Here is a 144,179-nt window from a genome sequence, read left to right as displayed (position 1 = left end):
ATGGATATTCCTTTTCTTCAGGTCACAAGTTTGAGTTAGGCAGGCTACAATTCACAGCCCCAGAGAAGCTAGGTAACAAGGGGGACCCAAAGAGGGATGCATGAATCATCCTGGGAAGGGAAATAGGATGAGATGTACTGGGTAAACTGGGGGTGGGGGAGAGGGAAGGGCTATGAGGTATCTGGATGACCCAGTTTGGGGAGAGATAGAGAGGGAGAGCAATGAAAGAGATATCTTGATAGAGGGGGTCATTATGGGGTTAGGGAGAAACCTGGTGCCAGGAAAACTCCCAGAAAACCACAAGGATGACCCCACCTAAGACACCTAGCAATAGTGGAGAGGGTGCCTGAACTGGCCTCCTGTAATCAGATTGGTGACTACCCTAATTGTCAACATAGAATCTTCATCCAGTAACTGATGGAAGTAGATGCAAAGATCCACAGCCAAGCATTGGGCCTGGCTCCAGCAGTCCAGTTGAAGAGAGGGAGGAGGGATTATATGAGCAAGTGTGTGTGGGGGTGTTCAAGACCATGATGGGGAAACCCAGAGAAACAGCTGTCCTGAGCTTATGGGAGCTCACAGACTCCGGACTGACAGCTAGGGAGACTGCGTGGGACCAAACTAGGCCCTCTGCATGTGGCTGACAGTAGTGTGGCTTGGTTTGTTTGTGGGGCTCCTAACAATGGTACCAGGATCTGTCCCCGGTGCATGAGCTGACTTTTTGGAACCTATTCCCTAGTTGGGATGACTTGCCCAGCCGTGATGCAGGGGGGAAGAGCTTGGTCCTGCCTCAACTTGATATACCATGTTTTGTTGACGTCCATGGAAGGTTTTACCCTTTCTGAGGAGTAGATGGGAGGTGTAGAAAGGAGTTTGAGAGGAGGGAATGGGAGGAGAGGAGGGAGGGAAAAGTGTGGTTGGTATGTAAAATGAATTTTAAAAATGTAATAAATAAATAAATAAACAAATTAGAGTTAAGACTAAGAAAATAATTTTATCCAATTGAAAGATCAGGAACCCTGAATACACATGCTCAAATTCATGAAGGGTTGATTTAATTCCTTTACACAAGAATAAAATTTTCCAGACATGCTAATGCACAACTGTAATATAACTGCAATCCCAGCACATGGGAAAAAGAAGCACGGGGATCGGGAGTTCAAGGTGATCTTTGACTATAGAGTGAGTTCAGGGTTATCTAGGGCTACGTGAAACCCTGTCTCAAAAATGAAACAAACAGAAAGACAAAATTAAAGATGAAATGTAGGAAGTTTACTATCAGAGTGCTAATGACAGCAGAAAATCCTGCCACACGCAACTTTAAATAATAAAGTATATCTTCTTTTATAACTCATGTCCATTACCTGCATTCAGTCCTTCCTTATCCCCTAAAATTTAGCCATTTTGCTCTCTTTCCTACATGTTATTTGGTACCCAAATGTACATGTACATATACATATATACACACACACATATATGTATACATACACATACATATGGCTATATTCTACATATGAAAGATGATATAAAGTTACTTGTTTTTTCTAGGTCTAACCCTGTCATAGATTTTGGGGGTTTGTGGTGAATCAGTGTGTAAAAATATATTCCATAGTGAATGTGTAAAATCAAGTGTGAAACTACAGTTTCCATTCTAAATAGCCGTTCTAACTCTATAGAAGTTCACTGAGATCTACAGATTGTTGGGTCTAGTTAATTTCTGTGTGTGAGTTTTTATTTATAACTTTTTATAATAAAGTTTATGAATGAGAAAAATATTTTAAATAATAATAACAATAGAATATAATGTATTAATTAACATAATGAACACCCAGACATAGTGTGAGCAACAGGGTTTGTTAATTTATCAGCTAGATAATCTCAAGAAAGACACAGGATTTTTGGTCCCTCTTATTTCCATCTAAAGTACCCCAATCATCCTAGGCCTTGTTTTTTCTGTTTGTAAGAAACCTATTTCTAGCAAAGGCTTTTTGTTTTGCTCTTTTTGAGACAGGGTCTCACTATTTAGTTCTGACTGTCCTGGAATTTACTATGTAGACCAGGCTAGCCTCAAACTCACAGAGATCTGCTTGCCTCTCCCAAGTGATGGGATTTAAGACATGTGCCACCATGCCCAGGTTGCTGTAGGTACTATATGCATGCTTGCTTCCATTACATGTCTCCCCTCAAAAAATGAGGTAAAAATTCTTTATTTCAGTCTCCCTGGGATCCTCATTGGTTACTGCCCATCTTGAAATTATGAATAACTATAATCACAAGATTACCAACTCTGATTGTCTTATGCCTGTGTTCCTAAACTGACCACCAGCAAGAGGAGAATTGTAACTGATTTACACAAATCAGGTCCAAGATGCCCATTATTTACCTAACAGTGATTACACATGCAGCAGAGAAAAGGTATAGGAAGAAATTATAGCTATAAATAATGTAATATAAATTTACTCAAATTGGACACAAATATCAAGATTGGAAATTTCCCTTGAAAGAGTATCACAGTAAGTGAGAAGAAAAAGAAACACAGCTATAGGAACATAGGGTTTGTAAAACTGGCAATCATAACCAAGACTATACTGATGAAAAATACCTGAATGACCACTATTACCTAAAGAAAGGCACCAGTTTTCTGGCTTGCCAGGAGCAGTTGGTGATGACTGGCGACATTTTGGTCATAATAATTTGGAGTATGAGTGTATGTCTGTGTATGCAGTTGTGCAAAAACATAATTACTATATACAGTTGATACAGGGTATGAGGCCAAGGGTGCTGCAAAACACCCTACGGTGTACAGATCAGCCCCTCACAGTAAAGAATCATCTGGCCCAAAGATCAGTAGTGCAAAGTTAAGAAGCACTGTACCGGAGTAACCAGTCTAGACAGAAGTACAAGAACGGGTAAGACTGGGGACAAAAGTAGGGGGTTTCATTTAAGATTTTCATGAGAGGTTTGAATACTACCTGCATTCAAGGTCTCTTCTTCCAGGTATTTTTCTCCACTCCATCAGAAGCTGGTTTTGGCAACACGGTTCGAGAACTGAAATTTTAGCAAAGGTGTCATTTAGAGGTGGGAGGGTGAAGAACTGTCACATGTTTTGCTACTTTTTTTTGGCCCTCTGTTGCCGTAGTCCTAGAGAATGGTTATACCACCAGGTTGGGCCCTAGAATGAGGAAAAATCAACAAAACCCTCAGGCAATTAACAGCACAGTAGAAGTGGAAGGAATGACCCATAGTGGGGTTTTTTGTTTGTTTGTTTGTTTGTTGTTTCTATTTCTATTTTATATGTACAGGCATTTTAACTGTTTGTATGTCTGTACCACTTGTGTGCCTAGTGTCCACGGAGGCCAGAAGATGTCAGATCCCCTGGAACTGGAGTTATCGACCCTTGTGAGTTACCATGTGGGTGCTGAGAATCAACTCTGGGTCTTCTTGAAGACCAACTCGTTCTCTTAATTACTGAGCCATCTCTCTAGTTCCTGATAACTGAAATTTGACAAGGTTTTGGCAAGACCATCCAATTAAGAATTTTTTTTTTTTTTAAATTTTGAGACAAGATCTTGTTGTTTTGCCCAATCCTGCCTGGAACATCTGAGCGAAGCGGATGTGTCAGCACATCTGACTAAGAAAAGCCTTTTAAAAACTGATGTACAGCTGGATATATTCATGTGAAAGAATCAAAAGAATGGAATTAGACCCTTACTTAATAACATCGTCAAAAATTAGTCTAAAATGGATCAAAAATGCACATTTAAGAGCAGTCTGCAATTACTGGGAGAAAACATACGTATAACTTTTTAAGAGTTTGGACTAGGCAGTGGTTTCTTAGGTATGACACCAAAAGTGGGAAACGGGTAAGGGAATTGCATGTATCTGTAAAGATGAGACTTTTGAGATGAAATTGATTAAGCAGTCAAATTTGACAACAGATACGGTGAGAGTGACCACTGACCACTGCATAGGAGGTATCTTTTTAGACAGCTGAAAAAAATAAAAGGCATTGTGCTCTACAGTAGAGCATAAATTCCCCACTGAAAGACTAGGGAATGAGAAGAGAATAGGGTATAGGACAGCTTGCTTCTGAATACCAGTGCTTTCGAAGAAGGTACAAGGAAGATCAGATATCAAAGGAGAAGGAGGAATGACTGAATAGTTAAGGAAAGAGCCACGAAAGTACAAAGTTCAGAAAGGCACCTGTGATGAACACTGCTGACAAGATGAGCAAAATGAGGGCATGCAAGTACCCATTAGATTTGGTAACAAGCAGGGTATTGATGACCACAGCTATTTTGGTGGTTATAATGAACTGAGAATCGAGTACAAGGCAGGAAGTGTAGAAAGCAGATGTAGACAACTCCATAAAAGAGAAATTGATGAGGAAGTGGAGTAGATGAATAGTACGAGAGACTGGAAGGTTATTTAGCTGTTAAAGAGTATTGGGGCATGAATGAAATATGATGGAAATGGTCCAAGGGAGAGGAAAAGATTAATAGCAGAAAAGAAAAAGAGGCACTCGGGAGGCAGAGGCAGGTGGATCTCTGTGAGTTTGAGGCCAGCCTGGTCTACAAGAGCTAGTTCCAGAACAGGTAGGACTGTTACACAGGGAAACCCTGTCTTAAAAAAAAACCAAAAAAAGAAAGAAAGAAAGAAAGAAAGAAAGAGAAAAAGAAAAAGAGAAAAGTCATAAAGAAAGAGATTCTTTGAGATAGATAGGTCGTGATTCAAAGTACAAGGGAAAAACTGAGTTACTTTGTGATATCTAAGCACATAATTCTGAAGCAAGACCTACCTGTCAGCTAAGTGGTATGGTATTCTCCTGTACTCTTCAGTAGCTCGGGTCAGACTCCAAGAAAGCAAATGGTGGTGTGCATTTGGGGGCTAGAGCTTTACCAGTGGACTGAGGAGTGAATCCCCAAGGGAGTTGTATGTATTTGTAAGGATGAAACCCGCATTCAGGACCGGCTAAGGAATGAAGTCAGGAGGCAGGCTGATGAATATTTAGGGGAGCAGTAAACAGTAGATTTGAGATCTCAGAGAGCTGTGATGATGTGAGGGGATATGTATTATTAGCAGTGGTGGGTGGTAGACGATTGGAACTTTCAAATCAAAACGCAGAAGTGGTATAATTTTTTATGACGGTAAGGTCCAGAGTGTTAGCATGGAAGTAGGTGGCTGAGTTATTAGAATTAAGATAAAGATCGTGGGAGACAAACAGGAAAAGGGACAGGAAATCTTGTGGTTCACCCACATGAATACTGAAGTACAAACTTTGTGGAGTAGGAGGTAAAGCCATTATATATAGGATGAGTCAACAAATGGGTTTGCTCTTTTGCAAAGCTGCCGAGTGGCCCAGACTGGCCTTGAACTCACTGTTGAAGGTGACCTTCAACTCCAGCTTTCATCCCACTGCCTGACTGTTGACCAGCACCGCCAGTTCCAAGTCGGTTTTTTATGACTGGATATTAACTCCCTTGAGCCTCAGCTTTACCCTCCCAGATAATTCAGTATTTACTCTTTTTTCCCCTCCTGTTCCTTAGAAGAGCTATTTTGATTGTATTCCACTTTTCAAATAGGGCACTTTACTGACACCCTCCTTAGACTTCTTAGATGACAGAATTAAGAAGGTTGAGAAGCACTGCACTAGTATTTAATTCTTAGTACAGCACTTCATGTTGTGCTGACCCGCCAAACATAAAATTATTTTTGTTGCTACTTCATACCTGTAATTTTGTTACTGTTATAACTTGTAATGTAAATTTCTGATATGCAGATGGCCTTATGTGACCCTGTGAAAAGGTTGTGTGACCCCCAAAGGCTGAGAATGGCCGCCTTACTGGGAATGCAAGCTGTCCTATCAACCCTGTAGATATTTACCTTCATAGGAGCATTTGTATGCTTTCTGTCCATTCTTCCACCCACGGCTCTGCCCTATCAATGTTCCTGATGTCAATATTGCCTGATACACTATTGCCATTTAATGTTTTCTAGGAGTCTATAGACAGGCCAGCATCCCTCTCATCAGTACAAACATCAGCTGCCACCAGTACCACCACAGAATATCCCTTCAGTCAAACTCCGATGGAAGAAGTCAGAAAGTAAAGTAAGATTGGTTAAAGTTGAGTTGTTCTCTTTACTTCATAAGAATTTCTTTTTTCTTTCTTTCTTTCTTTCTTTCTTTCTTTCTTTCTTTCTTTCTTTCTTTCTTTCTTTTTTTGGTTTTTCGAGACAGGGTTTCTCTGTAGCTTTGGTGCCCGTCCCGGAACTAGGTCTTGTAGCCCAGTCTGGCCTCGAACTCCCAGAGATCCACCTGCCTCTGCCTCCCGAGTGCTGGGATTAAAGGCGTGTGTCACCACCGCCCGGCTTCATAAGAATTTCTTTTACTTAATTATTTTGATGTAATAGCATATTTACAGAAAAGTTGCACCGAGTAGAAGGAAAAACAATGTACCTTTTCCCTTCCCCAGATTCCTCAGATGTAAATATGTGCTGTAATTTCCATGCATTCTTTCTAATCCCCCTTGCTCCCCCTCTTTCGCTCTCTCCATACAAGGGTACACGTACCTAGCCATAGTCGTGCACATCTGTTCTGCTCTGAAAGTGCATTGCTGAAACAATGGCACCGATTCTTGAATCCTATCATCAACGTAATTCTGTAGATAAATGATACTCTCTTAAATAACCCAGTTGTAGCTCAGAGTCAGGAAATTAACAATGACTAGCTAATGCACATGTCTACTTCAGATTTTACTCTGTTTGTTGCCCCAATAATGTACCTGAAAGAAGAAACTCTTAGTTGAGCTGTACTCAAGTTTCATGTGTCCTTTAATCTGGGTGTGTTTCACGACATGGACATCTCAGAAGAGTATAGTCCAGCTGTTTTGTAGAATAGCGCTCAGGATGTGTGTGTCTTAGTTAGGGTTTCTATTGCTGTGAAGAGACACCATGACTACAACTTTTAAAGGAAAGCATTGAATTGAGGCTGGCTTACAGTTCAGAGGTTTAGTTCATTATCATCATGGCAGGGAGCTTGGTAGCATGCAGGCAGACATGGTGCTGGAGAAGGAACTGAGAGTTCTACACCTTGATCCAGCAGGCAACAGGAAGTGATTTGTCTCACTGGGCATAGCTTGAGCATATATGAGACCTTAAACTCATCCTCCACAGTGACACACTTCCTCCAACAAGGCCACACCTACTCCAACAAGACCATGCTTCCTAATAGTGCCATTCCCTATGATCAAGCATTCAGACACATGGGCCATACCTATTCAAACCACCACAGTGGGTATATGAATTCTCCCCATTATTCATTATTGCATTAACTTTATACATTTTACAAAGGAATATCATAGAAGTGCTATGCCCTTGGTAACCATGTGATGAGTATTTGTTCCTTTAATGGCCATATTAAGTTTGACCACTTGCTTAAGATACTTTGAGATAATACAAATATTTCACTACTCTTCAGACTTTTCATCCACTAGTTTTAGCATTCACTGGTGATTATTTCCTGGTTGAATTATTATCTTTTACATTTTATTTAAATTTTATTTATTTATTGAGTTTATGCATGAGTATTCTATTTATACAATTTCCACCCCCACTCCTTCAATTCTTACAGCATCCCTCCCACTCCTCAGATTCATGATCATTTATTATTAATAATAATTGTTACATATATGTGTGGGTAAATTTATAAATGCCAGCTGCTGAGATCAATTAGTGTTGTTCTGATTCAATTATTATGGTGAAACCCTGGTCCCAGAACCAGCCATTTCTCCAAGAACTCCTGCTCTTTTTAGTGGTGAGTGGCCTTTAGAGCCCAAGAATTAGATGCTTATTTTTTCCTTTTTGAGATTATAATTCCATTATTTCCCCCTTACTTTTGCTCCCTCCAAACCCTGTCATGTACCGCCCTGCTTTCTTTCAAATTTATGGCTCTGTCTTAGTTGGTGTTCTATTGCTGCGAAGAAACACCATAACCATGGAAACTCTTACAGAAAGAAAGCATTTAATTGGGGGCTTGCTTACAGTTTTGGAGGGTTAGTGCATTATCTTCATAGCAGGGAGCATGGTGGCATGCAGGCAGAAATGGTAGCTGAGTGTTCTATATCTGAATGTGAAGGCAGCAGGAAGAGAAGTGCTACTGCACCTGGCCTGGGCTTCTGTGACCTCAAAGCACACCCCCGTGACACACTTCCTTCAATAAGGCCACACTTACCCTAACAAGGCCACACCTCCTAATCCCTCTAAGTTGTGCCACTCCCTGATGACTAAGCATTCAAATATATGAGCATATGGGAGCCATTCTTATTCAAACCACCACAGCCTTTTTTTCTTTAATTGTTGTTTTAAACGAATATGCACACACACACACATTCCTAAATATATAAATACAATCTTCTTAGTCTGTATAATGTTACTTGTATATACATGTTTTCAGGGCTGACCATTTGGTATTGTAGAAACAATTGATGTGCTCTTCTTCCCTGGGGAAAACTATTTCTTCAGTTCCCAGAATTCTGAAATTGCCTGTAATCTTTGTGTAGAGTTGAGGTCTTGTGAGATTTTCCCCATCCACAATAGCATGCAATATTGCTAAGTATCATATCAGGTGATATTGAGGCATCCATGTTGATGAGACTTCAAGGCTGATATTCCTAGGAGATGCAGTCTCACAACGAACTTCTTGTTTCTCTGGCTCTTATAGTTCTCCAGCCCATTTTCTGCAATGATCTCTGAGACTTAGGTAAGAGAGTTGTATTGTGTCAGTGGGAACTGGGTCCCAGAACTCTGCATTTCAATTGGTTGTGGTTTTCTGTACTGGTCTCTGGGAAGTTTCCTTGATGAGGAGTAAGGACTCCACGTAGCTGTGTATATAAGGACAAATATTTAGAATATAGTTAGGAATTATTCTGGTTTAGTAAAGTGGTGGCCATAGATTCTCCTACAATAGCCTTGACTTCACTAGCTTTGGGTAGTTGGCTAGGTTTCCAGTACCAGGCATGATTTTCCTCTTGTTAAGCGGGTCTTAAGTCCGATTAGAGAGATGCTTGTTACTGCCACTGATGCACCCTTACGGTTATTGTGCCATGCTGGTCCTTGTGATTTACAGGTATCATTGCTAAGTATGACTGTTGGTTGCTTCCCCTCTTTTAGAAGCTTGCATAGCAACTTCTTGTATTATGAAAGCTAGTTCTCAGTGAGGAGGCTTTCAGGCCCTCATCTTGAGAGTCCTTAGGACCCTGTGTCCAAAACACATAGTGTATTCAGTGATTGGGACTTACTTTCTACCTTCAAAGGGAAACCAAAGGCTAATCACACTAGCCTAGTGTTTTGGGAGTCTCTTAGACTACTTTAACCAACAACTCAAAACAAGTGTTTCTCTGTCTGGTTTTAAGATTTTTGTGAGATGATCTTCAGCTCTTTGGAGCAAGTGATATCACCCTAGATGGGAAAATTTCATTTAAATGACATGTATATACCAACTTATAATTATTTTTTAGGTAGAAAATTAGCAGTTTGAGTCTTTGACTTTTTAATACATTCTTACTATTATTTTCCCCTCCCACATAATTCTTTTGTATTTATTTATCTCCTTCCTTCTTTCCTTATTAGAGCCCTTCCCCGTTTTTCCCATTTCAGATCTGATCAGATCACTTGTACTCTGTTTTTCCCCTAGTTTCCCCCTCAATGGTCCTTTTTAGCTTTTCTGATTTTTGAGTTACTACAGGTTTAGAAGCTAAGTTACCTATTGTTCTTATTTGTTTGTTCTATCTTTTGGTGGAAGGAGCCACAAAATGGTTTGTTTATATATATGTATATATGCGCATGTGTGTCTACATATGCATGTATTTGCATTCATATAGGTAGAGGTGTGTAAACATTAATGCACATATATTTCTGTATTTCTATTGTGTTATCTATATTGATATATATCTATATAAAAAACTATTGATTTGTACCAATCCTTGAATTCCAATTAAGCACCATAAGATTCAATGTGTTCTTTCTCTGTTCTATATTGGTTCATATAGTGGTAAAAGATGAGAGTCCCATTACATACAACATATTATAGTTGTCTTTTATTTTACTATTCTGTAGTTCTTGTTCTATCAATTCTTTCTGAGATGACAATTTTTTAATAGCTACTAATTCTAAAGGCTACTTTGGTCCTGATTTCCTTCAACTTCTACGTTGGACTCTATTGAATCTCCTCTGTTTTGAAAGTCTCTACTTCCTTAGTGCAGTAAACAAAATAACACAACTCAAAGATGCCTGTGTTCACATTATTGGAATTTTTGAATGTGTTGTTTTATATGAAAGAAAAGACTTTAAAGGTATGATTAAAGTTCTTGAGACAGAAAAATTATCCTGGCTTATTTGTGTAAACTTAATGTACTAAGAAGGGTCATTCTGAGAAACAGGCAGCAGAGCAGACATTGAAGAGAATGTGATCTTAAATACAGTGAGAGTGAAATTCTAACACTGCTACTGGTTTTAAGATGGAGGATGAATCCATGAACCAAGGAATACAGAGGATCTCTAGATACTGAAAAGGATAAAGAAATGTATTATTTTTTAGAACCTCCAGAAGGAATCAGCCATTTTGAGACCTTAACTTTAGCTTAATAAGACTAATTTTAGATTCCTGATTCTCAGAAGAATTAGGCAATAAGTTTGGGTTCTTTTCAGCCACAGTGCTTGTGGTTACTTTATATAGCAGCAATAGGAAATTGCCTTAGTTGGGATTTCTATTACTGTGAAGAGACACCATGACCAGGGCAACTCTTATAAAGGAAAACATTTAATTGGGGTGGTTTGCAGTTCAGAAGTTTCATTCATTACCATCATGGTGGGACATGCAGTATGCAGATGCTGGAGAAGGAGCTGGGAATTCTACATCTTGACCTGAAGGCAACAGGAAGTGAACTAAGACACTGAGTACGGCTTGAACATGTATGAGACCTTAAAGCCTGTCTCCACAGGGACACACTTTCTCCAACAAGGCATTATCTACTCCAACAAAGCCACATCTCCTAATAATGCCACTCCCTATAAGATTATGGGGGCAATTACATTCAAGATACCACATTCCATTCCAAGACCACCATAAGCTTGTAGTAATATCATAATACAAAATACATTTAGTCCAACTTCAAAAGTTCCTATAGTCTATCACAGTCTCAACAACGTGTAAAAGTCCAAAGGTCAAAGTTTCATTTGAGATTTATGAAATCTCTTAACTATAAAATCAAAATTAAAAAAAAAACATACCACATACTTCCAACATATAACGGCACAGGATACATTTTTACCATTCTAAAACAGAGGGAAGGGAGCTCAGTGAGGAAATAGTGGACCAAAGCAAGATTGAAAACCAGCTAGCCAAACTTCAAATTCTGCATTTCTAGATCTGATGTCAAAATGCTCTTCAGATCTCCAACTCCTTTCAGCTTTGTTGACTGTAACACACTTCTTCCTCTTAGGCTGGTTCCACTCCCTGTTAGCCATTTTCCTCAGCAGGTATCCCATGGCTCTGGCATCTCCAACATCCTGGGGTCTCCAAGGCAGTCCAGGCTTCACTTTCACAGCTTCACACAATGGCCTCTCTTGGCCTCCATTCAGGGACTCCCCTGACATACGCCTTGCCTCAGAGGCTTTCCTTAATCACAGGAGAATATTCCATAACCTCTTTCTTCTTCTCTTAAAGCCAGGACCACGTGGCTAAAGACGCCAAATTGTGCTGTTTACTGAGGCTGGAACATGCCCCCCTTGTTCAATTACATCTTCACCAGCTTTTTTATATCCACTTCCTTCACTGCTTAAGCTTAGATGTTCTGGAACTTGTTCTGTAGATCAGGTTGGCCTCAAACTCAGAGATCTGCTAGCCTTTGCTTCCAGGGTGCTGGGATTAAAGGTGTGTACCACCACACCCAACTCTAAGTTTTCTTTAATTTCTTTTCACAAATTGGAAGCTTAGCTGGGTGGGAGCTTGCCCTGAGGTCACCACTCCTTTATTCATTTCTTAAATCTGTTTAACTCCTTGAACACAGGCTCCATTCCACTTCCTGATGCTCCCTTTCTCCTCAAATTGAACATTTTATATTTATCTTCACTTCATTTGCTCATTTTTATTATGCATCTTCTTTAGAGTTAACACTAATAACCACATGACAGAGTTTAAACTAGGCTGTTTTGAGATTTTCTGTCCACAGTTCAGATCTCAATTCATTGTGCAGACTCTTTCTTGATTAATTTATTAATTATCATAATTCCCACGTGTCTGCTTGTATCCACACCTGTGTCATTAGCTCTCATCTCTTCTGAGAATCACTGAAACATTCATTTTTCAGATCAGCAATTCTAGCTAGGTGCTCCATAGCTTAAGTCCAAGCTGATCTTGTCATTCTTCCTCATTCCCCCATTTCTGTGTTCCTCAAAATTCTGCTCTTCCTTCTGTGTTCCCTTTTGAAGAACTTAGTGCTACTGCCATCCCTCCTGTGAAAACAGAAACCTGACCCTTCACTTCTCCCTCAGTTATTTTGTCCTAAAGTTCTACTTACACTTTAAATCCCTTTCAAATATGTGCTCTTTTCATTACTTCTTACTTGACATAATGAATTTTTTTTCAGAACAGCGCTCTTGCTTCAGTCCCTGCTGCTTTGAGTTTATTCGAGCATTTATTGTACCATGGAAATTTCATCATGCCAATTCCCCACACAAAATCACTCAAAGATTCCGAATTATGTTCACACTCCTTGGAATGTCACATGGAACTTTTTATGACCTATCCGGTGACAGCTTCATCATCGTCTCTTCATTTTACTCCATATTCAGTCTGTATTCTCAGAATATCATTACTTCATTGAAGTTATCACATTCCCTTTGGCTTTTGAGCTTGTTAGGGTTTAAGTAAAATGCTGCGGTTCCTGAGTGGCTGCAGTAGGCAGTGGGTCCCAAGAGCAGCCAGTCCCAGGCAGGGATGGCTGCAGGTCCCCGAGTGGCTGCAGTGGGCCACAAGGGGCAGTGAGTCCCAGGCAGGGAGCCACGTGGTGGGTGAGAGACCTCTATGGGGCAGCCAGTCCCACGAGGAAAGACAGACAAATGGACATGCCATGAGACTATGCTGCAGGTCTCTGAAGGCAGCTGGTTCCAGGCAGGGAGCCATGCCACAGGCAAGAGACACATGGATAGCATGCCATGCAGAGTGAGGTTAGATATTTTTTTGGGGGGGGGTTCTAGTCAGGGTTTCTCTGTAGTTTCTGGTGGCGCATGCCTTTAATCCCAGCACTCAGGAGGTAGAGGCAGGCTGATCTCCATGAGTTTGAGGCCAGCCTTCGCTACAAGAGCTAGTTCCAGGACAGGCACCAAAAACTACAGAGGTTGGATATTTATTTAGTGGGTTATGGAAAGGAAGGAGAGAAGGGGGAAGAGAAGAGAGAGAGGCAGAGAGAGGCAGAGAGAGAGGTGGGGGGGAAGGGGAGACGTAGGGAGAAGGGAGAGACAGAAGCTGCCTGACAGAGAGAGAGAGAGAGAGAGAGAGAGAGGGAAAGGACTCAGGCTGGAAGCTGAAAATCAGCTTGCCTAGGCAGATGGGGGGAAGGGAGTGGACATGGTTTGTCTCTTAAAAGGACAGAGCAAATGATTACAAAGCTACTATCTCATCTTTCACAAATGTCTTTCTTCCCCTAAGTAACCGCTACTCTTCTTTTATACCCATCTTTCCTTATTACCCCCTTCCACTATTTATTATGACTCTATTTTACATGCCCTGTAGAAGCTTGTCTTTATTCTACTTTGCTGCTTTTTAAATTGTCTTTTCATCTTTCCCTTACTAAACCATGGGCTTCTTCAGGAAAAGGATTTAGTTTATATTGGAAAGCTAAACCCTCGAATAATGAGTTTGATTTATATTATGTAATATATCAATGAAAATCAATCAAATCATTTTATACTTACAAGCTTGTATCTTATTTTATTATGTAAGTATGCACTGAAATCCTTTGAAATGAAATATAAGATTGGTGCAGGACAGATCTATATTCTGTCAATTATATTTTAAATAAACGCTGATTGGCCAGTAGCCAGACAAGAAGTAGAGGTGGAGCAATAAGAACAGGAGTATTCTGGGAAGAAGGAAGCTCTTTTCCCAGACCTGCCAAGACCACTGAAGAAGCATCGTAAATGTGTCCACAGGTCCAACCCCAGAACTATAATACAGTACAATCTGAAGTTAGTATTCCTAAAATTTTCTTCAGTAAGTTCAGGCAAGCAACCTGTATTTTTCTCAGACAATGTCTCTCTGTGTAATCAGTCTATGCTAGTTTCAAATTCATGAGCATCCTGCCTCAACCTCTCTTGTTCTTGGATTATATTACTTTGACATCATACCTACTTAGCAACCAGTTGTGAGTACTCTCGTCCTCACAATATGATCTAGGATTGTCCCCTCATGGTTACTTATTCTCTGCATTGTAGCAGATTCTCTTTATGTGACCTTTCTAACCACTGGTAGCTGGCTCAGTTAACAATACAAAGTTAATGTTACAGATTCATTCTTATTAAGAGGATTGTAAGCTCAATTAGCAGTTATTGGTTACCCTCAAGATAAAACTGCCACTATTGCACCACTGGGGATATCTTCTCAGGCTAGTCATTGTTGTGGTTCATAGACTTTATCGCTGGGTAGGACTACCAATTAGTCCTCTCCTCCAGCAGTTTGCAAATAACCTTCTGATACTATGGGAACCAGTCCAAAGGGAAAGTGATTTCAGATGAGTTTCAGATCGATTTTTTTTCCATGCCCTGTGTTCAAAGTGTGTGGTGTCTTCAGCAATAGTGTCTTTCCTTCAAATTCTGGAAGGCAACCAAAGGCAGTGGTAAGAGTTCATATTGTTTTGGGAGACTCCTGTATTCCTCCTACTGTTTCCAAGCCATGACAGGGAAAATGCACCCATGAAATCTTAGTAGTATGGTTGCCTGAAAAAAAAATGACATAATGAGCTGGGCAGTGATAGCGCATGTCTTTAATCCCAGCATTCAAGAGGCAGAGGTAGGCAGATCTCTGTGAGTTCGAGGCCAGCCTGGTCTACAGAGTAAGTTCCAGAACAGGCTCCAAAGCTGCACAGACAAACCTTGTCTCAAAAAAACAAACCAAAACAAAATGACATAATGTCAACACCAGTTGACTTGTCAACATGGGCACATGAAATTCCACAGAGTCCCAACCCTAGATTAAGAGTTCTAGGTGGTCAGTGACTACTGAGAGAATCAGTTTCTTTGAGGGAGGAGCTCCTGCTTAAGTTGTCCAATTCCGAGTGTTCAACCCTGAACTCATGTACACATGAGCAACGCTAAATGAACTTAGCAGAATATATATAAATTTGTGAGTATGATGTGTAGATTCAGTTCTCATGTATGAATTTCCTTAAAATTGCCCCCAAAGCAAATCTAAACAAAACAAAACAATAAAGAGCTACAATGATGAAAGTACTTTGTAATTTCTAAAACATTAGCTGTAAGTGATACAGTAGATTGCAAGTCTGGGTAGATTTGTAGGTCCCAAAGTAACTTGAGCTCTATCATGTAGGCAATGTGCCATTACATGAGAAAACCATTACATGAGAAAATATTTATTCTTATTGAAGCAAGGTCATGCTGTGTAGATCACCATGTATTTGAGACTGGTCTCAAACTCACTATCCTCCTGTTCTAGTCTTCTCAGTGCTGATACTACAGGTCTGTGCCATCATAACTGATTCTCAAACTTTCACTTATGAAAGGCTAATTCTGAGGACAGTGAGATGACTAGGTAAAAGCACTAACCCCAAAAGTCCATTGACCTGATTCCAGTTCTATAGAGGAAGGGGGAGGGAAGACCTGACTTCTGAAAGCTGTCCTCTGACCTCTGCAAGTATGTTCCCTCTCACTCCTCACCCCCCCTCACACACACACCCTCTCACACACAAATCATACACACTGCACAAATAATAAATAAAAGAGAAACAAATATTTCTGGGAAGTGTGTTGAGAGTAGAATAGGTGCAAAACTGAAAAAGAGACCAGAGGAGTTGATTATAGTTGAGTAATAAGCTAACAAATTTTAAGTAGTAAAATTGAGATGGGCTTGGTGTTTAGATATGGGTAGAATAAAAGCAGAGTGGGAGCAAAAATGGCATGTAGGTTTCTAATGTGGAGATAATAGATGATGTCAGTAATTGGGGAGGTGGTATAAGAAAAAGAATAAGGATTTTATTTTGGTCATGTAAACACAAGGTGCTTGTGGGAACTTCTCAGGCTTGAAATAAAAATCTGGTCAAGTATTAGCCTGAGGTGTTATCAGGAAAATAGAAACAGTGACAATGGAGGGAACTACCTAAAAGCATTTCAGCTGAAGATGGCATTCTAGTTAACACCCCCAGTTGAGGAGATGATTGATGGGGAGAAGGTGTTACAAAGGACAAAGTAAATTATTAAGGTGTAGAAACCACAAAATGTCATGGAAACCAAACAAAAAGGGAAAGAGAAACAGCATCAAACGACATGGAAAGTTCTTATGAAATAGAAAATCATGTTTAATGATTTGCTAAAATGCAAATAGCACAATGACTTAGTTACTTTCCTATCGCAATTACCAAGGCAACTTATATAAAAAGAATTTATTTGGGCTTGCTTACAGTTTCAGAGGGTTAGAGTTCATGACCACCATCATGGCACGGAGCATGGCAACAGGCAGGCAGGCATGGTGCCAGAGCAGTAGTTTAGAGTTTTATCCTGATTCATAGCCAGAAGACAGAGAAAGAGAGCTAACTGGGAATGAAATGAACTTTTGAAACCTCGAAGTCAACCCTCAGAGACACACATCCTCTGACAAGGCCATGCCTCTTAATTCTTCCCAAAAAGCTCCACCAACTGAAGACTAAGCACTCAAAGATATGAGCCTATGTGGGCCATTATCATTTAAGCCACCGCACACAACATTGTACTTATTTTTCTTGTCTCATCTAGTAGCTTCATTAAAAAGTAATCAAATTTCAAATTTGTTGAATACTGACTCCCTTTAATAAGCTTAGAATTTTTATTATGTTGACATATATTTATTAACCAGATGCTAGACACTGTTCAAGGACATCACTAAACAAGACAGATAGGATACACACAATGCAGAGCTTATCATTGAGATTTAATGTAGCACACTGCTAAGGTGTTGCAAGGAGGGTCCACTTGTTTGTCCTGGCCACCCAGCTAGCTTAGCCCTGAAATAACCACACAGAAACTCTATTAATGAAATCACTGCTTGACCCATTAGCTTTAACTTCTTATTGGTTAACTCTTACATATTAGTTTAACCCATTTCTATTAATCTGTATATCACCACGAGGTCGTGGCCTACCAGTAAAGTCTCAGCACGTGTATCTCCGGCAGTGGGTCCATGGCAATTCTCTGACTCTGCTTTTTTCCTCCCAGAATTTAGTTCTGTCTTCTCTGCCTACCTAAGTTTTGCCTTATCAGGCCAAGGCAGTTTCTTTATTCATTAACCAATACAAGCAGCAGACAGAGGGGACTCCCACATCACTTAGGGGCCAGAGTCTAAATCCTGGAACCATCACCAACTCAGTTATGTGACTGAGAATAAATTACTTAATGTTCCAGTCTTCATTTCCTCATCTACAAAATTAGTCAATTAAGAATTATTTTCAATATGTGATTATAAAGATTAAAAGGATTAATGCATCTGAAGTGTTCAGAACAGTAACAAATATACAAAAAAGGCTTAATAAATATTAGTTATTATTTTGGTATGTGGGGGAGCTGGGGGAAATCAATAAATAAGAAAATACCATTTGCACCCAGCCCTCACTTCTCTCAAAGGATGAAACTTTTAGGCATCAATACACATTTTCATTTTGTAAAAATTTAAGAAATAAAAAATCACAAATTATAAAAAAAAAAAAAGAAAATACCATTTGGTATAGGTATAATAGAAATAATTAAAATAGCTAAATTTTAAAGCACATAAAGCAAATACTTTAGATTGGATAGTGTCATTTGAGATAATAATGTTTATGTAAAATGTTGATTAAAAAGGATCATTCATAAGGATTTTTTCTGTATTTGCTCCATATTGAACAACTTTATTCTTTTTTTTTTTTTTTTTTTTTTTTTTTTTTTTTTTTTTTGGTTTTTCGAGACAGGGTTTCTCTGTGGTTTTGGAGCCTGTCCTGGAACTAGCTCTTGTAGACCAGGCTGGTCTCGAACTCACAGAGATCCGCCTGCCTCTGCCTCCCAAGTGCTGGGATTAAAGGCGTGCGCCACCACCGCCCGGCTGAACAACTTTATTCTTTGGTCCAAATCTGATCCACGTTCTCATTCTGAAAGTAAAGTTTTATTGTTTATGTATTGTTACTTTTGCAGTAACAGCAGAACTGAGTAGTTGGGATAGAGATCATATGGCCCACAAAGCCTGAACTATTTTCAGCTGACTACAACAGAAAAAGTTTTGCCTATGTCTGCTTTAGGCAGAAGGAACAGCAACTGTAGAGGCCATTAGCATGAACCAATGTACATTGCTCAAATAACCAAAAGAAACACTGAAATGGGTAAGAGCAATAGCAATGTGTCTGACTTCAAGTCAATGTGCATTTCTATTGGCCATTGCCTTGCAAATCCCCCCATTATGTAGCCCTGACTGGCCTTCAACTTGCTGTGTAGATCAGGCTAGCCTCAAACTCACAGAAATCTGTCTGCCCTTTCCTCTCATGTAATGGGATTAAAGACAGGTGCCACCAAACTTTGTCACACCTTTCCCTTATAACAGCTGCTCATCTCTAGTCTTTTAATTTGATAGTAATACTTTCCCATTTTTGTGTATTCCTAAGGCTCACTGACAGTGTGTCATTGATATCTGTGTGTATGCACATTCACATGTGTTCAGATAGATATACACAAGTGTACCCACATATCACGTGGAGGCTAGAGTTACATAAACCTTAGGTGCTAGTTCTCTTGGACCATCCACCTAAATTTTTTGAGACAAAATCTCATTAGAACCTTTGGCTCCTAAATAGGCTAGGCTGACTGGCCAGTGAATCCCCAGGAATCCACTTGTCTCTACCTTTTTAGTACCGGGATTAAAAGCATGTGACACTTTGTTCAGATTCTGTGTACATCCAGAGATCAAATTCAAGACATTCTACTTACATGACAAGCATCTCACCAACTGAACTCTCTCCATAGTTCCTTCATCAGTCTTTTCCAGATTGTCAGTGATGTAGAAATGATGCTACGAGGCAATAGCATTTGAACTATGAATGTAGAGCAACACTGCTCACTCGCTGTACGTCAGTTCATTCTTACTAGGGTGTCTTAGTTAGGGTTTCTATTGCTGTGAAGAGACACGGTGACCAATGCAACTCTTAGAAACGAAAACAATTGGAAATGGCTTACAGTTCAAAGATTTAATCCATTATTATCATAGTGGGAAGCATGACAGCATACAGGTAGACATGGTGCAGCAGAAGGAGACTGAGAGCCACTATGCAGGCTGAGACCACAAAGCTGACACCCACAGGGACACCCTTCCTCCAACAAGGCCACACTTCCTAATAGTGCTACTCCCTATGGGCTAAACATTCAAACACGTGAGTCTGTGGAGGTCATTTCTATTGAAACCACCACATAGGTTTATATTAACAGGACACAGTGTCAAACATCACATAGGTTTGCATTAACAGAGTGCACTGTCCCCCCAAATTGCCTTATTTTAAAGATTTATTTGTTTTATGTATATTGATGTTTTGTTTGCACATACATCTGCAGCTCAGAAAAGGGCATCAGATCCCATAGAAGGTTGTTAGCTGCCATGTGGGCACTGGGAATTGAGCTCAGAACTTCTGGAACAACAGCCAGTGCTCTTAACCACTGAGCCATCTCTCCAGCCTGCCCCACCTCCTGTTGTCTTATTTTAAGTTTGCATCCCAATCTAATTCATTTCACAAGAGAATCTTTTGATTAGGATTTATTTCTATGACTCTTAATTTAACATTGACCAATATCCATGACACACACACACACACACACACACACACGTACGCACACACATGCTTTGTCTGAATATCTATGACAATGCTTCCAAAACTGCATTTTGAGGATTGTAGAGCACTGTAAAATGTTGTTTTACTGTGGTGTTAGAGATGGAATCCAGTGCCTTACACATGTTAAACAAGCATTCTAGTGGGAGCTACATTCCCACCCCACTGTGAGATGTTAATAAGTGGATAGACCATAAATGTTTCATGGTCAAACATGTTGGGGGAAATGTTAAACAAAGTACAAATAGATTTTATTTCTGGCAGAACTTCTTAGAGTTTTAATATGCTAATGTGTGATGTGAGTCTCTAAGAGAGTCTGTAGCATTTTCTACACATCTTTGATCAAATCCCCTTTTCTCATAATAGTAGTTAATATCTTAAGGGACACTAAAGTTTATAGAGTGAGTTTAAGAACTAGAATATAGCCGGGTGGTGGTGGCACACGCCTTTAATCCCAGCACTTGGGAGGCAGAGGCAGGCGGATCTCTGTGAGTTCGAGACCAGCCTGGTCTACAAGAGCTAGTTCCAGGACAGGCTCCAAAACCACAGAGAAATCCTGTCTCGAAACCCCCCCCCCAAAAAAAAAGAACTAGAATATAGACAGTTGAGGCTCTGAGTCATGTGTCTGGCCTCCCATCATGGGTCTTTATGACTGTACTAGTTCTGTCAAGAGAGCCTCTCCAAATTCTCATTATGTATTGCAAATTGGGGTAAGTCTAGGTCAGCTTACAAAAGTCATTTCTGGACCATACTCTTCTACCAGTTTACCTATATTATTTGGTGAATATTAGTATTTACTGTAATCCAGGTGCTGTTTGATGTGTTAGAGATACACCAGTGATAGAGACAGGCAAAACTCTGTCTCATGGAATGCATATTTGTGTTTATGCATGGGTATGTGAGTACACAAAATAAACACATGTGATTTTTTTATTTGATGATCATGTCCAAAAGAAAAGGACTGCTGTACAATATTAGAGGATGATAAAGATAAAGAGAAGGGGCTACTTTAGATAGAGTGGTCAGAAAGGATTATCTGGTTAGGTGCTATGTAATCTGAGAGAAAACTTTGGACAGCCATGTGGAGAGTGGAGGGAGAAACCCTGCAGAAGATGGAAACGAGCACATGGAGTTCTTGCGGGGGCGGTGTAAGGGCAGTGTATAGTTCCAGGGGTGTCAGAAGGCCAGTGTGCTTAGACTGTCATGAACAAGGATGAGTGCTGGATAAGAGAACCACTGTTATTAGCCAGGGTTCTATAGAGCCACAGAATTTATGGAACGAATTTCTTTATCTCCCTACCTTTCTTTCTTTCTATCATCTATCTATCTATCTATCTATCTATCTATCTATCTATCTATCTATCTATCTATCTATCTATCATCTATCTATCTATATGTATGTATGTATGCATACATGGAAATTTATTGGAATGTTTTACAGATTGCAGTCCAACAATAGCTAGCTGTGAATGTAAAGTTCAAGAATCTAGAGATGCTCAGTCCCATGAGATTGGGTGTCTCAGTTGGTCTTCTGTATATGCTGGAAGCCCAAAGAAGTAAGATCCAATCCAGTGAAGGAACGGATGCGCTGAGTAGGTGCGGGCAAGTAGGTGAAGGACGAACAACCTCTTCCTTCCTCCTCATCCTTATACAGACTAACAACAGAAGGTATGACCCAGATGAAAGGTGTGCCTTCTCACCTCAAGGTCTGGATTAAAGAACTATGTCATCCTGCCTCAAGATCCAGATCAAAGGCATGTTGTCTTCCTGCCTCAAGATCCGGATCACAAGATTGTAATTCATCCCAGACGTAGTCAAGTTGATAACCCAAGAGTAGCCATCACAACAGCTAGTGCCGGGTCTTGCATAGCTTCTGCAATTTGAATTTTTTTTTTAATGGCAATGAGAAGAGACTAAAGAGTTTTAGTTGGGGAATGAGGCTTTAAATGATCAGATTTCCATCTTGAAAGCATCACTGGCCAGAGTGATTAATATAAGGAGAAGTGAGAAAATGGAAATCTGACTCGATTCTAAGTTACATGTTGGGCACCGGGGCGTGGAAAGTGTCAAGGATGACAACTCCCATCTGATTTAAAATACCTGGATGATGCCACTAAATGAAATGAGGAGGGGTAGAAAGTAAGAGTTCATTTTTGGTCACACTGTTAGCATTGCTTATGAGGCAGCCAGGTGGAGATGCAAAATTCTCAGAAGAATATGCAAGCTTGGGCCCAAGGGAGAGATATGAACTGAAGATACAACTGGCATCCATCAGTATATGGATCCCACCGGAAATCATAGGACTAGAGGATGTCCCATAGGAGTGAGTATTTATGGAAAGGGGAGCCAAGGCCTGAGCTCTGGGGTATACGGGTTTCAGAAGCAATAAAACAGCAGAAAGAAACAACAGAACCCAAGGAACAGATAGTCAGATGTTAGGAAAACCAGGAAAGGTGTGATGCTGTGGAAGCCAGCTAGTAAGTAACTGACACTGCCGATTGGGAAGGCCTGGCCAGCAGTAAGGATTAGGCTTGGACCCGATTGCACATTAACACTCCGGGAACAATGCAATGCAGATAGCAAACATAGACGTTTATTACAGCAGTTCAGAAGAGTTATAAAACTGATGAAAGCAGTAGCAGAGTATAAATAAAATAATACAACGCGCCAGGCGCATGCTAGCTCTCCACATCAGGAACATTTGAAGCACTCTCTTGCAAGCAGCCTGTGGAGTCCATTCCTCACTAGAGCTTTAGAACAGTGTCCTATTGACGAGACTATGCCAAAAGTGCTTTTCTTCCCACCATCCTGTTAAGAGCTGCTCTGTTAGAAAAGCCTTTGGTCAACCTCTGGATTTCAGACAAGTAGCTGCTTCTTTTGAGAGCAGTATAAGGTCTCCGTCTGCAGAAGCAATGATGCTCTTGTACAACAAAATCACCCTTCTATGATTTTTTTTTCCCTTCTGGAACAGACTGGCCTCTGTGCTGTTCTCTGAAGAAAGTATCTGGAGCCACTCCCTCCCCCTTACATTCTCAGCTGGAAAAAAATAGCCCATACTGCGGGCCTGTGCTGTGGTAAGTCTGCTTCAGATTAATTCAATTAAACACCTCCGGCTGCATCTGTTAGACACCCTTTTTTATGGGCCAGATTTATTTTAATAGGATCAACATATGTTATATACAAAGGTAACCATTAAATAATTATAAACAAATAATTGCATCACACTCCAAGCCAGTTTTGCATCTCCTGCCAGATACAAAACATTTACTTTAATAAATTTACAGTGAGCAATTTGCATAAAACCGTTGAAAATGGGGATATTTTCAAAGCAGCTGCTTATGTGATGTGATTAAGCGAAATCTTCCCATCCCCCATTCCCACCCACACAAGCCATTAGTCATTCCTTTGAATTAATACATTGAAGGCCTCTGTTAAAATTAAAATATTATCTCCTAATAGAGAGACAAATGAAGCTATTAACATTTAGCTTGAGTTAGTTGATTGAATTCCTTAATCACTTAGCAAGGTCCTTTGTGAAAGGGACCCAGCAGCTGTTAAGTTTTGAGGAGGGAAAGGAAAGGTCCAGAGCATTCCCTTGGGAGGAAAGACAGGGTTAGGGAGTTCTGTACAGAGCTCCGGGAAGTTGGGGGCGCTTTCTGAAGCACTGGAATCTCAGGTGCGGGGGAGATGGCTAAAATACAAAGGATGGGATCATTTCTAAAGGGCGAGAAAAGCCATTAAAAGCAAATCTCCTTTGTTGTCGGTTCTGCCAAGAGTGGGCTAGCTTTGTGTAGGTAGATCCCTAATGTAAGTGGCCATTTCTTTACATTTTAGAAAAGTCTCCATTGCTCTGTGGGGATCTTACCAAGAGAGACTGAAGAACAATTCACAGGGCTCAACCGATTTCTCTCTTCAATTTGTGACTCAACATTTTTTTTTTTTTGGTTGATATACTTTTTTGGTTTTGTTTTAAGCTATCAAAGAACATTCTCTTTTTGGGGGAGATTTTAGAGACAGGGTTTCTTTGTAATTGTTCTGGTTTCTTGGAACTCACTCTGTAGAACAAGTTGGCCTTAAATTCTCAGAGATGTGCCTTTCTCAGCCTCCTGAGTGCTGGGATTAAAGGTGTGTGCCACTATGCTCGGCTCAAAACAGTTTCTTAATGCAGAGTATCCAGTTATCCAAAGATCTCCAGAAATACTAGCGTCAGTTCCAGGGTCACATTACTCGGCTCATCTACACATGTGCGGACACACGTTTGTTTACACAAATGCGTTGATCTATACTTGTTTAGTATACTTCCTCTTTATTTTCGCTTGTTTTCTGTGGTACAATATACATCACATGCAATTTTTCCTCTTTACTTTTTAGTGTACAATTAGTTGCATTAAGTACTTTCATGAAACAAATTATTTCTAGGAAAATTTCCAAACTCCCAGACAGAAAGCATGTATGCTTTAACCAACTCCTCATTCCCTCCTGCCCGCAACCCCTAGTAACTTTCATTCTGCTTTCTATCTCTATGATCTTCACTCTTTTCAATTGCTTCTAAAATGTCAATTAAAAAGCTCGAGAAAGACGAAACAACACATACAATACTGGATGCTTCCCTGTCATGGTTTGGGTCCGAAACATCCCACACAAAGCTTACGCATTGAAGGCTTTGTCCCCAATGGCCCAATCCATGTCCAGAGGCGGGTCTTTGGGAATTAACTGGATCATGGCAGCTTTACCCTCTCTCCCAATCGATGGATTTGTCCATTGATGCTTGTGTGGTTTAAAGGACTATTGGGCGATGGCAGAAACTAGGATGTGGGACCTGGTTCTAGGAAGTAGGCCCTTGGGTGTGTGCCCTTGAATGGGACACTGGGACTCCGAACTCCTCTTCCTACCCTCCTTTCCCTCCCTCTCTCTCCTTGTTCCTTCCTACTTAACTTCATCCTATAGTTGCTACCATAATGCTCTACTTCCCTGTAGGCTCCCAAACAGTAGGGCCAGTGACTAGGGACTGAAAATTCTGAAATCATAATCCAAAACAAAGCTTTCCTCCTAAATTGTTTCTCAGATTTTCATCACAGTGACCAAAAGCTGACTGACACTTTTTCCCTCCTCTGGCTGACCTTTAGGTAAGCAATACAATCAGTTTCTGGGGTATCTCTACAGAGAACACATACACGTATACAAAATGCCTCCTTCCTTTTCTTGCTACTAGTATAGCACACCCAGTTTTGGACTTACCTTTTTTCACCAACAGCCTAGGCCTCTCAGCAGGCAGACTGACTCCAGACAAATGTATATAGAGATGTACATACACCAAATATGCATATATATTTTAACATTTATGTGGTGTATTTGCCCACCATGTTACACCAGAATCAGCAGATTTCTGACTCATTAACTTAAAAAAAATCAACTGTTTCCTTGTGTCAAAAGTCCCATGGCATGGAATGTACCCATCTGACCATTTTGCAGGATACAGTATAATACTATCGACTTTACACAACAAATCTTTAGAACTGCCCCCCCCATCACTTTCTTTTGCATTTTTTCTGATGGATAGTCATGTTGGCCACCTTATTATCTGCTATTCTTTCCCTTTTTGAGAAATACCCATCCATTTATCCTTCGCCCATTTTAAAACACAGGACTTCTTTATATGTTCGAGATAATAAGTCCTTATTATATACGGGCTTCAAATATTTTCTCCCCTTCCCACCTGTGTTGATTGTGTATTCTGCTGTGTAGGCGTTAGGTGCTACGCAGTCTCATTTGTCATTTGCTTTTGTTGTCTGTGCTTTGGGTATGACACATTGGCTTTTACATCTCTCAGTGCTGTACTTCCCTTAAGGTGGCATGGTTGGGTTTTTCCTTTCATTTCCGCCCCAGAGTTCTCTATCCCACTGTGGAACAGCTCTGTTGGCTGACTGCTATTGGTTCCCTGAGGGGACACACCCAGCTACCTTCATTTTTTTTTTTCTGGATTTGTTCCCAAGCACAGTAATAGAGAAGGGCTGTTTTCTGATTGCTTTCCCCGTCTCTCTTTTTGAGTGGAGCTCAAAACAGTATCTCCTGGAGGTGCTTCCTTCTTTCAACCACCTGAAGTGGGGCAGTGGTCTTTGAGCCAATGGTAGGTCAATAGGCAGGCTGACTTCAGACCAACGGGAGGCTCCTGGGTTCCAAATGGATCAACGTACTAGGGACGTTGAATTCCCAGATGGCTAGCATCTGCCTCATTGACCTCTTGCTAATGACTGTCTTGTCTTGTTGGTCAAGGATCTGAAGGTGCAAAAGAAACCTTGCCCCCCATACACTTTTAGTAGCTTTAATCCACTCGAACAACTTGTGCCCAAGGCCAATAGAACATAGCCATTCTCCCTTTGTAAAAAAGAAAAAGGGGTTGGGTTTCCTTCAATTGTCTGCCCTTCTCTGTCTCCTCCACTATTTTTGTTTTACTCTCTAGTTAACTTTGCATCGAGCAGCTTCACCAGTAGGACCTGTGCGGAAGATCCAGGCAGACTCTTCTCATTGGCGGCGCAAAGGCCTTTTCCTTGCTCTAATCAGGGGGTTTGTGGAGGTAGTGGGTGGTGGGTGGAAGAAGAGTTTGGCCATAATCTTCCCTCTGCACTTCACACACACTACCCGCTTGCGGACACGCGCTCACTCTCACACACACACACACACCACACACACACACACACACACACACACACACACACACACACACACGCCTGCTCAGGCCCCTTCTCTCTGTGTCTTCCATCAAGATGACAGGGCGCTGGAGAAAAGGCTGCTGGAATCAGCTGGTAGGTACAGTAGTAATCTGAACCCCACCCACCCTCTGCCTTTGCTTGCTCAGGTTTCTCCGGTCACTCCTGCCAGGGGAGAAAACATGTAAGCGCGCCTCCAGAGGAGGGGCTCGGGGAGCTGGGAGTGGCGGAGGCGGCGGAAGGTGAGCCTAGGAAGGTGGCCCAGCGCCCCTTCTGCACGGGCCCCTCCCAGTGCTCCCCTGGGGTGTCAGCTTCGGCTCCACTTGCCCCCACTCCACCCTCCTTTCGAAGGGATTGCCTCTTTTTTTTTTCCTCTGCGGCGGCGGAAATGACAGTGTGGTGCTGCGGTGGTGTCATGGTGCTGCGTCTGGACTGAGAGGCAAAAACTCTTAAGTTTCGTCCGGGAGACCCAGACGCGGGAACGTCGCGGTCTCCGTGCTGTCCCCTGTGGGGCGCGCGGGCTGGCGGATCCCGGCTGCTGCACGGCGGCAGCGGCGGCGGCCGCAGCGGCGAAGGCGGGCGGCGGCCTAGAGTGGTGGTGGCGGCGGCGGCAGCGACAGCGGCCCGGGAGCTCGCGCGGGAGCCCCAGCCAGCTTGCTGCGGAGGCCGGCGAGCGCCCGGCGCTCCCAGGAGCACAGAGGAGATGGCTGGCACCCGGGAACAATATGGGTAAAACGTGTCCCCTCGCCGCGGCCCGGGGGGAGGGGGGGTCGAGTGTCGCCACCCGCGCAGGGCTCGGCCCCGGCTCCAGCTGCTCTTCAGGTGCCGCCGGGCCGGCGCTGGCCGAGGACACCCGGGATCGGCGGGAAGCAGGGGTGGGTTGGGGAGTGGGGGGAGACAGGCAGACGGGATCCGCGAGGCTCCAGGCGGCAGTAGCGGGGGCCCGGGGTGTGTGTCACACTGTGGTGACCCGGGTTCCTGCCACTGCCCTCGTGGGAAGGAGTTTGCACTCCTAGATCCCAGGCGGGGGAACGGCCCGGGGCCTCCCGCTCGGCCAGGCCGAGCCGGGAGAAAGCAGTGGAGCGGCTCTCCTGGCGCCCAGGCGCAAGTCTGGGAAAGGGCGCAGCCGCCTTCCCACGCTCCCGCAACCCACGGCGTCCTCGGCCCGGGCGGCGCCCCTAGGTCGGCGGTTTGCTCAGCGGTGCTGGCGCAGCAGCCTGGGATGCTGCCTATGGACACCCAGCCGGCGGGAGCCCGGGAGAAACTTAATCCCCCTTTTCGCTGGGGGAAGCGATCTTCAAGTCTCTGTCTGGGTGGTTCCTTCTTTCTGGCCTAGCTGTGAAAGCAGCGCCGTGGGGGAGAGGGAAAACTTGAGTGTGTCCACAGGACACGCTGCTGCTGAAGCAGGGACATGGGAGGCTTTTCCATTTCGGGCTCGGAAGAATTAAGTAGCTAGCGGCAGAGCAGATTTACTCTAACATTTCTGGTGATGAGCTGGCTTAGGTTATTTCGCACTTCACGTGCCGCACGTTATTTATTTTGGAGGCATTTCTATTTCGAGCAAGAAATTAGGGTCCTGAGACGCTCGGACTCCTCACTTTTCACACTCTTCCGCACTCCTTCGGCAATGTCACTGCCTCTTCTTTCTGTTACCCTCACAACATTTGCCTTCCAGCTCTCTCACCAGAGTCCCTGCACTCTCAGCTTTTCGCTAGCAACCTGTGCACATCCAGCAACACAGCTTCTTGCTTTTGAATCACTTTGCTTTTTTTTGAATATTTTGGAGGGTGGGGCTGGTGAATGGTAGTTGTGTGTCTCCGAGAGGGAGTATTTATGAAGGAAAACACTGGGGACTGTAATAATAGACAACTGTTGTGTATAGATTAATTAATCTGATTCTCAAATTGGACCATAAGGGCTGACTTATTCCCATTCTACTTCCTCTCCGAAATTGAATCAGTTCTCTGACAATATTAAAATAGGAGATGGGGCTGCCAAATTTGAGGGTTCATATTCCTCACTTCTGCTTATGAAGCTTTTGCTATACCTGGATTATCCCCCCCGCCCCCAACACACACCTTTTTATCTCCTCCCCAGTCATCACTGCCCTGAGGGAAAATCAGTCTTTGCTATTTTCGTATATTCCTGCTCAATCAATTAACTTAATACAGATTCATAGTGTGAATTAAATTTCTCTTGATTGTTCCTTACAAAACTTGATTCATGTGGTTGAACACAAGTCTTGGAGCCAAGAAGATCAGAGAGCCCATTGCAAATGTGGTGCTGCATTGGCTTTACGGCCTTTGGACATTTGTGTGCCCTTCTTTCACAGTAGCTGCACTTGCATAAAAGGCATAATATTATGTACCGGGTATTGTGAGCATTGGCTTGGCCCTTTGAAGATAAAAGGATTCTATAAACCTCGGCATTATACTTTTCAATGAAAGCACTTCATTTATCCTTTATTGGGCTACTGGGTTGACTGGGTATAAATGGGAACACCAATTTACAAAAACCTTAATTTGCCATTATTAGTCCCCTTGGGATTCAAATTATCATTGTAGTTTGGGCCCTAAGTCAATTTGTTTCACCAAATGTGTGTGTAACTGAATGGAAACAGACAATTAGGCATAGAAAGTAATGGTGATGATTTTCAGTCGAGTCATAAATCATATTGGCTGCACTCTAACCTAACAATCTGAGTCAGGCTCATTTGAATACACAGCCTCACCCATTTTTAACCAACATGGGGGGGTAGTTAGTTAATGCCCAATAAAAAGTGGCACAGATAGTTTTAGGCCTGGTTGTACAAACATGATTAGCACCTTGCAGCAATGAGTCAATATTTTTCAAAGCACCTTTAATGCATGGAGGCCTCTGCTGGCTGTGTTGAAGCCCCAGACTTGACCCAGTAGTTTGGGCTTATATTTGTCCTATGTTTAACTCTTCTTCCGGCTCCATGCCTAGGACTGGGTGGAGAAGAGTGGTGTGGAGAGTAGGAAGAGGTTATGGGCCATGGAGGGCTCTCGCTTCTATTTCCTTTCCTGACTACTAGGATTCCTACCTAGCATGTTGTACCTTGCAAGACCAATTCTGGGAGGCACTGTTGCAAATAGGAGTGACATGCTTGCTTCACAAACAGATCATCTGAACAGTGCAAATTGACTTAGATAAAATTGGTTTGGTTAATCCTTCCTCTAAGAACAGGGCAACTTGCTCCAACTTGTAGATCTTAAAATAGTGTTGGTGGAGTCTCATAATTGCGTCCAACTAGTGTTCTGAGTAGTGAACCTTGCCATTCCCTCCTCCCCTAAAATCTGCTGACACCACAAAAATTGAGAAGGAAACTCCAGAAGATTGGTGTGTGTGTGTGTTTATCAATTAGCAAACATCGTTGGCTTGGTGAAGAGGAAAGAATACTGGTTTGGTTGTTAGATCCCTTAGAACTGAAATCTCTCTTTCTAAACAGGAAGGTAGAACCCTGAAAGGCAAAACCAGGGATGAGACACAAAATTATATCTCAGATGGCTGTTTTTAGAGATAGCTGTCTTTGTGTGTTCATCATTCAATCTTTATAGATCTTGCTAAATTTCTAGATGTTAGCCATGGGACTCAGCTGCTAGAAGAGGCTTGAGGGTGCTCCAACTCCATTTAATGTTGAGTTTTCATTCAGCCTTTTGTACAAAAGAAAGCTTTGTGTCCATGAAGTGCCTTCTTAAGCCGAATGTCCTGATTTGAAGCAGTGTATCATCAAAAATATGAGGTGTAACATGTCCTAATGGATATAATACAGTTCAAGAGGTTTGAAAGATAGCCCCTTAAATTGTTACATTTATTTATTTGTGCGCATGTGTGTGTATATGAACATGTATGTGTGCCATAGCATCCGTGTGGATGTTAGAGGAAAAACTTGTGGAAATAAGCTCCTACTTTCCACCACATGGATTGTGCAGATCAAACTCAGGTCATCAGTCTCGGTGGCCAGCAATCTTACTTGCTGAGCCATCTCACTGGTCCTAAATATGGTCACTTTTTGAAATTTTGGGACAAAGTCCGCATTGTGCTAAGTGTCTCTATTTCTGGATCCTTAACAAATACTGTGTTCATCACTGAGTAGTACACAGAGGAGGCTAGAAAAGCGCTTCTCTGTGTGTTGAGTCATAGCGTCAAGTGAGAAGTTCAGATGAGTGGAGGCGGGAGAAGAAAATCCTCCTTTATTACTACCCTGTGTAAACTGCTAGTCCCTCTTATCCTCTCTCCTCTCCTTCAAGGGTTAGTATATGCGTCTCTATCCATTTTCAATTACTAAAACTCTGCTGAAAGTTGTCTGTAGGCTGAAGAGGTTCCTGTTCTGTGGCTTTTTCTGTCTGCTGCTTTTTTCATCTTTTTATTCTTCACGACCATAATCACATAACATTTTTGGCAGTCCAACTTTCAGGTTCTGTATTTCCCCCTAGAAAGCCTATAAAGTGATGAGGCTATGAGATGGTATAAGATGCTTCAAGTAAACATGGCCGAGGGATTCTGGGGAAAAAAAAGTGACAACATCCCACCATCACTTGCTCCATGTGAGGTTTGCCCAAATAGAATATACACTATGATGGTGGTTCAGCATAAATGGGTTAGAAAAGTGTGGGTTCTTGTCCTTCTACAGAACTCTGGTTGCCTGACCTTGGACTTTGTCTCAACCTCTTTCTGCAGGTCAGAGTTCTCTAGTTGATGTTGAATAGTATCCTCTGACTCTGGATCATCCTCTAGTTGATGATGAATAGTATCCTCTGACTCTGGATCATCCTCTAGTTGATGATGAATAGTATCCTCTGACTCTGGATCATCCTCTAGTTGATGATGAATAGTATCCTCTGACTCTGGATCATACTCTTACAGACACCAGATGATCCGATAACAAGCACATTATATAATGAAAATTCTTCCTGAAATCTAAAATCCCAATATTTGCAATTTGCTCTGATAAGAACATAATGTGTAGGCATGGAAGACAATGTTAATTTAGGAGAGCAAAATGTGTAGTATATGTGTATGTGTGTGTGTGTACAGTCCAGCAATAGAAAAATGGTTTTTAGTCCAGAATCCTCATCACTTTGTCTATGGCCTTTTGTTCAGTGTTGCTAGGATCCATGTGGTTCCCCGGAGAGTAGAAGCTTGATTTAAAATAGGCCTCTGTTTTCTGTCCCTTGTTACTGATCAGAACTTGGAGTCATCGAAGCCTAACATTCAATAGAATGCCCTACATACATACATTACAAGTTTTATTATGTAAAAATAACTGTCCATCCTGGTAGACCACTAAATACTTTAAAAATCACTGAGTATTTAAAATATGTCATTGAAAAAGAGATGATTGAAAACTCAGTCTTAAGATGGATAAAAATCTGTACTGGTAGTATAGATAAAGATGTTTGTTATTCATTTGTTCCCCAACCTTATAACTTTGCCAGTGTAATCTGTATTAAGATAATGGTGTTATGAATCATACTTAATAATTCTTGTTAAACATAAGTTACCTTAGCAAATCCATTTTTGGTTACTTCAATTAATCATTTTAAAAATAATATTTTTATTTTTCGAAATTTTTATATTTATACAATATATTTTGATCATACTTGGATTAATCTTTTGTACTTGCAGCAGACTTAGGATTTTTGGTTTTGCTAGTTTGCTATTCGTTTTAATGATGACTACATTAGACAAAATATACAAAGTGTTAGATTTAGGAGCTAATTATTGGAAGGCAGTAGCATTAAATTCATGTACTATAAAATGCTAATTAGACTCTGGTACCTATTAAGCAGAAACTGGATCAGGTCTCTGTACCAGTCAATAATTAACCTCCAGTTCTGAGTTCTCTCAGTATGGGAAGGAAGCCTAAAAGAAAACAGTAGAGATAATTTTTCCCTCAGGAGGACCCTAGCCTAAATGTGAAGACATATGAGCATCACAAACACTACAGCTAAACCCACGATTTTCCTGGGATTTTATGAGAAGTGTAATTGTCCTCTATCATGTCAATTATGTGTTTGGGATGACTTTCCAAAGGTTATTAGCTTGTAAAACAGTGTTCTGGGTGTATCACGTATGAATGTGTAATGCAAATAAATGTAATTTAAAAACAGGTTAATTTATTTTATCCTCATTGGATCATCACAAGAGCCTATGCTATGCATATGGCAGATGCTCTTAATTAAAGTGGTAAAGAAACTATGGTCTAAAGAATTTGAATGTTTTACAAAGCACCACTAAGCTAGTGCTGTTTAGATATAAGACCTTAAGAAGACTCTATTATAAGAATGAAACAATGGTTTTTAAAGCTATAAAACTACTATATAAATATAGGATTATTCTTATAATTAATTATGGTCATTGACAACCTACCTAATATTCATTTTGTCTTCTATTTGAGTCCTTGTCATATAAAATATAGAGAATTCTATATACTGACTATTTTTATGTTAGAATTTTTTGACAGTTGCTTTCTAACCCAGACTAGCTTTTAAATCATTATATAGATTAGGCTGTCCTTGAACTAACTTGTGATCCTCTTGCTTCAGCTTCCCAAGTGCTGGAATTACAGCCATGTACCAACATGGGGGGGGGGGGAGGCAAATTATCTTTTCTGAACTTGAATGAGTCATTCACTAATCATAAAGTTCTTATATTTGGTTATTTTCTTTTTCAGTTCCAGAAGATGTTTTCATTAGTTGATATTTACAAGGGATTCCCCCCACCTTTACTTGTTCACTGAAACATTCATTCTAACTTCCTTGAGGTACAGCACAGGGTAAATACATCTACTATACTTCACATTCGCTTAGCCAAGGGACAGTCATACACCTTGTCTGTCTTTAGTTCCTTCTTATCCTATTTAGTTACTCTTGTAAATAAAATTCATGGTTTTAGGAGCTAGTTTATAGCACCCAGACATCCTTTTGCATGATGATAAATAGAAAGAACTCTATAATAACTGGATCTAGCTCTATAATAAATGTGATCTAGAAAGCATCGAAAGGATCATCTGGTGATTGTAGTTCAACCTGAACAGCAGTTTGCCCTTGAAGAAACAGACTAAGCCTGGACTTATTTGTTTGTCCTCCAAGGTATTTTCAGGAACATCTCATGGGTAGTTAATGCTAATATCCTGAAAGGTTAAAGCTAATATCCCAAAGGATAGTTTTTTGCATTACTACTTTTGAAAAATAAATCTCTAGCTCCCCTTTTTTCAATCTACAGCCCAGAGGTGAGGCTTAGTTTCACATTTATGGCTTTTCTAGGAAGAAAGGTAGCCTCTAGTTCCCCAGGGAGAGAGAGAGCCCAGGGCCTTACCCCAAAGATCTAAAAGATGACAACTACCTAGGATATTAGTTGTTAGGATAAGTAGGTATTTAGGTATGTTCAAACAGCATTGGAAATAATAGAATTCTGTCAAGTGCTGATCATAGCTGCTTGATCATAACCCTTGATCAGAGCTAGCTAATGCTAGATTTGGAGGGCAATACTTGAATAATTTTTTCATCTTGTAAGTGTAAAATGTGTTATGTTTTGAATTCTTAATCACTTTCATTGAAGCATTTTCTCATCCCTATTAGGTAGGAGTTATGGGGCATGACTGTAATTTTAGCACTTGGAAGGCTGAGGCAAGAGGATTGTTTTGAGCTTAACTTAGGCTCAAAACATTGAGACCCTATGTCAACAGAAAGAGAGCGGGGAGGGAGGGAGAGAGGCAAGCCCTTTTTGTGTTTCTCTTCAGGCACAGAGCTTTGTCATACCTTACCACTAAGTTTACTTTTGTTGGTAACCCATCCTTCCCCTTTCTTCTTTCTATTTCTTAACAAATCTCAAACTGAAGAGGATAAAAAGTGAAGGTAAACTATGCAGGAACAATTTTCTAGCCGAGAGCCCAAAACCATGTACATTTGTCTATATCCCAGTAACTAAATCATTCGGAAGGGAACTCTAGGTTGTAAGCACATGGATATTTATTTCTTTTTTTTTTTTTTTTTTTTTTTTTTTTTTTGGTTTTTCGAGACAGGGTTTCTCTGTGGTTTTGGAGCCTGTCCTGGAACTAGCTCTTGTACACCAGGCTGGTCTCGAACTCACAGAGATCCGCCTGCCTCTGCCTCCCAAGTGCTGGGATTAAAGGCGTGCGCCACCACCGCCCGGCTGGATATTTATTTCTTAACATGTCAATTGATTCTACCATTTCATGTATTTCATGAGTACATTTATGAGCAGCAATTGTGTTTTCTGGGGAAAGCTTTATGATTACTCATCGTTGGGTCCTACTCTATCAGAATCACATTTTGTTGTCTTTAGCACCCTCTAATTCCAAACAAATGAGTGATTCAAAAACTGCCTAAAATTGCAACTCCTTCTCATTGTCTTGTTTTTGTTGTAGACCTTCCTCCACTACAAGTATTTTGTGATGTAGATAGGAATTAAGTACTTTTAGTGGCCATTTCAAGATTTTTAAGTGAATAAGAACTAAGGCTCAAGAATTTTCTGACATTTGTTGGAGATTGTAGATGTCTCAGAGTATTGCCAGATCTAGACAGGGACTCATTAACCTAGGAAAATAACTTAAAGAAGGGTGGTGGTGTGGGCCTGTAGTTCCACCACTAAACAGGTAAAACAGGAGAATCAAAAGCTCAAGGTTACCATTAGCTACATAGTGAGTTCAAAGCCTCCTGTGATACATGAGACCCTATCTGAAAAAAATAGAAGCAATCCACCCAGTAGAGTTATGGGTACTACATAAGCACACAATTTGCAATATTTTAATACTTTATAGTAGGCAGCTATATAATTTGCTGAGTTTGACTATCTTTTTAAAAACTGAGATATGGTTCACATACCATAATCATCACCATTTTAAAGTATGCAGCCTAATGGTTTCAAATATAGTTAAAAAAAAAAAGACAAACTTGTGTATCCATCCCATTATCTAGCTCCAGACCATTGTTAAAATTTCAGAAAGTCCATACGTATTCGTAGTCACACCCACTCCTTCCCTCCTCTAGGCCTTGATTGCTATTATGCTTCCTATTGCTATGCGTTTCCCTATTCTAGGTATTTCATATAAAGGGAATCACACAATATACTACATTTCTGTACTGGCTTCTTTTATTTGGAAGTATATTTTAAAGTAGTATCCATATTGCAACATCCATCAATACTCCATTTGTTTTTGTAGCCAAATAAAATTCTGTATTATGAATAAACCATGTTTTGATCATTCATGGTGACTCTGAATATTGCTGCTGTGAACTTTGCTGTGTATGAGTTTTTGAATGAACACGTTTTTTATTTTATTCAGTACATACCTAGGAGTGGAATTGCTTGATCAGATTTACATTTAACTCCAGAGGAAATGCCAAACTATTTCCCAAAGCAGCTGCACCATTTTACATTCGTGCCAACAATATATATGAGCGTTTCAATTTCTTCACATCCTGGCAGACACTCGCTGCTTTCCCTTTTGTTTGTTTGCTTTGTATTATTACAGCTATTCTAGTGTGTTTGTTTGTTTTGCATTTCCCTAATGGCTAATGATGTTGGGTATCTTTTCATGTGTTTTCTGCCTATTTGTTTATCTTCTTTGGAAGATCCTTTGCCTTTTCATTCTGCTGGTGGTGGTGTTTATAGCCCTAAAGTTTTAAATTTGGATGAAGTAGCATTTATCTGTACTGGTTGCTTGTGCTTTTGCTGTGATCTCAAAAATCATGTTGTTTAATCTAAGTCATCTCAGATTTACAGGAATCTTTTCTTCAAAGGCATTTATTTACTCTTTTGATTCTTATACTTAGATGATAGATTCATCTTCATGTATTCATCTTGTAGACTGAGGTACTGAGGGTTTTTTTTTTTTTTTTTTTTTTTTTTTTTTTTTTTTTTTTTTTTTTTTTTGCCCAAGATCTCAACTATGTAGTCCCGAGTGGCCTTGAACCCACTATGATCCTCTCCTCCCACCTCTCAAGGGCTGGGGTTACAGGCACACACCGCCATGTCTAGTTTGAATTATTGTTATATGTTGTAAAGTAGGTTTCTAACTTCATTTCTTGTGCATGTAAAGATGAAGTTATCCCAGAACTATTTGTTGGGATTTTTCTTTCTTTGCTGAATTATTCTGGAACCTTTGTCGATTGACTGTAAATATACAGGCTTATTTCTAGAGGTTTTTATTTTCCTAAGTTTGAATATTTGCTGTGTGATTTGCAAGCAAGTATGACCTTGGGCAAATTGCTTTTTTGTAATGCTAGTACTTATTTTTTAAGAAAACTGTGAAAAAGGTAATAGGTATGGTAATGCTTAGATAATAATGGGGATGGGGAAAATGCAGGATAGTTGCAGAAATGCCGAAACAGGAATAATAATCAGAAGCCTTAATAAATGAGAAATGAACAAAGAGATGTTTGAGGAACTTGCAAAAATTATTCAATCCCTCAAATTGGCAAAGGGTGTTTCTGTGTCTTAATAAAATGAAGGAGAATGGAGTCCCGGGCATGGTAGTGCATGCCCACCATCCCATCACTTGGGAGGCAGAAGCAGGAAGGTCACGTGTTAGAGGTCAGCTTCAGTCTAACGTCAGTGGTCTTCTGTAACCACCTTAACTGGTTGAAATTCTGTAACAATAATACAAGATATTTAAGGTATAGCTTATTTAGTAATTTTCTGTACTTTGTCTATCCTTTCTGATGTATTTGTTTGTTTGTTTTCAATGTCAGACTTTATTGTTAAGGACATCTCTGAGAGTCCGTTGAAAGCTATGAACAATCCTCTTCAGGCAATAAATGCATACAACAGTCACATGCTCTGCAGACATTTTATAGTAGGCCCAGAATCCCCTAGTTAAAGCTCCTAATTTGACCTTATATAAGGCAATTGTGTCTCAGAATGTGCTTCCCAAGCTTTATTTCATAGTGAGGTTCAAGAGTTGTATTGATTTTGGAACACATTTTAGGGTTTCATATGAGATTGAAGAGTCATTTCTCCATACAGAAGCGTTTATACAGCACCCTCTTAAGGCAAGGAACTGTGACACTTTAACTGATTTTATATAGGTGTCAACATGTAGAAGTGACTTTCAGTATTGCTTCTGACCAACCGAAATAGTTTTTAAACACAGCTATTATGGACTGCCTGAAGCCCTGTAAGGGGCTGGGATAGAAGTGTAGTGTCAGATGGAGATAGTCCTAGAGGAAGGAGCAGAGAGGCAGGCAGGTTCAGAGGGACACAGAGAGACAAAAATAGAAGTGGAAGCAGGCCATTTAGAAACCCTCTTAAATAGTAAGATAAGTTCAGCGAAGAAGGTGAGATGATTAGAGTAAAGGTGTGTGTGTGGGGGGAAGCACAGACCTTGGCATGAGACTGGGTTCTGCTTTTGCTTTGTGTTTCTGGTTGACTCACTAGTGACTATGAGCCTCGTTTTCCTAAGTATGTGATGGGTCTAGTAATAATACTATATCCACATTCCTGAAAGAATAATGTACACAAAGCACTTAACGCAGTGCTCAGAATGCAGTGAAATAATCAATAAATATTATGTACCTTCTTACTTTTGGTTTGAGTAATACTTTATTGGCCATTATTGGATACCTATTTTGTGCCAGTCACCATGCTAGGAATAAAAATAAAAAATTGTCGATGCTCTCTAGGAGAGGAAGGAGTTAGTTGGAAATATAGGTATGTTAAGGAAAATGTTCTAGAGAAATAATAAACGCGTTCGGGGCTTGGATGGTACCATTCATCATTTGGGGAAATCTGAAAGAGGAAATGGTTGTGTGTGTGTGTGTGTGTGTGTTTGTTTTATATTTTGGTTTGGGTTTTTTTTTTTTTGTATGAATGGTCAGAGAGTATAAGTCCATTTGTGGCCATGTTCAATCTGAGCATCTGAGGGGCATCAGGTGAAATTATCTAAGGAAATAGTCTTACTTTTGTGTGGAAGTTGGGATCTTTATTCTCTAAAAGCATCCAATTGTAACATTTCTATACAAACATGTGTGAATATATTTATAAGAACATGAAAATGGTAAAATGAAAATATCACATGTCCCCTTTTAAAAATGTAACTAAACAAACCTTTGAACCTACTAAACTAACTGGGAGTGTCTGCCTTATAAAGAAAACCCTTCCCATTTACAGCACAGTTTACTGTAGGAGGTTCCATTAAATAGCTGGTTAGTCCGGTGCATTGAACAGGATTGATTTAGAAACATCTTTTGTGTATACATTTATTGTACTTAAGTGCTAGATATAATTGTACCCGGAACTTGTGATTCCTGTCAGAAGCCGACTTGCATATCACTAATCAATGACAATATTTGAACAAACACCAGTGCAAGAATCAAATTTAGGGGTCCTGATGAAGATTCCAACGCTAGGGAGATGAATCAGACTACTCAAAATCAAAAGATGCCCTTCTCTCTCTTATTAAGAGAATTCACAGTTTCAGTCAGTGAAACATGTTTATATTGGTCCTTAGTGGGAGCTAACAGAGTGCTGAGGACACATAACAATCCCTATATGTCCAACTCTGAAATGCCTGTGGGCAATGCATAAAGTGACAAGCTGGTTAGTTCTGTCAGCTGGGAGATTTCTTGTACTCTCTGGTCCACACTAAAATGAAGGCTACCACATCTGAAGATTTCTGGCTGTTCAACTTGCCGATTTCCATCTAGGTCTTGATTTGCATCTAATCATGTGTTAGTAAGCATGAAAACACACTTGGGGGATGAGCTTTGCAACAGGCGGGTGCTAGTTGAGAAAGTGTTTAACATCAAATCCAAACTGAAGCCATCATCGTTAGCAGTTGGGTACTAATTCTTCACTACTCAACTTGAGGAAATGTAAGAGTTTTTGAAGGTGAGGGTTTGAGAAAGGGAAAGGGAAAAACTATCATCTTTTGTCTCTAATGACTCAGTTTACTAGAAATAGGATGAAACAAATTTCCATGTGTGGTAATATGAAGTAATTCAAGTTCACACTTGGAAGAAAAATGTATTATCCTGCACTGAAAACAGCATTTTCCCCAAAGCCGTCTGCTTTTTTTTTTTTTTCATGCGTATGCTTAGAATAAAATCATTTCAGGAAGGCAAGAGCTAGTTTGAAATATAGCCTTGTTTTCCTTCCACTGGATGTAAGCTAGGAGCAGCCCTTATATCTTGCCTTGACATGAAATAGAGAACAATATTGGAGAATAGGGATTGAGAAATTTGTAGGGCCTCCAACCCATCACAGTCTCGGTGAAGTGATGTCAGTGGAGAATTTAGAAGAGAGTGATCCATGCCAATTGTGTGAGCTGAGATGGTAATGTTAATCAGGAAACCAAGACACAGAGGTGGCCACTTGCTTCTATTTATTAGTGAAGGGGAAAAAAAATCTCCAGCAAGTGTCTAAAACAAGGTTTGAAGGAAAGTGGGGTGTAGAAAGGCTTCCTGATTAATTTCCCGGTAACTCCTATTGCTTAAGCATCCCTGGGGAGCCTATCAGGCCAAAAGTCTCCATTGGTTACAATATAATTATTCTACAATCACTTTTCCTTTGGAAATGCTTAATGACTCTTACTTTGTATTACTTGCAGGTGAAAGCCCAGCCTCTGCGGTTCTTAATGCCTCAGCAGGATTATTTTCACTAAAGATGGAAACACTGGAGTCTGAATTGACCTGTCCAATCTGCCTCGAGTTGTTTGAAGACCCCCTTCTGCTCCCCTGTGCTCATAGCCTGTGTTTCAGCTGTGCCCATCGCATCTTGGTCTCCAGCTGCAGCTCCGGCGAATCCATTGAACCCATTACTGCATTTCAGTGTCCTACATGCAGGTATGTTATCTCGCTGAATCACCGGGGCCTGGATGGCCTCAAGAGGAATGTGACTCTGCAGAACATTATTGATCGCTTCCAGAAGGCTTCAGTCAGTGGGCCCAATTCTCCAAGTGAGAGCCGTCGGGAGAGGACTTACAGGCCAAGCTCCGCCATGTCTAGTGAGCGAATTGCTTGCCAATTCTGTGAGCAGGACCCTCCAAGAGATGCTGTGAAGACATGCATCACCTGTGAGGTCTCCTACTGTGACCGCTGCCTTCGGGCCACACACCCCAACAAGAAACCCTTCACCAGCCATCGCCTGGTGGAACCAGTTTCAGACACACATCTTCGAGGGATTACCTGTCTGGACCATGAGAATGAGAAAGTGAACATGTACTGTGTATCTGATGACCAATTGATCTGTGCCTTATGCAAACTGGTGGGTCGTCACCGAGACCATCAGGTCGCTTCCCTGAATGATCGGTTTGAGAAACTAAAGGTAAGCAGTATGGATTTTTTGATTTACTATGTAGTTGTATAGTTAGCAAGTTCCCCAATAACCTAGGTCACTTTTTGTATAGCCTAAGTACGTCAACTTCAAGTTGTTTTCATGGGGAATAACCTACTCCCTGCAAGTTTTCACTGGAACCTATCTTTTGCACAAGCCTGCTTCTGTGCAATTCTGGGAGAGTAAGCCCATTACCCACCTGACCAGGGTAACAGCAATCTCTCTCCTCTGGGACACATTGCACATTACTTATCTTTGTTATGATCTTTCCCTCTCTTCAGTATGCGAGTACCTGTGTAGGTGTTCTGCAATTAGCATGTGTGCTAATTTGCATACGTTTGGGTAGGTCTCTGTGGAGGTGTGGGTGGAAGTGTCTGAGTGTATCTATGTAGATAAGAGATTGGTAGAGAACATTAGTACACGTGTTTGCAAGGGCTGGGGATGTGGCTTGGTAGAGTGCTTGCCGAACAAGCGCCAACTCCCTGAGTTCTATTTCCAGCTCTGTAAAAACAACAACAAAAATGCCTAGTCAGTACAGCAAAGGAAACAATACTTGGCATTACAAAATGGCATTGATCAGTTAACACAGAACTAATTCTTATATATACCAATGTATCACCAAGTCAGGAGGTGTGACCAAACGCCTGAACTAAAAATGTAAACTGAAAAGCAATGACTGTCAACCTAGTATTCGATTTTGTGCCTGCGTTTGTATTTTCGGCCTAGGCTAAAACAGTCGTTTGCAGTCTCCATCTTATAAGTTTCGAGTCTTTGATGTGTGTCCACTGGGCAGTTTTGTGAAGTTATGTTAAATAATATCTGTTTGCAAATCTGAGTACCTAGTTTTAAAAGTCTTCTTACCTCACTTTCACGTTCACCGATGTCATATCTCGCAAACTGTTCTATTCCTATTGTCTTCCTGATATGTGGTGTAATTTTTCTCAAGAAGAAAGCCACTTACCATAGATTCCAGACAAAATAGAATGTCTAGAGCTGGCTTTGGTAACATATATACTAAAGTTGGAGTGAAAAGAGTAGATTGATTAGCATGGTCCCGGTGAAAGGGTAAAGTGAAGCAGTCCATATTTTTCTATGATTGGAATATATTGTATAAAAATTACTTTTAATTAAAAACATTTAGATTTGATAATGTCTAAGGACTTCCACAGGACTAATACCTGTAGTGTACACTACATGGCTGTCTTATTAAAATTAAATGTATAATTCTCCACATTTCTATAACAATTGTTATTTCCTTCAATGACTATTATATTATCACACACTTAATTATAATGAATAGTAAGTGTTCAGTTTAAAATAAAATGAAATCTAACAAAAATCAAATGTTTAAATGAATAGTAAGGTTGGCACCCTGAAATAGAGCCTACACACATACGCAAGCTAGAAGGAAGGCCCTGGTTATATGCAAGGAGAGCAAGAAGGCAATGGCAGTTCTGACATAATCTGGTCAGCTATTATTCAAATTTATATTAAAATAGGTGTCGGTAATAAGGGCAACAGTACTCAGAATAGGATATATTTTCTTATCTGTAATTTATTGCACACAATATTTAGAGTGTTGGTTTGTGCCTCTTCTGATAACTATTTGTTTCCAATACATAACCTCTTCTCAGATTTTTGGTTAAGAGCAAGTGGTCTCAATTTGGTATGCCAGACTTTGTTGAGTCCCCAAGTCTTATCCCCTCTGAGGAGCAAACAGAGGGTGGGAAGGTGGAAGGGAAGAGGGGAAAAGGGGGAGGGGTGAGAGAAGGGGGACTGGGGTTGGTATGTAAAATGAAAAATAACTTTTTAAGATAAGAAAGAGCAAGTGCATACCTAATGAAAAGTCAATGGCAATCTTTTGATTTTAGCTGGTGATCCTTTCATTCTTGTGGGGCTGCAGAGGGGAAGGTTATTGGCTTCAGCTCTTAGAGTCAACAAACTGTTAGGTTATGTGCCTAGTCTAGTCAAAGCCTTCCTCTTTGAAGTTTCATAAATCGAGACTCTGTTACACAAAGTGATTTGGTTAGCAGACCTGTTTAGTAATTGGGCTGGAACTGAAAACCAGTCTCCAGGCAGAGTCAACTATCTTTTCCTGTGGTTGCCTGCTATTACACTGTTGTTTCCCCTCTCAAATCTGACTTCAACTTAACTCTATGCTCCAACAGCTACGCATTCCCTAGGCCCCGATACATGATTAACAGCATCAGGAAAAGCACACAATTACATAATGTTCAGCTTCACAATGGCAAAAGATGGGGGTGGGTTGTAAGAAGAGTGAGGGATACGGAGAAGATGGAGCAATCACTGCCAAATATTTTCAGGTGTTAGAATCATAATCAGGCATTGGCCTTGAAAACTATTCCAGGCAGAAATACCGGCATCCATATGTACTGCTGAGATAACAAAGAGACTGGGAAGAGGAAGCCTGTATCTCCAGAACACTGGCTACTTGAAAATAGCTGAAAACATGGGCTGATTGATCAGGCATTTGGCAACATGCAGCGCAAGTCCCTGTATCCAGGGCTGGGGAAACACAAGTGTATTTATAAAAAGATGCCATAGCCTGTGACTAATCAGTAATTTTTGGAGAAAGAGTGGCTATATTTTTTGACAGTTTCCCTTTAATTTTTAGGAAATGTGCAGAAAAGTCTGTTTATAAATTAAATGGAAACTATTTTTGCTCATTTTTGGATAGAGACTGGAAACAACTGAATCATTCCCAACTGTGTGGTTTGTTATGTTGTCTGGAACATCTAGGACTTTGGAAAGGAGAAGGAGGTGCTGTGCATGTGAGTGTGTGTGTGTGTGTGTGTGTTTGTTTGTGTGTGTGAGAGAGAGGGGGCGTATAAGAGAGGGGCTGAGGGGCTGAGGGAGGAAGGGAAGGTCAGGGAGAGACAGAGAGAGGGAGGGAGAGTTGGGGGGAGGGGAACTTGGAGAATTTACTCAATCCAGTGCCAAGTGGGAAAGGATATTAGTTCTTCACATTAAACAGAGAAGAAGCCTGACCTTTTTCCTTTTTAAAATTGTTTTTATTGGGCTGTATATTTCCCCACTCCTCTCCCTTCTACTCCCCTCCCCTTCTACCATCTCCCATGGTCCCCATGCTCCCAATTTACTCAGGAGATCTTTCCTTTTTCTACTTCCCATGTAGATTAGATCCATTTATGTCTCTTTTAGGGTCCTCCTTGTTGCCTAGGTTCTCTGGGATTGTGAATTGTAGGCTGATTTTCTTTGCTTTATGTCTAAAAGCCACTTATGAGTGAGTACACATGATATTTGTCTTTCTGAGTCTGGGTTACCTCACTCAATGTGATGTTTTCTAGATCCATCCATTTGCCTGCAAATTTGAAGATGTCGTTATTTTTTTCTGCTGTGTAGTACTCCATTGTGTAAATATAGCACATTTTCCTTATCCATTCTTCGGTCGAGGGGCATTTAGGTTGTTTCCAGGTTCTGGCTATGACAATCAATGCTGCTGTGAACATAGTTGAGCACATGTCCTTGTGGTACAATTGAGCATCCTTTGGGTATATACTCAAAAGTGGTATTACTGGGTCTTGAGGTAGGTTGTTTCCTAATTTTCTGAGAAATTGCCACACTGACATCGATAGGGGTTGTACCAGCTTGCATTCCCACCAGCAATACAGAAGTGTTCCCCTTTCCCCACAACCTCTCCAGCATAAGTTGTCTACAGAGTTTTTGATTTTGGCAATTCTTAAAGGTGTAAGTTGTTTTGATTTGCATTTTTCTGATGACTAAGGATGTTGAACATTTCCTTAAGTGTCTTTCAGCCATTTTAGATTCCCCTGTTGAGAGTTCTCTGTTTAGGTCTGTACCCTATTTTTTATTGGATTATTTGTTCTTTTGATGACCAATTTCTTGAGTTCTTTGTATATTTTGGAGATAAACCCTCTGTCCGATGTGGAGTTGGGAAGATCTGCCGTTTTGTCTTGTTGCTTTACAGAAGTTTCTCAGTTTCAGGAGGTCCCATTTATTGTTTCTCCTACTGTCTCTGCTGCTGGGGTTATATTTAGGAAGTGGTCTCCTGTGCCAATGCATTCAAGTGTACTTCCCACTTTCTCTTCTATGAGGTTCAGTGCTCCTGGTTTTATATTGAGGTCTTTGATCCATTTGGACTTGAGTTTTGTGCATGGTGATAGATATGAATCTATTTTCATTCTTCTTCATGTTGTTATGCAGTTATGCCAGCACCATTTGTTGAATATGAGAAGCCTGACTTTTAATGCCATAAGCAATACTTTGTGTTTAATTAAAAAATTAGAAATCATTTATGATTATTCACTTGATTTCTTCCTAAGGAGAATGGAGAAAGCCAGGCAGCTGGCAAAGGCTATGTGGGAAATGAGTTAAGCATATTCCTCTGGTCTGAGACTGTCATAAAAGGGCAAGGAGGATAGTATATACCCCCATACACACACACACACACACACACACACACACACACACACACCTGACTTATGGTCAATAACTGATGCAATGTTTATTTTTACTTTTTGACCTGGGGGCTTCACTTTTGGCCTTCTATAACTACTTTTTCCATACAGCCTCCTTGACTAGGGTTAGTGACCTGTAATGTTCAAGAAAAAGCAGGCAAACCATTACATTATAGAAGAAAGGTCAGAGGAACTAGAAGCGAGCTTGATTTTTGAACATGTCCTCAAAATGAAGTGGAGGACTTGGAGGGGTACTTATATAATGGTTTATGTTCTTAATTGTTTAGTCTGTATGTAGGGTTGTGATTCAGGACACATGATCTTTAGAAGACTTCCGGTGGCTTAATTAATTCAAACAATACTCATGGTCCTGACAATTACATGTACCTTAGTTCATGATACAGGCCATAGTTTTATAAAATTGCTTCACATTTCAGAATTTCCATTTATAACAGTTCCTCTTCTTATTAAAGACTAATATTATTATATTATCTAATGTTGGCTTTATATATAGAAGCCAATTTCAGTGGCTTTCTTTTACTAATCGACTTGATATTCTAAAATCTGATTTTTATCAGTTACTGCTCATTTACATTTTTTCCTCACAACTCTCCAATTTGCCAGCTTCATCTACTCAGGTGAACTTCTTACCTGTGAACTGAACATCCAGCCTCTTTTTTTTCCTCACTACTTTCATCGGTGTTCTTTTTTTGACCTGCTCAGGAACTCTACTGGTTTTTTAGAGCCCAAGCCAATCCCTTCAAGTCTGCTCCAACATACTCCAGAGACATCATAATTCCTTGAGGCCAGATACAATGTCTTTGTTTCTTCAATATCCTCTTTAGTGTCCACCCAGCAGATGTACATAATATATCCTTAAGAAATCCAAATAAATTATGCCTTCAGAATGATATGGTTTTTTTGTTCTATTTTGAGGCAAGGTTTTGTTATGTAACACAGACTGACCTTGAATTCACAGTCTTCCTGAATGTGCTTCCTGGGTGCTAGAATTATAGGTAAGAGCCACCATGCCCAGATTTAGAATTACTTTGTAAGAAGTATACTACAGCCTACAGATTGATTTGGTTCTTTTCTTAGTAGATACAAACGAGTCTTGCCATTAGGAATACCTTGGAAGTCTGAAAATGCCTTCTGTGGACTACTGGCAATTTTCAGGTACAGAGAATGAGAGAAAGCGTGAGATGTCCTTAATTTTATGTGCCTATTCATTTTGATTACTGGATTTTCCAACTGCCTAACCCTATGGTGACATCTGTATAAATCAGATGTGATTATTATAATTCTCTTTGAGAGTGATGTCTTCACATTTCCATGCCCACAGCCTGCCAAAAATATAGCTGATGAAAACCAGGGGGGAACAGAGGAATTTCCTGAAAGAGATAAACAAGCACATTTTCTTTTTCATTTCATTTCCTCTAATTCATTGCTACAAATAATTCTTAAATGAAGCTACACTTTCATATCAAGAGTCTCATCGTTACAGCTTATTACCTGGAATTAGAGTAAGCTTCTTTCATGGGAAAGTAAAATACACACACACACACACAAGAGTAGAGGCTGAGACACACACACACACACACACATACAAGAGTAGAGGTTGATCCCCAGACAAAGAGAAGGGAGATATAAAACTTGGAGAATGCCCAAAGGAAAGCTACAGTAAGAGTTAAAAGGTTAAAAAATAAAATATTCTTGAATCTTATCACCTTGACTACTGTCTTTTTTCCTACTCAGTCACTCTATCATAGTCTCACCTAGTCTCATTCCACCGCCACCTTTCCCCAGTCAGTTGTCTGTGTACCCACTTGACACCCACTTCTATCGGCTAAGGCAGATATCCTCATAACTATGTACCAGTGAGCATTAGATTATATCTGAACCAATATGAGCATGAATATAAACATGAGAAGATGCATATCTTTGTGAGAAGACTGGGTTGGGAAGAGGGTATATTTGCATAAATATGTATGCATCATCATCTGTGAGTGTGTACATGCTTGCATGAATTTGGAGCCTGAGAATGGCTCTGTGGCATTGTATCAGTGTGTCACTGAATGTGAAGATGAGAGAATGTCTGTGCTATCCACTGATAAGTTGGACAGGTGGGGATCATGAGCATAAGACAGACTTTCTATAGACACCTTAGGCAGAATCTATGACATTGTGCCAGTGTCTATAAATATGTCTAACTATGAGAGAATGTCTGTGCTATCCACTGATAAGTTGCACAGGTGGGGATCATGAGTATAAGACAGACTTACTGTGTACACTTTAGGCAGAATCTCAGGAGAATCTATCCCAAGGCTAGGGGAAATTCTAAGAATGAGCCAGATATCTGTGCTCAATTAGAAAAATCTTCAGTAGAGGCCAGGGTGGGTAACCATAGATAAAGGTAGAGGAAAAAGTTGTTTCTATATCTTCTTCACTTGGGTCTAGAATCACAGTAGCTACGTATAACAGGAAAAAACAGCACTCAATTTAATACATTTTCTACCAAATTTAAAGAAAAAAAGAAAAAATTGAGTTGGGATTTGTGCTCTCCAAGGTGTGGTGATGATTGTAATGGATGCGTGTGGGTGCATAAGTTTATATCTATCTGTCAAGCGATTTTTCGGCTAGCTCTGTCTTCAGGCTTCGACTCAAGACCACAAAGTTATTGTTGTTTATAAAGCTGGCTTCTCTGTTGTCTCTTAACTGTTCAAGACTTCCCCACCATCATATGTATATATGTGGTGTCAAATGCCTGCCATCTTAGTAATTGGTAGGAAAGAGGATCAGGAGTTCAAGGTCTTTCTTGGCTCATGGTGAATTTGAGTATACCCTAGACTACATGAGAATGTGTCTCCAAAAAATATCACAGAAAACCAAACACAGGCAAGGGCATGTTAGCACGTGCCTGTAATTGCAGCATTTGGGAGCAGTAGGTGGGAGGGTCACTGCAAGTTTGAGTGCCAGATCTATATAGTGAGTTCTGGACTAGCTAGGACTACATAGCAAGATTGTGTCTCAAAATAAGAGGAGAGAACATGATTCTAAAACAAAACCAAAAATTCAGAATAATTCTGCAAATGGCTTCTGTGGGTGTCTGAGTAAGAGTATTTTAATTCCATTTCTACTAAAACTGCTTTCTAAGGCTCATCTGAACCCTTGTTTTTTTCCTTCCAAGATTTCATCGATTTCTCTGGCTCTGCACTCATGTAGTATTAATGGGACCCTGTGCTGGAAGATATTTTCTGTTGTCTCTCTGATTTAAGAGCAAGTTTTGCAAACAGAAATTCCAATTATTTCTGTGCTCACTTTTTTTTTTTTTGAGAGTGTTTTGTCCCAAGTCTTTTAGTCGCCAGTGTCTGAGCTAAATCACTACTTTGAGAATACCCTGAAAGATGATGGATGATTCAGATTACTCTCAGGTTGATAAGAATCATGTCTGTCACTATTGGACAAAGGAACCTATTACATAAACTTAAAACATGTAAGGAGAGAATAGGAAACAAGAATTGTTGAAGTTAAAGGAGTGATGTTGGAAGATGAAAATATGGTGACATCTCTTAAGTTCATGAGCATTTGGTGCAATGAGATCATGCCTTTGTTCTTTGTGTTGAAGATAGGAGACCCATTAACAAACTGTAGCATCAGGTATTTGGGTTAAAGAATCCTTCATTCACTTAAGAGGCACTGAACACTCACTTTGTTTATTGGACATTGTGGTAGGAGAAGGAGTTACAAGAAATAAGGGGCAGTCTCTGCTACAGCGGAGCTTTGAGATTAGTAGGGAAGACAGACATGATAGTAATTTGCACAGGATGCTTGGAAGGCCAGAGTTTAGGTCAGGGAAAAGATGTCATCAGGTTCAGAACTGAGAATTGGAGATGATCTGTAATCAAAGAAGGGTCAAACTGGAAAGACTCCATGAAGAAAGAACTGACAGGGCTTGATGAATGATGGTTTTAGACGGTGGAGAGAGTTAAAGAAGAATGTTTGAGTTGGAGATGTCTTAAAAAATGGAGGCACTGAAGACAGAAATAAGGAAGTTAGAAAGAGGCAACATGGAATTATGGGTTATTCAACATTCGTTCCTCAAACATTTGCTGACCACCTAGTAGGTGACAGGTACCAGAGAAGGTGCTGATGTAGCAGTGATAAACACAGCTTAATCTCAGCCCTGGTGGAACGAGGAGAGACAGACAATTAAGAACATGGTTTGTATGTAAATGAATTTTTAAAAAATCACAGTTATAAGACAGTGCAAGCATGAGAGGCTATGTGAATCTTGGAGGGGAAGTAGGCTAGACTTTGGTAGAATTTGGACCTCCGTATTTGGGACTGGGGTCAAAGCGAGGCAATGAGGATGTTTTGGTTAAGAGAACAGAATGTGTTTAAACATCTGACAGGTGGAACCCATGAGATGTTAGAAGACTTAAAAGGGCAAGGATTCTAGAAGGAACTGAAATTCAAGTTTTTCCAGTGGCTGAGAAATTATGGCTAGAGGAGTAGATTTAATTGGCTTCATAATGGAGGTACAGCCGTGCGAAAGAGAGCTGAGAGGGGGTCAAGGGTTGGCTTTCACAGTACACTTATGCCGAAATTATATATGAAGGAAGAACAGATGAAAGAGAAAGAAAAGATTGCAGCCAAAAGATTGGCAGTTATGAGGGGCAGTGCAAGTAGATTGGGATCCCGAGGCGTTTAGGAGAGCAGAGTTGGCTTTTGCTCACTCTGATGAGTGTTATTGAGTGCTATATTTAGACTTTTTTAGAAGGTCTAAGTAAAAGTTACCTATTTAAGCTAAATATTTAATTCTAGTATGCATCCAAAGAGGAAGGGAAACATGAAGAATGGTTCGAGTAACATTCCTGGTCATGACAGAAGTGGCGGGATGGGTCTGTGCTCAATGTTTGCAGAGACATCTGAACAAAACGTGTGGGGGGGGGCTGGGGGGTGGGTGACACTGCATTTCACCTGGCTTGAGAGCCTGGCCATTTTCTCACAAACCTTAAGTCGAGTACCACACATCTAGTACATCATCTGCATCTCATTGTAGGACATAGCTTATGTCTATACAACAGCAAATAAATGGTGGGGGAAAGAAGAAACTCTGGCATAAGGGTGTGGGCTTCAGTTTGTCGACCAGATGGTGTGTTCTGTTGTTGAAAGGCCATATGTAATTGATATAGAAAGTGACAGACTAAAGCCAAAGCACAGTAAGTATTTCTAAGATAAACACTTGGGAGGAGCAAAGAAGAAGGTAGAACACGCCCTGAAATCCATATTAACATTCTGGCTTCTGGTTTTTGAGAAAGCAGGTAATATCCATGTATGGATAGGATGCAAAAAAGAAAGAAAGAAGCCGGGCGGTGGTGGTGCACGCCTTTAATCCCAGCACTTGGGAGGTAGAGGCAGGCGGATCTCTGTGAGTTCGAGACCAGCCTGGTCTAGAAGAGCTAGTTCCAGGACAGGAACCAAAAGCTACAGAAAAACCCTGTCTCGAAAATCCAAAAAAAAAAAAGAAAAGAAAATTAAAAAGAAAAAGGATGCTGAGAACGGGCATCATAGCACTGATATTTGTTTTGCTTGTGGAGCCCGGTTCTCACTCTGCTGGCTGGAGCTTATGGTGATCTTCCTGCCTCAGCCTCTTGAGTGTTGTGATGATTGACTATTTTGTAAATTGACTTTCCCCTACTACACTGAGGTTTGGACATAGAACCCCATACATGTTAAGCAAGTGCTGTATCACTGAGTTTTATTCCTAGTCCTCAGATGATGATGATTTTTGTTTGGTCCTTGTTCCTCAGCCACCCCATTTCCTACTCCCTGCCCTGATCTTCTCTATTTCTACTCTTCTCTTGCTTTCCACAACTGAATTACATGGCATGGGGATCCATGGAAGTTACCTTTATCTTTAAAATCTTAACTTTAGGGTTGTTTTCCTTCTCACTCCCACTCCCCTGCCCCAAGCTTCAATTCCCCTATCAAAGCCCCAAAGTTCTAATGTTGCCTAGCATTAGACAATATTCTCCCCGTATCTTTTGGAAAGTTACATAGAATGCAGGAGTTTGATGGCAATACTAGATGTCTTAACAGAACGAACAGAAAATCTGAACCCCTTTTCTGGTCTTAAGACTGTATGAAGTCGGTGTGTGCAAGTGCTCATGTGTGTGTGAGTACATGTGCCTCCATGGACCAGAGCTGGGCAGCTGGAGGACGGCTCTCTAATAAAGAGCTGTTTCTTGTTTAATGTATGACTGAATTTATTGAGGGAGTCAATAAGAAAGAAGAATCTTACCTTAAGTAACCTGTGTCTAAGGAAGTGAGAGTTATAAAAAAAAAAAAAGCAGTGATTATTTAGGTGAGTCAGAGAGGATATTTTGAAAAATGGGATGCAGTCTGAAAGAAGAATGGCCTGTGCCTGGCGTCCTGGATAGAAAATCATGTTCTTTAGGAAAGGGAACTAAGAGCACAAAGAGGCCAAGTCTATACAAAACAAACGAAATGGAATTCGGGTGAAAATGAAATGAGCGTAGACTGCCGATTTAGCTAACACAGGCCTCTTACAATCTCAATTATGGAAGCCAGCCAAATCGTCCCTTCTTCTTGTGCTGTTTAGACACATGTGCAATTTTGTGAGAGCTAGAATGTCATTAGAAGGTGAAGAGGGCCTCAGAGTTTCCTAAGCTAAAATGGCTTCCCACCCTCACAAAAGGGAAGCGCAGAGAGACTCAGAGGTAACCTCCTGCAGCAGGAAATGGGAACTTCATCCTGCTCTCTCTGCCAACCTCCTGTCTCTGTTTCCTCCCAGCAGATATCTCCATTCCAATCTTCCCTGCCACTTTGGCTCCCTCGCTGTCATGGCTCGACTGTTTGGAGAAAGTTGTACTAGCTGGACTTAGACAGAGGGAACCTAGCCCACTCATTAAATGGCATACATAGAAAGGAGCAAAACAAAGCGATTCTTCAAAACCCAATTACAATAACAAAGAGACATGTTTATTTTGACATGAAAAGAGTTTGTGTATGTGCACACACAAACACACACACAAATCAACTTTGTTTACTCAGACATGGAATAGACAAGACCAATATAGACTGGGCAAATCACTCCAAGTCATTCAGACCTAGAGTGGCCCAGAAATGTTAGTTCTAAAAGATTTGTGAGCGCTGGGCATTTGGGAAAGGGTGAGGAGAGAGGCTGCATAATTGCTTCAGTTCGCTGCTTCCTTTCGCATATGTCCATTATTGAGGATCAATTCCAATTTGAAAGGAATCTTTAATTCCTTACAAATAAATAGGAAGTAAGTCAATGTTCAGTGTTCCCCCTCCCTAAATTACACCTCATAATATAAGAAAACAGTGGCAAGAAGCCATCAACAGATGGTGTTTTCATTAGTCAAAGATTTATTTTTCAAAGCATTTTTCATATTAATGAAGCAAGGTTGAAATTAGAGTCATCTTGTCAGCTCTGGAACTGTGCTGCTAGAATGGACTGGCATTCTGCAAATTGCTATGGGGCCAGAGCAAACCAACCATTTGCCATAATTTTGTGATGGTAACCCAAGGCCTGTAGTCTAACCAGACCCTAAATTATGTGTTCAGCCCTAATTTTTGCTTTCCGTAGCTTTATACAAGCCATGACTCTCAATCCAGGGCCATAAATGAGGAACGCACAGCAGGGATCGTCATCCTGCTCTGCGGTATGAATTATTTATGATCTATCAATTTCAAGGCCAGTGTTACAACAGGTCTCATGTACTTGTTAAAAAAAATTCTCCCAGTGGAATCACATGTTTGAATGGAAACATTGCAGTGGGAAACATAGAATTTTAAATCGTTTTTTTTTCTTCTCTGGGTTTATCAATCAATTGGGCTATTTATCAAATAGGTCAATATAAAGATTTTTGATACGTGGGATTTCCATTGATCTGGGACTGTGAACTACTCTTCGAGAGGAAATGTTTGACTGGTTGGCTCCATTAGTAATTTCCCCTTTCTGGTTTACACTAGACTCTTTGATCAAACTGAAATCTATTCTATTCCCTCTATGGCCGAACTTCGGGAGAGGAGTCTAGGCTTGCAACCTGCTGATGTACTCTAACCCTGAATGCTTTAGCATCTACTTCCAAAGCCCTACTGAAACTCCTTTTACAAAGGTTACTTGTGACTTCTGATTTCCCAATGTAGCCCACCCCCACCTTTAAAAATAAATTCTCACATTTCTCTTGGTGCTTGCACATTTGACAGTGATGAATCTTTTCCTGAAACATGTTTCTCCTGATTATCCTCTGAGTTTGCCCCAGACCTGCATTTGCAACTGCCCTGAATATTGTGGTATCTTCATAACCACTGTCCCTGCCTCCCAGGCTTTCCTGTTTTGCTCTGTTCCCCATATTGCTGCTAGGTTAATATCCTAAATGTAGCCACGATTATGTCATTTCCTTATTCAACAGCCCTGTGTAAACCCCAGTACTAAAACAAATAGGTAGAAACCCATTTGTACATTCAAGACCCTCAAAGCAGGACTTTATTCCACTCCCCCAGATGGGCCCTCATTATGTAGCATTGGTTGTCCTGGAATTTGCTCTATATCCATGGCTAGCCTGGAACACACAGAGATTTGCATTCTTTGTTTTCCAAGTGCTTGGACTAATGGTGTGTACAACCACACCCAGCAAAACAGGGTTTTGATCTCCATTTTCATCCTTGTACCCTGTGTTCTAGTCAATCTAAACTGTTTATTGGTCCCTGAATATATGAACAATATTATTTTTTCTTGAGAAAAAGAGTCTTAGTATGTTGTTCAGTACATAGTAACTGAACAGCAGTTCAAACTCTCTACTCTCCACCCTGCCTCGGCTATCTGAGTAGCTTTGGCTACAGATGTATGCTGCCACTCTGGTTGCTTTATTTTGATTTTTCCTCATCTTATTTTTTATGCCTAAAACACCCCGTCTTCCGCCATCTCTGTCTGTTAAAATCCTGCTTATCCTTCAAGATTCATCATTGCACCCTGACCACAATAGTTGCTCAATATGTCTTTGTTGTGGTAAATCTCTGAACTGTCATTTCTTCTTTTTCCCTTTGACACCTATTTTATTTAGTGATGATGTCTAATTCAGTGATTGCTGCCTTTCCCTTGTCTTTTCCCCCCACTTCTTCCTATTAAGAACACAGATTTAGATAATAGCAGAATAAAAGAAAGCTGAGAGAGACCCCTCAAGAAATAAAGAAAGAAAGCAGAGGTACCATAAGTGACTTCCATAGAACTAAAGCTAAGGAAACCAAGAAAGATGTACTGTGGCTTTTCTGTTGTTATGATAAAGCACCAAGACCAAAGCAAGCTTACAGAAGAAAAGGTTTCTTTGGGTTTACAGTTCCAGAGGGGGCTAACTGTCCATTACGGTGGGGAAGCATGGAAGCAAGCAGTGGGCATGACGACAGGAGTAGGAAGCTGAGATGTGATTCCTTCATCTGTTGAAAAGAAGCAAAGAGAATGAACTGGAAGTGGGGCAGGGCTATGAACTTTCAAAGCCCATCCCCGAATAATACACTTCTTTCATCAAGACTGCACTTCCTATACCCCTACAAACAGCACCAAAGTATTCAAATACCTGAATCTATGGAGACTATTTCACATTTCAGCCATCATATTCTGACATGAAGGGAAACAAGAGTAAAGCTGGTTCTCAAAATTCTGTCTGAGAACAAGTGAAATCAGATTAGCCAGCCTAGCTATACATACATCTATATGAATATATCCTTTGCAACACATTCAGAAAACAGTGCCAAGGTTTTTAATGAGTCACAGCTACTTCCTAGACAGAAAAAGATCCAAGAACATGAGCACCCTCTCTTTGTCTACATCCCTTTACTCTTCAGTGTCCTTCTCATCCTCTCTTTCAATAGCATGAACTTTGAACAGCTATAAATCATAGCAACCATGGAGACAGCAACGAAACAATGAGCATGACCCAGGGCAAGAATACTACCAGAATGGGGGTCAGGAAATTGGGGTATTATATTTGGGACAGATTTGATGGAGTATTGAGATGGTGTATAAAAGAGTAGTATATACTGAGACTGGTTCTGGAAGGGAAGCAGCTATCAAAGCTAAAATTTGGAGATAGGAAAGAATGAACGTCCAAGCTCAATACAGAGAGACATAATAGTTTAGTTTTCACACAATGGATGGAAGATAGTAGCTTGTTCAACTGGAAGTATGTTAGAGTTTAAGTACTGGTACAACTGTGTTATGTTCAAAATATCTGCAAAGTGATTCTCACATGAACCTACATAGAGCTGTGTACCAGTAAGTAAGGGTAAATAGTCGATACTTTCCAGACAGAATCAGGCTTTGTGTCTGAAACTCTTTGTGTCTATGGAAAGAAAACTGTGAGATAAAAAGTTTGATTTTGGTGACTATCACATTTAAAGCACACCATATTTTTCTTGAAGAGGCCTCCCAATGAGTACATAATGTTAAAAACAAAAATACAAAACATTATAGAATGTTGACTGAACACCGTGTACTGATTAGAAACCCAGTTTTCAGTCCTAGCTTTGCTACACCCTTGGTTTATAGCTACGAAACACTTTACCCTCATCTACTTTTTTCCTCATTAAAATGCTAGCATATCCTTCTTTGTGAGAGTGCTATAGTACCAATACATACGGAATTGTCTGGCAAGAAGCAATCATTCAATCAATTATGAGGCCAGGGAAACAATTCAGTTGGTAAACTGCTTGCTGTGCAAACATGAAGACTTGAGTATGATCCCTAGGACCCATGGAGAAAATCTGGGTAGGGTGGTGTGGACTTGTAACCCCAGTGCTGGGGAGGCAGAGACCGGCAGATTTCTGGGGTTCCCTGACTAGCCAGCCTGATTGGTGAGCACCAGGCAAATGAGTCTTCTTTCTTAAAAGGCAAGGTGGATGGCTCCTGATGAACAAAATCCCAAGTAGGCCCATGGTGTTTACAAGCGTGTATACAACACATGTATGTGCCCTCACACATGTGCACCCACACAAGCATGCACCTCTCATGCACACACACACACACACACACACACACACACACAAATTATAGTTTTCTTAGTCTATGAATAAAATGGTGGTATCACCACCTTGTTTTCTTATGTTAACTGGACCTGATTGGAGAGTAAAAGGAAATGGCTATGAAATGGTTTGAAAAGTTAAAGATAATATAAAATTATACAAACTATAGGTTGCCTTAATGTCAGTAAATTTCTACAGTAGCCTACAAAGTCATGAATTCTACCTCCTCCCCAATCAGGGAACTTTTACAATTCTTAGTCTGTAGCAGACTTGGTAAATCTGTAAGATATGAATCTACTGAGCTGTGGTGTGTTGCTCAGTAGTACAGCACTTTCTTAGCATGTGTGAGGCCTTTGGTTCTATATCCATGGAGAAGCGCACGCCTACAGTCCTAGTACTTTATGGGCTGATGCAGGAGAGTCATTGTAAGTATGAAGCAAATATGGGTTATAGAGTGAGGCTCTGTCTCACCTTTGTGACTCCCCTCCCAAAAAGGCAGGGAACTCTGTCTTTTGGCTTATTGATTTTCATATTACATTGGTTCTCAAGTTCATTGTTCTTTTTTTCCCCTTTCTCCTTTTTCCCGACGGCTTCATATCCTCTGTGATGGCAGCAAACTCTGGAGATGAACCTCACCAACCTGGTTAAACGCAACAGCGAACTAGAAAATCAAATGGCCAAACTAATACAGATCTGCCAGCAGGTTGAGGTAGGTAACAGTAATATTTGTAATTCTTTCATTGGATCTGAACTGGATCGTCTTTGGAGGAACTTCAATTTTGCCTGCCTGTAGCTCAGTCATTTGGGGCCAAGGACTGACTGGTAGTGCAGATGATCTCATGCCTTTAAGAATTTTATTCAAAGAAAGGTCACAGATATGGATGATTTTTAGAACTAGGTCATGGTTTGTGGGGAACAACAGATGAAGAGTAACTCCCTTCTTTCCACACAGTTGATGGTACGAGAATCATATAGGAAGCGATTCCTCATCAAAATGGATGTTATCACTTAAAAAGTCAATCACTACTGGTTAATTTGGGATCATGAATCCTTAGGATGGGGCTATGTTCATTCAGTACGACGTTCTGATCATCACTGCTTCCTTCCTTTCTAGCTTATTTTTCCTTCCTCCCACAGCCCTGGGCCTAGCTATATCCTCACTCATTATCTTTTCACTTATTTTTGATTCCCTCTACCTAGTCTTTTTGTAGTCAACAAATAATGTCTATGATTAAATTGTCTGTGAATTATGAACTGTATAATTCTGTATAAGTATGAGGTTTAAAACTATTATCAGCATTGAATATTAAAAGCGCTTAGAAGGGGAGTTCAATGTTTCTTGGCACGGTAGAATAAAAGAAAGGTGGTATTCTTTCTTCTTTCTCTTAAAAGCATATACAAAACTCCACATCTATCATTTTACTTTGTGTGGGTTTATAGAATAACTGATAATAATACTTAAAATCTAAATACAGACCAATAAAGTAGAGGATTTGTCATGGGCAGTGAATGGGTAATTTTTTTCCTGATTCTATATAGAGTTTTATAATCCACTCTTAATCTAACTTGTATGACAGATAAGTATCAGAGATCAAGTTTGTTTTGTTTTAAATGATAAAATAATTTTATCATGATCCCAGTCCGTGGTTCATGTTTAAGACCAAAGAATATCTCCTAAGGCAATAAGTAATCCTACATCCCCCAACTGATTGATATTCTTAAAGTTTTTGGCTTCTTCTAGTATAGTGAACATACTTAAATGATGAACATATGCTAGTAATATAATCCCTGCTGGGCACTAATCTATGTAGAGTCCATAGGGTACCGGTTAAACTCACATGTGAAACTATAGAATGGGATGTTGTGGGTGTAGGGAGAAGCATAAAGAAAAAGAGAAGAAGCATTGGAGTGTTGGAAAACTGAATTCCTGCCTTGCCTCTTCTATGAACTAAGTGCTTGCATGAGGGTAAGTAGGTTAGGACCCCTGACAGTGTCCTTACCTATAAAATGTCAAGTTGAACTGACACCACACTTTTGGCTTCTTTTCCAGATTTCGCAAGTCATGGCTCTGTCAATGGTTACTTTCTTTTTATTTTGTTCTTTTTCTCTACTGTCTCACCCTTTCCAAGAAGGAAAAAACAAAGTAGAAAGTTATTATTTCTGAGTAGTTTTCAACCAATTGGAATCCCTCTGTGTTCCATTTTTATCAATGCTTCTGATTATGCTGTCAGATTAGAGTGTAAGAAATCTACAGTGTCGAGGGGACAAGAGAGGATTGTAAGCAGAAAATTGGATGAGGGATCCCTCAGTTTAGAATTTGCATGGTTAACAGGGGAGTAACAGATAATAGTGAAAAAATATGATTAAAAAATAAAACTGTCCTTGCATTTGTTCTAATCAAAAGACCATTAAGTACAGAGAAAGTAATAAGGAAAAAGGCAAAGTTGTGGTTTATCCCTTTGCTCTTTTCCTGTTCCCTGGGAAATTTATCATCCTGGCCAGCCTCGCCTAAGCATAGCACACTTCCAGCCTTTCACAGGTCATTCTGGAAACCAGTTCTTTTTATTGTTTGCTCTGTTCTTTTGAAGTGGTAGCAGCAGGCCTCATAAAATAATCCACCATTGTGTTAGTAGGGGAAGATGCACTCTGGCCTTTGGATAACAGGTGAGTTTTCTTTCTTTGGGTGCTGGGGCAAATGCTAGGCAAGTGTTTTATGCCAGGGAGCAATATCATAGCCCAAGAAGTGGGCTATGATGCAAAGTTCCAAAGTAGCTTTCTGAAGTTAGCACTCAGAAGTTAACCTAAGCCTTGAGGAAGAAGAGCTAGCACTACCATGCGTAAGTAAAGTAAGTGGAAATCCCATGGCGATCCAGCAAAGTAGCTATTTAAATAACACCCTTAGGGATGCTTGTTAAATCTCATTATGTGAGCCACTGTCTGCTCTGGCTACACAAAAGAGCAGCTTTTGCTACCAGCTTTTAATGTATGGCATCATGCTAGGTACAGGAAAATAGCTTAGGCATCCTATCTGCACACAGAATAGCTCACACACTGTAAAAATCCCCTCTGGCGTGGTTACACCTGTACAGGGGCTATAGATAATGGAATAGAAACATTAACTGGGAACCAACAAAGGACAGTGAGACAATCTAAGAGTGTTGAACATGATTCTGTAGTTTAGGAGTTAATAATGTGTAGTCCGTTCAGTTCAGGATTCTCTCCTGAATGAAGTTAGGAGGGTGGTAACGAGGTGGCAGCGAGTCTGGCAGGAGTTCGGGGAAAGGGTTTGTGGGTGAATGTGATTAAAATCCATTGTGTAAATTCTCAACACATTCATTTTTTTTTTTAAGATCCTGTCCTGAACAGGGCCCCTCCAGGATGGTTTCTGCAGTTCACGGCTGTTCTTTATGACATCATCTTTTTCTGAAAGCTTAAGAGATAGGCCCTCACCTTCCCCTTTAATAATAGGGTGCATGCAGGCTGCCTATTATACTCATTCAACACAGAGCCTGTATGTCCCAAAGGCTTCAGGACAAGCCCCAGGATTAATAATGCAGTAAAGAAGGGACTTGAGAGTCCAAAAACACTTGTAAGTACTTTATACAATGACATAAATAGTAGCATAATGCTAATTATGAGAGCCAGACACTGAATGGTGTCTGGATCCCCCCCCCCATTTTTATCTCATCTAGATTTGTCTGTAGAGAATGACTACTGTATTCACAGTGTAATTCAAGCACTTCGCATTGGGCAGTGGTGGAAGATGCCAGCTACAACGCTTTGGCAAGAACAGGAATAGGTTATATTCCTGCCAAACCTGTTCCCCTTCCTTCTTGTTTGGGAGTGTTTTTGTCACAGACCGACTTTTCATAAAGAGTCCATAAATACTGCCTCCCATTCCAGTTGTCCTCTGTTCCCTATTCTCCTCGGGAAGTAAACAAAGCTGGGCTCTTCCTATTATTGCAGAGACAGACATTAAGATCACTGCAGGATTATTAGATGAATTCTATGTATCTTACACTTGAGGCTCAGCTATTAGAATCCCCAAAATAGGTGGTTGAAAATCATTTCATTTGGAGCTAGAGAACACAGGAAAGAGGTAAGTGCAGGCCCATAGCTCTCCTTTAATCTGGCTAAGGAAGGGCATGCTTTGACCTTGATACTCTGGCCACTTGAACTCTATATTTAGTTCTTTGTCCTGGCTCATCAAGCATCCTTTGTTTATTTTTCCAAAGGAAATCTCTGTATAACGCATAGCTTAGGAAAAATGTATACCAACAGATGGTTGCTTCCTTTTGGCTTCCAAGACGCCACGGTTTTGTGAATAATAGGCATTCCTGAAAATTTGCCAGGGAAGGAAAATAGTTAACTACGTAGTAATCAGTGCGTCAACAGTGTTTCTTGAGCATACACTATGTACTCGGTGTGCTGAAAGGTTTAGAGAATACAAAAGAAGCATGTGACAGGCGGCTGATGATCTCCAGGAACTTATTGACTGGCTAGGGAAAGCAGAGCCTCTAGCAAGAAAAGAAGAGCAGTGTGCAATGTAGGAGTACAAATGAGGGTAGCAGAATCCCCTCTCCCTTTGTTTACTTTTGTTCAGAGCTTTCAGACCCTGAGCACATTACACAAACAAACAAACAACACTTTCCTGAATATTTTGGGTGCCATTCTCTTTTATTCCTCTCCCAAACTGCTACACTACAAGGGTTAGTACACCTCATAAGCTCTGTGGGCAAGTTGATACCATCTGGCTCTTCTCAAGCCTTTCATAGGGCTGGACAGCACTGCCCTGTCCACGAGGAAGAAACAAAGGAGATGAAGAGACAACAACCTCTGGGTGGAGCCGGAGGGGAGCCTCCCTTACATCGAGAAATTTAAGCTTTATGTCTCTTACCAGTTCTTAGCTCCAATTACTTTTGGATATCTTCTCTTTGGTCTTGAAAGTTTAGGTGGCTTTTTGTTCTTCATTTCTGTTTCTGTTACTTGGGTGCTTGGTTTAGGGTGGGCAAGAGTATGTTTAACAGGAGTCTAACCATTTCTTTGAGTGGAAAAAAATGGATATTTTAAAGGAAATTAATTTTTAAGAGCTCTGCAATCATGGTTTCAACAGTGATCCTTAAATACATAAGGTGGTTGAGCTAGAATTAAGAATAGAATCTAAACCATTTGAACGCACACACGGAGGACATAATAAAAATGAATGAGTAATTACAGTGAAGTGAGTCCAATCAGGGGAATTTTTTTAATGAGAAAATGCATTTTAGCTAAATGCTGAAGGAGGAAAAACAACTCTCAAGTGGTAGGCAGCAGAGATATTAATGAAGGTGAAAATGTCAGCTCGCAGGGGAAAAGTGTTACTCTATGCTCTGGGTGTATAACAATAAATAGAAAATGATTCCTGCCTCCAAGGAACTTGCAGATTGGCCGAGAAACTGTCAGATAAAGTGGCAAATCGAATGCGAAGGAATCCTTGTTGTAATGAAGACAAATGCAAGATGACAGGCTGGCTGGCACAGAGGAAGAAACATCTAGATGTGCTCGGGGAACTTAGAAAAGAATGCAGAATGGAAATGAAAGTGGAGTTATCTCGAAAGTGAATAAACTTTTGCCAACGAAAAGGAGATAAATGATTTAAGGGGCTGCATGCAGGAATATAAAGAGGTGATCGGCATAGAGATATTGAGGGACTAGAAGAAATTTGATTCTACCAAATCTAAAATTTGAGAATCATTGCCAGAGGCAAGTCTGGAGAAATAGCTTAGACCCAGAAAATGGTGGACTTCGCATGTCATGGGTAGATAAACTCCAGACTTTATTCTAAGGAGTCTAAGGATCTATGGAATGACTTTAAGCAGATGACTAGCTTGATAAAAAAAAAAATCTGTGCTTAGAAAGATCGTCAAGACTGAGATGGTAAATGGAGCAGGTGTTACAGGCCACAACTGAAGACAAAAAAGACGACATAGATTTTACTGATACTGGGAAAGTCTATTGCCATACCACCTTGAATCTGCAGATCGCATTCAATACAGGGAAAAGTGGAGGGCCTTCTGGAGTAAGTGACAGTAAGCTTAGGGAGGAAGGGATAAAATTAAAATGTTTCTATAAGGTTATATAATTGGTGATGCTATGAGTGACTGTGTATAAGGGACTTCTAAGATAACCCACTGGTTTATTTCTTCCTTAACTGAATGAACACATCTATTGCTTTTAACTGGATGAGGAAATACAGGAGTTCTTTTTTAGACATTGGTGGTTTGCTGTGTTTGGATTAGAAAGTCAGATAGGAAATGCCTGGTAAGCAGCAGCTGGCTGAATATGGGATATCAGGAGAGAAGAGAAAAGCCATCAGAGACAGAGACTCAAAATGTCAAGGAAAAAGAAACCTTCACTGTGTGGAAGATTTGACAGAATCCACTGTTACAGATACATCAAAGAAGACACTAATGGTCTTTGAGAGAGAAAGGAGTATGCAGAGAAGAGGATGACAGATTCAGAGAGGTCAAGGAGAAAGCAAACTGTTAGGAAATGCAACCTGTAAGAAGCTTGATCATGATAATGAAGAAAGAAATGGGCAGGCAGTTATTATCCTTTTGCATGCAGAGTAATTGGATGCATACACATATGCAATCTTCTAGCTGTTTATTGTTCTTTTTCTGTGCAATAACAATAGGAATCAGTAGATCAACTGCCTCCATCCACGCATGTTCCACTTCCCTTCCCTACGGCATCCAGTCACTCTTCCCACACAGGACTATCTTGCCCAGCTTCAAAGCCTTGAGTTTTACAACTTGCTCCTCCTAGAAATGGTTGTGTAGGTTCTGGATTGCAGGATGCTATGGTAGCTTAGGAGCTGAATAGACTGTAGTTTGACAGCAGCATAATGTTAGGACAGATAGCTTGTCTGAGCCTCAGTTTCATCATCTATCCAATTTGTATTGATGCCTTGAAAGGTAGGGTAATTCATATAAAGCACCCACGACTGTGTCTGGTATAAGGCCAAAGCTCCATAGTGGCTAGCGGCAGGAAGAGGAAGAGAGAGAGATGGAGCAGGGAGAGAAGTAGGTAGGAGCAATTGTCACCTTAGAGTGCCACACATACTCTTAGAGATTCCTCGCCTTGATCTTAGGAGTGGCAGAGAAGTATCTCCATCTATGAGGCACAGGAGAAGGTCGACCATTGCAAAATGCTTACAATCAATTTCAAGCTCAGCAAGTATATGCCAGAGCTTCCCTTGGGAGGACATAGCAGTAATCAAATTCTAACACCTAAAACCTGGGTATCTCAGTCACATGGCTCTTTTAATAAACTGCAAGTAACGTTTGCACTAACATTTTATGCCCAGTGAGCAGACACTTTTCAGCTTTTATCTGGTAGGTGAAAGTTCACTGTCATTCTACCCAGAATAACTAAAGGATTCTTTCCATTGATACTTAAATAAACTTGTCTGTTACCCTGTACAAATTCCTCTAGATTACTGACTCTAAGGAAAGGCAAAATAAAGTTTTAGAGAAGAACACACACTTTCAGCTTCAGTAGTTGAAAAGGACAGGGAGTTCTTTGGGATTTAGTGTTTGTTAGAGAAAATGTTCAGCGGGTATTTTTATAAAAGAAAACCATACTTGATAGCTCCCAAGAAGAGGGACTTAGGGCTACCAGTGCCTTGTGAGAATGAAATACCCATTTTGAAATCACTGTGGAATTATAGGTGGAGAAAATAGTTTCCACGAACAATGGAAAATAAGTGCGTACTGACCTAGTCGGTCTATTCAGCAGTGACTAATTCAGAGTATTACATTCAATCGTATTAAGTATATAGCAATTGACATTTAATACAGATGGAGAATCTAAATCTATTGTGCAATCTGAAGTGTGGGCACAACCTATTTTTATAATACAAAAGAAAACACTTTATAATTTTCAGACACATAATGCATTCAATCCTTCTTCAAAACTACTTTGTGACAAGTCTTGAAATATTGGAGTAAAATAACATTTTTTTGAGCAAGTTAACTGTTGCAGTGGAAATATTTAGAGAGTATAGATACATGATGAGGTTTAAGGATAAGATGAATTCACATTAATGTTTTTCCCCATTCCCATATCTGTTGGACAGGTAAGATTTCAAGTGTGGTCATGCCATCTTAGTCAAAATGATCCATGTAGGCATACATTTTCATTCTGTTCTAATATACTCCTTTGATATGATAAACTTCATATTGTGGCTCCATTTCCAATTTGTTTACTGTCCTCTTCTATTTCCCATTACTCGGTATCAAAATACCAGAGCCCACTAAATGACTAGCAGACCCTTCCTGCTTGCTTAACTCTTTGTAGTTACGACACTAGCAATTCAGCTAAAGACCTAGCCAACCTGTCTTGTACCCTTGAATAGCTCTACCTCTTATCATCTCGACCTAAAGGGAAAAATTACTTTGGCCTAAAATGAAAACAACGATCATACACACACAGCTGTTGAGACATCCTCTTTTTTTTCTTTTTTTTAAATTTCCGTCTTTCAAGAGAAGTCTAGCTGCATGGTCTGCTTAGCAGGGACTGAGAGGAGACTCACATTTGAATAATTTATTCTTGGCATTGTGCTAGAGGAATTCTTGTTTGCATTCTCGGTGTTTGAGAGAACCTCGTAATAGAGTAGGTGATATCCTCTTTTTCAACAGTGAACCCAAGGATCAGAGGAATGAGATGCCTTACTCAAGGTCACATGCACAGTAAGCCAAGATGCAGTTCTAAATCTCCAGCTCCAAAGCTTCGGCTCACTGAACTGTCCCGTGCAGCTTAGAGAGTTGTTTGTTCCCTGGTCACTGAGTCGTAGAAGGAGATAGCCCTGAAAAGCCCACTTTTTTCTTCACTAAGTCTCTGAATCCCTAGAAGAATAGATTGTCTGTTTGGGGACGTGGCATTCCTTAGCCTCAGCCTCCCATGCATTTCTTGGCCAATCGTTGGCAGCCCATGATACCACCCCCCCCCCCCGTAACTTAAGAGCCTGTCTTGGGGGAGGAAGGAGAGGGAGAATGAAGGAGGCCTCATGATCAAACTCTTATTGGGGCCATGTGTGTACTGAAAATACTGTAATCAGCTCTAGGTATTAACACTGCCCCACCTATAGTCAGTCAATTTACTACAGGACCTGGGCTTACTTGCAGAAAATGTCCTTCTTCTAAAGGCTGGGCATCACGACAGTGCAAGGTAAAAGGAGTGTCTTTGAGATACAAGTTTTCTAAACAATTTCAAAGAGTTTGTCAGTAAAGAGTTATTGCTTCAGGTACACTTAATATTCCAACATTGAAAACAGACTCTGAGAAGACACTGTAGCAGTGAAAGCATTTCATTAGATCTCCTCTGCAAAAGTGAATGCATTTTGTGTGTGTATCAGCGGTGAACTCTTGTTCTTTGTTGGAATGAGAACTGAAAAGTGCATGTACACTCAGAATGTTAGCTACTTACTTCTTCAGCACAGAAAGGCATTCCTACATCTCAGCCCACATAGCAGGTGAACAGTATTTGGGCACGCTGTCCCTGCTGTGGTCATCTCTCTAAGAGCATATGTCTCAGTGCCCTTGTATGGTGCTACTCCTGCTTACTTTACAGACGACTGTCTGCATGTTCATCTTTGTGCTTTTAGAGGAACAAGGGCTGTGTGGAAAGAAGGCAGTCGGCCACTGCGATGTTTGTGTTTAAACTGGGTCATGGGTATTGCTTTGACCTTGTATTTTTTTTTCCCTGTAAAGGGTTCTTTCGATTCATTGTTTCAATTCCTTGGGGTCTTCTCCATATAAGAAGAAAAATGGCAACAACAGCAGAGAACTTGGTATTTCCATTTTTCTGAACTAAAGTATTTTCTCTCCTATGTGGAGCTTGCCCCCCACCAAAATCCCTCATCCTTTTCCACATACCAAGCCAATTTCACCTTCTCCTCCATAAAATCAAAGGCCCCAAATGGTTTTGCAATAATCGTAAGCCTGTAAAATTTTATCTCAAAGACTTTTTTGGTACCAATTGGAGTCCATGTTGCATAGAACCACACTGCTCCACCCTTTGCTCTTCAAATGCAATCTTTGTATAAGGAATCACACTTTGGCATGGGACATCTGAGCGTCCAAGGATGTCTTAGTAGTAAAATCTCAGGTCCAAGGACAATGACTGTCTCAGGACATGAAGTGACAAGAATAGGCAGGGAAGGCTAACAATGGTAGATGTAGGGAAGAAATATGTAAAGGGAGAGGAAACAAAGCAAGGCGTTCATTTACTTTCTACTGAACATACTACAAAGTTCTTGCCAAGTTCCTGGGGGTGGGGTGTTCTAGCACTGAAGAGCCCTGCGTCTTTAAGCCCTCTGGGGGCTCTTCTGGGTTTCTGATTGCTGCCTGGTCACCAGCCAAGAGCTCCAACCCAATTCAGGATTCGATTGGCTTTCTAATGGGATGGAATTTACCTTGTTTTTGAAAGCCTCGATTGAATGCTGATATTTTAGAAGCAAACATCTGATATCACAGATGAGTAGGCAAATTGCATACTGTCTATTTGCCAGAGAATAGAATTAAGTACTTGCATGCTTTCACACTCCATTTCTGTCAAAAACAGGATACTGGCAGCAAACCACCTGAAAAGAGCCCCTGACTTACAATGAGTATTGCCAAGTTCCATGCTAACTTAGTGACACATTAGGCTGGAAGGTATAGACAAATGATGCTCTCAGGGGATAGATATGGGGGTTGTTGATAATTTTATGATCTCTTATTTTTTTAAGACAGGGTCTCACTACATAACCCAGGTTAGCCTGAAGCGCCCAATGTAGCTCGGGCTGGCCTCAATGTCCCAGAAATCCTCCTGTCTTAGCCTTGCAAGTGCTGGAATAACAAGACTGAGCCACCACTTTGTCCTTTGTATTTAAAAGAATCAAGTTCTCTTCCAGTGAGTCAGTAGCACTTCAACAACTTTTCACCTCTATGAATTTTTATCAAAAAACATTCACTAAGCTCCATTGTATGTTTAGCCTTGTGTTATGTACTATTGGGGATCGTAACAGGTACCTTAAGTCATGGTGCTCATCTTTAAAGACTTTATAGTCTGATTAGCAGAGCCTACAATATAAAACAACAGTGAGCTCTAAAAACAGGAGTTTATGCCAGAGCAGGATGGGGAAAGGCTAACATTCTTATTCCCATCACCAGTAGATAACACGCATTAATATTTAATATGCACTAGGTAGTGTGCTAAGTGCTTTCCATGTATTATTTCATTTAATCCTCTCAAATACCTCTGAGATCGGCACTTTTATTATCCTTAGTTTTCATATGAGAACTATCAGATGAGATGAGGGACTTGCTCAAGCAATAAAAGATGAGACTAGAGGTGTATGGAGGAACCTGGTCACAAAGGATTGTAAAATCATATTGAGAAGTTTGGAATTTCCCCTATGGTCGGAGAGAAGCCAACTGATGTTTAGCATGAAGCTATTTAAAGCATGGAACTAATGTGAGGGGGAGGGGGGTTGAGTTATTCTGTGTTACTACCAGGTTAAGAATTCTGCAGGAGGAATAGGGATACATCTCAGTGATGGAGTGCTTGCTTCGCATGCATAAGACCATGAATTCAATCCTGGTATTGTATAGCACAAATAATAACAAAATAGAGAAAGATAGTGGCGTTCAACCTGAAGATCAGAAAAGTAAAGCAGCCAAGCCACTAGAGAGCTCTTGCCTCTGTGAAATCTTGAGACTGAAAGAGAGCAAGTTCCTGTCTCCTCCCGTCTTATATTCCTCTCTAGTGCTGGGATTAAAGGTGTGCACCACCACCGCCTCTATGGCTAACTAGTGTGGCTGCTAGGATTAAAAGTGTGTGCCACCACTGCCTGGCCTGTATGGCGGACTAGTGTGACTGTTTTGTGTTCTGATCTTCAGACAAGCTCTGTTTATTAAAACACAAATGAAATATCACTACAGTACTGGGTTGTGGAAGGATGTACCATGAAGATAAAAACTGGAGCAGACTAGTTGGGGAATGCTGTGTTAGACTGCTTGGCACATGATACCCTCAGTACACATTTCTTGAATGGGTAGAATAATTTAACAGAGATGTTTTGTTAGATTTAGTGAGGTAATAATTAGAAAGGACAGAGAAAGGACTGAATTGGAGCTATACTTGGTAACTGAAGTGTATGGAATGTGATGATTCATTGGATGTACAGACAAGAAAAAAGAGACAGTTCAGAACAATGAACACCAGTGTTTCGAGGAGTTAATCACGTGGCCCTTCATTCGTTACATTTAAGGACATTAGGGAAGATTTAGATATTATGGGAAGGAGATGAGTTCAACTTTGGAAACACAGTTTATAGTGCCCGTTTTTAGATAAACAAAAATTCCAGTAAGTAATTAACTATAAGAGTCCAGATTTTAGGAGAGATTTGGGATGGAAATATAGATAAGGCAAAATAAGGATCTTTTTCAATGTAATAGAATTGTTCTCAAATTGTATTTGCTGAGCTGCAGATGGCTCAGTAGTTAAGAGCACTTGCTGCTCTTGCAGAGGACCAGAGTTCAATTCCCAGCAATCATGCTGCAGGGCTCAGAACTACCTGTAACCCCAACTCCAAGGCATCCAATGCCCTCTTCTGACTTCCGTGAGTACCTACATGCACAGGTGTGCACACATACACCTAATTTTTAAAAATCTTTTTAAAAATTGGATTGTGCTAATAGTTGCATATTTCTTTAAACTTACCCAAAGCCATTGGATTGTTGACTTAAAATGAATTGATTGTATGTGATGTAATTTAAATCTCAATAAAAATAGACAAGAGATTAGCAGATAGTGACAATTGCCATAGAAATAGATGAGATCAGGCTGGCCATGGTGACATGCACTTGCAATCCCAGCCACTAACAGACTGTTGGGGGAAGATTGAAAGCATGAGGTCAATCTGGGTAATTTAGTACTACATTGTCTCAAAATAAAGTAAAGAAAGGGTGTAGTTCTGTCATGGATTGCTTGCCTACTATGTGAAAACCTTAGATCAATCCTTAACACAGGAGAAATGAAAAGTAAAACCAACCACCCATACCAAAACAAGGCAAAAATCCCAACTATAAAACCACCAAAAATCAAGTCTGCAATAGTGCTAGCATTCTAAGAATACTGGTGTTTATGATGTGTGTGGGAGTTGGAATATCAGGAAGAAAACTAAGACTGGTGTCATGGAAGCTGCGGGAAGACAGCATTTCTAGAAGTACGTGGGTTTTCAGTTTTTGTAATGATATGAAAAACAAGTGTCTTCAAATGCCAGTGGAAGTTAACTAATTGTCAGAGACTGGGGGGGGAGGGAGAAGGAGAGGGAGAGAGAGAGAGAGAGAGGGAGGGAGGGAGAGAGAGAGAGAGAGAGAGAGAGAGAGAGATTTTGAATGGCAGGAACAAGGAAGAGCATTAATTGAATGAATGAGGATACCGAAAGAGGAGAAAACGAGGAAACGAGGGTAGGATTTCTAGAGAAAGACATACCCCTTCTCTTTCTCTGTAAGACAGAAGGAAGGGAGAAGAAGTATGCTTGTTGGGGGTTTTGTGATGAAATTTCTTTTTTCTCTCGAAGTAGGAGTGCTATGATGATTTCGCTGCAGGTGAGCATGGAGGTGATGGGACTTGAGATTTGAGGACTGCATTGCTGTGCTTATAGCTGGGCACGAAATTAAACTTGAAGGGGAGTTAGTCTCTTCATAGGTCAGACGTGCCAAAAACAATGGGGGTGAATAATGTTTCCAAGGGGAGGCCGCTGGTTATGCGAGAAGCATTTAGGAGCTTGTGGAATTTTCTCCATAACTAACTTAATCTCTCTCCCTCTCTCATCCTTTCTCCTTCCCCTCCCCCCTCCCCTCTGTCTGAGATAGGGCCCCCATGTAGTCGGGATTGGTATGCAGTCAAGGATGCCCTTAACTTCGGTCTCCCAAGTGCTAGGATTGCAGGCATGCCGCTGCACCCAGTATATACATACAGTGGTAGGGCTAGAACCCATGGCCTCCTGCAAGCTACACAAGCCCTGTACCATCTGAGCTATATACTCAGCCCTTCCATAAACTTTCTTGCAACGTTTTTAATTAAGATTTTACTTTTTATAGTTAAGACATTAATACACCTAACATTATTTTGGGATATATGAGGTCTTGAATTTACTTCCAGAGAGATAGTTACTGCATAAAGGCCATTGGCTAAAATAGAAAAAATCCTTTTCTTATTAAATGGATATGCTCTTAGCCATATATCAAGTCTTCATATGAACTTAATTCTATCTAGACTTTTCTGTTTCACTGATTTAATTTTCTACTCCCCTCTCAATGCTTTATTATTTTGATTTATAGTGGTTTTAGCAATTGGACTGGGCATGGTGCCACACATCCTGTAATCTTTGTACTTGGGATGCTGAGGCAGGAGCATCATGACTATAACACCCAAAGAGGCTGAGGCAGGCGCATCATGACTATAACACCCAAAGAGGCTGAGGCAGGCACATCATGACTATAACACCCAAAGAGGCTGAGGCAGGCGCATCGTGACTATAACACCAGTCTAGGCTATATGATTCAGGCCAATTAGGCCTATATAGGGAAAGCTTGTCACAAACAAACAAGAACAAAACAAAACATGTTTAACATCTGGTATCTGTTTTCTATTGTTTTCTTATTGGCTTAAATACTTGTTTTTTCATATGAATTTTAAAATACTTTTATCCATTTCTAAAACACATTCAGATTAGATTGTAATTATTATCTTATTAAATTGCATATTAATTTTTAGAAGAAATAAATCTTATGATGTGATATTTCATCAAGAAACCTGATGATAATACATGTCCTATTTTTTAGTTTTTATTTTTGAAATCATCTCGTTAATATTTTTTCCCAAGTAGCACTGTACCCTTTTGTTAAATCGAATCCTAGGTGTTTTATAGACCTGTTGGGAATGTGTTACTTTTCCATTTTCACTTTTAAAAAGCATGTGGAGAAAAGCTTTCGATTTTGTGTGTTTTCTTACTATACTGATAATTTTAGCTCTATAGTAAAGTAGTCTCAAGGATTATCCAAGATGCTTTTATCATCTTTACAAAAATACACTATTTACTTCATTTTCTTTTGCCTCAACCAAACATCAAGGGTTGTGAGGTCAGATTTCTCACTTTGTCTGTGGATTTACTGGAAAGGGCCTTAGCATGTCACCATCTAGTATGCTGTTGGCTGTTTGTTTTGAGCATCTTTAAGCAACTATTTTTTTTAACTTTAGAGTTTTTATTTGGTTTGGCTACTGAATTCATTTAAATTTTAGAATGTGTTACTATAATTCCATATGTTGACAAATATTCTAATATTAAGTCATTCTTTTATTTCTAAAATGATATTTTATTCCTTTGTTGCCATGTTAACATTAATTTTTAGATGTGTTTAGGGTTTTTAATATATTCAGAAGTAAAATAAACCTATAGTCTTATTATTTCTGATTATCGTTTTTTGGCTTTGGGTATTGTGATATTATACTAGATTTGCCAGATGCATTTGAGATCTTCATATCTTTCTCTGTGGTTTTAAATGAATTCAATGATATGGAACTAATCTATTCTTTCAAGAGTCTATACAACTCAGCCCTACAACCATCTGGACCTGAAGCCTTTTAAAAAAAGATCTTTAAGTAACTTTTTAATCTTGAGTAAAGTTATTAGTCTCAATATTTTTCACTTATTCTTTGGTAAAATCATGGAGAATTTAAATAATTTTTCAACTATAGGTCATAAATTTATATGTAATATTACCTTGTAATTATATTAGTATTTATCCAGTAATGTGTTGGAACTGGCTTGCCAGTTCTAGGTTGTTCCTTGGCAATTGGGGCTTAGTGGCTACACACTGGGGCTTAAAACCCACCATAATGGAAATTTTATAAATATTTATATAAATATAAAAATAAGTAAGTGCTGTAAATTATGACCAATTGTATCTTTATCAGCCAACTATCTATTGTCTATAGCTATGGGCACCTCTTCCTTTCCATTGTTACTATCGTATCTCATTTATGTACGCATGTATGTATTTTTGAGACAAGATCTCACTATGTAGCAATGACAATCCTAGAATTCTCTTTGTAGACCAGGCTGGCCTTGAACTCAAAGAGATTTACTTGCCTCTGTCTCTGGAGTGCTGGGATTCTAGTTTTATTTTCCCTTTTCATTGACATTTTGAGGAACCATTTTTTTATTTTAGTTATGACTATAATTATCTGTAGTGATTTCATTAATGTCATCTCTCTAAAAGTGAATTTCCTATCTTCATGTGCTTTTATTTCCATTTCTAATTTTTTGAGTTAAATTGTTAATTTATCATTTTATAATCCCTTGAATCAAAATATAGCAGTATCCAATAGATCTTTGGTGTTAAGACTGAACCCTTGGGGCTATAGTGATGGCTCGGTGTTTAAGAGCACCAGCTACTTTTCCGGATCCGGTTCAGTTCCCAGCACCTACATGGCAGCCAACAACCACCTGTAACTCCAGTTTCAGAGGATCTTATGCCTTCTTCTGACTTCTTCAGGCCCCAAACAGACATGGTACACAAATACAGGTGCAGGTAAAACATCCAAAAACATAAAATTTGAAATAAGACTGTGCTCTTTTGTTATTTTCCATAGAATTACCAATTTCAATTTCAATGTTTTTAAAGTTATTTAAGAGCCTATTTCTTCATTTACAAGTAGTTAAGGATTTGAAGATTTATCTTTCTGTGCTTTTTTTTTAAATCCCTCTTTTGCACCGGGCGGTGGTGGCACACGCTTTTAATCCCAGCACTCGGGAGGCAGAGGCAGGCGGATCTCTGGGAGTTCGAGGCCAGCCTGGTCTACAAGAGCTAGTTCCGGAACAGGCACCAAAGCTACAGAGAAACCCTGTCTCGAAAAACCAAAAAAAAAAATTCCTCTTTTGCACAATAAAAACATAGACATCAGGCTATAAATTCCTTATTTGTCTATGTGCATGTGTATGTGTGTGGGGCTGGAGATCAGAGGGGGACACAGGTGTCCTGCTCTTTCTCTCTTTGCTCTATCCCTTTAAGTCAAAGTCGCATTGTGAATCTGGAGCTTGCCATTGCTCAGCTAGACTGGCTGGCCACTGGGCTCTGGGGAACCAACTGTCTCTGCCCCGCCTTCCCATACTGGGGCTACGGCTGTACATTGCCCATCCTAGCTTGTATATGGGTGCTGGGGCTCCAAACTCAGGTCTGCATACTTATGCACCAGGTGCTCTTATCTCTTGAGCAATCTCCACAATCCTCTTAATAATTATTTTTACTCAATTATTTTATACTGAAGGCCTATTTTTCCCCTTATCATTTCTCTTTATCCTTTTTCTACTCTTTTGTAGGCTGGGGATGGAACCCTGAGCCTCTTGAATCCTAGACAAATGTTCTCTCACTGGTTTACAGCCCAAGGCTTTTTCCTGTTTTTAAGATATTTATTTCCTATATGAGTAACTTTCAATTTAGAATTATTGAATTGTGTTGTCAACAGTCTCAGATTATTGAGGCAATTCATACTCTCATACCAAAAATATACCAGCAAGAAGCTGGTGCTTTCTTTCATGCTTTCCTGTACCAGGCAATTGCAGAATGAGATCAAGTTCAGTCATTTATACCAAAAGAGCCCTTTTGATCAACTCTCTAGTAGAATAATAGATATCGGATACCAACTAAAGTTGAAACTAGGATAGCACTACCACTCGGTTGAGGATGTACACTGACCAATATGTGTTATCCCATAGGACTAGCATCGTGTTATCAATAAGACAGGTGAGTTTTCCAGACTTGAGCTGCCTCAATAGAGAAAGAAATCAGCGAAATAAGAAATAGTTTGGATTGAACAGCCGAATATCCTCATGTTAGACTGTCTTCCCTAATTCTTGTAACCCTTGCATTCTCTAAGTATTGCCCTTTCTGTTCTACTCTGAGACGTTCTAGTCTTTTGTCCGATGTTAACTTCACAACTTGTTTTCAATGACCTGAAATTCACAAAATGCTGTGTGAATGAATGAAATATCATTTTATGAGGGCCTGCATTTTTATTAAGGACAGGATACGTACTACCACCATGACTCTCTCTCCTGCAACAGACTCCGGCATTTCTAGCCTGTGTAGTTACAACTGTCTTTTATCTGGCTGGGTAGCCCAGGTTAGCTTCTAATTCAAAATCATCCTGCTTTAGCCAACTGAATGCTAGGATTACCAGTGTACACCGCCATGCCCCAGTTTCATTAGTATTTCAAGACAGAGATTCACGCAGCCCAGGCTGTTCTGGAGCTCACGTTTAGCCAAGGCTAGCCTGAACTCCTGATCCTTCTGCCATTGCCTCCCAAGTGCTGGGATGATGGGCACAATCCACCATGCCTAGCTCATTTTAAAAAAAAAAGAATAATGGAAAGAGTGTGTACTAAAAATGGGGCCTTCTGTTTTTTCCACTATAAAACATGGCGATTATTCAAATATGTGTGGCCTTTGAAAAACCAATATCAAATTCTTCTTCACAAAGTACAAGATTCAGCTAAATCAACTTCAAATGTACTTCTTTATATAACTAGTGAAGTTAAAACATGGAACAGGCATTAGATTCTGGTATTAAGAAATCGTGTCAATAATTATGCAGTAAAACATCTTTTTGAAATGTAAACTAAAGTAGTGGGGGATGAAATAATTTCCTGCTTTGAAATAGTGCAGCAGAGAGGGAACAGAACAGACTGAACAAGAGAAATGTTGATGGCTTCTGAAGCTAAAGAATGTACACATTGGGGTTTCATCATGCTGCCTCGCTTTAAATACGCTTAGATAATTTCACACGGAAACTATTTAAGATGGCAATAATATTTTCACTGCAATGAGTTAAAAACTGTCAAAATATGTAGGGAAAGCATTTTAACGCTTTCCTTACTCTCTTGTCAATCAAACACCACAGAGCTTAATTTTTTGTTGTTTTTTTTTTTTTAAATCCAAGTCCTGTATCACCACCACCTTTATCACTGCTCCTACTAGCCCAGTTTTCTCCTATGCCCATTGTACCTTCCTTTTTGCACATTGTCTGACACTCTACATTGAGGAGAATTTCACAGTAGAGAAATAGCAATGTACAAGATAAACCACACTGTCTTAAACTGGCCCATGGGAAACTAGATAGGATTAGCTCCATCCTTTGCTGCAAAGTCGATTTGGAATCCAGCTCTGTGGCCATGAGATCTGAACTTGGTGAGAAATCACGGACATGAAGTATCTTCATTTCTTCAAGTCAGAGTATGTGCATAAGTTAGCTCCCTACCCAAATAAGGGCAACCCAGTCTTTCTGGTTCTAGCTTTAGAAGTGGAAGGAGACTGATTTATCTGGTTTTATAGCATGGAAGTAATGTCTGTATAATAACAAACTTGTAAATTATTTAAAAAACACTTGCTCATGTTCAAGCACACAAGTGTGTATGTGCACGCACCCCCAACATGTGTATACACCAAATATGGGCCCCCAGTATATGGCAAATGACTCCCAAAAGATGACAGTGATCTGGGAGATAGTTCACTGGATAAAGTGTTTGCTGTACAAATGTGAAGGATCAAGTTTAGAACCCCAGAAATCACATAAAAGGGGAGAAGTCATGGTAGTCAACTTTAATCACAGCTCTCAGGAGGCAAAGACAGGATCCTTGGGACAAGCTGGCGATCTAGGGTAAGCAGAACTGGCAAACTCTTGGTTCAATGATAGACCTTGTCTCAGTAGAAAGAAAAAGCATGGAGAGCAACTGAGAAAGGCACCCAGTATGAACTTCAGAACTTCACATGTGCATGTGTGCACATGCATGCATGCACACACACACACACACACAAACACACATTCCCTCATTATGTCCCCACACATACAAGAATGCATACACACATATGAACATGGACAAACATGTGTCATACACATTTTTAAAAGATCATGAGAGCAACCATTTTAAGTGATAAAGCAAAAGCTGAAATGTAAGACAAGTAGGATCATGAATCAAAGCCTCAATTTTGGCTTTGGGCAAAAGAAGTGTTGTCTGTTTTCAACCCAGCAGAGCAAGTTGGAGTGGGAGAGAAATGGAGAAAGAAATCCATATTTATTTAACTCCAACTGTGTACTAGGTACTGTGAGATCCCTATCTCTATTAGTTCATTTGCTTTTCACAAGTGCCTCTGAGATAGTTAGTGTTATTTCTGTTTTCCAGGTCAGAAACAGAAGCCCAGAGATAAGTGACTTATTCAAGGTCACCGGTCTTGTAAGCTTCAGAACCAGAATCCAGAGAAACCCACTTGACTTTAAATACAGAACTCATTCCACTTGACTCTGCTGCCTCCTGGGCTAGAAAAAAAAGTGTTAACAAAACAGAGAGAAAAATCACATGAAAAACTCTCAAAAGGAAGAGGGGCAGTTTTCCCAAATAATAGTTTTAGCTACAAAGAACATGATGAAAGGCCAGGATGACTTTGATGACTCCAGTGATACGTGAGCGAGCTGGGGATGTAGCTCCATTGCTTGGATTGCCTGCCTAGTGCACATGAATTCTTGGGTTTAATGTCTAGCACTGAATAAGATCCTAGTACTTGGGAAGTGGAGGCAAGAGGATCAGAAGCTTAGGATAATCCTTAGTTACACAATGAATTTGAGCTCCCACCGGACTACATGGTGCCTTGTCTCAAAAAACAAAGAAAGAGAGAGAGAGAGAGAGAGAGAGAGAGAGAGAGAGAGAGAGAGAGAGAGAGAAAGAAAAAAGAAAGAAAGGGAATATAGCATAAATATCTGCTTCAGAGTTAGGCAGCCCAGCTTGTGCTGGAACAACACTTGCTAGCTCACGTGATTTTGATAGTTCACCTTACCCCTCTGGATCTTGGTTTTATCATCCATAAAATGCAGACATTAGTATCTGCTCCATATACCTCATGAGTATTGGGAAGATAAATACAGACATGAAATATCTCCATGATGACTCTCCAGCACCGTTCTTCTCTCCACGCTGCCACTACATAGATATAGATGTATAAGGTTAAGGATGTCACTAAGGCAAAGCTGTGTAGGAAAGCAGCTCTATAAAGGTAGGCTTTTGTTTAGCAACTATTGGATTTGGGAACACAGGTTGACTTGCCTTGCCCTACTGATAGTTGAGAGAGGTATGTAATATGGGCATTATACACGCAGATTCATATATATGGACACAACAAAGCAACACCCCTTGGGGTCCCTGGGTAAGCCTATGTTACCCTGTGACTCCATTAACACTTTTATGGTACCAGAGTTGCTGTGATTTTGATAATCAATCCTCCTTCCTACCCCAATGCCAGTCAAGCTAGTAGGTGGATTCCCTGCTATGCTACATAGAATGGAGATCGAATGGGGGAAGGTATACTTTCACTGATGTGTTCAAGTATTTTAATGAGCCTCCTGTATATAGAGATGTACTCTGCTTGAAGCTCAGAGCACAGAACAGATGGAATCCTCTCCCTCCAGGAGCACTACAGAGGAGACTAAAGCTGAATGCAATTACAGTGTTATATTTTTTGTAAGTAAGAAAATACATTAGTTACCTTTCCTTCTTTGACACCTATTTCTTCTAGATTCCAGCTAATATCTTTTGGCCTTAGAGCCTGGGGATTGTGTTAATTATGGGGTAGCCCAGAGCAGAAAAACAAGTTTGGGCCAGCCAAATTCCTTTCTAGCTAACCATATGAAATGTAATTGGTGTTCTGTCAGAAATAAGTCATTGACCTTCCTCCTGGCATAGCCCTTTTGCTCTGAATGATGACAGTAAGTAGGTAATGGTGTGGTTCCTAGTAGGGAGAGAGTCAATCCCTCTTGGCATTGACCTTTTGTTCTGAATGGTGATAGGAAGTATGATCATGTGGCATCAGGGAGAGAGTCTGTCTTACTTTTAGAGGCAGAGCTAACCCTGTCCTATAGTTTGGAGGTCACTGATTTGAGAATGAGATCGAGAGGTATAGATATAGAAGGAAGAGTAAGAGAAGGGACCTGAGGAATCTCAGGGAAAAACAAATCATGATGGCCCAGTACGTTCCAGGAAACAAAACAGATTGTATTTTTAAACTGAATAAAAGTAATTCAAACGATGAAACAGTACTCCCCTGTTTCCGCAGATGCTGTAAATTCTATAGCAGTAGGAGCCACAGCTGTCATCATCATTGATGCAGTGGGAAGACAAGACAAAGCAAGAGAAAACACAGTAGAAAATGTATAAGATGGGTTAGTTACATCACTTAATAAGCATATACGAACCCTCTGAGACTAGGTATAAGTATTGTCCCTCTAGAGGAGAGGGAACTGAGGCCACTTCTTGTTAAGGAGACTTTCCTAGCAATATGTTTTTAAAAATCCATTTCCAATTTTAATTGAATTTTGTTTTTTAATTTGTCACCCAGTGAGTTACCGGGAACCCTTTTTTACATTGCCCTTAGACATTTGCACTTAAAACATGTTCTGGACGATGTGTACATATGTATGCATGTATATATGGATAGACATCGATATATTAATCTAGATCTGATTCTCTCTTTTTCTTAACCCTTTACCATCAAGTGCACTAGTGTTTCCTGCCATATGAAGCAGTTAAGACCTTTGCAAATATATCCTCAAGGCATATTTGTCTTTTGTCACAGACTTGGAGACTATTCTGAGACTTCCTGTCTCCGTGATGTGCTCAAACATGACTCCTGAGGCTCTTGTGCTCGGGGCTCTGTTCTGGTATTTCTCTATCTTCTCTCTCTACTCCTGACCTGACTGACCCATGGAGCTTGGAGGAATGTGTCCTCTGCTTTAGCTAATGTCATTTTTCTGCTCGGTTTTCCCCCCTACTGATCATCTGCCTGTTCTGAACCTGAAACAAGGACTTTAGTTTTTGTCAGCTGAAATTCACTAGTTCTCAAAGAATCACATCTAAGCCCTATTATGATAGGGACTTTGTTTCCCTAATTTATGTTTCTAGTTTGTTCTTTTAGCATCTGCACTTTGTGTTTTGTTCACCAATTTCACACGTACTTAAGCATATATTTACCTTTGACCAGGCACTTGAAGGGCATAGAACTTGTCCCCACAGGAGGTAAATTGTTTTTCTTTTCTTCTGCCTGTCATTTTGTCCCATAAGGCGCTGCTCAAGTGTATTTCTCCCCGCAGGAAGCCATTCCCCATGCCTGGTGCATCTTCCTAGTTTAGGTGCCTTCCTTCTCTGTGCCTAGCAGCACCCTAAGCACACTTCACCTCAGCTCTTCTGTGTACTCATTTTTCTTCCCACCAGACAAAACTCTAAGAGTAAGCTATCCTGTATTGCTTTAAAATGTTCATAATTCCTTCTCTCATACAATACATCCTGACCGTAGCTTCCCCTCCCTCCACTTTTCCCAGCCCCCTTCACCTCCCCTCTCCCCCAGCTCCACTTCCTTGTCCCATATCCCCTCAGAAAAGAGCAAGCCTCCCAGTGACATCAACTGAACATAACACAAGGAGATACCACACCAGGCACAAACCCTTACATGAGGGCCAGGTTAGACAGCCCAGCAGGAAGAAGAGAGCAGACAATAGAGTCAGAGATAGCCCCTACTCTCACTGTTAGGAGTCCCACAAAAACCCCAAGCTAACACCCATAACATACACACAGAGGACCTAGCATAGACCCCACGAAGACTCCGAGATTGCCGCTTCACACACACAGACCCTGTGAGCCCTGCTTAGTTGATTACTTGTGACCTTGGTCCCTTGTCCTTCTAGACCCCTCTGGCTCCCACGATTTCTCCTTTCCATCTTCGGCGGGGTTCTCTGAGCTCCGAGGAGAGGGACCCGATGGAGATCTCCAACCTGGGCTCTCTCTTTGCCTATTGTTTGGCTGTGGGTCTCTGCATCTGCTCCCATCAGGTACTGGTTATGTGGAGAAATGATAAGTAAATAGTTCCCTCTGGTGGCTAGCTTGTAGAAGTACAACTTTTAATGCCCCAGCAGGATTAGCCAATTTCTTTCAACATAAAGAAAGGAAATATTTTAAAATATATGATCTCCTAGGACCTATGTAGTTATTCAGACATTTCTCCAATTTTTCATATTTCGGTAAATTATTGTTTGGAATGACAAAACAGATGAAAGAAAACAAATTTGAGCAATTGTGTGAAAAGAAATGGAAGAGCTCTTTGTCTCATAATGAAGAAATAGAATGCAGCACAGCTCTCCCTCCGTATCCATGGAGGATTGGCTCAGATACCAAACTTTGCAGATGCTCAAGTCCTTGGCATAGCATGGTTTAGTATTTTCATACAATCTAAATATAGCCTTCCTTATACTTTAAATATTTGTAGATTACTTAGAATAGCACAGTGTGGATGCTATATAAATAGTTGTTGTACTATATTGCTTGGGAATAAGATCAAATATCTGTACATACTCAATCCAGAATCAAATTTGTTCAGATATTTTCCCTTTTTCAGTCCATTCTTTTATTTTATTTGAATAACTTTTTCATTTATTTTACATACCGAGCGCAGTTTACCCTCCCTCCTCTCCTTCTAGTCCCCTCTTCCCATCTACCGCCCTCCGTTCTACTCCTCCTTTGTATTCATTCAGAAAGGGCCAGGCCCCCCATGGGCTTGAACAAAGCATGGCTCCGATATTATAAATATGAGGTTGATTAAATCCATGGGTACGGAACTTATGGATGTGGAAAGCTAGCTGTATAAACTTTCCCATTATACCTTGATTTTAGGGCAAGCACATTCATATTCATTGATTCTTTTTTAACAGGTTCAGAGATCTGCCTGCCTCTGCCTCTGCCTCCTGAGTGCTGGGATTAAAGGCGTGTGTCACCAACACCCAGCCTTTCAACTGGTATTTATAGCTCACCTACAATATGTTAAGCACATGTTTTGGGTACAGTAGTGAATGAAGCAATACCCTCATCTTTAGGAGCTTGCATTCATATTAGAGGGGGACATAAAATTAAAAACCCAATATTCTATTAAGTGGGTACAGGATGATTTGTAGGGGGAGACAGAGATATAAAAAGAGACTGAGACTATATTGGACCCAACTATCACATATATGTAATTGTTAGAATTTCAGAAAACTGTAGAAATGTTGCCTCCCCAGACCTGCCAAAATCCTTATGGGGACTCTAGAGAGTTTTCTTCCTTGGTTTGCATTTTCATTTGTGGGGGGAACATGTTTATTTAGTCATCTATATTCTTATAATCACCACCATAATTAGGACAGTATTATTTCATCATCTCCACTTCAAACTCACTTGTGCTGCCTCTGTTTAAAAAGTAGATGTGTTTATTTATTTATGTGTTTGTTGTTTTGTCTGCATGTATGTCTGTGCACTACCTGCAGGTCTGATGCTCACAGAGGTCCGAAGAGAGTGTTGGAATCCCTGGATCTGATATTACAAATGGTTAAGAATCAGTGGGTGTGGGTGCTAGGAATCAAACTCAGCTCTTTTGCGAGAGCAGCCAATGAATACTCTTAACTATGGAGTCATTTTGTCAACACCATGTGCTACCAATTTGTGGTCACATCTCCCTTCCTTACAATCACTAGTCTTTTCATCTTTATAATTTTGTAATTTCTGTAATGTTTTGTAAATGGAATCATACGGCATTCAAAATATTATGATTTTCTGTGTCACTCATCATAATGTTTCTGTGATCCATTCAACTTGTATCAATAGCTTTTTTCTATGATTTGATATAGTTGGGAGGGTATTCAATTGTGTGACTATTCCACTGTTTGCTTATCCTTGCTCTTAGTGAGGAATATTTCAGTTGTTTCCAGTTTGGATCTACTATAATAGTTCATGTAAGTTATGTGTGCACACTTCCATAAGTGTTCCTATTTGTAGAGTAAATGCGTAGGCATATGAGCTAGAGACTTTGGTGACTCCTAACTGTTTATGGCCAATTGCTGTGTAGCAGACAGGTAGTAGAGGGGAAGGGACACCAACCAGGTAAGGAGTTCAAAGACCTAGCTCTAGGCCGGCTCTGCCATTTTGGATGATTCCATCCTCTTTCCAGGACTCATACTCTAGTAAGCAACGAAATCGAAATCTATGGGTTTTTGCCAACCCATTTCATAGCTAATCTGCCCATGGTTCTGAAGATATTCCTTTTTAAAAGTAGGTCTCAAAAAAAATAAAAAATAAATAAAAGTAGGTCTCTCCGTCATTTCACATAGAAATTTTAACTCTGTACATAAAATGCTAGATGCCAAACCTAAATTGTACCTTTCCTGCTTTTTTCTTTCATGTCCTAAGTAATTGCCTGGTATAAAAATGCTATATTGAGGGAGACACTAGACAACCTGAAGGCTACAAAGGTTTGATGGTCTGATCCCTGGAGGGAAAAGCTCTCCAAAACCAGCGCAGAGTTGCCATGTGCAATTATGTTAGAAAGGCCGTTCTTAAGACAGATATGTGGAACAAATTGTCCCATCCCTATACTGTCAAGATTTTTGTTAGCTAGAGAAGGGTAAAATAAGCATGGGACACATACGTAAAAATACGCATGTGTACATCGTTCGCGTCTCTACATATGTTTCATTATGTGTTTGTTGTATTTTCCCACAAAACTAAGAAAACACATACACAAAGCATTCCAAGAGAATAATTTTAGAGAATGTGGTTGTCTTGAGAGGAATTACTAAGAGGAAGAGAAGCCTGTTTTCTCTGCCTCTGTCTCCTGCCTGCTTGTCTGTCTCTCTCCCCCCCTCCCCCCCCACATATGGTGATTAAAATCATAGACAGGAACAGACTGCCTAGTTTAAAACCCTGGTTTTGACTCTAGCTATATAACCTTGTGCAAGTTGTACAGCCTCTGTGTTTCCTAATTTCTTCTTCGGAAAGAGTAATGACTGCTCATGCCTTCTGCAGAGAGCCAGTGGGAGAAGTAAAGAACCTAAAAATACAGGAAGCAGTTAGAGGGTGCTAAGCAGCAGAAAGTGTTAAGGACTGTGCACCTAACCCAAAAGCCGACAGGAAATTTGTCTCTTACTCAATATCTGACTGGTGCCCAACTCACTAGCGTTCTTACACCACTAGACATGGTGTAGCTTCCTTTGCCAACTTGTCTGGCTCTAGCAGCCATGCCCCATCCACATCCTAATCTCTCATGCCCCCACCTTTCCAAAGAAAACAGCTTAGGAGCTGAGACTGTTAATTGCTTAACTCTGCCCAAGTAACTTTTGGCTTCCCTTCCTAGGTGGTAGTTACCCAAGCACAGGGAGCTAGAAGGCATATTAATAGTTTTATATATTCCTTAGTTCTTGAGGTGGCCACCCTCCTCCAAATCTAAAGGAACAAAGCAGACATATTGGAGAAAGTCCTGCTTCCTTTAGTTATTTTTATTTAAAGCTTCAATCATGTCTTTGAAATGTTGTGATGGTTTGAAAACAACATAAAAGATTTCTTTCTTTCCCTGTATTCATTTGAATCTAGCAGCTGTCTGCTGGAGGTGCCGGTGCTGATGATGGGGCCTGTTTGTGTATGTCCTTAAAGCATGATCTGGCTTAACACCTTGGCTTTGATGCTGCCACCGTCAGTACTATGTCTGCTTCATAAACATTGCATTTTCTTGAAAGCATCATTGTAAAAAGCAATGATTTTTTTTTTTTGCAGCTTTGTAAGATGGCAAATCTGTTCTTAACAGCTTCTTAGTAATTCATCAGCTGTCCATCACTTTTCCTTCTCATCTCTCTCGTCCAGAAAGTAACTGCATACTGAATGACTTCCAACTCGGACTCTTCGCTCTGATGTTATGGAGTTTGAGAAGGTGGGACAGAACAGTAATGGGAGAGCAGGAGGTGTGGAGATTGTGGCCTTCTCTCCCACTTCCTGCGCCTGCTTTCTCTCCCCTCTGTACTGTTTATAATACTTCGGGTGTTATTATAGCACCAAGGTCCTGAGTCAAAATAGCAGCACATCTTTGCAAAGTGTATCTGCAACCTTTATGGCTTTTATTTTTTTGTGTGTATAAGCATGCGTGTGTACATGTGCATGTGTGTACACGTGTGGAGGTAAGAGGCTAATATCGGATGATTTCTTCTACTCCTCCCTGCTTTATTTTCTAGGACAGGGGTCTCCCTGAATCTGGAACGTGGCAATTCAGCAGGACAAGCAGGCACCATCTTTTTCTTGTTTTTCTTCAACACTGGCAGTGAAGGTGCACATTGCCATGCATGGTTTTTTATGCGTGTTCTAGAAATCTTAGTTGGGGTACTCATGTTCGCATGGCAAGCACTGTGCCCACAGAGTCATTACCCCAGCTCCGTTTCTTTCTTTTCTTTAATAAAACACCATCTTGTTTTGTACTTCATGGTGGCATTGATCTCAGAAACCTCCTGCCTCTTGAACGTTGTAAGTATAGGTGCAAGCCACTTTGCCTGATTTGAAATCTCCTTGTTAAATAGTGTGTGTGTGTGTATACATATGTGTGCAGGAGCATGTGCCTCTATGTGCATGTGCCTGTGGAGGCCAGAAGAAAACATTCGAATGCACTTTCAATCCCTTGATACCTTCTTTTTGAGATCATGGTCTCATTGCTGAACCTGAAACTTGCTGTTTGGCTAGACTTTCTGTTGGTCAGTGAGCTCCAGGATCTCTGTCTGTCCTTTCCCCCACTGCAGTGGGGTTACAGGTGCTTGTCACTACACCTGACTTTTTACAGGCATGTTAGCGATCTGAACTCCGGTCCCCATGCTGGGCAACAAGCAGTGTACCCACGGGACTGTCTTCCAACCCCTGCATTGCTACTTCCAGCCTTACTTCATTGCATCTGCAATCTGGTCTGCTCCATTAGCCCATTCTCTACTGCTCCTCCTAATGCTTTTGCTTACTCTATTCACACCATTCTCTGCCTGGACTCCTCCTCCTTAGCCCCACTTCTTCAAGCTCAACTATTGCTTATTCGCCTAAGCCAGATCAGAGATAGGAAACCTATCATAACCATCCTTGATGATCTTTTTCCACTGGCAAAATCCAATCATTAGGGCTTTGTTGTACTCCGTTATACTGAGTGCTCTTTAAATTAGAATTAGTTGTCTTCACACTTCATTCTTTCAACTAAACATTGAGTTCCTCAAAGGCAGAAGTCATGTTTTTCATCATTACATTCCACTCCTTGTAAATGGCAGGCACTCATTGTTTGCCGAAACACAAAGTTCTCCAAATGATCTTTAATGCTGGAATTTTAGAAATTTCCAGGAGGAAGATGATGATCTGTTTAAGTAGATGACTTCTTGGTTGGCACTAACTTGTCAAGCGGAGAACACGGACATAAAAAATGATATTCGTTTGAGTCTGGGTATGTGGGATAATTTACCACTACATAGGGATTGTTCTAGCTGAACAAGAAATCTCAATACCTTCTGAACTCCTGCACAACTCTCTACAGGACTGATAGATAATATGGCAGTGGAGGGGAGAGTGTGGGTGAGGACATTTCTCACCAAAACAGAGAGAAGGCTGATGAACTTTAAACACAGGAATAAAACAAAGACTTGGAGAATGAGCACAAGAGGGATTTCCCCCTAAAATTGTCAAATGCATTTGTGATGGTTTATTGATTGTCAGTTGAGAGGGTTTAGAACAGCGAGGAGACAAATCTCTGGGCATACCTGGGAGGATGATCTAGAGTGAGTTCATTATGGTGGGAAGATCCCCTTGAACTGGGGAAGGCATCTGTGTGGAGTCTTAGAGTGAATGCAAAGGCGACAGGCAGCTAAACACTAGCACATACCATTCTTTGCATCCGACTGTGAATGAAACACAAGTAGCTGTCTCAAACGCTACCTTCTAGGATTTGCCTGCCATGATGTACCCGTGGACAGAGAGCAAAGCAAGCTCTTCCTTAAGTTGCTTTTGTCAGGTGTGTTGTAGTAGCAGTAAGAAAAGGAGTTAATGCAGCATCTCTGAAAGGAGCTAGGGTTCTAGCACACCTCCATTCCAATATAGAGTTTAAGTACTTGCCAAAATAACTATTTACACTAAAAAGGGTCTTTGTAACCCATGACATTTGTAACCACCCCATATATTTGTTTCCTTGCAGGTCCCCCCGCCCCAGTCAAAATCCTCTCAGCAAAGGAAGTCAAAATCTTCTCAGCAAAGGAATTTGTGAATTTGCACTAGAGAAGGGTGGGCATTTGACAAGATGAGACCTTACTTTACAATCAGTCTTAGAGCTGGGAAATTTTTTCAGCAGTAGAGGGTTTGCTTAGCATGTATGAGGTCTTAGTTTTAATCCTCACTACTCAAAAAGGATGAATGGTGTACAGCTGGTAAAAACATGCAAGTCCAAGTTCTTGCTGCAATTGAGAGGAAAGTAAAACAGCATGGAACCAAGAAGAAGGCCTGGAAACTTGCCAGTGCTTAGTCTTTGAAAGAGTGAGTTGGGATCCTTTGTTTTAAATATCACAAACTGCCCCTCAGAGTCTTTTTGAAGTAGGTGGATTCACACAAATAGGTTGGCAGAATTGCCCCAATGATATCTTTAAGGGGGATTTTTTTTTTCAAATTAAGCAAATTGATATTTTTATTTTTTCATGCTCTCAAGATCATTAAAGACAATTCAGTATGTGAAACTAGCAGATCTTTGGAAAAATCAATCTATCAAATATCTATCAACATATCTACATCTTTTTGTTCAACAACAACTACAAATGCCATTTGTTCCTAAATAATTTATGAATTTAAGGACAAATTAATCTATCAAATATCTATCAACATATCTACATCTTTTTTGTTCATTTACTACAAATGTTATTTGTTCCTAAATAATTTATGAATAATTTATGAATTTAAGGCCAAATAAAGCATGAAGAAATAAAAATTCTTAAATTCCTCTATGAAGAATGAGCATGCCTTTGCTTCTGTCCTTGTCTCTGAGCTCACTAGTCTTATTTTTTCTTTCCACGATAATAAATTTTTTCTTCTTTCTTATTAAATTTTTTCATTTATTTGACATACCAACCACAGTTTCCCCTCCCTCCTCTCTTTCCTGTTCCCTCCCCCACCTCCCGTCCACACACCCCATCCACACCCCCTCCATTCAGAAAGGAACAAGTCTCCCATGAGAATCAACAAAGCATGGCATATCAAGTTGAGGCAGGACCAAGCTCCTCCTCCTACATCAAGGCTAGGTGAGGCAATCCAGCATGGGGAATAGGTTTCCAAAAAGCCAGCTCATGCATCAGGGACAGGTCCTGAACACACTGCTAGGGGCCCCACAAACAGGCCAAGCTACACAACTGTCATCCACATACAGATGGTTTAGTTCAGTCCCTTGCAGGTTTCCAAGCTGTCAGTCCAGAATCTGTGAGCTCTCACTAGCTCAGATCAGCTGTCTCTGTGGCTTCTAAGGGGGATAAATTTTTATACATAAAATCTAGCATAAACTTTATATAAAATCCCTTACCCAAGCCCACTAACTTAAAACAAATAGCAAAGTTCAAAGAGCTGAAGTCTTCAACATACTAACCAATCTACCAAAGACATTTAATGAGATAACTTGAGTTATTTTCAACTAAGGGTTCCTATGTAGCTAAAATAACCTTGCTGCATATTCAGATAAAACTGCAAACAAAGCATTGGGCTTTCAAATGCCTTCCAAGTAATTTGAGTTGTTTTATTCACATCATGAAGACAGATTTTCCCTGGAGTTTTTCCTGTTCAGAAAACATTTCAAGACATTGCTCTTCTAGGCTGCTTCTTGACATGGAAACATTTTAATGTCATTGCTTTAGCTTTGATTTGGAATGTTGCCTCTTTAGCCAACTTTCTGCTCTACTAGTTGTTCTTGTTTTGTTTTTTTTCTTTTTAAATCTCCCCTGATGTAATGGCTCCAAGTCCCTTCCCATCCTAGCTTCTATACTTCAACCTAATTTTTTTTCAACAAGATATATTTACTATGGCATATTTTCTGAAGTTTGGCCTCTGTGTTGTTTTATATTTCACTTAGCCAATTCTATCAACAAATGTTCTGTAAGTATTCATTTTTTACAAGGCATTGTTCCAAGTACTTTGGAAGGCACAAAGTGGAAAATCTCTCCTCAAGGAACTTGTTGGTTCATCGGAGAATTTTGAGCAAGGAAAGTGTAGTAGTTACTTGTCTTGTTACTGTGACCAAATACCTGACAAAGCAATTGAAGTAAAAAAGGGTTCATTTTGGTTGATAGTTTAAGGACATAGTCTATGTGGCAGAGAAGGAATGGTGGCAGGAATGTGAACCAGATGGGCACATCGGGTCAGCAGTCAAGAGGGACAGAAAGACGAATGCTCGTCAGCTCACTTTCTCTTTCTTATTCAATCTAAGGCCCCAGACCATAGTGTGGTGCTGCCTGCACTAGGGGTGAGTTTAAACCCAATCATGTTGACAATAAATATTAACCATCATGGAATGGTTTCTAATCTTTGATATATATATTCTGTTCACATCCAATAACTTCCTAAGTCATCCTTAAGTTTGTTATTAGACCAACTGAACTAATGGTTGTTGGTAAAAGCTGCTTGTTTATTCCCGGCCACCCAGAACTAAAGTAATCACATAGAAACTGCATTATTACAACACTGCTTGGCCTATTAGCTCACGCTTCTTATTGGCTAGCTCTTATATCTTACATTAATTCATTTCTTAACCCATGAAAAGTTCTAAGTTTTTAAAACATTTTAAATGCCATATTCTGTTAGTCTTTGAAAGATTTGAAGAATACCTGTCTAACTGAAATATATCTCTATATATCTAGAAGACCTAAATAACATGACAAGAAGCTTGACTACTATAAATGATTATCTATTAACTTATATTTCTTAATTATACAATACATTTCAAATGAGCTGCACATACACAATACCTTAATCAAGAGTATATATATATATATATATGTAAAGTAAGCTTAAATTTGTATCAATAGACCAAGATTTATACCATTGCGAAGTATTCATCTCTTTATAAACAATATTTGGGGGTTTGGGCATAGTTTTCTCCAAAATGCTTCCTACTTTTTGTTGGGCAAAGTAATTTTAGGGGTTTACAGAGACCTTTCAGGGGTCTTGGTCCATCAAATCACATTAGCCTGGAAGGAACCCACAGGTTCTCATCTTCTGTGGAAACAAAATCAGAACCTCTTTTCCCAAGCAACATATCCTTAGACCCAAATTTTGAAGTCAAGATACCTTTAAATATATATGTTGGTTTAGCTTAGCAGCCTGTACAATGAAATGTCTCTCTGTACTTAGCTCAGTCACAGTCAAAAATTCAAAGAAAACACAGTAATAAACATAATTAAGATTCTCTGTGTATATTCCATCTTTATGTGGCGTATGTTTCTTTACTCCTTTAATCTATGTCTGTCTGTACTCTGTCTCTTTAAAGTCTTTACTTTTTTCAAACTATTTACTTGGTTTTATAACTATTTCTTCTCTCTCCCAAGCCTACATATATTTATTCAACACTGTGACCCATTTAGAGGTCTTTTCCATCTGAATTTGTCTTTATTGCATATTTGTAATCATTTTCTGACCGGTACTGTTCCTTAAAATGCTGAGCAGCATGGTAAGGACTAAGGCTGTTTTGCCTTTTGGCCCCATCCAGTCCAACATGGCCAAGGTCTGTTCGCTGTTTCTGAGACTACTGGGTGGGAGCCAGTTGGCCCATGCTGCTACCAAGTAACTTGCAGCATGCTGCCCGAAAACCCTGTTCAAGTGCTTGGCCTTCTAAAAGAGCCTGAATAAGAAATCTGAAATTATTGAAGAAAAATGGATGTCAGAATGAAGATGTGTAGTGCAAAGGGGATAATGATTATCATAAACCAAAGCATCAGGAACATACATGGTACACATACACACATGAAGATAAAACACTCATGCACATAAAATTTAAAAACCTTTAAGAAAAGAAATATAACACTATCCAGCAAGAACCAAGGAACTCTGTTCAGTTGGAGATGTCTCAGAAAGAAGAATCAGTTGTGTTTTTTTAAAAGGTGTGGTCCCTGGTAGATTGACCACACTCCACTGGATGGTCCCAGCCTAGTATTATGTGGGCAGTACAAATTGGACTTTGTGGGTTATTTTCTTTTTTTTACATTTTGAAAAGAAGACAGGAAGCTAAAGAGGGTAGGAGTGGATCTGGGAGGAGTTAGGGGAAGTAGTTGAGGGTGAATATGATCAAAATACACTATATGGAATTCTAAAATAATTAATAAAACCATTTAAAAATATCCAGCAGGGCTGACGGAGAGAGGAGATAGCAGGGCCCAGGGATGGATATTTTACTGAATTTGAAATATGTATAGGAATCTTTTGAAGAGAGCAAGTGACTGACAGTACAGCCCCTCCTCCCCAGCTAATACAGCAATCTAACTCCTTGGGTTTTGATGCTCTCAAGGAAATCATTGTCTATTTCTCAGCTTTCTAGAGCTTTGCTCAAGTGGTCCTTGAATAGACTCTTGGGATAATTGTACTTCTCTGTGTCACTGCTCTGTGTGCCGCAGAAATGGAACTGAAACTTGCTTGCCAGCCCCTGCCGATGTTCCTTCTCAACCAGCTTGGGCATTCATTTCAAAGAGCTCAATTTGAAATATGGTTTTGCCACTTAATTAGCATTGCGATCTGGAGCAAGCTAGTAAAATTCTCAAAGCCTTTGTTTCTGCATTTGTGAAGTGAAAGAAAAGAACAGCTTCTGTATTAAAAAGTTATAATTATAATTTAATACATGAATTATTTTTCTGTGTAGTGTTTGGCATATAGATTGCTTCAAAGCAGTCAGATACTTGTTTCTTCTTTTCCCATTATATCTGGGGAGTCCCATGATCTCCTACATCCATTTTAGCACCGCATCTGGACTTCATTCCATCTATTATCAATAGTATTAGAGAGGAAGAGATCTGTTCACAGAAAGACAATGAATAGTGGCTGTTGATTCAACTCCCTCTTGACTTTGCGGCAGAGATATTTTGATGTAGACAGTATCTCAAAATAGGAAAAGTATTTAGATATTGGATAGAATTTTTTCTCTAAGCCAAGAAATATGAGTAAAACATTATGACAGCTATGTGAAAAAGTATCTACACATTCATATGTTTCGTGTGAAAATAGATCTGCACATTCTCATATTTAAAATCAGAAGGGAACGAGGAAAATAGAAAGCATTTTAAGCCAGTAGAAATATGTTGTTGCATTGTAATCTTAATATTATTGTGCCTGTGGAAGAGGATCTTCTTCCCTTGAAACACATACATCTTCTATTCTTCTTTTCGAAAGAATAGCAGGAGGACAGGTGATTGAGTAAAGGGATTTGCACAGTGGGAATGACAGGCCCCCATCTCATCTGTCCTTTTGCCCAGCTTTCCATTAACCATCAGGACCTACTAGAGGCCTGGAGAGCTTCCTAACTGTGGTGCTTCAATACCCTTGCATCATTAATGTCATCATCTCTGCCCTTCTTCTAGGAGTGGATCTTATTGAGGGAGGTCTGGAAGAAATTGTGCATGTTTAGCCATCAGTCCGAACCTTTTAGATCCAGCAGGAGACCAAAGCAACAATCCCTTTCTAATACTTTGGCCTTTCTTGGCAGGTGAATACAGCTATGCATGAGGCAAAACTTATGGAAGAATGTGACGAGTTGGTAGAGATCATCCAGCAGAGGAAGCAAATGATTGCTGTCAAAATCAAAGAGACAAAGGTAAACCCCAGTGCTTCAGGGATGCCAAACGTGCAGCTGGCCTTTTACAAAGCTCATTCCTGACTATTGCAGTTTGATTGAATCAGAAAATCAAAAAGAAATGAGATCACTGGGAGAGACACCAAGAAGTGTTTGCTGAGTCTGATAAAAAGTGATGGCAGCTCTGGGTGCTGCAAACATTCTCTACTTTAGCCTGGATGTTGGTTATGTGTGCACGCATGCACACGGATGATCATTTACTTAAGATTGAGGCATTTTGCTTTAGCATGTTTTCAGTTAGATTTTTTAACATTTATTTTGTGTGTATGGGTGTTTTGCCTGGGTGTATGTCTGTGTATCATGTGCATGCAATGTCCTTGGAGGCCAAAAGAGGTCAGTGGATCTCTTGGGACTAGAGTTAAGGTTAGTTGTAGGCCAGCATGTGGGTGTTGAGAATAAAACCCAGGTCTTCTGGAAAAGTAATCATTGTTCTTAACCACTAAGTCATCTTTCCAACCCCTTATCCTCCATATTTTAAGGTAATAAAAAGAAAGAATGGTAGAAACATGGGCCTTACAAAAGGTGCTGGGAAACTATTGTGACTCTGTAGGGAGGATTCAATCTGATATGGTGAGATGTGCTTGGTAGATCAAAACATGATGATATTGATGCCAAGAAATCAAGTTTGCAGACATGCAATGATTTCTGGTATGAGTTCTAGAAGACGTAAACCAGACTAGTGATAGAACATATAGAAAGGAAAAGCATAATAATTGCTAGAGAGAAAACAGCATCATTTAATTTATTAGATATAACAGATGAAAGGAGAGAAAAGAGTCAAAGAACTGCAGATTTCTATGCAAGGAACTGAAGAGTAAGGGTTAAAAAGGTCAGATGAAAGTCTCCATGCAGCCTCTGTATGTTTTTAGACTTGTTAGTCTACTGGTAAATGATAGTGATTGAAAGCCCATGCTGAGGGTACAATGGGAAAAGTTGAAAGTACCTCATTTGATGACCAATACTTCATACCATGCTGGGTAGTTCCAGCTATCATAAACTGAAGTTTCCAAGAATACATTGTAGTAGGTGTAAAGATACTTAGAGAAATATATGCTTGGAAATACAGCTTCTCATAAATAAAAATGAGGGAGTTTTATTAAATGTATGCAAAAATATATTGCCAAAATAAAATGTAACAATGGTGATCTCTAGGTGGTAGAATTTCTTTTTATATTTGTATTTAATTTTTTAAAAATTAGCATGCATTGCTTTTACAATCAGAACAATGTTGTTAATACGAAGAGGAGGTAGATAACAGAGAAATGCCTGAGTGCGAAGTAAGTAATCAAGTTATAGACTGGGCAAGAGACTTAGCAGCCAGGATGAGAAGGTGAACAGTTGATGTAGGGGCCATAGGATATTAATAACCCTTACTTTTAGAATCACTGGGGCAGACCTCCTTCATGGTATTTTATTGCTTTTAATTAAGCACAGTATGTTGTATCTCATCTTTTCCCTTCCCAATCTTTTAAGGTTATGAAACTGAGAAAATTGGCACAGCAGGTTGCTAATTGCCGCCAGTGTCTTGAACGGTCAACAGTCCTCATCAACCAAGCTGAGCATATCCTGAAGGAAAATGACCAAGCACGGTTTCTGCAATCTGCAAGAAATATCGCTGAAAGGTATATATGCTCCTTATATTCTTTTGAGATGCCTGCTCTTGTGAAAAGGGGCTGGCTTAAAGTCACTGAATTCTCTTCAGCCATTGTACAGTAGCTGCCACTGTAAATTATTGAGCCTCAGTGATAAATTACCCTGCAGATATCTTGACCCCTTCCTCTGTCTTTGCAGCCCACCAGCTCTTTTTCTAAAATATTTTTATGGTTTATTTAACTTTATTTTGGTGCGAAGGTGTCAGATCCCCTGCAACTGGATCTTCAGATAGTTGTGAGCTGCCATGTGGGTGCTGGGAATTGAACCTGGGTCCTCTGGAAGAGCAGTCAGTACACTTAACCACTGAGCCATCTCTACAGCCCCCCACTAGCTCTTTTAATACACAGCTAAGTATAGGGCTACCTACTGCCTTAAGCTTCCTGCTAGGTCTTGAGCAATCTGTTATAGTTATGGTGTATGGAAGAGAAACTCTGGATTGCATTGATAGCATGTGCCTTTCTTAAACCTATGTACTTTTAAAAAAATAGATCAAATTTGCTCCTACTTCCTTGACTCCAATTCCTTTCCTAGCTCCCACCCTGTTTTGCTTCCCTACTTCGTATGTTCTCTTTTTTCCAAACCACTGAGTTCATTTATTGTTGTCTGTATGTGCATAGGTGTAAATGCAGTTTTTAATGTTTGCATTTTGGTTTTCTTGTACAAATTCCTTAGAATAGTAATTCTTGGGCTTTTGTTTAGTCATTTGGTCCTTTGAAAATTAATGTCATGAACATTGCTCCAGAGTGTCAGAGAACTCTTGGATCATTAATAGTCTATCTATTGTCCCAGAGTCAATGCTCCTAAAGGAAATCATTGTCCAGTATAGCCACCAATCCTTCAAGGGGTTCCAGTAGACCATTAGGCCAGCTATGCTCTCCTTTACATATTTCCCGCTCCTTCATTGAAGACTGGCTTTTAAAATCACGATCTTCCTCCTATTGGTAGTGCCATCAATCTTTGTCAGTTCACTCAGTCAACTAACCCATGTAATACTCTAACCACCTAGTCATCCACCTTCTCTGATACCTTCTCCAGAGACTCCCAACTTGGATTCTCTTCATCCAGTCGTGTCCTGAACCACATCTCATCCTCATCACTCAGAATCACAAAATCATAAACTAAAGTATCACATTTTCTAGCCACAACCTCTTTTTAAATTCAACTTTATTGAGACCTCTAACTCTTGACTCATACATACACTTTCCTATTTTCTATGAATGACCTCTTGTCTCTACTGTGTTCTAAGCTTATTTGGGCTTTGCGATTTATCACTTCAGCCACTCTCTCTCTTTTCCCAATTCTCCTTCCCATCACCCAGTCTGACAAAATCCCAAACCTGAATCAGCCCACCTTTTCCCATGCCTGTATTTGACTTTCTGAATTTTGGTAGAGAAAAATCACACAACCAAGTATGCACCACACTACCGAGCATGCAGTACTAACTCTGTTGCTATGGTCGGCTTCCTTTTCAATCCAGCTCCACAATGCTATTTCAAATCTTATTATACTCACCCTAAATTTCAACACTGCTGTGTTTCTGCTCATGCTTGCCAAATTATATAGATAATGGTAAGTATAAATGATAATGTTTAACTTCTCGTATCAAACTTCTAGACATAGTTATGTGCATATTCCTTACTTCCACCTTCCTTCTGGTTCTAATAAAAGACTTGTCTCCTCATTTGTGATTTGGCTATGTGCATCCTTATTTTTTATAGCTCCAATTTTCCACACAGTTGTTGGTTTCACATCCGCTTTTAGGCCCACTCATGTCTCCATAGCCTAAAAACAAAATTTAAAAAACCACAATTTTCTTCTACCTCATATTCCCCGTAGTTGTCATTGTATTTCCCCTCTCTTTGAAGACAACTGCTTTCTATTTCCTCAGTCCTTATTTTCATCAAATGTTAAATCTTGTTTACAAAAAATGACACCTTGTACGTAGTTAGAATGTAAAATATAGCAAAATAATATTGCCAGAAACAGCACTCTCCTATTATCCAAAACATATAGGTTGTATTAATCCAGCAGCTTTTATAATCAAATGTCTTTTAGCGGCTGTTGCTCCTTCCTCAGCTGTCAAACAATTCAAAGACAACATAATAACATACAGTATCCAGATTCTCTGTGTAGTTTCCATCTTTATGTGGCTTTATTTTGAACTCTATTTCTTTTATTTTTATTTTAATTTTTGGTTTTTTGAGACAGGGTTTCTTTGTGTATCTCTGGCTGTCCTGGAACTCACTCTGGTAGACCAGGCTGTCCTTGCACTCACAGAGATCCACCTGCCTCTGCCTCACAAGTACTGGTATTAAAGGTGTGTGCTACCACATCCAACTATTCTCTTTCTTTATTTTTTTAAATACTCTGTCCTTTTTCTTTTCTCTCCCAAGCCTATGTATATTTTTAAAAACATACTCTAAACCATTTAGAGGTTTTTTTCATCTGAATCTATCTTTACTGTATATCTCTCTTTTTCTGACCATATGAGTCTTTAATTTTCTAAGCGATATGGCCAGGATTAAAGCCATGGCTTTGATGATTGGATCCACCCCATTCCTTAGCTTTCTGAGATTCTAGCTTCATGGTGGAGTTACTGGAAGGAGCCATGTTTATTGCCACAACTCCATAGAGTTTCAAGGTCCCTGCCACCACCAAGAAGCATGCTGTTGGCTATTTATAAACATAATTTAAGTGTTCGGTGGCGGGGCCTCTTAAAAGAACTGCAAGATTTTTGCAGCTAAAGCTGAGTCAGGAAGCTTCTCTTAAATGAGATGCGCTTGCCTCTAGCAAACAGAACCCACCTGAGAAAATGCTGCTACCAAGAAACTATGCTCAACTCTGTTCTTTTATGTCTAGAATTACTTTCCAAGATCTCTCAGATTTTATGTGGATGGAGTTGACCATGTTGGGCACCAGATGAAGATGGAAGTTATAAAAATAATCTCATACTAGAATTGAGTGTAATAAAGGGTTATTTATTTAGGGGTAGACTCAGAGATCACAATCCTCTGCATGAACAGGGAACAGAACCTGAATCCAGGAGCTGGGAGTTGGGGGGAGAGAGAATGCAAGCATGAGCTTTACATTGGCATTTATAGTATAAGAGGCCACACCCAAGTGGACTGGTATCTTAAAGGAGTTCCTACCGCACACATGAGCCTTAATACCTCCGTTTTCTCAGTGTTCTCTTCTGTTGGTCTCTTTTGTTCTTGAAAGTTTCACTCCTATTTTCATCGTGTACCTGATTTTATGAATCTATATATAAATCTAGAAACTACAAATGAGAGGAAAGCATATGATGCATTTTGAGACTGGTTTCATTTGCTTAATTGAACATCTGTAGTTGAATTCATTTTTCAACAAAGTAACTTCATTCTTCTTTTTGGCCCCCAAAATACATACATACATACATACATACATACATACATACATACATACATACATAATACACACATATATAATACATACATACACACATGTGCATACATATCATATTTTTCTTCATTATCCTATTGTTGGGCACCTAGGTTGGTTCCATAACTAGACTATTATGAAACACTGATGTACAAGAAACTTTGTGATATGTTGACTTGGAGTCTTTGGGGTAAATACCCAGGAATGTTGTAGCTGGGTCATATGGTAGATCTATTTATCATTCTTGAACAACCTTCGTACTGAATTTTATAACTAGTTTACATTTTCACTAGCAGTATATAAGGGTTTCCTTTTATCCATATCCTGGCCAGAATTTATTATTTTTTAAATGATTATCACTCTGACTTGGATAAGATGCAATCACAATGCAGGATTTATTTGCATTTTCTGATGGTTACTGAAGCTGAACATTTTTTCATGATTGTTGTTCACTTGCATTTTATCTTTCTATTTTGGGGTTTGATCTGTGTGTATGCATGCATGCGTGTGTGTATGAAGGTGCACATGTGTTTTGCCATGCACATTTGTATGTGTGTGCATGTGGTGAGCAGGGGACAACCTTAGGTGCCATTACTCAGTCTTCATCCATTTTGTCTTTTGAGATATGTTCTCTCACTGGCGTAGAATTCACCAAATAGGCTAGCTGGACAATGAGCCCCTTGGATATCTACGAATCTGCCTTCCCAACACTGGAATTATAAGTATAGCCTACCTTATCGCGCTATTTTTCACATGGGTTCTGAGGATTGAACTCAGGTCCTCATGCATCCACAGTAAGCACTTTACCAACTGAGTTCCCCACATTTTATCTTTTGAGATCTATTCATGTCATTAACACATTTATTGATTGCATTGTTTGATGTATTGCTGTTTGGTGTGTTCTTTGTATAGTCTAGATATTAATCCTCTGACAGATATAAAGCTAGCAAAGGGTTTTTCCTATTCTGTTGGCTGTCTCATCACTCAATCAACTATTTCCTTTGCTAGATAATGCTTTTAGTTTCATGAGGTCACATTTATCCTTCATTCACATTATTTCTTTAGTGACTGGTCAAGTTGTACTACAGAGTCATAGTAACTAGAATAGCTAATTAAAGTGATCCCTGACTCAAAGACAGAAGCATACATTGATAAAATTAAAATAGAAAACTTACATGTGAACTCACACAGCTATCGCCACCTGATTTTTTTTTTTTTTTTACAAAGATACCAGGAATACATATAGGAGGAGAGAAAGTATTGGTGATTGGGAAAAAAAAAAAAATGAGTATTCGCTTGTAGAAGAATGAAGCTAGACCCCCACCTCTCACCCTGCAGGTTTTGGAGCCTGTCCTGGAACTAGCTCTTGTAGACCAGGCTGGTCTCGAACTCACAGAGATCTGCCTGCCTCTGCCTCCCAAGTGCTGGGATTAAAGGCATGCGCCACCACCGCCTGGCATAGATGAAGTGTCTTAATGTGAGACCTGAAACATTAAAACTGTTATAGGAATAAGCAGGAGAAACAATTCCAGATATGAGCAAGGATACAATTTTTTGTCTCTTTGAGGCAGGGTCTCAATTTTAGCTGTTTTTACATGGAACTTACTCTGTCATGTACACTGTCATCAAACTCTGAACAATACTCCTGCCTCAACCTCCTCAGTGCTAAGAATATAGGCATGAATTTATTAATTCTTTCCTAATCTTCTGTTCATTGTTCTATTAAAATTGAACTTTCGGCATTTGAACAAAAATTTACAAGAGATCTTCCCTTTTAAAGCATTCTATTAATTCATTGTATTTTGAGCATATTACTCTCTCCCCCAACTTTTCTCATATTTACCTCCACACCTTTAGCTACCCAATTTCACATTCTTTCTTTTTGTTAATCCATCATGTACAGTTTGTACTACTCAGCTACTCTTAGATGTGAGTCCTGCCTGGTTGACAGATCAGGGGTTACACCATTAAAGAAACTGATACCCACTCTCTATCAAATGCTATCAAATGGAAATAGCTCCTTAGCTAGGGGAGGAACTCCATGCCCAGCTTTCCTCCTTCAACTGAGTTTTTTTTTTTTTTAATTTTTCGAGACAGGGTTTCTATTTATTTATTTATTTATTAAAGATTTCTGCCTTCTCCCCGCCACCACCTCCTATTTCCCTCCCCCTCCCCCATCAAGTCCCATCCCTCATCATCCCTAAGAGTAATCCGGGTTCCCTGCCCTGTGGGAAGTCCAAGGACCACCCACCTCCATCCAGGTCTAGTAAGGTGAGCATCCAAACTTCCTAGGCTCCCACAAAGCCAGTGCGTGCAGTAGGATCAAAAACACATTGCCATTGTTCTTGAGTTCTCAGTAGTCCTCGTTGTCCATTATGTTCAGCAAGTCCGGTTTTATCCCATGCTTTTTCAGACCCAGGCCAGCTGGCCTTGGTGAGTTCCTGATAGAACATCCTCGAGACAGGGTTTCTCCATAGCTTTTGGTTCCTGTCCTGGCACTAGCTCTTGTAGACCAGGCTGGCCTCGAACTCACAGAGATCCGCCTGCCTCTGCCTCCCGAGTGCTGGAATTAAAGGTGTGTGCCACCACCGCCCGGTCTCCAACTGAGATTTTGTCTGCATTGAACTAGTACATGTTTTGTTCATGCTGTCAGCATTGTGAGTTCATATGTGCAATAACAGCCTGGTTGTGTCCAGAAAACAGCCTCGTTGAAGTCCTTCATTACCTCTGACTCCTAAGATTTGTATGCTCCTTTTCCTTAAAGATCCATGAGCCTGGAGGAGAGGAACATGATACAGGCATCCTAAATGGGATGAGCACTATGTAGTCTCTTATTTGTGTGTTGACTGTGTGTGGGTCTCTCTATTGATTGCTATCTACTGTAAGAAAATGCCATATGAAAACCTACAGTAGAACATAGGCTAACACATAAAAAAAAAAAAAAAAAAAAAAACCTCAGTGCGAAGGATAATTCTTTGTGATTCATTGTTTCAGGCCTCTGCTAGGACCAGTGTATTACTTTCAGTACTTTCCTGAATACCTGGTAAACTTTTGACTTCCCTTTTAAGTTTCAGTTCTGAAAGATGTTGGGAAGCTGTGAGGGGGCGGGGGCAATTTGTTGCTTGGTGAACTTTGCTGTAGGATTATAAAACAGAGTGCCAACTTTTTATTGTTGGATCTCAGCTGTCAGTAACTGTAGGTGTTTCTTTTGGATCTGTTTCCCTTGGAATGAATCCTGCACCCTCCTGCTTTTGGTGGGCAGGGTATATGGGGTGGGGCAGGCTTATAGACCCTGCTGTCAGCATTCTAGGGGCCAAGCAGGGAATAAGACTGAGAAATCACACACACACACAGTTTTTTTTTTTTGTTTTTTTGTTTTTTTTTTGTAAAACGTCAAAACTCTGCCAAAGTAAACCTCACATCTCCTGCCAGGCTGCGAAAAGGGCAGGCCGAGGAGATCTGTGCCTCTTGCTATTCTTCATGCAAACTTTCATCTTTGTGTCACTAAACCAGCTTGCTGCTGTCGGCTTCCTAATCCAGCGTTCTCTGGTCTGTTGTTGGTTACTGCACATCTGTCCCTTTCCAGTTCCAAACATTTGTTGACAATCTCTTAGTTGCTGGCATCTATTTGTTTCATTCTCTTTGTCTTTGTGGGTTTAGACCATTTTTAATTCTTTTTCCTTCCAGTGGGATTTTAGGAAAGCAGAGATGAGATATGCGTTTCAACCACTATATTTAACTGTCTTTCCTCCGCAGGCCTCTAAAATGTTTTCTCCCATCTTAACATTATTGAAAGTGTTCATTTCAAGGTCACCAAAAGAAGACCTTGTTGCTAAATATAAGAGTTGCGCCTTTGTTTCATCTTTCCCTTTCATCTTATTGGTATCTCAGTCGCATGTGTCCCTACTGACTGTGTTTACCTGAAATCCCTCTGTTTTGTCTCTCATAAAAATTCCCATTACCTATCCACTCTGCTTTGCTTTGCTTTCTTTTTCTTTTCCTTTCTTTTTTGACATTGAGAGCAGCTTTTCCTTGATCTATTTCCTTAATGATACTGTTCTTGCTGATTCAATATTATGAAAGTCTCTTCTCCCGGCTCACAGTTTTCCTTACAAATCCATTAGCTTTTAAGGTTTCACTTACCATTTAATTATGACCAAATGCTATGTTGATGATACCCAAATCTCTATGTAAATCTTTTCATGGGCTTAAATGTATGGAATAGATGGCCATCTCTGTGATGCCATCTGAGAATCATCCTCACAATATAAATATCTCACGGAATCTGAAATTCACCCCTATTCTTATTCATTGTATTGTATTAATATACTATAACCACATAAAATGAAATATTAGCTGGGAGATATATATCTCTCCAACATTTTCTGTATTATCTTGTATAATGATGAAGGTTTTGAGAGATTGCAATGAGATGCTAATGTATAAACACAGAAACACAGACCACAGAAAGATCCAACACCCCATATTGTCACTTGTAACACATTTCTAGCTTTCCAGCCACCACTAACATTTAGGAATATAGTATTGTAATGCACACACACACACTTCACAAATGTAAAATAATACTGTATATACTCCATTAAAGCTGCTGCTTGAAATAAGATATCACAAACTTTCTCTCATATCATTCAAAACTATTTTTAAATGGCTTATGGCATTTCATATATTTATATATATATAATATATTACAATACTTAATTTAGTCTCCGATGTTAGAGAATTAAGTTATATGTGGTATGTTTAGTGCATTGTGGTTATCATTACATGAATCTCAGTTATTTGCTTTGTAGGAATTTTATTAAGGGGACCAATGAGATGGTTCAAAAGTTAAGAGCGCTTTCTGTGTAATCATGAAAACTAGAGTTAAGATCCCATCACCCGGGCCCATCACCTGCACTAGAGAGATGGCTCAGAGTTTAAGAGCACTGGCTGCTCTTCCAGAGGTCCTGAGTTCAATTCCCGGCAACCACATGGTGTCTCACAGCCATCTATAATGAGGTCTGGTGCCCTCTTCTGCCCTGCAGGAATATATAAAATAAATAAATCTTTAAAAAAAAATCCCACCACCCACACAAGATAACTTCCCTGCCCTCCCCATGCCTGTAACCCCAACTTTGAGGGGTACAGATTCAGGAGGATTGCTGGAATTGTCTGGCTTCCAGTATCCATGAAAAACGTGTGCTCTAGGTTTGGGAAGTCTCACAGGAATAAGTGGATAGTGACAGATGAGGACTCCACACCCTCTTCTGGTCTCTGCCTGTATGCATAGTCTCACACACTTGTGCACACATGTGCACACACACACACAAATAGATGACTAAATCTTTTAAAATATGTATGCAGTAGAACTAGTGTCAACAAATATTTCATCATAAACTGTTTTGATATGCAGTGTTACCCTCCCACAAATCTATTTCCGTTTCAATAAGATATGTGCATCAACACTGAGATACAGCTCCACCCTGTTATCCTCAGCAGCCTGTGGAGGTCTAACTTGCTAGAGACCTCGATCCAGACCAAACTGGGATTCATGGATTTGATGTAGAAAAGAATTTCAAAAGCAGCCAGTGTGGTGAAGCAGAGTTGGAAAGTGCATTAAGCACAAGGGTTAGGAGAAAGAGGCACCCATGGAAACAAAGGCACACCTAAGAGTGTGAACTTGGCCTCCCCTAAGAGTTACAGAGAATTAAATACCCATGTGTGGATATGAACTCCTCAAGGGAGTCACAGAAAATAAGACATGCACAGAGTATAAGAAAGAGTCATAGAAAATTAGGCATACTGAAGTTGTGGATGTGGGCTCCACAAGGGAGGCGCATAACTAACGGCCTTGGCATTAACCGTATATACCCTTGTGTTGGCCCTCAAGTTCCAGTTTAAAAGGTTGCTAGCTAAGAAACCTTAGCACCTTTTGCCACCCTCTTTCTCTCTCTCTTGAGAATTGAGATTGTACGGTGACTCTGGAGATGCCTTGTACTGAGTTCTAACCTGATGGGTTAAGCCAGAAGATACTGTGGTCTTACAAGGGGCTTAGTACAAGCCTTTTCTCTCCAAATGGGGTTTCTGGTGAGATTAGAGAAAAATACAGCTTTACAGCTGAAAAGGGAGAAACTTAAGCAGTTGTTAATTGTGCTAGAATTCTTTCTTCATTTCTGGCAAGAGGCTTCAGATTTCTAGGTGAGAGGCCCCGTTTTTCTCATGTCCCCCAATTTTCCGTCTTTTTACCTAGCTTCATGTAGGCATTGTTTAGTATAGACATAAAAGCTCTTATATTATCTTGCTTGTAATCTAAATGCTTTCCCGTCTTAATTTACATTTCTTCAATTTCTCATGTATTTGGATTTTTTGTGGCAGGATCTTGCCATGTAGCCCGGCCTGGGACTCATGATCTTGCTGCCTCAACGTCCTGAGTTCTGGGACTCCAGGTGTGTGCCGACATGTCCTGCTTTGTGCTTGCCCTTTAAAGTCTTCTCGGCTGTTTCTTTCCATAGGGCACTGTTATTATTGCCGCTGTTATTTTTGTCTAGTCCTGGCTGACCTAGAACTCCCTTCGTAGTCCAGTCTGACCTCAAAGCCTAGAAATCCTCTTGAGTTCTGGGATTACAGGTATTCACCACTGCATCTGGCTTGTTTTCATGGTGCTGTTGGCTTATTTTTAATTAATTAATGTATGTATCTATTTATTATCCATTCATTTATTGATGTCCCTCTTTGTGGGTATGTGTGTGAATCCACATGTGTGAGATCAGAAAACAACTTATGAAAGTCGATTCTCTCCTTTCACAGTGAGAGTTCTGGAGATCAAACTCAGGCAGTCAGGCTTGGTGACAGACACCTTTAGCCATTGACCATCACACTAGTCCCACGTTTTCGTGGTTTTTCGATCAATTTTTCAGGTGTGTGTGTGTGTGTGTGTGTGTGTGTGTGTGTGTGTGTGCAGTATTAGAGGACTGAAGCCAGGGATTTTTGACTGCTTAGGAAATAAATCCTCTACCCCCTTTCAGTTCTGTCTCCACTCTTTTTTTTTTTTTTTTTTTTTTTTTTTGGTTTTTCGAGACAGGGTTTCTCTGTAGCTTTGGTTCCTGTCCCGGAACTAGCTCTGTAGACCAGGCTGGTCTTGAACTCACAGAGATCCACCTGCCTCTGCCTCCCAAGTGCTGGGATTAAAGGCATGCGCCACCACCACCTGGCATCTGTCTCTACTCTTTTTTTTTTCTCTGTTATTTTTTTTTTATTTTAATAAAATTTCCAACTGCTCCCCGTTTTCCATTTCCCTCCCCCTCCTCCCACACATTGCCCCCTCCCCCCACTCCCCTCCCCCATGTCTCTACACTTGTACCTGTCACAGACAGTGGTCTCTGGCAGGAGACACAGCACTACTCTGTCCCCTGCAGCAGCCTGAGGGCTTCTTTTCAGAGACCACTACCCGAGTGATGACAAGGAATCTCGGGCTGAGTCAGCTGGGAACAGAATTGGAGTGTATTAGGCAGACCGTTTCACGTCGATTTGAACCTGAGTGAGTGTAAATAGAAAGAAAGGTGCTCGGGAAAAGGATACAGCACAGCCAAGAGCATGAGTTTGGGCTTCTCAAGAAAGCATCCCCCTTGAATGCCTTAGTAGTGCCTGAATATAAAATGTTACAGCCTTTTGAAATTATATAGCTTGAAGTGTTTCAAAAGAAACACCTCTACTCTGTCTCTTTCTCCTTTTCGATAAGTGAAATAATGGAATGGCTCTGTAGGAGCCTTGGGTAAGATTGCAACCTGATAAGGCAAAACCAGGGGTTCTGCAGGTTACACAGGGTCTTAAGACATGCCTTTTATTGTGAATGGGCTAAGTTATTGTGAGATTCCATAACAGTTGAAGGCTTATAGCAGAGACCCCCTTAATTTTCCTGCCCTGTTATTCTGCCTCATTAATACTTCACTTACTGCTTATTCCTAGGGGACTTTAAGATCCCATTGACTTCCCTCCCCTACAGCTTTAAAACTGTTCTTAAAGCATAAATGCAGGCTGGCCTCGAACTCACAGAGATCCGCCTACCTCTGCCTCCTAAGTGCTGGGATTAAAGGCGTGCAGAAGGGGAGGAAGGGAGGAGAGCAGAGAAAAATATATAACTCAATAAAAACAATTTAAAAAATATATATATATGTGGGGGTTGCGGATTTAGCTCAGTGGTAGAGTGCATACCTAGCAACCACAAGGCCCTGGGTTCAGGCCACAGCTTTGACAAAAGCCATAGATGTATGCACATCACTCCTCTATCTAAATTGCTCCAGTGGCTCCTATTATTCTTAGGTTAAAAGTTTAAGCTAAAAACAAAGAAGATAATGCCTTACACAATTTTGCCTCATTCTCTACCCTTTAATCTTTGTTAAGTATTCATAATGTAGTCATGGCTTAAAAGTAACTTCCAGCCAGGCATGGTGGTGGCGCACGCCTTTAATTCCAGCACTTGAAAGGCCGAGGCAGGCAGTTCTCTGTGGGTTCGAGACCAGCCTGGGCTACAGAGCTAGTTCCAGGACAACCAAGGCTGTTATACAGAGAAACCCTGTCTCAAAAAAACAGAACAAAACAAACAAAACAGCACCACCAACAACAAAATATACACATACAGAACAATAAAACAAAAAGTAACTTCTGGGGATAGTTGTCTTTGTATTGTTAATCTCTCATTTCTCAATACTGTCATGCAGTGTATTCCAGAAACATCTACATTCTCAGAAATAGTCAAGAGGTATTGTTTGTAGACATGCAGCAGAGTATATATATTTGCTCAATTCCTCATGTCCTTACAAATGGCTCAGCATGAAAATTTCTGTTGTGATTTTCCTCTACTCCATGCCTCTTCTTGTCTGCTAGAATCTGCATAGTGTTTCCAAGATAATGAATGTTTCCTTCTATCTTGCCATTTGTATGCACAAGGACCTTCAGTTCCTCTCACTCAGAAGATCTGATCCAGAACTGAAACCTGACGATTTTTGTAAAAGTTCCTTCAGATAAGTCTGATTAATCATCAGATCATAAGAATTGCTGACATACATAAAATGTACACATAAAATTAGCAATAAATAAATGGTTATGGAAACAGAGTTTAGAATCAAATGGATATGGGTTCAATTAAATTTTGACTTTTACTATTGTGTGTGAATTTGGCAGCTTACTTAGCTTTTAAATGTGCATGCTTCCTCACTTACAAAATGGAAATAACATCTACTACATAACATTGTGGTAGGGAGAAAATTAGATAATTTATGTAAATTTTCATTTTTATGCACTTAGTATGTATGTATATATATATATAGCATGAATATATATATACTCTCTATATTAAGCATTCCATAAACGGTAGCATCATATTGTCATTATAAGTCCTTCAGTCTCTCATTCAGCATGTATTTTATTCACTATGTATCTAACATTGTTTTAGGAACTATAGAAGAAGATATAATGGCACAAAAATGGATCCTTATTTCTGGGTTTCTTAAAAGTAGTTGAAGAGATGAGCCCAAGGATTTAACTCAGTTGGCAGAGTGTTTGCCTGGCACCCACAAAGTCATGGGTTGAACCCCAGCACGTCCTAAATTGAACATGGTGGCACATGCCCATCTTCCCAACCCTCAGAAGATAGAAGCAGGAGAATCAGGAGTTCAAGGTTATTCTTAGCTGTTTAGCAAGTTCAAGACTATCCTGGGATACATGAAACCCTATCATAAAGAAACAAACAAACAAATAAGTGAGAAAGAAGATAAGAATTAGTTTGGGACATAACAGTATTTATAATGAAATATAAATATTGTAAAAGAGAAAATAATGAATAGTATTAGCGGGAAGGCATTCATCCAGCATGTTGGTTTGGGTTTGTAAATTAGCATGAAAAAGACGTAGAAAAACAATCTTAAACTGCTCTTACCAAGCCAGCAGAGGACTACTTTGATGCTGTCTGCCAGATGGAAAATGATGCAGAGAGGAAAAAATCCTGTATTTACTTCTCAAAATTAAGACAGAATGGAGGAGTGTGTTTGAGGGGTGAACATATGTGTATAAATATGGTTTAACTCTTAATTGATTCCTTACGATTAAAATTGAAACTGTTTCCATTGGAAAGGCAGAAGTGTGGTATTTTCACTTAGAAGTGATTTATTTTTACCTCGTTAAACCAGAAATCAAACATTAGATGAAGGTTCCAAGCCTATTTTGATGTATATTGATGTATTTTTTTTTTCTTTTCAGGGTCGCTATGGCAACTGCATCTTCTCAAGTTCTGATTCCAGACATTAATTTTAATGATGCTTTTGAAAACTTTGCTTTAGATTTTTCCAGAGAAAAGAAACTATTGGAGGGGCTAGACTACTTAACAGGTGTGAATGTACTGTGCTTTCCTTCCCATTTTATTTAATTGTCTTTCTGTACCCTTTTAGTCTAAAATAATCTGAAAAGGAAAAGATTTACTATGAGAATTTTTACATAAACCTTTACATAACACATACATCTTTTCAGAAAAGATCAGGTATGTTCAGGGTGGTATAGTTTTAGCCCACATGTACCTTTATAGAAACAATATCTTTTGGTTCATGTTACATAAAAGAAAAGCGGATGTCTGGGAGGGGGCTGTGGCTCATTGACAAAGATCTTGACCAGTATTTCATATGGATCAGTCCTGGGTAGCAACAGAAAGAAGAGTTTTATCAAAACAAATTTGTCAAATTTGTTTCTTATTAAGTATCATATTACTTCCCTGAGCTGTTAGGACTCAGGATTAGTCTTCCAGACAAATTTTTCATGTACCAAATTGGTGTCAGAAGTGACAGTCTACATTTGTTAAACTGATTGGAATAAAGACTAAAAAATACCCGTGAAGAATACAAAGAAAGTAAAGGATGAAACCAGCTTGTTAAGAATGCTGGTTACCTTCAGGATTACTCAATGGTCATTTCTTGAGAAAAATATACACACAATAACCTTGTTTGTAGCTATATTGTTATGATATCAATGCGGCTATTACTTGTTATCTATTTTATCCCAGACACTATATATTAATTTTGTATTATTATTCTTCCTAACAAATCTTTATGGTAATGCCCATTTTAAAGTGGGAAATTCTTATTAATTAGCATTTAAATACTGTCAAATGTCTCTGAAAAGATTATTTTGAAATCCAAGTAACAAGAAAAAAACTATTTTGCTTTGCTATCTACATACGTGCTTTCCCAGGCACTTTAGAAAGGCGGAGAAGTCATTGCAATTACTTAGTCTTACATATTTGCCAAAAGTGGCTGGGGAGGCCTTGAGGTCTCAGTACAGAGCTTCAGTCTGCATGATTCTTGTCAAAGTTTGTTTATTAAGACACTTTCTCCAGAGCTGAGGGTGTTGCTCAGTAGTACTGTGCTTGTCTATCATGGGCTTAATCCCAAAGACTGGAAAAAATAATACAATAACAAAAATTCCTACCTCTTCTGAAGAGACAAGGTATTTCCTTACCAGTTTCTTTATGTTTTTTTCAGCCCCAAACCCACCATCTATCCGAGAAGAACTTTGTACCGCCTCCCATGACACCATTACAGTCCACTGGATCTCGGACGATGAGTTCAGCATCAGCTCCTATGAGCTTCAGTACACCATATTCACTGGCCAGGCTAACTTCATCAGTAAGTCATGGTGTAGTTGGGGCCTGTGGCCAGAGATAAGGAAATGTAAGGAAGCAGTAAGCTGCTCAAGATTGGCCGGTGCGCCACGAGGCAAGTGTTTGCAAGACATGTGAGGTTGTTTAGTATAGACTTTCATAGACAGTGTAAGCTCCCCAGGATATTGTAAAACATTACTGGTGGCTGATAAGCTGGTTGTGTATTTTCTTGCTGGGTAGTCACTGGGATCAGTCATAATGGTTTATGTAATCCTTAGCCTTTTCTAAATCCATACCACTCCATTGATCCAAAGTGCTGTTCAATAACATGTGTGAACTTCTCTCTCTCTCTGCGTCTCCTTCCATTTCATTATCATGATCAAATTATGTTCAAAGACCATTCCTTCCTTTCATTACCTATTTGTGTCTATGAACATGTAGATCAGTTTTCTGCCCTGTCATTCTTCTCTTTACTACTTCTGCATTTCCAGAAATAATTCCAGTAAATATGAAAACATGACAGGGCCAAATCAGTGGTTCATGCTGATAATCCCAACGTGGAGGGGGTTAAGATAGTAGAATTGCAATTTCAAGACCTGTGTCAAAAAGCAAACAAAAGGCAGTATTCGTGGGCCATAGTTAAAGATGTTCCAAAGACTGCTCTTCAGCCTACCTGTTAACATGATTTCACCTTCTGCTGAACTGGAGCTAGACCAGGCACAGCAGGAACTTAACTGATTGACACTTAGTAGGCATTGAGCAGAAAGGTCCCCTCAGTTTACTGGAGGGAGGAGGCTATGGGGAGAGAAAGCAATGGAAACTGTAATGAGTCTTTTTCTGTCCTGCCAGACAACTCCCAAATAATGTCACGGAGACTTGTTATTAATTATGAAAGCTTGGCCTTTAGCTTACTTGTTTTCAACTAGCTTTTACAGCTTAAATTAGCCCATATTTTGATAATGTGCATTCTATCATGTGGCATTACCTCACTTCCATCTTGCACCTTCTGTTTCCTCTCACTTCTCGCGGAGTCTCCCATGTCTTTATTATCTCTTCCTCCTTTCTCTCTCTGCCCAGAAGTCCCGCCTCTACCTCTTGCCTCGTTCAGCTCTTTATTAAGCCAAACGCAACAATATATCTTCACACAGTGTACAAATATCCCACAACAGGAAACAAAACAGAATCAAAGCTGAATCCAAGCAGTTGCATTTGCAAAGCTGCACATTAATATTTTCTTTGACTTTGCACTTTGCGTTTATGTTCTTCTTCACAGACCAACATGAATAGACTCTTCTTTCACATAAACCCTCCTTATGGGCTTTTTCTTTTCTTATTTGGCGACAATTCATGGGCAGAATTCTGTTTTGTGACAGAACTAGGAAGGAGAGACAAGGGGATATTTGGGAAAAAACATTAAAAAATACTTGCCTCATGAAGTTCCAGCCTAAGGCACTTGGTTCATGTGGCCATATGTTTCTGGGCTTCTCTTCAGATTATGAAGTCATAGGCTCTAAGACCTTACTATAAGTCTCCTCTTCCAGTTCACTCTGTAAGTTCTGGAAGCCCATGTCAAAGATAGGAACTGTCCTTTCCCTTCCTGATAGAGGAAGAACAATTATCTCCCAGAAACTAAGAACAGGTCTGAGAACTGACAAGCCTAAAAACTGTCTCCTCTGGTTTCAAAGCCAGAGTCCTTTGTAAATGAAGGCCTAAGGGGTTTCTGCTAGTGCTACTAATGCTAAGGTTAATAGCATCTTAGAATTCTAATCTTCCCTTCTAACAGACAAGTAGATGTCTCTGCTTGAATGTTGCTAATAAGGGCGTGCTCATTTTCATGAAAACAGTCCATTTGATTTTTGAGCAGCTATGCATTATTTCCAGTACTTCCTTGGAAGGGGCCTGTTTCTCTTGGTAAATAATGAGGACAGAAGTAAAGCCATGTGTGCACTCTGCTTTGCCGTCCTCACACTCTCATTTAGTCCTCAAGTGCTCTTCTAAAAGATATTATATTGATTCCAGTTTTATATGTGAAGAAATTGGTGCTCAAGTTAAGTGAGTTTCCCAGGGACACAGAACTCCAAAACGATGGGACAAGATCAGAACCTGTGACTACCAGACTTCAAGCTTGATGTTCCTTAATTAATCATTTTGTGCCTCATTAAGAAGCTTATTCCATCTTGTACATAACAGTTCTTCAGGCATTTGGGGTAACTCATATGTAACTACTAACATTACGTTTTTATGACTCAGCATCTTTGGTTCTTTTGATGCTCCTAGTACAATGTGCTCTTCAGACCCTTTCTCAGCATAGCATTCCTTTGATGGGCGATCTTCTGTCGGGTAAAGTGCTTTTCAAATGTACTTTGTGTCAAAAGTGAACATAAGTACTCCAAAAGTGGTTTGACTTTCCCAAAGGGTAGATAAATTATGTCTTTTTTTTCTCCTCTGAGACAGGGTCTCTTATAGTTCAGGCTGGCCTTGAATTTACTGTGTAGCAGAGAGTGACTTTGAACTTCTGACTCTTCTGTCACCACTGCCTGAGTGCTAGGTTTATAAGAATTTACTACCACATCTGGTTTTATGTAGAGCTGGAGAAGGAATCTAGGGCTTTTCTTCATACTGGACAAGCACTCTACCAATGCAGGTGTGGCCCCAGTCAATGGAGTATGTTTCTTGTGCATAAGTTGCTTCCCTCTTGTTCTGTACCTTTTTGGCAGCCACAATGACTACCGAATGCTCCCAAGCATAAACTTAACGAGAGTCCTATGTTTGATAATTTCTATCTCCACTCAACTCAAAGTCAACACCTTTGAATTTATGCCTATTACGTCTTGTCTTGTTACCCTTGACTCTGTATCCCATCATGCCCAGATCCTCTCAGATCTGTTTTCTACTTTTCAGTACATTTGATTTTCCTCTCAGCCTGACATCTGTGCTTTTATACATTGGCAGAAAAGTTCAGTAGGATAGGCGCAAGACCCTTGCAGCAAAAATTCAAATGGCAAGGAGTAATTTTTTTTTACGTGACTCCTCCCTTTGTAGCCCTAGCTGGCCTGGAACTCACTCTATGGACAAGACTGATCTTGAACTCAGAGATTCCCTTTTCTCTGCCCCCTAGTTACTGAGATTAAAGGCAATGGGCAACCATTTTACTCGAAAGAACTATTAATGAAGACTCAGAGCTCCAGTCAGTCAGGCCTGCCCCTGCTGAGTGAACACTAGTGCTGAGAGCTACTTTCTCTTAAGACATTTTTCACACTATCATTATCTAGAAATCTACCCTTCCTTGCTCAGTTGCTTGCTTCCTTGCTGCCCCCTTTCTCTTCTCCCCCCCCCCTTTTTTTTGAAGCAGGAACCCTGGTTAACCTGGGGCTCATAGCAATTCTCCTATCTCAGACTCCCAGAGTAGTTACGTCGAAAGAGGTAGCTCTCCCTCCTTATTAACTTATCCCCTTTATTTTGAGCTCTCCTGTGACCTCTTCTAAGTTTTAAATGATCACAGACAATAAGGTTTCAGGCCATACTCTGAGGTGAATGAGAATTCCAACAAGTGTTTGTCTTCCTGGTTACTCTGTTATATTTCTAGTTCAGTGATTTTTGTATTACAAAGACTTGGACATAACCTCTGTCTGGTCAGGCAGTCTGGAGCACATCGCCACAAAGCTAGAATTTCAACTCTTTATCTTTCCACCGATTCAGCCGTCTCCACCACACATGTGTGCATGTCCTGTTACTTAAATTTTCCTATTTTGGCACTTCCCTTTGAATAAGGGGTGTGCTTTCATTACCACAATTTGCTTGTAGGTCCCACCACACCAAGTCTTACTGAAAACCACAGAATTGTATATTTAGCTTTATAAACTCAGGAATGGTAGCGAGGGAGACAGTGGAGAGGGTAACGTGTGAACAGCTGAGTTCAGTCCCTGGCCCCTGTGTAAACATATCTCAGCCCAGTAGCACAGCTGCAATGCCGGTGCTAGGGAGGTAGAAGTGGGTAGATCCCTGAGGCTTGCTGGCCAGACAGCCTAGTTTACTGGATTAGTTCCAAGGCAGTGAGAGACTGTCTCAGACAAAAAGATAGACAGTGCATGAGGATTGACACCCAGGCTTGTCTTCTGGCTTTTCTTTCTGGCCTTCACACACACACACATGCACACACATATGCACGCGCACGCGCACACACACATGTTCGTGCACACAAACAAAATAGGAATGATTTCAAATTTTAAAAAAATTGCAATACTAACACAAAGAACACCCTGTAGTTCTTACCCATATTGGCAGGCTATTGGTATTTTACTCTCTCATCTGTTACCATTGACTCTGTATTTTCCGAACCATTTGAGAGTAAATTTGCATCCATCACTTCTTTTCACCCCCTAAATTCTTCAATGTAGATTTCCCAAAAGGAAATGTTCTTTACACTTGATTGTTTTTGTATTTGACAATTTCATACATGTAAACAGAGTATTGTGATTGCTCTTACTCACACCCTCTTTTAGTTCACATCTCTGTCCACTCCCTTCATCCTGATGAGGGCCTTTCCCAGAATCCTAACTTTTGGTTTTGTTTTGCGATCCATTTCGTTTAACAAGAGACGTCTGTATGACCATTAGATTGGAATTGTTCATCTAAACCCTGTGGGGGCATTAGCAGGTATATACCTTAAGGCAGTGATTACCTCTCTCCCTGAATCTGTCAATATCAAATAGTTTATCAGCGAAGGCTAAGGTTCCTGAACTTTCCTCCATTCATGTCTGACTGGTGATAGGCCCATCCTTTTGTTGTTTTGTTTTTTGGGTTTGTTATTTATTTATGTTTATTTTATGCATATGAACCTATGCATGTGCACCATCCCTGTTGTTCCTGAAGCCAGAAGAAGGCAGGAAATCCCCTAGATCTGCTGTTACAAGGGTTAGGAGCTCTGACAGGCCCATTCTTATGCAGATTCGGTGCAGGTATCCACACCTGCTGAGTTCTTGTTGCACAGACTGAGTTTTGTAAGGAAGATGGCAAGTCACAGCCCTGCTCCCTATCTTCTGGCTCTTATATTATTTCTGACCCCTCTTCTCCATAGTTCCCTAACCCTTTATACATCTGTCAACTTTAAGAAACTTAATATCAGAGGTATGTGGATTTCTGTGAGTTCAAGGCTAGCCAGGAATACATGGTGAGATTCTATCTCAAAAAAAAAAAATTTAACAACCACATAATACTTTTATATAACTCTCCATTTGCATTCCAGGTTTGATAATTAATTCGATACTATTCATTATAATATATAAATATCCCAGCATTGACTTTGATAATCTAGGATTTAACATTACATTTAATTATCGTATATTGGGCTTTCTTTAGCCTGGCAGGCTTCCTCAGTCCTTCTTTGTCTTTAATAATCCTTGTTGTTTAAAACAGTGCCCATTTTCTAGGTGTGGTAATACACATCAGTAATTCCAGGTGAAGGATTATAGCTCAAGACCAGCCTAGGCTACATAGCACGTCTATATCTCTTCTCACATTGTTTCTTAATTCGGATTTATCTGATACTTCCTCACAGTTATATTCAGGTCATGTGTTCCTTGCTGGAATAATGTGTAGATGATAGAATATAATAATAACAGTATACTTCTTAGGATATCATATCTGGATACACGCAATGCCCATTTACATTACATTCTTGGTACTAATTTTGATTATCTGACCATTATGTTACCTGAATCATTAAAATTATGTATTTCTGTTTTTTTTTATGCTACCAGTAAGCAATCTGTATGGTGATGCTTTAAAACAAAACAAAACAAAAAATTCCGCTTCTTCGTCAAACCCATCTCAGCCCATTCTTACCCCCAGCTAGGCATCAACTGATACCTATACAGTCTTCATATGATGATTGTGAAATGACCGGTTTCCTGCTGCACACTCTGTCCCACACTCACAAATTGTCACTCAATATTCTTCTGTGTAGCAAGAGCCTCTCTATTTCATCTTTTTTATTTATTCATCAGTGGAGACTTGTGGATACATTTTTATCAATAATTTAGAATTCCTTAGTACCTTCATTTTTCTTGTGTAAATGTCCCGGATTTAGCCATTGAGAGCCTTTCAAGGCAACTCCAGGGTTTGTGTGATATTCTTCTATTCCTTTTGTGAGCATTTTGTTTTGCTTTCTGGCCTAACAAAAAATACTGACGACTCTTTTTAACTTTATGCTGTCCAAACCTTCAAGTCAGCTATTTTCCCAGGAGCCCTGTTTACTTTTAGTAGGACAATTATATTAGAAAGTAAAACCTTAGTAATATGCACACACACATATCCACTCACATCATATACTAAATTGTCACCCTTCTGTTGCTGTGATAAAGGACCATGACAAAGGCAACTTCCAGAAGAGTTTCTTTGGGCTTATGGTTCCAGGGGCTTAGATGTCTATGATGTCATTGATCCAGAGCCTATGAAGGCATAGTTAGGGTATAGCAGCAGGAGCATCAGGCTGATAACTCACACCTTGAACTGAAACAGGAAGCAGAAAGACTGAACTATGAATGGCATATGACTTTTAAAAACCTCAGGGACATATTTCTTCCAGTCACACCTCCTAAACCTATCCACACAGTCCTACCAACTAGAGATCGAGTATCCAAGCATCTGAGTCTATGGGAAGCACTCTCATTAAAACCACCACATATACATATGTATATAATCTACATATGTGCACATCTGTATAGAAATGGAAGTATGTATAATTGCCTGTTAGTATCCAGGTGAGATTGGTTTATATGACCTGCTGAGGATCCCAGAATCTTTCAAGGCTCAAATCCCTACATAAAATGGTGTAGTGTTTGCATACAATCTATAACCATCTTCCTATATACTTTAAGTCATTTGTAGAATATATTGCTTTATAAAGTATAAATTCTATAAATCGTTATTCTATTGTTTAGGGAATAGTATGAAAAAAGACCATACATATTCTATGCAGATATAATTTAGAAAACTGTGTTTAGCCTCAAACATCTTGGCATATGCAGGGAAGCTATACCTGAGGTTGAGGAATCATGAATTTGAGGACAGTCTCTTTCTATATAGGGGATTTCTAGCTAGCTTGGGCTACATGGTAATGTCCTGTCTCCAATCTTTGAATCTGTAGTTTGTTGGGGCTGGAAAGACAGCCCAGTGCTGAAGAGTACTAGCTGTTTCTACTGAGGACCTAGCATAATTTTCCAGCACTCACATAGAAGCTCACAACTGTCTGTAACTCCAGTTCCAGGGGATTTACACTCTTTTCTAGTCTCTGTGGCTACTGCATACACTTGGTGCACACACACACACACACACACACACACACACACAATAAACACCCATAAAATAAAAATAAATAAATCTTTTTTAAAAAAAAAAACACCTTAAAAATCTGCTGGGTCGTGGTGGTGCATACCTTTAATCCCAGCACTTGGGAAGCAGAGAAGATCTCTGTGAGTTCAGGGCCAGCCTGGTCTATAGAGTGAGTTTTAGGAGAGGCTACACAAAGAAACTCTATCTTAAACCCCCTCTCCCCCTAAAAATCTGTAGTTGATCCAATCCTTGATTGCAAAACCCACAGATAAAGAGGACTAACTGTAAATATTTTAGAAGTCATACAGTGTTGTGTGAGAGGCTTTTGCTGAACACACACACACACACACACACACACACACACACACACACACACCCCTACCTATCCCAGAAAGGGAACTCAAAATAGACAAAATCCAGCTTGCTGCACCACTGTGTTTTTATTGGAATAGCTTATAAGAATATGGGTAAAAAGTTACTTGAAAAAGCAAGGATAGCTCAAAAAGGCAACTTTATCACCAAAAATCCCACTACCACATGGGTCATGGTTTAGGAAATTTGCAACCCTGGAGCTCTCAGCAGCACAATTTGCAGGCGGTTCAGTGGTTTCTCCTCACCTGGGCTGCTCAAAGTCTCCTCCCCCAGTAGTTGTTTACTCCTTCTGGAAAACTGGGGGAGGGGCCTTAGAGAATCTTCCAAGTTTCATTTTCCCAGAGGTGTGATGGCTTTGTTTACCTCCTGGGTCTCATGAACCTCCTGCCTTCTCCTGGAGGGAAAGTTTGAACGAGGGGGACATTGCGGGATACCATGCAAGCCGCATCAAGTTCATTCCTTTCTCATTCATCACCACAAGCTCCCTCTTGCTTTCTCTCATTCCCTATGCTGCATGCTCTTTTCTCCACGGCGAGACTCTTGAGTCTCAACAGCATCGGTGTGTGCTTGCTCAATCCTGTCATATGTCTATCATATTTTTAGAATTGATTTGCTCGGGGGCTGAGGATGTAGTTGCTTGGAGGAGCACTTGAACAGTTCTCCCCTCAACTGTATTTTTTATGGTCAGTATTCCTTTAAGATGCAGTGGGTTTAACTTGTTTCAGTTTGCCTTTAGCCCCATCTTTCCTATTTTTGTTTATTGATTTAATTTTAACCTTTTGAATTGATGTGTATTTTTCAAATTTGAAATGAAAACTTACTGATTTATTTAATAAAAAGTTCCTTAAAAGAGAAAATATGCTAAAAAGTATATTCAGAGAATTACCCTTTTCTCTGGTATCCCTATTACCTTCCTAAGTGGCCAAACTTATTATTTCCTAGGTTATACTTACTGTGGTTATTGTTTTTGTAAATCCAAGAAAATGTAATATGGTTTATTATTTCTATTTCCCTTGAAAATACTATATACTATATATGGTCTTTTATAATTAGGGTTTTCAGTTGGCTGTATTTCCTGGAACTAATTCTCTGTCAGCTTGGAGAGAGCATCCTCCTTGTTCTTTAAAAAAAAAAAAAAATAGGGGGCTGGAGAGATGGCTCAGTGGTTAAGAGCATTGCCTGCTCTTTCAAAGGTCCTGAGTTCAATTCCCAGCAACCACATGGTGGCTTACAACCATCTGTAAAGAGTTCTGGCGCCCTCTTCTGGCCTGCAGGCATACACACAGACAGAATATTGTATACATAATAAATAAATATTTAAAAAAAAATAACTTGCTGGGCGGTGGTGGCGCACGCCTTTATATTTATATGGCACACTTGGGAGGCAGAGGCAGGCGGATCTCTGTGAATTCGAGACCAGCCTGGTCTACAAGAGCTAGTTCCAGAACAGGCTCCAAAACTACAGAGAAACCCTGTCTCGAAAAACCAAAAAAAAAAAAAATAATAATAATAATAGCTACATGGTACTTCACTGTGAAAAAATATTTGTAGCTGCTTTATAAAAAACTTTTGGGAGACCCTGTAGTATCTTCTTTGTGATAAAAGTTCTGTGGTTTGTTGCTCATACTGTCCAACGATAACACAGGCCACAGCTTTGTTCTAACCCTTCTCCTTTTTCAACAAGAGTCATTTACTATCTCAACCAAGTTGGGCTATTTCTATAGTATATCTTTTTGTTTCCTATTATGATGGTTGTTTGTCTGTTTGGTTTTTATTTGATGTTTTGAGATGGCCTTGACTGAGCTTAGAAATTGTTCTATAGCTGAGGCTGCCCGTTAGGTCATTGATTTTCCTGCCTCTACTTCTGAGGCACTGGGATTACAGGCGTACCACTGTGCCCAGTTTACGATTTGCTTTCTAGTTCTAATTTAGGCCTTTCCTACCTAACCTCAAATTAATTTTAAGTCTCCTGATCAGATCCCTTGTAAAGTAGTCATAACAAGATATCTAATTTCTGATCTCACTAAGTCCTTCATTAGAGGCGTATTATAATGACTAAATTTTGTCTTCATTTTCCTTGTCCTTTCTTCTCCATTTTCAAGTAGAATTGTGTTTTAAAATGGTATACCAATTGAGAAACAGATAACAGTAGAGAGAAAGAAAAAAATAATAACCAACAGAATAGATTCGTTTTCCTGAAAGCTAGCCAAATGCTTGCTTTAAATCACATATATTTCCCCCCTGTTTAAGTTAATATTTGTAACCTAAAGATTATTTTCAAAAGCAAAAGCATTATTGAGACCGTTTTCCATGCTTGGAAAGAAAAAAATCTTTTGGACAGTAATATAATTGTGGACCACATGACCCCAGAAGAATACAGGAATCAAGCCATGAAGAGCTAAAAGCCTGTCCTATCAGAGCAAGCAGATCCTGCCCTGGTTTGTCATGTCATCTTGACTTCTTTTGGAATCCAGAAATTTTAGAAAATTCAGGTGCAGAAGAGTTGGGAAAGCAGAGTAATATAGCTCTGAAAACCTCACCATCATACAGGGACAAAGGCTATATTTGGCCATTCGCCAACCCCCTCCCCACCACACACCGTGATACAGTGCACAGATCACTGGTGTAGGAGAAAAAGATCACAGGGTTCTACTTTGAGCACCAAGTATGACCATGGGCGAGTCACTTTCCTTCCATCCTTGTTTGCCCTGTGAAATGAAGGAAATTCATGCCTAGGTGTCCTTTCTGCTCCGAGCTTTCGTGTTGCTGAGCTCTGTACAGGAACTTTTCCGTTCCTGCAAGGCCGGGCTGAGTTTGCACAGAAAGGCCAGTAACTGTGAGGATTCTACCATTTGGAATAGTGCCCATTCTTGTGTTTTTTGCCAAAAAAAAAAAAAAAAAAAAAGAGAGAGAGAGAAAGAGAAAGAGAGAGAGAGATAAATTAGCCTTGGTCAGTGGTTGCTAGATGCCAGAAGCCTGGCACAAGTCTAAGTGTGTGGCAAATAAATTAATAATGGAATCATAAGTACTGGTTCCTCTCATTATATCTTTCAAGGCTCAGAAGAAACAAAATGAATTCACATCGGTGGGTTATGATTGATTCTTGGTATTTTTTGTTGTTGTTGCTTTAATCCTAGGTTTTTTTACCTATTGATTGATGCCTTCATTTTCCCCCACTTCACAGGCCTGTATAATTCAGTGGATAGCTGGATGATTGTGCCCAACATTAAACAGAACCATTACACAGTGCATGGCCTCCAGAGTGGGACACGCTACATCTTTATTGTGAAAGCCATAAATCAAGCAGGCAGCCGGAACAGCGAACCCACCAGACTGAAAACAAACAGTACGTTGTAGAGATTCTAGAACGAAAGACCCATTTTCCTCTCTGGGCCAGGGAGGCCAATTAGCCCGAGAGACTCCGATAGTAATGTGTGAGAACAGTAGCAGCGGGTGGGGGAGCTTCGCTGTTGTGAGCTTTGTGTATGGGATTTGCTGGTGCCCACAGCTGTTTGTGGACTAAGATATAGAGAATCGTGTGTGGCTCGGAAAGAAATTAGGGAAGGGTTTTTATCTGCCCTCCACCCCTGTCTACCATGCTTAAAGAGTATTATTAATGATGGTCTACAAAGCTGTACCACAGAGAAGCCGTACCTGTTAGGAATGCTCTTGGTCACAACTGATGGACTTTAACAGGCATTTCCCAGTAGCTTAAGTGAATAGTGGTCTTTGCTTGTCTGTCTGTTTTTTAACTGCCTGTCATACATTGCAAGAAGTTTGAGGGTAGCCTGTTGATGGCTAGTATAGCAGCTCTGAGATCTTGTGGAAGGCTGGAGCTCCTTCTTTATGTCTTTGCTTATCCACAAGGCCACCAGATAACCAGTGCAGCTGCTGATGCTCTGTTTCCCTTAAGACAGGAAGAAGAAGAGAAAAGTTGGTAATCTTTTAATCAAGAAAACAGAAGCTTAACTGGACATTTCTTCCAATCTGTTTGACTTCAGCTTTCTTCTTATTAGCTATCCTTGTAGCAAGGAAGGCAGGAAGACTAAGAGAGAAAAATAGAAGAAAGTGGCGCTGTATTAATTAGTACGTGGTGTCTGTCACAGAAGCATATTGTGTACTAACGCTCTGGCCACAGCCAGGACCTGGGCCCTGGGACAGTGCTTTTGCCATATGGTTGTGAGTTGCTGCAGTGAAGCAATGCTAGCTCTCATCATCGATGGTGGAGCAGCCACTGCAGCAAAGTTGCCAGATTCTATATACACCCTAATTTCAAGAAAACCAGTATCTCCTGTTGCTGAGCTCTTCTCAGTTTCTTTTCTGTTCTGAGCAATCGCCTCATTAACACAGAGACTTTCCTACCTCAACCTTTGCAACATTCTTTAAAAGCTACCCAAATCCCAACGCACTCACTGAAATAAACCAAGAGGAAGTGAGACTTTGCTTGGTCCCTTTTAATTTCATAATACATGATGGGAGCACTTTATTAGCTCCCATGTGCTTGGAATATGGCTTCCAGCAAAAGGCTGATATGAGAGACGGACATTTTCCACACAGAGGGAAAATAATGCCTGCATGAAGGCTATTTTGGCACGGGGGGTGGGGGGTGACTTACAGTCAAATTGTGTCATCTTGCCTACTTCCTTAATATAATCCAAACTGCAGCTGACCTGCCCTTACTCGAGGATCAACATCATATTGAGGCTCCTCTGTTAATGATGATCCTGGAGGGGAAAGGCACAGTTCTTAAATGCTTTATCATACTTCCCCGCTTTCTTCTACCCTTTTCAGGCCAACCCTTTAAACTAGATCCCAAAATGACTCACAAGAAGTTGAAGATCTCTAATGATGGATTGCAGATGGAGAAGGATGAGAGCTCTCTGAAGAAAAGCCATACCCCGGAGAGATTTAGTGGAACGGGGTGTTATGGGGCAGCAGGAAATATATTCATTGACAGTGGCTGCCACTACTGGGAGGTGGTCATGGGTTCTTCAACATGGTGAGTGGATATTTTTTTCTTTCCTCCCCCCCATCTTCTCTACCGTTAGGTTCCCAGGAGATTCCGTTCCACAGCACAACTAAAATAACAATAAGTCAAAGTTAAGATGTACGCAATAGGAACCAGTCCTAGAAAACTTGGCTGACTTTTAAAAGATAAAATCATGGGAAATATAGTGAGCTAGGCGATGGGAAATGATGTATCACTGTAATTGCTGGCTCTGCAAGCTCCGATGATGTTATCATTATGTATGTAAATGTAATTTTTTAAAGGAACAAGCACATAGTCACTCATAAGTCCTAAAAAATGTCTATCACAGCTCATATCATTCCTAAGTATTTTTCTGTCTTCCCCATGGTCTCAGGTATGCAATTGGCATTGCCTACAAATCAGCCCCGAAGAATGAGTGGATTGGCAAGAATGCCTCCTCCTGGGTCTTCTCGCGGTGCAATAGTAACTTCGTGGTGAGGCATAACAACAAGGAAATGCTGGTGGATGTGCCTCCACAGCTGAAGCGGCTCGGGGTCCTCTTGGATTATGACAACAACATGCTGTCTTTCTATGACCCGGCTAACTCTCTCCATCTCCACACTTTCGATGTGACCTTCATTCTTCCAGTTTGTCCAACATTCACAATCTGGAACAAATCCCTAATGATCCTGTCTGGCTTGCCTGCCCCAGATTTTATTGATTATCCCGAGCGGCAGGAATGCAACTGCAGGCCTCAAGAATCCCCCTATGTGTCCGGGATGAAAGCTTGCCATTAAGTGTCAAGAGAGCATGTAATTCACTGGCTCTCCAGTTCAGCACTCTTCCCCTCCTAAGTCTCCATTAGTGTTCCATATGAGATACAAAAGAAAGTTCATTGGAAGCACCCGTCCTAAATAACTAGATATTGTAGATTTAATTTTTGTGCATTAAAGCTTATGTTTGAATTGATGTATTGAGTTACTCAGAACAAATTATCTGAATAGTCTGGGTTCATGCCACTGGGGAAGAATTTTAGAGACTATCTCTGTCATCATTGGAGAATTAAAAATTCCCAGTGATTTGGGAGTATAAATGATACTGGAAGGAATTAGCCTTTCTAGCAGCGGCTAGTTTGACCAGGTAGAATTTGCACAGTGTCTAATTATTGCATATTATATGTTAATAAACTAACAATCGAGGTGTTATGAGAATATCATACATGTGTATATATAATATATAAAATGACTGAATTCATTTTATGAGCAAAATGACGTAGTTCATTTTATCTATTACATATATACAATAAATCTTAATTTGTTCATTTAAGTGGGAAACACATTGAGAAGGAAAATAAATTATACTGTCCATTCTTATTCCCGAGATGAAACATCACAGTAGACTGACATTGTTCTCTTCCTCCCTTTGTAGCCTTCCTTTCTCCCCTCTTGTCACACATACAAACACATGCAATCACAATGCAAGAAGTGAGAAGAGCTTTTGGTTAGATTAGGAGAGATCTGTGGACAAGATGATATAATAGATGCTAATGCTACATTGAAAATTGATTCCAGTAGAAGTGTGCCATGTAGCATAATTTCATTAATATTATTTAATAGAGATTTATTTGAATTATTAAAAATTGTCATAGAATATTTCAAAGAAATATAGTTTTGTTACTCTCAAATACATAGTTATTAGACTTAAGCTAAAAAATAGAGTTCCTTAATGGAGTTTCTTCAGAACTCGCCTTACTTGGTCAGTAAGAATAGTGTTACAGGTTCAACAACTCTATGAATACAAATGTATTTTCAGATGGAGCACTCCTGAAATGCTATTTTCCTTCATAGGATCAATACTCATTCTTTTGTGATTTTGTTTACGTTATTCACTCGCTCAGCATCCCCTTCATGACAAATAGCACAAATCCCATCCTACTTTTCAGCAGACTAGTTAAAGGAAATTGAGCTTCATGGCTTGTGATTTCACCAATTATTTTGCAGAGATTGGAAACGCCAGAGAAATAGAATCTTCTCCCAGGAGCAAAGTCCACTCCTTGGCAGTCGTAAAGTGATTACGGCTGTGTGGCTATAAAATGACAGTAGTAGCCATTACCTGGGTTGTATGTAGCCTCGACGCAGTGTCAAATGTTTGCCCCTCTTTCTACCAACATGGCAGATTCTTATTTATTAATTTGTTCAATGAACTGTTAGATGCCACACTACAACTGCAAGAGTGCACATATTACTAAAATTCAGTCCTTGCTGCCAAATGACTCACTCTTACGCATAAGAGACAATATATCGCTGTAAATCTCACCTAATAACACTTATGGAGTGTTTGCTATCTACCATGAGAAGCAAGATCAGCGGCCAGACAAAAGAAAAGGCTCAGATTTACAAGTCAAGTGGCAAAGTCAGTTCCTTTGACTTTAAATATCATATGTACCTTATGGCTCATCAGGGAATAGGCAACCCCGGTACAGCTTAGCAGTGCTGGTAACAAGCTCGTGGTATTAGAAGGCTCCCAGCCTTGAGATTGAGATAGTCCTAGCTTCTCTGCCAGCTAACTAGCAGTGTGACCTCAGGAAAGCACTTCTCCGAGCCTGTTTCCTCTTCTGTAAAATGATTTTATTTTATAAGACTGGTGCGAAGGTTTATAAAGGTAGTGTATATCAGTTGCCTAGCACGGCACCTGGCATCCACTATGTGTGCCACCAACATGCCCAACACTAGTCATTTGGTTTTTGTGCCCTTTTAAGTTTTAGTTCTAGGAACAAAGCTTTATTCCCCATTCTACTTTTGACTGCAGCTGGGACTACCTTTCCCTCAGTTAACTAGTGACCTCCCAAACTGGCATATGTGGCCCTCTGGGACACTCCCCTGGCACACTGAGCACCCCCTCTCAGCAATAATCACATTGTATGATAGTATTTCTCAGAAGGTCATTTTCAGAAGGCCCATTTTAGAACCACCCTCCATGATTTGTTCCTTGAAACAATTGATACTTGGCTTTTACTCCTGATATATTTAATTACACTATCTGGGAACATAAAAAAAAACCCTTAGATTTGTGACAAACTTCTCAGGTTATTCTGATTCACACAAAAGTTTAATGTATAGTAATTCTCTTTCCGGTTAGAGTGGGAATACTTGAGGGTAAGGACCGTGGCTTTTGTTGTTGCTGTAATTTTAAGACCCAGCACAGTGTCTGGAGCAAAGTAGTTGCCTGACTAATGCTTGTTGAAAGAGCGTACGAATGAACAAATGAATAACCAAAATTGTTCTGTTTGACTGTAATGTCCGCTAGTGGTATTTGTTATTCTTTGACAAGTTGGTTACTTATTTAGTCTGTATTGATATTAGTTTGTAGATGTACAAAAGAACATTGTTCCAGATTGGCAGTTATTATGGAGAATTGTCTTTGGAGCAAGTGGTATCATGTTCCCAATAACATTTCATGTTTTCATGAACTTCAATGAACCGTATTGTTCTTTGAAGGTAGATTTAAGTTTTCATTATAGGCATAGTTAAGCCTACTGAAATAGGCTACTGAAATATAAACTGGGAAATTAAATAGGGTTTGTGGTAAGCAATGAAGCTTGACTCTGAAATCCCAACTTCTGAGGCACGTAATTGAAATGCCTTCCAAGAAAGAACGTGGTGATGAATCACTCAGAGGGCTATGATGGGTCCCAGACATTTACTTCAGTAAACTTAAGGACTTTCATAAAATACTGGCAATGGCAGGGACCAGAGGCTACCTCTAGCTAAAGCCAGTTGCACAAACAGAACATGACCTACATTTAACATCATAAGGAAATGTGATTCCATAAACGTGGTCATTGTTGCTTTACTTGATCTAACTATTCAGAACTTTTTCTCCTAGAGAATTATTTTCTGTCTGCAATTTATGCTTGTTTCCACTTTTTCTATTGTCTTGTTGAAGAAAGCACAAAATAAAACTAAGCTTGTTTTGAGAATACGGAAGAAATTTTAATGCCACATTGATGTTCTTGCTACTTGTAAGAGTAACTGCATCTGGCTGTGTTTTTATTATGTAATTCCATTGTGTGTCTTTGGATGCAGTGAAGTTCATATTGCAGCAAATATCACTTATACATGCTTTTCAGCTCAAGCATTCTAGGTGAATTCTCTCAGCTTCCATGGTTTACATATTTGTATATGACTACCTGGATGGATCAATTCATGGATGGACTATTTAAATAAGCTCAGAGGCTGAAACCCCTTTCTTTCAAGGAATGGAGAATGTGAGGCAGGTAGACATAAACCACTCCCACAATTATTTGTAGCTCCTGAAGCCGATTCCAGCCTGACAGCCACTGGGCTGTATTTGGCTGTGCATTACAAGTTGGCCAGACTTACTGCTATCAGGTCAGGCGAAACTGCCTTTTATGGTGTGGTCTGCCAGCTTCAGAGATATGCTGTGTTATTGTTATTGGCTAGAATATTTATTAGACTATTGTTGGACTATTTTTTATCTAATGCTTTACCCCAGGCTTGTTTGTACTGGGAGCTCTGGACGAATAGTTTCTCTCCTAGTAATAGAAACATGAGCATCTGTGGATTACACAGTCTCACCCCTCTCTAAAGATCCCAACCCATCCAAAATGCTATATTATGAATTAAATAAATATATATGTATTCATGAGTTGTTGGATGTCTCTCATTGTAGCTTATTGGGGAAAAGACTAAACGAAAGATGGTCATGAGTTCCCAGAACTAGGTATGTGGCTCAGGGAGTGTGTGTGTGTATGTGTGTGTGTTGTGTGTGTGCACCAATAACCATGTAATTGGTAGAGATCTCAGTAAGTAAAGATCTATGAGGTTTTAAATTTGAGGTCCAATTATGAAGACTTTGGTTTTAGGAGAAGACTATAGTCAAAACATCTAAAGAAATAAAGATCTAAGGTCCATGATTCATGAATCATGAACATGATTCATCTAGCTTCAGATATTGCAGCAGAAGGCAAGAATTAAAGAACAATTAACCTCCCGCTGCTAGAATCCATTAGGTAAGACCAGAAGATGATCACAATTAAGTAAGATGACTGACTTACTGTTAAACATCTGGCCTGGAAGAGGACCTGGGATTTGACATATCCTATTCAGCGTTGCCATTGCATGGAAATGAAAAGGCCATGTAAACATGGAGTGAACCAGTCTAGGAAGTAGAGAAATGGCTTGAAGAAAATGGTCAGACCAGGGATGCATAACTCAAAGGCAAAAGAATTAATACACAAAGGAGACAAGAACTTGAAACACTATGGTTTTAATGGCTTATTAGTAGCCTAGATGACTACCAAATATGAAGCTGTTGTTGTCTACAACTAGGGTGTGGATAACATGTGTGTGTGCACGCGTGCGTGCAAGAGAGAGAGAGAGAGAGAGAGAGAGAGAGAGAGAGAGAGAGAGAGAGAGAAAGATGGATATTTGGAAAGGCCAGCTTCAATCAGTGTGGTAGCAGAAAAAGCAAGGGTCTTTCATGTCCCTGTCGTTCCCCCCCCGCCCCCCCCCCCGCCTAGGAACGGAAACAGTCAGAGTGTCAATGAAGCTGAACCATACATAACAACATATATGGCATGGTAGCTAATGAGAATGGCTTTTTCTCTATGAAATTCCAGGCATGGAGGATCAAAGTGGTCTTCTTATAACTGCTGGGCACAACATACGAATATACACTTGTGACTTGTTTGGTCTGGTCATTTCAGAAACATTTACAGACCGGGCAGTGGTGGCACATGCCTTTAATCCCAGCACTTGGGAAGCAGAGGCAAAAAAAAAAAAAAAAAAAAAAAGAAACATTTACTCCATGGCCCTGCTGCAGCAGGGTCAGTGTTGATGTACATGGCTCCTGTTTCCACCAAGGGCCATGCCAGTGCCCAGGATCTGGGTTGCCACCCGAAGCCATGTTGGTACCTGAGGGTCATATTGTATGTAGCCTAGGCCCATACAGATACATACAGAGTGGCCTGCTCTGCTACCCGGTATCATGGTGATGTTTGGGTCAGAGCTGCAGCTGAAGCCCATGTCTGGGTGTGTGGTCTTACAGCAATCAGGGTCTGTGTTGATGGCCGTGGCTCCTGTTACCATCGAAGGCCATGTGGATGCTCAGGGTCTGGGCTGCCACATGGGGCCATGTTGGTGTTCAAGAGCTATGCAGTCACTAGGGCTATGCTGATCTGAGTAGTCTGTGCTGCCACCTGTGGCCATGGCGTTGCCCAGGTTCGAGCTACTGCCAAGTGGTATCTCTGGGTCTGAGTTGATGTCCATGGCTTCTGTTACCACCAAGGGCCTTACAGATGCCTGGAGTCTGGTCAGCCACCTGAGACTATGGTGGTTGTTGAGACCCGTGCTGTGACCGGGGCCCTACTGATCTGGGTAACTTGAGCAACCACAGGGGTCATGGTGATACCTAGAACTGAACTGTTACCCAGAGCCATGTCCAAGTTCATGGTCCTACTGCAGCTGGGGTCTGTATTGATGTCTGTGGCCCATGTTAGCACAGGGGGCATCAAAACCATGCATGATGAAATCTGGAGGCCAGGCCGAGCGGGCCCTGCCCTTTGCTGGCCTCGAGAAAGCTGCCCCTGTCCCTCTCTGGACATTGCAGCAAGAGATCTGACTCCGACTCTCATGGAAGAGCTGGCCGCAATGACCTGGACACCAGAGAGCTGGCCCCTTGCACTCTGAAGAGATGGCCCCACCCCTTACTACAAGCAAGGGAGAACTGGCCCTGCTGATGTGAGCCTAGGAGACCAGGCTCCACCCATCACCTGAGGGGCTGGCCCCAAAGCAGGGTCTGAGCTCAGTTGTCACCCAGGTCCACATCCAGGGGCTTGGGTTGACCCACCCTAACATCTACCCCATTTATGACCTCCTGGAGCGTGTGAAGGGACTTGACCTGAGGAGCTGGACCCACAGGACCTTTATAACTTGAGGAGTTTCGGGGACGGTCCGGTAGTCATGGTATGCCAGAGGCCTTGAAGCAGACCAGTGACTCCTTGCCAGTGACCACTGGCAAGCAAAGCTGATGGGACAGGCGGGTATGCTGTACAGTGCACCTTAGGTCCCAATGCCACCCAGATGAATGGGGAGGGTGAGAAAGAAAAAGTGGGTTTTGTTTGTTTTGTTTTGGTTTTAATTTTTAAAATTTTTCTTTTGTGAGGAGGAAGGTTGCAGGAGTGAAGGGCAGATATGGAGGGACTGGGAGGTGGGTGGGATTGGGGTACATGACGTGGCATTTCTAAGGAATCAATAGAGAAATTATGCTTAAAAATTTACTCTCTGATGAATATCTTGCATATCACCATAGAACCTTCATCTGGCGATGGATGGAGATAGAGACGGAGACCCACATTGGAGCAATGGACTGAGTTCCCAAGGTCCAAATGAGGAACAGAAGGAGGGAGAACATGAGCAAGGAAATCAGGACCATGAGGGGTGCACCCACCCACTGAGACGGTGGGGCTGATCTATTGGGAACTCGCCAAGGCCAGCTGGACTGGCACTGATGGAGCATGTGATCAAACCGGACTCTCTGAACGTGTTGGACAATGAGTGCTGACTGAGAAGCCAAGGACAATGACACTGGGTTTTAATTCTATTCCATGTACTGGCTTTGTGGGAGCCTAGCCTGTTTGGACCTCACCTTCCTAGACCTGGATGGAGGGGGAAGGACCTTGGTCTTCCCATAGGGAAGGGAACCCTGACTACTCTTTGGACAGGAGAGGGAGGGGGAGTGAGGGGGAATGGGGGGAGGAGGAGGGGAGTGGGAGGAGGGGAGGAGGAGAAAATTTGTAATAATAAAAAAAGAAAAAGAAAAAAAGAATTCACTCTCTATTAGGTTCCCAGCACTCTTTCCATTACTGTGGGGAGATACTAAGATGAAAGCTATTGCTAATATTTATAATAGAGTGTGCCATTCAATAATTACCCCTTATTGTTTTAAATCTCTGCATTTTATGAATTATTGGTAATTGAGAAAGGAAATATTTCTAGACATACATAGATGAGAGTAGAAGCTCTTACCAAGATACAGACTTGTGCATAGTAGATTCTTAGAAACTGTTGTAAAATAAAATTAGAATACAACCCGATCAGCAAACTGACATGAAGGCTACCCTGTCTATTTCAAGGTTTGTTTTTGGTAACTTTAGCACCACCACGTATGCAATCTTTATCAGGCCCTGACTTCTGACCCAACACTCCCGTGAGGTTTTCTTAACATTGTTATTGAAAACCGGGCTCTTTAAATTCAGGAAACAATTAGAAGGATTGATAAATTACTTCCCAATAATGTGCTAATGGAAGACTGTCGGCAACTTATATCCCTACTGTATGTATTAATACCATCAAATTAACGGGATCTAGACTCATAAACATCTGGATATGTCTATGGAAGTTCCTAGATGGGGTCAGTAGAAGTGGGAACGATCAACAAAAATCTGGGCAGCACCATTCTGTAGTATGCTGCGGTCTCAGACTAGGACAGCTTTTATCTTTCTGCTTTCTCATTGTGGATGCAATGGGACCAACTGCCTCCAAATTATGCTGACATGACTTCTGCCATAGTAGACTGACTATACCTGTAAGCTGTGAGTCAGAAGAAACCCTTTCCTGAGTTGCTTTTATCACAACAGGAAAAAAAAAGTAACGAATGCTCTTGTAAACTATGTTCTTTCTTCTCAGAAACCAGGGAAATAGTAACAAGGACCTTCAAGAGACAATTCATTATGTAATTCAGGGCTCACAAGGTGAGGAGGGAAATTTTGAATTTTCAGATTTTATTTATTTAGTTGTTGCTTTATCTATCATCTATCTATCATCTATCTATCTATCTATCTATCTATCTATCTATCTATCTATCTATCTATCTATCTATCATCTATCTATTTGGTTTTTTGAGACAGGGTTTCTCTGTAGCTTTGGAGCCTGTCCTGGAACTAGCTCTTGTAGACCAGGCTGGTCTCAAACTCACAGAGTTCTACCTGCCTCCACCTCCCGAGTGCTGGGATTAAAGGCGTGTGCCTCCACCGCCTGGCTGAATTTTCAGATTTTAAAGGGTCAGCTGAAGCCAGATGTGGTGGCATATGCCTGTCTTGAAATCAGCCTGCAAAAAAGAAAACAGTAAATCAATCAATCAGCTGATAATGTGGTGGTGGGCTTATAGTAGACACATTTTGGAACAAAAAGGATCTTTTAAATGATGGAATATAAGTGCAATCTCTGGTGTCTGTGAAGCTGGCCTCCTCTCACACCGCACTGGGGATCTGCTACTTTCCCAGTGAGATTAGAAAGCCCAGAAAATGGAACTTTCCCTGCGATGTAAGCTGGCAGGAAACAGCCCATTATAATTTACATGTGTTTGTTCAGCTCAGCTTCTTCAGAAATAAAAGAAGGTGCTATAATGTACCAGAAATGTGAAATTTATAGCAGTAGCTGTCAAATACACACAAGGCAAGGCTGAGTTCAAGGCCGGACAGATGCAGTGGTAAAGATACAATGGAAGGCTTTTCAGATTTGGTGAAAGGAAACATCAGTTAAAAAGTATAGCTTCTGGTTGTCCTTACCCCAAATACCAGGAAGAATGCTCTCCCCTCAAAAGGCCTGAGGACTTTCGTGTATGTTGGAGAATGTTCCATTACTTAGAAGTCAAGTCTGCTTACACTATGGGTTGGCTTTATATTCTAGGATCTATTCTGAAGAAAATGATTAGAAAGCCTTGGGTCCCATCAGAACCCACATGTTTGGAAGCAAAGTGAAGTGACTGATGATGACAGCTTTCCTATGGAGACGTAAGGAGGCAAATGCAATATGGGCTTGAAGCAGTCTCCCCCAGACTCCCATTCTACTGTGCTCTGGGAAGAGAATTATAGGCATTCTTCTAAGATTCAGACTGGCTGTGGGCCAAATTTGCCTACAGAGCCTAGTTGGATAGTCGCAAGGACTCCAGAGTGGTGGGGTAAAGCCTTTCTTTGATAAAGGTTTAATTTTCCTGCGATAAAGGTGGGAGCCACAGGAAGCAAAAGGAAGTAAAGTCGGGGTCTGCTGAGGAATTTTTGCACTCCTTCCCTTCTGTTGATCTTCACACCTGCTCTTTTGTTATTGCCCGTCCCTATAGAACAGCAGGTAGGAATGGACTGAGAACTAAAGGAATATCCAAATATACCAAAACTGAATCCGGAAAGATTCAGTACCAAGGCCAGAGAATCACAGGGGCCAAATGTTCTGTCCTCTGGTTCTTAAGTTTTCAAGTATAAATTGTATTGCATGAATAATATTTTAATATTTATCTATTCTCTCTCTCCCTCTCCCCCTCTCTCTCTCCCTCTCCCCCCCCCTCTCTCTCTGTGTGTGTGTGTGATGAATGCAAAGATACTTGTGGAAGTATCAGTGTCAGATTCCCCAGAACTGGAGTTACAGAGTTACAGCCTATTGTGAACTGTCTGACATCGGTGTTGGGAACTGAACTCTGTTCCTCTGGAGGAGCAGCAAATGCTCTTAACTGAGGAATCTCTCCAGCTTATGCATGAATATTTTTTAAAACAAAACTTTTATCATAATTTGTGTGTGTGTGTGGTCTACATGTGTCATGGAGCACATGTAGCTCTCAGAGGATAAATTGCAGGAGTCTGTGCTCTCCTTCCACCATGTGAGTCCCAGAGACCTTAGACTTGGTGATAGGAATCTTTACCCATTGAGCCATCTTACCTGCCCATGGATAAATTTTACGTTTGGGGTAATATATTACTATCTAGGCCAGGTTTAGCTCAAACTCCTGAGTGTCCTGAGTCATTCTCCCCAAGTGTTGGTATTACAGATATGTCTCACTAAAATTGGTCTTTTAAAAATAACATAATTCTTTATTGATTCTTTGGGAATTTCACATCATGCACCCAATCCTGCTCACCTCCCAGTCCCTCCATATCCACCCTTACCCTGAAGCATACCCCCAAATGAATTCCCCCAGATTAATTAAAAACAAAAAACCCACCTCGATCCTCTGTCTTTCCATCACCTCTTCATTCATCCTGTTATGATTCAGCCACAATATAACTGACACTTCCAGGTTCCAGTGCCACGCATGTGCGAACAAGCCCTCATGCGTGACCCACGTGCGGCATGGTTGCATCACCTACATATGACACAGCTACGTGAGCCCTTCTGTGCATGTGTGAGCTCCGTCATCTGCGTATAACATAACCACCTCATTCCCCCTGTGTGCATGCACTAGGCAGCCCTTAAAAGCTGGACCCATGATCTTCAGCGCTCTCTCTCTCTCTCTCTCTTTCTCTCTCTCTCTCTCTCTCTCTCTCTCTCTCCTTCTGCACACCGACCTCACCAAGCCTATACAACCCCGAATAAACTCCTAAGTGGGTTTGTTGCGAGTTCTGCATTTCCTTCTCACTTATGCCAGGTAATTTCATTGGTGCCATGAGACTCGGGAGGCTCTCCTGGGGTCGGGATCCAGAACCAGGTATTTTTTTCCACAACAATCATGTGTTCCATCTGCCTGGGCGTGACCTCTACTCATACTAACAGCTTCAGTTGGTGATTTTCCCCATTTTGGTCAGCTTAACCATTTCTCTGAACCCAAGGAATTGACCGTTGAGCTCCTGGAAATCTTCTGGTGTTTCTAGAAATGGGAGGACAGCCCCAACCATGGCCTTCACAGCTACAGTTGAGTTCTTTGCTGACATTCATTTCTGGATTGCTTCCCTTAGCCAAAAACGTCATTAGACAACCCAGGGTTGCCTGCCCGCCTTAGATTTTTCGTTTTAGTTTTCTTTTGGACCACTTGTCAGTGGTCCCTGCTGTGAGAGGTTGCTAGGTCTCTAGCCTCTCTGGCTTCCCAGTCGCCTGGACTGGAGCCAGTCGGGTTTTAACACCCTGCCTGTAGATAGAGGATGCTCTTCTACAAGCCCTGCATTGTTTGCCACCGTTTCACAGCCTGCCTATAGAAGTGAGATGTTCCCCTATAAGTCCTATGGTGTTGCCATTTTTGCAGGTTTTCACGGTTTCAGCTCTGGGTAGCAAGCCATCTAAGACCATCAATCCAGCCTGCCCCCAGGGATGCCTTTTAGAGGCCCTAAAACCCTAGACCTTAAAACCCTACTTATAGATTCCCACACTTGTCCATCTTTGTTCAAAAAATGACTTTGTTACAATTTAGATAACAGTTTAAAGTGGCCACCTAATGGTACCGTTGATCTCAGTATTCTACAGGAGCTTTCTAACTACTGTCAGCACACAGGCAAATGGAAGGAGTTTCCTTATATCCAAGCCTTTTACTATCTCAGCTCTAAGCCTAAGCCATCTCTCTGTCCGTGCAAGTTGTTCGCTTGCTCAGATGTTCCTGGCTATACCATCTGAGCCGGAAGAACCCTCCACTTCCACTCTGGACCCAGCTAATGAACCCCTGCCTTTTTGACCTCATTGGGCAGCTACTTCTGCTCCTTCTTATAATCTCACCTTTCATGATATCTATATGATCCTATCTAATAACCTACTTCCTGAAGAGAGCAGGTGAGTTTGAGAGCAGGCCAGACTACATGTAGACGAGGTTCACCAAACACATGCAACACACCCCCAGGGGCCAGACTACATGCAGATGAGGTTCACCAAACACATGCAACACCCCCCCCCAGGGGCCAGACCACATGCAGATTATATTTACCAAACACATGCAACACCCCCCCCCAGGGACCAGACTACATGTAGATTATATTTACCAAACACATGCAACACACCCTCTAGGGGCAGAGGTGGTCCCTGAGCAGGAACCACACTGGGATTATAACACCCCAGTTGGAATTTTAGCTATGGACCAGTTTTTGACTTGCCTTCTGGCAGGTCTTCTTAAGGCTGCCCTCAAGGCAATAAACTATAATAAGCTCTCGGAGGTCATTCAAAATCTGAAGGAGCCGGGCAGTGGTGGCGCACACCTTTAATCCCAGCACTTGGGAGGCAGAGGCAGGCGGATCTCTGTGAGTTCGAGACCAGCCTGGTCTACAAGAGCTAGTTCTGGGACAGGCTCCAAAAAAAAAAAAAAATCTGAAGGAAAATCCTTCTGCATTTTTGGAATGTCTCACTAAAGCCCTGTTACAATATACTAACTTAGATCCAGAAAGCACTGAAGGCAGACAGTTACTCATGACTCATTTTTTTTCCTCAGTGCTACCCTGACATTAAGGCTAAAATTAGATGTTTGGAGAAAGGCCCCTTGACTTCATAGGCAGAAGTCTTAGAGTTGGCTTTTAAGGTGTGCCATGTGAGGAGTGACAAAGCCCTCAACTACCACTGTCACATGCTAGCCATGGCCCTCCGACTGGCAGAGGTGACAGAACCACCCAATCTGTGCTGTCCATGCTGCTCCCTTGCCCGCCCCAGGGCTCAAGGACCACCAGGCCCGTGTTTCAAATGTGGTAGAACTGGTCACTGGGCCCGAGCATGCCCTAATCCTCATCTTGGTCCCATGAGACCTTGTCCTAGATGCCATAGGGAAGGACATTGGGCAGTCAATTATCCTTGTGCACATGGTGGCATAAAGACATCAAACCCAGAAAATTCTCAAGTTGACCTTCTAGTTCTTGCCATGGACAAGTGAGGCTTCCCGGGCTCCTTTGACCTGACCACAACCGTCATCTATAACAGGGAGCCATGGGTAAACATAACGGTATCAGGACGGCCCATCTCTTTTCTCTTGGACACCGGAGCCATATACTTGGGACTGAGGGAATTCTGAGGGTCTACCTCTCCTTCTAGTCTCCCTATTGTCAGGGTAGGGGGACAGCCTTATCTACCACAGCAGACCCCACCACTTAACTGTGTTTTAGGGGTATTTATCTCACTCATTCATTTTTAGTCATGCCAGCCTGCCTGGTACCCCTTATGGGAAGAGATTCTTTTAGCAAAAGTGGGAGCTTTCATCTCGCTTGCTCCTTCCATTTACCTTACCCCAGATTCACCAGCAGCTCAACTCCTCCTCTTTCTAGCCTCCAAACTTCCCAGCTCCAATGTATCTTTTCCTCTACCAGCCTCTCAGGTAGACCCCCAAGTCTGGAACACCCAAAACCCCTCCGTTGCTAAACACCATTCCCCTACTGTTATCCAATTACAAGATCCTACTAAGTACATTACCCAAGCTAAGTACCCCCTCTCTCTCCAGAGCCTTAGGGGACTTAAGCCTATTATCTCTGACCTTCTAAGAAAAAAAATCTAATTTGCCCACCTCTTCTCCCTTTAACACCCCTATACTTGCTGTTAAAAAACCTAATGGAACCTATCACCTGGTTCAAGACCTCCTGCTCATTAACTCCACAGTGGTCCCTCTTCATCCTGTAGTGCCTAACCCTCACACACTTCTTTCCACTATTCCTCCAGGAACCTCCAACTTCTCAGTTCTAGATCTTAAGGATGTTTTTTTCTCTATTCCTCTCAGCTCACAATCTCAAAATATCTTTGCCTTCAGCTGGACTAACCCTGACACTCACCTCTCCACACAGCTCACCTAGGCTGCCCTTCCCCAGGGATTCTGGGACAGCCATACCTGTTTGGCCAGGCTTTAGCTTCTGGTCTACTCTCACTGTCTCTCCCTAAGTCTAAACTCATACAGGATGTAGATGATATTTTACTTTGCAGTCCATCCTTCAAGATCAGCAAAACTGATACCTCCGTTTCTTTAAATTTCCTTTCCAAAAAGGGTTGTAGAGTCTCGCCTTCTAAAATCCAACTGTCTTCCTCTCAGGTAATTTACTTGGGATTAACTATTACCCAACCCAAAAAGCTATTACCCTAGACAGGAAAAAGCTAATTCAGTCCCTTGCAGTTCCCTCTACAAAAGAAGAGGTTTCATCGTTGCTAGGAATAGCTGGCTTTCTGCGTTCCTGGATCCCCTCTTTTTCTTTCCTCACCCACCACTTATACGAGGTAGCTCTCAGCTCTCTGCACCTTCTCCATCCTGTTAATAACCCTTCCAGAGACTCCAGCAAGCCCTTATCCAGGTCCCAGCTCTTCATCTCCTAGATTTAATTTGTCCTTTTTCCTTCTATGTAACAGAGAAGGAGGGATATGCCCTTGGGGTTCTAGGACATCAGCTGGGACCTTCCTATGCACCTGTAGCATACCTGTCAAAGAAGCTGGACCTCACCACTCAGGGCTGGGCACCCTGCATACGTGCTTTAGTGGCCATTGAGCTTCTTATTTGTGAGTCAAAGAAACTACCCTTTGAGTCACCCACCACTGTCTTCTCCCACCACAATCTGTCTCATCTCTTAACTTACAAAGGCTTACAAACCTTGCCCTCTTGCTGCTTCCTTTCCCTCCAGGTGGCACTAGTAGAAGATGCCACACTCACCTTCCAATCCTGTCCACCCCTTAATATCTCAAACTCCTACCTCAAACTAACATTAATTATTCTCCATCTCATTCCTGCATAGAAACCTTAGAGGATCTACTTCCCCACCCCTCACATATACAGGAGGGTAAACTGTCCCAGGCCACTTATACCTGGTATACACAGATGGCAGCTCCTTTTTATGTGAAGAGACCTGTAGAACAGGCTATGCCATAATGTCAGATACTGGGGTGGTGGAGGCACAGGCACTCCCTGATTGTACCACTAACCAGCAGGCTGAATTAATAGCCCTTACCCATGCCTTCCAGTTAGCAAAGGGACAATCTTTAAATGTTTACACAGACTCCAAATATGCCTTTCATATCCTCCTGTCCCACACAGCTATCTGGAAGAAGCGTGGGCTTATGACGAAAGGAGGATCTATAACTAACTCAGGTTACATTATAGATTTGTTAAAAGCCAAAGGCTCCCTTGCAGGAACTGACTGGCAGCTTGATTTTACTCATATGTCCACTGTCAGAAGAGTTAAATATCTCCTGGTTTTGGTGGACACCATGTCTGGTTGTATCGAAGCATTTTCCACCACTAACAAGAGGGCCCAGACAGTTTCCAATTTTCTTCTCTGAGAAATCATCCCCCGGTTTGGAATACCAACCTCTCTTCAGTCAGATAATGGCCCAGAGTTTACCTCCCAGATCTTTCAAACTTTATTTAAGACTGTTAACATTTCCTGGCATTTTTGTTTTGTTTTGTTTTTGAAACAGGGTTTCTCTGTAGCTTTGGAGCCTGTCCTGGATCTAGCTCTTGTAGATCAGAGCTAGTCTCGAACTCACAGCCATCTGCCTGCCTCTGCCTCCCAAGTGCTGGGATTAAAGACGTGCACCACCACCACCTGGCCTTTCCTGGCATTTTCATATCACATACCATCCTCAGTCTTCAGGGTAGGTAGAATAAATGAACTGTTCCTTAAAAAATGTTCTTGTTAAGATTTCACAGGAGCAGGGTGCTGGAGAAATGGCTCAGAGGTTAAGAGCTCTGACTGCTAGTCCAGAGGTCCTGAGTTCAATTCCCAGCAAGCACATGGTGGCTCACAATCATCTGTAATGAGATCTGGTGTCCTCTTTTGTCAAGCAGGCAGAACACTGTGAACACAATAAATAAATAAATCTTTAAAAAAAAGATTTCATAGAAACTTCACCTTGACGGGGTAAAACTTTTGCCTTTGGTCCTTCTTAGGCTAGGGTTCTCCCCAAAACCCCTTTTCATCTTGTCCTTTGAACTCCATATATGGGTGGCTGGTTTTAACTCCTGGCCTCTCACCTAAAACCTCTCCACTTCCTGATCATCTGCTTACTCCACTCCCTATTATGGGATTTACTCATTACCTCAACCATGTACCAATTAAAATAGGAGATCAAGTACTATTCTCTCCCCCAGACCAATGCCCTTCATCCCTTTCCCCTACATGGCAGGGCCCCTTTAAAGTAATTCTTGTAACTCCCACAGCTGCCAAGCTCGAGGGACTCTGTCATTGGATCCGCCTGTCCCACCTTAAACCTTTTACTCTTCCAGCTTAAGATACTCCCTCATATATGGTAACTCAACAAGGCCCTGCTCCCTCAAGTTCTAGAGGACACCAAGATTGGCCACTTTTTCTCCAGTTCCAGAAAAATAAAAGTTTCATCACCATACTCAACTCTCCTGTGCCAAAAACTCCATACACTCTCTCTCTTCCTCTTTCTCCTATCTGCTTTACCAACTTCTCTCTATCTCCAATGTCATACTTAAATTTCCATTTAACCACTCAGCTGTTATTAGGGACCATCATTAAACATAGAACTGGAGGTACAAGGACTGTCAAAAGCACAGGTGGTAAGAAACAATAATGAGTTTGGGGACATTCACAGCCCCAGACTCCAAGAACTCACAAAACAGACTTTAACATAACAGGTTCATCACTGACTGCAGCAGTGTCTCCTGGATGTTAAGGTAATACCATGATGCTGAAGAGAACAAGTACCTTAAGATTTGCTTCAGGTAAAACATTGAGGGGTCTAATAATTCCCCATTCTAATAATTCCCCTTTCCAATAATTCCCCCTTCTTTTCCTCCCTTCTCCCTATCGTCTTCCATTCCAACACTATACCATTGTAATTGTAAGCTTTTCTGCCTTTCCAGCATTTTGTGAGGTCCAAGCTGCCATCCAGCCAGTTCCACAGAGTCCGGAAAAAAACACAAAAGTAATCAGCGACCCCTGGACATGGTCAAGCATCTCAACTCTCCAATGCCCACAAAATCAGCAAAAAGCAGTCTTGAGAGACATTATGATGTTCCATTCCAATCCATTAAAGACCCCAAACTCCCCAAATTTTTGTCCCGTTCCCACCCATTAAAGATCCCAAATGCCCCAAATTTTTATAATAAACAAAAGGGTGGAATGTTATGATTCCAGCTTTCAGGGCCACACATGTGCGGACAAGGCCTCAGGTGTGACCCACGTGTGGCATGGTTACATCACCTATATATGATGCAGCTATGCGAGCCCTTGCAGGCATGCGTGAGCTTTGTCATCTGCATATGACATAACCATGCCATCCCCCTGTGCACATGTGCTAGGCAGCCCTTAAAAGCTGGACGCACCATCTTCAGCGCTCGCTCTCTCTCTCTCTCTCTCTCTCTCTCTCTCTCTCTCTCTCTCTCTGCACACCAACCTCACTAGGCACATATACCACCCCCAACAATATCCTAAGTGGGTTTGTTGTGTGTTCCATGCTTCCTTCTCACGTCAGGTAATTTCACATCCTACTGGCACTAGGAACTGTAGTGCACGATACCCTTTTGTCCAATCAGTCCCACCTGCAAAATGTTCATTGCGATGAATCATTAGTCTTGTTTAAGGCCTCTGACACACCATCATCACTGGACCCTCTTCAAAACTCCTCTCTGATATCCTGCTGTTCCCCCGAGTCATGGGTGTTGAAGGAGCTGCGGGCTGTGTTCCTGCTGCCCGGCTCCTGGCTGCCTGGCTAGCTTATACCCCAAAATAACAACACACAAACTATATTCATATAAACACTGCTTGGCCCATTTCTATTAATGTGTGTAGCACCACAAGGTGCGCTTACCAGGAAGATTCTAGCCTACGTCCTTCCTGGGTCGGAGCTTCATTGCATCTGCCCTGGAGAGCAGTGGCCTGGCATCTGTCTGAGGCATCTTACCTCACTTCCTCTTCCTCCCAGCATTCTGTTTTGTTTACTCCACCTACCTATGTTCTAACCTATCAGGGCCAAGCAGTTTCTTTATTAATTAACCAATGACCTTCCTCCATCACATGGGATTCCTGGGGTTATTGTTGCACTGGACCAGTCCCCTCACATACTCACTCCAGCGGGTCACAGATGGGGCAGATAGTAGGGTGGGCCACCTAAGGCCCAGGATGTGAGTCTGGGTGGTGTCAGGAGCCGTGTCCCCCCAAAATTTACAGGAAGCACCGCCGTGAGGAGTTTTTGCAGAGGGCTTCACTTCTCAATTGTATTGAGAATAGTCTTATTGACCAAGCCTATCTCACACCCAAATTAACTGTTAATAGAGAGCTATCTGGTAGCGGAACCTGCCTCACATTCCAAACTATCTAGAGAACTAGGTGTGTCACCTTGTGACTTCCCGACCAAGGAATCATGACCTGACCCATCGTAACCTCTTGGTTTACATAACAGGCGTAGACCACGTGGCAAGACCCCGTGCTCCAGCCCCCCAAGCTCCCCATTCAGGGGCTATATAAGCTGTAACCATGACTCTAATAAACGGAGGCTTTGACAAATAAGCTTAGCCTCCTTCCCCTTATCAGCCTATGCCTTTCAGGTGGTGCCTCTCCGTGACCCTGGAATAACTGGCCAGCCAGGCGGGTTACAAACCCTAGACAGAGTAACCCGTCGATGCGGCCACAGTGGCGCCCGAACAGGGACTCGGAGCACGGTTAACTTTCCGGACGACGATGCGCAGTCCCGGGACAACAAGAAGAAAAAGAAGATTCTGCAGCTGTAGAACTCGGACAGATCTGCAGGATAAGGTAGGCGCAGGTTCGCTGTCGTCCCATAAGACATAGGCCAATCGCTCTCAAGGAAAGAGAAATTCATAAAGGAATTTCAGCAATCACTCAGGGTAAGAGGAGTAAGAGTAAAAAAAAGAGATTTAGTTGCATTTTTTTTGTTTTATAGATAAAATATGCCTCTGGTTAGTTTTAACAGGCCCAGAAATACACCCTATTCTCCGCGTCTTCCTTAGTTTCCAAAAAGGACTCCGCAGCCACAGCCCTATGCTCTGACTGCTCCCGATAGCACGCCTTTGATTCAGAAATTGTTCAATACAAAGCCGCTCTTAAAGCACAAATAGGAGGTCTCAAACAAGTTCTTGCATTACAGCATGAACTCTCAGACCTTTCCTCTCAGATTCGGGACTTACAATTCACTATGGAAAAAGGCAGGATTTTAGACAAACGGGCAAACGGAGCTAGACAAGCGAAAGCTGCTGAGCTCCACCCTGATTCCACAAAAGACACCCTAGGGCTAGAGAGCCTGTGTCTTAGCCGCCTGCCATGTGGAGTGGAGGCTGCCAGACAGTTTGCTTTAAGGAGGTCTGGACTCAGAAAGTTACAGCTTCAGGACAATAAAAGGAGATAAATGTGCTTCTTTTCCATTCTAAAATTTTGCTTCTTGGTCAAAAATCTTTAGTTTGTAGGCATATAAATTTATATCTAAGGTAGATTAATTTCAGTACTGTGGTTCTGTAGAAAAGTTTTGAAATCAAAGACTTTGAGATACATTCAGAGGATTTTTAAAATTGTTTAGGATATCTTGAATTTTTATTTCTTTCTTATAAAGTTGAGGATTGTTCTTTCGAGTTCTGTGAAAAATGTTGCTGTAATTTTAATGTGCATTTATAGTAAATCTATATGTAAGTTTTGTGAGAAATGTTGCTATAATTTTTAATGAACATTTACACTGAATCTGTAGACTGCTTTCAGTGAAATGGTCATTTTTGCTATGTTTTCTTCTACTTTCCCAAGAAAGTAGGAGATCTTTATTTTCTAATGTCTTAAATTTTTTCTTAAAAGAGTTAAAGTTTTTATCATACAAGTTTTTTCATTTGTACGCCCACTCTTGGGTGGGAGTTGTATTGTCTCAGCTTGTGGTCCTTTCCTGCTGCCTGGTGTTGCTTGAGGGTAAACTGCTGAGACTCAGGCCTCTCACTAAATTTATTGAGGGCCAGAGTTATACAAATGATAATGGTTAAAAATAAAAAACATTTTCGCCTTCACAAGCAAAGGTAACAGGACCCAAAACTTCTGTCCTGCTTGCTTGGAGTTACTCCAAGATATTTTGTGGTATTCATGGATATTTAAAAGGATGATGTCTCATTTATCCTAGGTGTAAAAGAGATACACTTGGGTTATTTTCAGATTTTGGCTATGATAAAGTAGTTCTGCTGTATACATACATGTTTTTATGGTCAAAAAAAACTTTTGTATTTAGGCCCAACAGGGGTATTGATAAGTTTTAAGGTAAATATTTGCCTAATTTTAAAAAATGGCCGTAATGAGGGACTCCCAATGCTGGGGAGACTCTCACTCAGGTCTCGGGAGGGCACAGCCCCCCCAGTGACTTGCAGGAGACTGTCCTTGCTGCAATCGCACGAGGCTTTGGTTAAGGAGATGGTATGGGGGCCCGATACACTGGGGATGAAGCTCATGACCCACGTGGGGGAAGAGTTTGGCCTCTAGTGACCTGTAGAGGAAATTTTTGGAAAAGAGACCACAGCCCTGTGGTCCAGGAGGGTCATAAAAATTCCAAAAATCCAGTGATGGTCACAGGGAGACAACTCCCTGCCTCTCGGGACCACTCCCAGGTTCCTAGAGCAGTGTGATGATAATCACAGGAGGAAAATTCCTTGTTTTTCGGGATTGTTATCAGGATTGCAATCTGGTTTTGTCTTCAGCTGGTTCCTAGGGCAGGGTTGCTGAACAGGCTAGCCCTAGATTTTTGATTCTTTTCTTCCTGCTGGGGAAGTCTGGATTTATCCAGGTCTTTCAATACTGTGTATGATCCAAAAGTGACTGCCAGTTTACACTTCCAACGCCAGTATGCACTTCCAGCAAGAAGTTTTTTCTTTACCCACATTTTCTTCAGCATAAATTGTTAATAATAATTTTTAATCTTGGTCATTTTTACAAGGATAAAATAAAATCTCAAGAGTTTTAATTTACATTTCTCTGATGGCTAAAGGATATTATGTTTAAGCATTTTTTTAAACTGTCTCTCAGTCATTTTTAGGTTTGTCTGTTGAGAGTTTTCAGTTTAGGTTTGTAACAAATATTTCTATTGGATTAAATTTTTTAATAACTAATTTCCTGAGTTCTTCATATATTTTTAAAATGGGTTTATGATAAGTAAGGATCTTTTCTCACTCTATAGTCTTGTTATACAAAAGTTTCTCAATTCAGGAGATATAATTTATGGTTTCTCCCAATGTTTGTGCCACTGAGGCTGTGTTTGAGATGTGGCAAAGTATACTTCAAAAATTTTTTCTCTGTGAGGTTCAACATAATTTTTATATGCTGAGGCCTTTGGCTCATTTAAACTTAAGTTTGTACATGGAAATGGATATGGATCTATTTTTATTCTTCTACATGGTGGTGTCTAATGAGGCCAACATCATTAGTTAAAATACTTCCTTTTTTCATTCTCCTATCTGTGGGACAGACTTGCAACTTAAGAGAATAGCTTATAAGCTTTTTATTAGATATTCAATGGTTAAAGCTCTAGTTATAATATTCTTATAGGAGACCTTGAGCTGCTAGGTAAAATTCTTACAAAAAATAGTTTCCAATAGAGAGCTTAGAAAGCTGCCAAGCAGGTACTCAAACAGGTAAAATATAAATCAACAGGTACAGTATATTAATTATAAT

General features: G+C 40.6%; 1 protein-coding gene across 3 annotated transcripts; it reads left to right on the top strand.

Moving 5' to 3' along the window:
* Positions 1-26,868: 26,868 nt before the first annotated feature.
* Mid2 (midline 2) lies at positions 26,869-126,487 on the top strand. Of its 3 annotated transcripts, none has more exons than XM_057759665.1 (10): positions 26,869-26,905; positions 40,404-41,119; positions 57,266-57,361; positions 92,307-92,414; positions 93,927-94,075; positions 107,778-107,905; positions 109,049-109,282; positions 120,056-120,217; positions 121,663-121,870; positions 122,235-126,487. In XM_057759665.1, exons 2-10 carry the CDS (start codon positions 40,460-40,462, stop codon positions 122,635-122,637), a joined length of 2,148 nt encoding a protein of 715 aa, XP_057615648.1. In that variant the 5' UTR covers positions 26,869-26,905; positions 40,404-40,459; the 3' UTR covers positions 122,638-126,487. The 3 variants fall into 3 exon arrangements, with proteins under 3 accessions (XP_057615648.1, XP_057615647.1, XP_057615649.1); XM_057759664.1 differs by lacking the exon at positions 26,869-26,905 and adding an exon at positions 27,066-27,538; XM_057759666.1 differs by lacking the exon at positions 26,869-26,905 and adding an exon at positions 27,067-27,538 and having other exon boundaries at positions 109,049-109,192.
* The last annotated feature ends 17,692 nt before the right edge of the window (positions 126,488-144,179 follow it).

This window comes from Chionomys nivalis, chromosome X, assembly GCF_950005125.1.
Source record: "Chionomys nivalis chromosome X, mChiNiv1.1, whole genome shotgun sequence".
In the NCBI taxonomy this organism is placed as follows: domain Eukaryota; kingdom Metazoa; phylum Chordata; class Mammalia; order Rodentia; family Cricetidae; genus Chionomys; species Chionomys nivalis.
Note: the sequence above shows the minus strand (reverse complement) of the source record. Positions and strands in the feature narration are given on the sequence as shown.

Bases quoted from the DNA above. Each gene is read 5' to 3' on its own strand.
- Mid2 (XM_057759664.1), top strand. The intron at 107,906-109,048 runs GTGTGAATGTAC...TGTTTTTTTCAG, and splicing joins GGGGCTAGACTACTTAACAG to CCCCAAACCCACCATCTATC. The intron at 109,283-120,055 runs GCAAGTGTTTGC...CCCACTTCACAG, and splicing joins ATTGGCCGGTGCGCCACGAG to GCCTGTATAATTCAGTGGAT.